The sequence below is a fragment of the Cyprinus carpio genome, chromosome A1, assembly GCF_018340385.1.
Source record: "Cyprinus carpio isolate SPL01 chromosome A1, ASM1834038v1, whole genome shotgun sequence".
Classification (NCBI taxonomy): Eukaryota; Metazoa; Chordata; class Actinopteri; order Cypriniformes; family Cyprinidae; genus Cyprinus; species Cyprinus carpio.
The window spans coordinates 6,593,452-6,712,336 of record NC_056572.1 but is presented as its reverse complement, the minus strand read 5'-3'; the positions used below and the strand labels follow the sequence as shown (position 1 = coordinate 6,712,336).

General features: G+C 34.8%; 7 protein-coding genes across 13 annotated transcripts in view; 3 read left to right on the top strand and 4 right to left on the bottom strand.

The window, feature by feature from the left end:
- Positions 1 to 11,323: 11,323 nt before the first annotated feature.
- Positions 11,324 to 14,816, bottom strand: LOC109069581 (neuropeptide FF receptor 1). Its single transcript, XM_019086208.2, has 2 exons — positions 14,459 to 14,816; positions 11,324 to 13,888 (listed from the first exon to the last, which is right to left on the bottom strand). The coding sequence occupies exon 2, from the start codon at positions 13,552 to 13,554 to the stop codon at positions 12,217 to 12,219; it is 1,338 nt and encodes a 445-aa protein (XP_018941753.1). The 5' UTR covers positions 13,555 to 13,888; positions 14,459 to 14,816; the 3' UTR covers positions 11,324 to 12,216.
- A 5,392-nt stretch (positions 14,817 to 20,208) lies between these two features.
- Positions 20,209 to 47,460, bottom strand: LOC109069582 (protein tweety homolog 3-like). 2 transcript variants are annotated; one of them, XM_019086209.2, is made up of 15 exons: positions 47,005 to 47,460; positions 46,528 to 46,674; positions 38,055 to 38,224; positions 32,415 to 32,526; positions 31,667 to 31,887; positions 31,238 to 31,333; positions 30,273 to 30,345; positions 29,441 to 29,516; positions 27,671 to 27,726; positions 27,491 to 27,583; positions 27,292 to 27,384; positions 26,097 to 26,233; positions 23,661 to 23,840; positions 23,091 to 23,166; positions 20,209 to 20,577 (listed from the first exon to the last, which is right to left on the bottom strand). In XM_019086209.2, the coding sequence occupies exons 2-15, from the start codon at positions 46,660 to 46,662 to the stop codon at positions 20,404 to 20,406; spliced, it is 1,692 nt and encodes a 563-aa protein (XP_018941754.1). In that variant the 5' UTR covers positions 46,663 to 46,674; positions 47,005 to 47,460; the 3' UTR covers positions 20,209 to 20,403. The 2 variants fall into 2 exon arrangements, with proteins under 2 accessions (XP_018941754.1, XP_042584489.1); XM_042728555.1 differs by lacking the exon at positions 23,661 to 23,840.
- Positions 47,461 to 48,252: 792 nt separating this feature from the next.
- On the bottom strand, positions 48,253 to 57,224 carry iqce (IQ motif containing E). Its single transcript, XM_042728383.1, has 21 exons — positions 56,724 to 57,224; positions 56,423 to 56,468; positions 56,226 to 56,271; positions 55,877 to 56,029; positions 55,216 to 55,335; positions 55,038 to 55,108; positions 54,511 to 54,624; positions 54,227 to 54,277; positions 54,050 to 54,120; positions 53,558 to 53,630; positions 53,433 to 53,473; positions 53,178 to 53,347; positions 52,811 to 52,866; positions 52,469 to 52,674; positions 52,061 to 52,168; positions 51,799 to 51,892; positions 51,593 to 51,715; positions 51,404 to 51,505; positions 50,284 to 50,387; positions 49,903 to 50,015; positions 48,253 to 49,021 (listed from the first exon to the last, which is right to left on the bottom strand). Exons 1-21 carry the CDS (start codon positions 56,771 to 56,773, stop codon positions 48,897 to 48,899), a joined length of 2,037 nt encoding a protein of 678 aa, XP_042584317.1. The 5' UTR covers positions 56,774 to 57,224; the 3' UTR covers positions 48,253 to 48,896.
- A 1,534-nt stretch (positions 57,225 to 58,758) lies between these two features.
- Positions 58,759 to 64,752, top strand: snx8b (sorting nexin 8b). 2 transcript variants are annotated; one of them, XM_042760598.1, is made up of 12 exons: positions 58,772 to 58,879; positions 59,240 to 59,303; positions 60,273 to 60,418; positions 60,620 to 60,740; positions 60,826 to 60,962; positions 61,091 to 61,171; positions 61,346 to 61,506; positions 62,646 to 62,775; positions 62,993 to 63,061; positions 63,141 to 63,272; positions 63,692 to 63,841; positions 63,936 to 64,752. In XM_042760598.1, exons 3-12 carry the CDS (start codon positions 60,281 to 60,283, stop codon positions 64,071 to 64,073), a joined length of 1,257 nt encoding a protein of 418 aa, XP_042616532.1. In that variant the 5' UTR covers positions 58,772 to 58,879; positions 59,240 to 59,303; positions 60,273 to 60,280; the 3' UTR covers positions 64,074 to 64,752. The 2 variants fall into 2 exon arrangements, with proteins under 2 accessions (XP_042617234.1, XP_042616532.1); XM_042761300.1 differs by lacking the exon at positions 59,240 to 59,303 and having other exon boundaries at positions 58,759 to 58,879.
- A 2,090-nt stretch (positions 64,753 to 66,842) lies between these two features.
- Positions 66,843 to 91,760, bottom strand: grk4 (G protein-coupled receptor kinase 4). 4 transcript variants are annotated; one of them, XM_042728155.1, is made up of 17 exons: positions 91,380 to 91,760; positions 82,990 to 83,085; positions 82,625 to 82,681; positions 81,123 to 81,235; positions 80,659 to 80,736; positions 80,371 to 80,471; positions 78,681 to 78,773; positions 78,357 to 78,420; positions 77,872 to 78,012; positions 74,086 to 74,276; positions 73,325 to 73,362; positions 72,875 to 72,964; positions 72,582 to 72,790; positions 71,699 to 71,836; positions 71,446 to 71,583; positions 70,527 to 70,707; positions 66,843 to 69,583 (listed from the first exon to the last, which is right to left on the bottom strand). In XM_042728155.1, the coding sequence occupies exons 1-16, from the start codon at positions 91,429 to 91,431 to the stop codon at positions 70,528 to 70,530; spliced, it is 1,779 nt and encodes a 592-aa protein (XP_042584089.1). In that variant the 5' UTR covers positions 91,432 to 91,760; the 3' UTR covers positions 66,843 to 69,583; position 70,527. The 4 variants fall into 4 exon arrangements, with proteins under 4 accessions (XP_042584089.1, XP_042584029.1, XP_018947101.2 ...); XM_042728095.1 differs by having other exon boundaries at positions 70,576 to 70,707; XM_019091556.2 differs by lacking the exon at positions 82,625 to 82,681 and having other exon boundaries at positions 91,380 to 91,758.
- A 2,689-nt stretch (positions 91,761 to 94,449) lies between these two features.
- Positions 94,450 to 103,310, top strand: tspan5b (tetraspanin 5b). Its single transcript, XM_042727990.1, has 9 exons — positions 94,450 to 94,837; positions 95,796 to 95,846; positions 95,962 to 96,108; positions 97,814 to 97,984; positions 98,829 to 98,954; positions 99,216 to 99,263; positions 99,561 to 99,677; positions 101,486 to 101,547; positions 102,099 to 103,310. The coding sequence occupies exons 1-9, from the start codon at positions 94,757 to 94,759 to the stop codon at positions 102,109 to 102,111; spliced, it is 816 nt and encodes a 271-aa protein (XP_042583924.1). The 5' UTR covers positions 94,450 to 94,756; the 3' UTR covers positions 102,112 to 103,310.
- Positions 103,311 to 108,696: 5,386 nt separating this feature from the next.
- Positions 108,697 to 118,885, top strand: part of slc24a2 (solute carrier family 24 member 2) — a 14,730-nt gene continuing 4,541 nt past the window's right edge. Inside the window, exons 1-2 of one of the 2 annotated variants that reach the window (XM_042727877.1) lie at positions 108,697 to 108,876; positions 111,468 to 112,527. In XM_042727877.1, the coding sequence (XP_042583811.1) occupies positions 111,619 to 112,527 (909 nt within the window). In that variant the 5' untranslated portion in view covers positions 108,697 to 108,876; positions 111,468 to 111,618. The remainder of the gene's footprint in view (positions 108,877 to 111,467; positions 112,528 to 118,885) is intronic. The other variant, XM_042727802.1, reaches the window with a different exon arrangement.

Sequence of the window (118,885 nt, the reverse complement as noted above, 5' to 3'; positions counted from 1 at the left end):
GAATTTCTGTGTTTTAACAATATAAGGTGATCTCAGGAATAAATTTTATTATGGGGTTTTATATATATATATATATATATATATATATGCACTTTTTAGTTCAACAGACAAAAAGGCTTATTACCTTCACTGAAAACTAACCAGCATACATACATTTGGCAGCATTACATTTAGCAGACACTTTCATCCAAAGCGACTTACAGCACATTTAGGCTAACATTTTTTACCTAACATGTGTTCCCTGGGAATCGAACCCACAACCTTTTGCAGTGCTAACGCAATGCTCTACCACTGAGCTACAGGAACACTTTCTAAGTGTTTCTAAGTGCAGCATAAAAAAAATAGCCTTGAATAAATTAATACATGAAAATTTTCTGTTATTGTTATTATTACTTGTTAGCATTTAAAGTTATTATAAAAATGAATATTAATAATATTTTCATTAAATATTAATTGTTCTTTTATTTGTTGTAATCTGTTACTAGTTATTTAAATTGGGCTATGCAATGATAAATAATGGTACTGAGTGTTTTGTTTTTAGTCATATTCCTTCATTATAAATAAGGAGATGGAAAGGTCATTGTAGCTTCCATTAAGCAAAAAAAAAAAAATGTTTTGTTATGTCCTCTTTCCCCAAATCTCTTAAGTTCTCTATCAAACTGACTAGAACTGGATAGTCTGAAAGGTCAAGGGCAAATTCACCATTGAGTCAAGCCTTCTGAACTACTGTCCTCTTCATCTTGCCTACGCTTCTGCTGTATGACAGCTTGAAAGGTTGTGTGGCAGGTTCTTTTAAAGTTGTCCCCTCTATGAGATGCTTTAGAATAAAGGTCAATACTAATGGCCAACTGCAGTCGTTCCACAAGAACAGGATGCAAGTACATTCTTGCTTCCTGTCCATGCTGACTCATGTCCATTATTTCTTTCTTCAGTTCAGCACGTTCTTTCGCACCCCTCAAAAGGGATTGTTGCTATATAATGTAGATCAGTGAATAAACTAAGAACAGAATAGGGCAAAAAAAGTGTGCAGATCCTGCTGCTTGCACTTTACGCTAACAGTGAACAAAACAGGGACTGAAAAACTTCATTAAAGCTATTGTTCAAGTGGTCAGGAAATGTTTTTTTCTATGGGGTTTTCAACTGTCAGAACTTTAGAAATTGTCTAAATACCTGACACCTGTCTCCGTCAGATACAAGCATCAAGTCAAAAGCAAACAGAACCCATTATCATTATTCAACACTGGATACCGCATACAGATGCCCATTCAATTTCTGATATACTCCACATGCTTGAGCTACTCCCGACAACAGGATAAATGGAAGAGTAAAGGAATGTTTGCCATGACCAGCACATTAGAATCTCTAATGCCTTCAGAAGATCCACAGCAGAAAGAATAAGTGGAGGTTTTGTTGTTGTTGTTTTAATGGCGATTGTTTTAGAAACGAGGCACAGTGAACCTAAAAAACCCCTAAAGGTTTTGACATTTTCATATTTGGATAGCTCAATTTTAATTAGATTCTCATTTAATGTCTCGACAAGCGCTTTCCCACAGAAAACAGTAACAGGAATGTGCATATTGTGTGATGTGATGACAGCTGCTTCAAATGACACCAAGCCAGAAACAGCATATGTCACTATAAGATGAGCAGAATTAAAGAAAATATGTTTTAATATAAAACAAATATATTGTTGTGTCTGTGAAAGGAAGTATAAAATGAGAGTTCTTGTTAGTCCATCCTAAAGAGATTTGCCCTTGCTTAAACCATTTAAAGAAATAAGCCACCCAGTCCTGATTTCAGGCCAACTAAATGTGCACTGACAGAATCAATAGCTTCCTCTTTAACTTCTTCAACCTTGTGACGTACAATTCTTGTGCGTTCCTGCTTATATGTGAGCAACTGTAGGATAAGTCTGCGTAGGTGTGCTTTGTGTGACTTACCACAGGCTTCCGGCACTTTCCTTTTTTTCTGGGAAGTATTTTCATTATTTTTAAAACCAGCAAATAGATATCCCATGGCTAGAGGCAATGTTGTGTCACAAGCCATTTAAACCAGCGACGTACCATAATGTTCATCCACACATATGTTATGGGATAAAATCCTAGCGCGTTGTCAAGTCTGTGGTTTTCCCATGGAATTGTGCTACTTTTAAACTGTTGCCGTTTTTCCCCCGTGGGTTAAATGTTTGACATATTATATACATTATATTTGACTGAAATGCTTGTATTGAAATATTTTATATTCTATCAATGATAAAACTCTGCTAGGTCTGCAAGGTAAGTTTTGTGATTTGTGTTTTGTGATTTGTGACTATTTGAATTGCTTGTGACAAACCTCAACAAAAAAAATTTAGAATTCAATTTCTATTAATTCTTGTGCAAAAAAAAGTAACTTGCCCTGAAAGTCACTGCTGCACACTGCCTATATTGGAAAATATAGGTTATACTATGTTTTACATTGCATTTGTGCCAATAGTCTTACTTAGAATTATCATGATTTTTCACATCAATTTTAAAAGGTGATATTGAGAAAAATAAATCAAGCAATGGCCCAGAACTGTGAATGAAGATAAGCAAATAAAAGAGAATATAAACACTGACATTTGATTGTATTTTATAAGATTTAGAGTCCTACATGCCTGGGAATGCTTCGCTTGAACAATCATGAAGAAGATAAGAGCAGCACACCATCCAAAACCAAGCCTGAGGGCTGTGGATGGTCATTGGGTGGTCCTCACTGCTTCCTGTCCTTAAATGTTATCACTGGTGAGTCAGGTGACTGTGGTGACTAAATGTCTCTCAGGCTTATTTCGGGCAAGTGTGTATGTGTCTTGCACAAATGTGTGGGCAGTGATGTCTTGAGGCTGTGTGTGTTTGCTTTCATGGATTTTTTTATGGCTGCGATTAGATGCTCACCCTCTTAACATGCTTAAACACCAGTATGGACATAGCTGAAGGCGCCTTCCTAGACAAACAACCAGCGAGGCAGGAAAGAGAGAGAGAGGGAGGAAAATATGGACTCAAGGAAAGGTATAGACCTGGTGAGTAACAGTGTGGTAAATCTTTGTGTTAACAGGCAGGAAGGAAAACAGATTGATGAGAGGAAAGAAAATAATGGAGATCATGATGTTTATCGAGGTAATCTCAAAACACACAAAAATACGTTTTTAATGAATCAAAGAATGAACTATTTTTAAGGCACGCCAAGGAAACCACTCCCAGTTACTGTTCTTCATTTTGGAGATTTTCTCTATTCTGAGATATTTATTTGCAGCCATTTACTGCTGTCACCTAAATGACTGAGTGTTTACACTTTTTAAAGTCATTGTTAATGGTATTATGATCCATCCTGGGTGAGACACATTGCTTGTCATACCAGGTATTAAAAAAAAGAAGAAAAAAATATATGAAGAGTGTATAAAAGTTTGGGGTAGGCAAGATTTAGTTAAGGTTTTTGAAAGAGGTGTCCATGCTTGTGAATGCTGCATTTATTTGATCATAAATACAGTAAAAACATTAATATTGTGAACAATTATTACAATATTTAAAATAACCGTTTTCTATTTTTAAATATTTTAAAATGAAATATTGATTGTTTATAAATAAAATGATTTCTGAAGGATTATGTGACACTGAAGACTAATGGCTACTGAAAATTCACCTTTGCCATCAAAGGAATAAATTTCATTTTAAAATCTATATTACAATAGAAAATAATAATAAATTGTTAAAGGATGAGGACTAGATCCACACATCATCTGTCACAGGTAATCTACATAAATCTCCTATTATGAATGAGTGACATGAAAAAGCCATTCCCATAATGCCATATTTAATATCTTGCAAAGGGGGAAGCACAGGTTAATTAAAATAAATTAATATCTCTGATGCAGTTAAGTTTATTAGTATTAATCATAAAATGCGTTGCTGTTTTTGCTGTTTTATATTAACCAAAAGTGGACACATGATCACAGTGTGATCCATGATAATGCTGAAGAGGAAGCCCGGGGTCTCTAAAGAACCAATGAACGGATGGATGAACAGGTGTGAAGGTGTCTCGTTTGAAAGTGTGTATCAGATCAACCAGATGTGACAGTGTTTGAAGGTCAGTATTGATGATCACATATGTTTAGACTCATATTTCATCATTAGTGCAGTTTTATCATTTTAATGACAGATGAAATACACCACATTAATGATATTATGTTGTTTAAAGAGAATATCTGAAACAGATTCATTCTTCAGATTCACAAGTGCAATAATAATAATGATAATTATGGTAAAAATAATAATAATAATGATTAGCATTCTCATATTGTCACAGTTATGCTGCTAACAATAAACACAAAGAAGGAGGATTATAAAGTCTTCAGTTTAACACAGAGGGTAGCATAAACAGATGAGCTATTTTGGATATGTTACTAAAGTAAAAACAATGTGTTTTCAAAGATGTAAATCCCATTAAATACATGAATATGGTAATAATATAGTACCATGATATATATCCAAGTACCATGGTATTACCATCTGATACCTTCAGGTGTATTGCTCCAGCTGTTGTTGTTGTTGTTGTTTTACCCCCAATCTTATAATTCTTAAAAATTGCAATTATTAATGCACTTGCAATTATTATTATTAATTATTTTTATAAATAGTGTTACATCTTATATTAAGTAAATTATGTTAATTAATTAATACTCTTGTTATTTTCTTTTATTTTTACATTTTATTTTACCTCTTGATTGTTTTGAAATTTGCTATTTTAACAGTAGGTTTCTTCTAAAACAATAATTAATATTCTCAATTAACCTTCAAAATGTAGATTTAGCTAATCCAAATGATGTGCAATCATTAAAAGCTCTTGCAATGCAAATGGACACCTGTTAAACAAGTGATTTTTTAAAAGAATTTTTTAAAGATTTTAATCATCTCTATTCCATCACACAGCAAGAGAAATATTGTGTGGTATAGTTTACCAAGAATAATATCGTGGCTTACTGTTCTACACCAAAAGTGTTCAACAATGAGCAAATCTTACACCGTTAAACTCGTGAGACTTCACTGCTGGAGCTGTGATCATGATGGCAGACACATCCAGATAAGGTTTACACCCTGAGGAGACAAAGCTGGCTGGCATGACCTCATCTTAAAAGGGAAGAGCTGACAGAGATGGCGGGAATGCCTCCTGTGGCTGGTTCAGTGCTTCTGAAATGGCGTGACTTTCTTCACTGAGTGCTAAATCGAGAGTGCTGAATACAGGATCCAGGTTGTCTCCCCCGTCGATGAACATGAGTATATAAGAACATCTTAGTCTATGTTTCACAATTATTATTTAACCAATAAAAGCTTTTCAAAACCATTGCCACTTAAACTGATATTTTATTTTTTATTATACTATATTACTTTTTTTTTTTTTAAGAACTCAGTTTTAAGATCTCACATCATTTCGACACTTCCATAAATCATACAAATCAACAGATATTATATTTTTCTCACCTAATCAAAACGCTGCTGGATGCCAGTTTGATCATTTTTCATCAGTTTCTTAAAAAGTGAGTAATACTGAAGTCACACTGCATGCCCTGAGGAATTTTAAAAAACTTTAATTAACAGTTCAGTAACTTTGCTCTAACTTGCAAGCTTTTAATACTCCCTCTGTGCTTTGTTTTTATGATAATATTGTCATGTCTTAATTTGTAGACTTTTCTGAACACACTTATATATTCAGTTTGGGTTTATAAGATTTACATTTTTTTTTTTTATCTCTTATACTGCATTTATTCCATCTAAAATACAGTAATATTATTACTAACATTTTAAATACACTTTTTTTCTTTTAAAATATATTTTAAAATGTAATTTATTCCTGTGTTGACCAAGCTGAATTACTCCAGTTTTCAGTGTCACATAATGCTTCAGAAATAATTCTAAATGCTAAATTGGTGCTCAGGTAACATTTTTTATTATTATCAATGTTGAAAATGGTTGTGCTGCTTAATATTTTTGTCAAAACCAGGATACATTTTTTTCTGGATACTTTGATGAATACGGATGAGTTCAAAAGAACTGCTTTTATTTAAAATAGAATTGTAACATTATTATTAACAAATGTCCTTGCTGTCCCTTTTGATCAATCTATGCATATATTTTATTTGTGAAAAATCATACTGACTCCAAATGAACAGTATATTTAACCGATGAACAGCCCTATTTAATAACAACACATCATGAGTATCATAAGTGCTAAAGGAAAAAAACATCAAATGCTACAGATGGGGGTTATTGAGTCATTAGACTGCCATTATCTCAACTGCAGCTTTAAATTCATAACAGTTTAATCAGTCAAAAGAGAAGAATATACTCCAAGAGACCCTTGAAGTGAAATATTGAGTTAGCATTGTCTAACATAAATCTTTAGAGAACATTGCAGCCACTTCAGCACTCACATCACCATCATCATCAATCAGCATCATCTGGCTGAGTAAACTGATTTGCTGGATTTTCCGATGTAGTCAGACTGCATCACGTCTGCATCATTTTCAGAAGTAGTGCTAATGTTAATGAGTTTGGCAGCCTGACAGTTCGCTATGACTCTGTGGTGTTTATGGTGAGGGAATATGTACTCACTCAATCACACTTTTTCTCACTCTCTTTCATGGTCTAGACAGACTAAAGGAATAGACAAAGTCTCTTGAGTCTCAAGACAATTTGTTAATATAAAGCGTGACGTCTGTATATTGAATTAATGGAACATATTGCAGTACCCAGTCAAACTTTCTGCTCTCTATGGATATACTGCTGATTTTAAATTGGCTGATTTGCATCACTGCTGTGAATCTGATACCAGCCTGTGTTTGAAAGTGCAGCTGCAATTTACAATTTTCAGTCTTGTTCAAGCCTCATGATACCTGAACCTTGAATTCTTTAAATGGCATTGCAGCCTTTTCTTTTGCTGTAAATAAGCCTTTAGAATCTTTTAGAGTTTTTGTAGTGTATACTCTAACAACACAAAATATGTCTCAGTATATCCAGAATAATATAGTACCATGATATATATCCAAGTACCATGGTATTACCATCTGATACCATCATCATATCATGTATTGTTCTAGTTGTTGTTTTCCCCCAATCTTATGATTATTAATAATTGCAATTATTAATGCACTTTCAATTATTATTATTATTATTATTATTATTATTATTATTATTATTATTATTATTATTATTATTATTATTTTATAAATAATGTTACATCTTATAAGTAAATTATGTTAGTTGATTAATTAATTAATACTCTTATTTTCTTATTTATTTTATTTTTACAATTTCTTCTACTTCTAATATATATATATATGGAGGGCCAGCCAAATATATTTTTAAATGGTTTTAAAGAATATATTTATATTTCAAAAATATATTTTCAAAATAGGCAAAAGATGACTAAAAACATTATTAGAAAATATATTTATATAAATATGTTTTGAAACATATTCTAGGAAATATATTTTCTGTAATTTTGAATTATATTTAATATTTGAAAATATACTTTTTTCTATGGGTACTGCATGTATAAACTTAAAGTTTTAGAAATGTTACAACTAAATATCCAACATGCTATACCTACTGTAGCTATATTTGTGTTACCATAATTTCTGTTCAATGCTTAACCTAGTTTAATTATTTAAAAAATGTCTGAAATGAAACCATTTAGAACTACCTAATAGAAAATCAGATTCTAGTTACTTTCAAAAAGAAATTGTACACTTACATATATATATATATATATATATATATATATATATATATATATATATATATATATATATATTATATATATATATGTAAGTGTATTGGGTACTCGATTTACATTATTCACTGTTAAGCCACTCATTTGATTTTGATTGCTCTTAACATAGCTGTATCATACATATTTGATCAGATCAATATCTAATCTGATAGTAATATCTTTAAAAAGATTTGACCTGCTTTACGCCTGCAGTATGCCATTGTAGTTATGTTTTGTTCTTGCTTATACAGTAGTTTAGCTAACTACTTTAAATGTAGTTTATACCTTTAATTATGAGTAGTTTATGTAATTTCAAAGTTGCTTCCCCAACACCGCTGCTCAAACCTCAGAGTTACACAACACTGACAGTTTGATGCTGAGACTGGAAGGCAGAATTAGGCCCACCACAGGTACACTACATATACACATCAACATGTGCACACACTGTTGAATTACATCATGGGTTTTTTCAGATAGTAGATTTACAGTATGTGAATGTGCAGATGCTCATATACAATATATGCATTCAAAAAATGCACCAACTGCCAAATAATCTCTTTAGGCAATAATAAAATCTGGTCCAGCCTGCTTAATGCTCAGACCAGAAACCCACGGAACACATTAACACTGAAACTGTGAGCCAGGACCAGTCACCCAGCATCTGATGCTCTTGCCTTTTCTTTACAAATGGGAGCAAATCCCTCATCCATGTTCCAATATCCAGTGTCAAACCTTCCCAGAAGCTGTTAAAGCAGCAAAGGGAGGTCCAATTATCTATTAACACCAATGGTTTTTAAATTGCATTTTTAACAAGCACATATGGGTGTGGAGTTTGGGTGTACACATACTTTTAACTGTAAATACACACAACTGCATACTCAAAATTACACATTCATATCTCTTGGGCTAAATGTCACAATCAATCTACACAGAGACGGTGCTGATGAAAATGAACTCATTGATAATGTATGAAAGCACCAGCTCAGGACTGCTAGCTTGCAGAATTCACAGACAGTCATTATTTTCAAGATGCAATATGTATGTGCATGTTTTATCACTAAATTTAATTGTTGAAAAAGAAGAAAACCAATTACACTCACTGGTAACTTAATAGGTTCCCCTGTTCAACTGCTTGTTAATGCAAATATCTAACTCAATGCATTTAGGCATGTAGAGATGTTTAAGATGATCTGCTGAAAACCGAGCATCAGAATGGAGAAGTAAGGTGTTTTTAGTGGCTTTGAACATGGCACAGTTGTTGGAGCCAGATGGGCTGGTCTGAGTATTTCAGAATTTGCTGATCTACTAAGATTTTCACTCAAAACCATCTCTAGGGTTTACAGAGAATGGTCCGAAAATGAGAAAATATCCAGTGAACAGCAGTGAAATGCCCTTTTGACATCAGAGGAGAATGGCCATGATTGGTTCGAGCTGATAGAAAGGCAACATAAGTTACAATCGAGGTATGCAGAGAGCATCTCTAAATGCACAACACATCAAACCTTGAAGCAGATGGGCTACAGCAGCAGAAGACCACACCAGATGCCACTCCTGTCAGCTAAGAACAGGAAACTGAGGCTATAATTCTCACAGGCTCACCAAAACTGGACAATAGAAGACTGACAAAATGGTTGATTGGTCTCATGAGTCTCGATTTCTGTTGCATGATTTGGATGGTAGGGTCAGAATTTGGCAGAAACAACATGTAAAAGGGATCCATTCTGCCTTGTATCAACAGGCTGCTGCTGGAGCTGTATTGCTGTTGGGGGTTATTTTCTTCCTTTAGTACCAACTGAGCATTGTTTAAATACCACAGCCTACCTCAGAATTGTTACTGACCATGTTCATCCCTTTATGACCACAGTGTAACCATCTTGTGATGGCTACTTCCAGATGGACAACCTGTGTGTATATACCACATATCAACATTTACAGAATCACTTGATGGATTTTTCTTAATGCTGCTATATTTACAAACTCCATAGTTTATGTTCCTTTGGTGTATTTTTGTGCTCTTAGTAGTACTTAATATTGTGTGCATCAGTGACAGTACTGAATTCAAACATCTCAGGTATACTGAGAATATTATATCAAGCTGAAATACTGTCAACTGTACACCATTTTGGCAGTGGAGATGTAGTTATATATAATTACATAATGAGTGTGACAAAAATAGAGCACTGCTGCACTTTCAAGGTTGAAAGGAGGCTTGGTATCAGGATCTAAGGACAATATGAATGGACAAAGCACAAAAGACAGGAACAGAATTCACATCTTGTAAATGCAATGTTCATGATGCAATATGTTCCTGTGCTAAATACAGTGATGGCAACACACCAATTAGCTAACAGCATCACTGTTTTATCTCTATGTGATCATGCAATCAGCTATCCACATTCAAGCCGTCAGAATCAATCAAACTACCTGATTGTCCCCAGACTGCACTACAAAGCACTTAATAGCTTCTGGCTGCTTGTAAGAAAGAGATGAAGAAAGGGAGAGAGAAAGAGAGGGCAGGAGTGGCAGAATGAAATGTAATAGTTTATTTTAAGTTCTCTTGACATATAAAGCCATGTGCTCTGTGACACATAATGCTTTTATGCTGTTGACTGTTGAATCTACATTTAACAATGCATACTTTGCATATTTCCATATACATAAGACACCTCACACAATATAAAGCAGAAAACATTCATATTTATATTCATATTCATGGCAAAGTAAGTAACTAAAAATGTGTGTAAAATAGAGCAGGGATGTATTATAACAGTAAACAATGTCAGCAAACAGCAAAATTTAATTTATGTTTTGTCAGCTAATGACTGAAATGAAATATGCACATTCTCCAACTATTTTTTTTATTTCATTAATAGGTCTACCTCCATCATAGTTGTCAAATTTCTTTTTAGTTACTGTAGCTTCCTATGCAACTGCTGTTATAAAATTTCCAAGTCAATAAAATATTGAACGTTTTCACAAGAAGGTATTCCTCACAGAATATTAAAGTGCAAAGCCCATTTTTAGGACATTGTGACTGACATTACACAGTGTAGTGCAGGAAATCGTCATAGCCTCAGATTTCTTTTAAAATTAAACTAAAAATATTATCCAAACCCAAATATATTTTGTGTCATGACCTTGAAGATGTAAGTGATTTTCATTTCTACAGACCACCAGCAAAAAAATTAAAATAAAAAGTTTTTGAAAAAAGCATCTTTTGCTCACCAAGGCTGCATTTATTTGATCAAAAATACAGTATACTGAAACATTGTGAAATATTAATACAATTTAAGATAATTTATTTGTATTTAAATAAATTATAAAATGTAATGTATTCTTTAATGGCAAAGCTGAATTTTCAACATCATTACTCCTCTCTTCAGTATCAGATGATCCTTCAGAAATCATTCTAATATGCTTATTTGGTACTCAAGACTTTTCTTATTATCAATGTTGAAAACAGTTGTGCAGTTTAATATTTTTGTGGAAACTGTGATACATTTTTCCAATATTCTTTGATGAATAGAAGGTTCAAAAGAGTAGGATTTATCAGTTTCTTTCCCAAAAAATTAAAATCTTACTGACCTCAAACTTTTGAACGGTAGTGTAGTTTAGAATCTGACTTCAGTAAGATAACAGTGAGAAGAGGGTGATGACTTGAGATGCAGATGGTTTCCACATTTAGAAGAGGAGGTGAGAAGCCGTGAGTGTGTTCACAGAAAGATATTACCATGTGTTTCTTCGCCACAGACAGTAGGTGTGAGTGCGTATGTGTCTGGGTTTCACTCAAATGATCATTTTAATTAAACCACTCTGCCAGACATTGGTGCAGCAATTAATGACGTTAAACTTGATTTATCTTAAGACACTGCTCTAGGAAAAACTTAGCAACATAACCGTATATATTCTGCACTGAAACACTTTATTCCATTATGATATATATTCATATGATAAACCCTTATAAGTTTCAACAGCAAGATATTTATTTCACATTATTAGCACATTTACAGCAGATCAAAACTTCATCAACAGATTTACATCTACTCCACCTGGAATATGAAATGTTTAAACACCATGCCGTTAGATAGTTTTAACAAATATAAGGGTTAAAAAGAAACTTAGTCCTCACACATGACTGTCCCGTTCCCATTTGAGAATATTGGAAAGAATAGTTAACTAAAATCAGACAGGTATTCCAAAAAATAATTGTTTGCCATTGTTTCCGCTAACCTTGAAAGTTATTTTTTAAACCATGAAGACATAGTTCATATAAAAATTAAAAATCATGTCATCATTTACTCATGTCGTTCCAAACCTGTGTGACTTGAGAGTAAGTTATTTTTCTTCAAACTAACCCTTAAATCCAGTTTTCTAGAAGCACAAAACACAACACATCTGAACGTGAATGTTCACAGCAGTGCATCAGGTCTGCTATGTATCCAGTGTAATCACCTCAGTCATTCCTAAGTGGTAAGGCAAGCTCATTGACTCACATGTTCTAGATTGAGTCCACCACATTGACAGATTCAGGTTCCCAGTGTCCTCCCCACAAGAGTTGGTTGAGTTTTCGGTGGTGCTCCCATGAGATTTCTCTTGATTCTGCAGGTTGAATATTTTTGGGAGGGATGCCAGGGCCAGCGCCGAGGCCGGGGATGGGCCACAGAGGCGCAAACGCAAAGCCTTGGCTGAGCGGTGGAGGTCACCAATGAAGCAGTAGCAAAAAGGGTTGAGAGAAGAGTTGGTGAGGCCCAGCCATTGTGCAAAGGGTCTGGTTTGTAGGAGCCAGTCCGGTGGATGGCGTAACTCACGGTCCAGCCAAATATCAGTCACATACATTGGCAACCATGACAGAGCAAAGAGCAGCACCAAAGCTGTGACCATACGTGCGATTTGCCTGCGCCCCTGCAGCCTTGTTTCATGAAGTGCCTGGGAACGGGGGTCCAACTCTGTGAACCGGCCCTCAGAACCAGTGCTACGCAGCCGGCGACATGTGAGGAAAGCTAGAGTGAGATTAAACCCAACAGGTAGGCAGTAGAGGGCACTGAACAGCAGGACGTTGTATGCCTGTCGCAAGCGCGGCTCAGGCCATACCTCTCCACAGACGGGCAACACGATGGCCAGCCCTTCGATCAAAGCTACTTCATCACGCCTGGTAACTATGGCGACTGGCATGCAGATCACAGAGGAGACAAGCCACACGACTGTGACAGAGGCAAGGATGCGTCGACGAGTAAAGTAGGCACGGGACTGTAGCGGCGAGTGAACCGCATAGTAGCGGCTGATACTGATGACCGTGATGCTCAGGACGCTGGCCGAAACGGACACTGCTTGCGTGAAGGGCACCGCGCGGCACAAGAAGTCCCCGTACACCCATGGTGTATAGATGCGGTGACCTAGGGTGACAGGCATGCAAACACAAACCACCGCCAGGTCACACACCGCTAAGTTTATCAGCAGGCAACGGGTGGCGCTCGCACCTGACAGTCGCATGCTTCCATGCTGGCCCAGTAGGACTTTGAGGGACATGACATTCCCAAAAAAACCCACAAGGAAGGAAATAGAGTACAGGACAGTCAAGATAATGGTGCCAGGTTCTTGGATGGTGAGGAACAGCTGCCATTCTAAAGCTGCATTATCCTGGAAGAAGAAGGTGCTGTTGAAGAAGCTGGCTGGAGCCGACCTGCTCTTGTTTTGAGGTTCACGCTGAAGGTCCAATGCCCTTGGAAGGTCATAGAGCTGGGTTGGTGGCTGATCTGGGGTCAGATTCATAGTGGTTTTCACGTGACTGAACTACATCATAACTGAATTGCAAGTTTTAATTTACCGTTCAGGTACCAAAGTTTCAAAAAAGCTTGAAGACCATGAAGGAAAACAGACGATCTCAAATCCATTGTTCTTTCCTCCGTCCTTTCACTTACTGAAAACCAATGCACCTCTTCTTCCACACAGTATCAAATACAGAATTCACTTTTATCTTCCCAGACAATAAGGATGACATTTAAAGCATAGAAGACCCTCTTCTTTATCTAATATGTGTACCTCCTCTTCGTTCTTCTGTTTTCTTCATTCATTCTTCATTATGGTAATCTATATCACGTATGACCTGAAAAATACACACACATAAATACACACGCACATAGGCTACATCTATCCACATACTCCTGAAAAGAAAGGAGAAAAGCCACAAATGCTCACAAGTAAAAGCTTTCAAAATCCTTTCATTTAATTATACTTTCAGTATGTATAAGGGCAGCTGAAGCTGAGATTCCCACATTAAATTGTGCTCATTTACTTCCGTGAGCCCTTAAAAATTAAAGTTTTTACGTTGTAAATGTCTAAATCACCAAACAATAGCTTAATGTTTACCAATTCACCTGTCAAACTGATATGCAGTCATGATGAAAGGTACTGATTCATTAAAACGCTCGCATTTTATTTTGTATGTATATAAAAATATAATATTGTATAATAATATGCATGCTGACGAATGTAAATCCCAGTAAGATTTACATAAAAGCAGAAGTATAGTGATTCATAAACAGCTTATTAAAACACTAAACTCTTTATTAAAATGTTTAATGCTATCAATAATAAATTTATCTAAAATATACATTTTAAAACAACGTCAGCGCAGTTAATTTTACGCACAGATGAATTTGAAATGGGTACTTACTTAGGTCAAACACTGGATCTTCCAGTGGGTCAAAAGTTAACATATATCCTGCAGGTAAAGATCAACGTACATTTTTCAGCAGATTTCCATTCAATCCAGCGCTGTGATGCGTCAGTTACCTGTTCACGACCTCTGGTAAAGCAGATGAGTTATCGGTTGAGGTTCACTTTGTATTTTTCTACGTCCGATCGCTGCGCACGGGCGCGCCCTCGCGGCAACATGAAGACACTGAGACATCCGCCGGTCACCAGCTGTGCATTCCTCCTGTAACCAGCTGACCCTCATTAATGAAATACATCCGTCTGGACACAGTGGACATAGCATATTTTAAATTCAGTAGTGCTTTAAATTCCATTTAAATAACGTATTTTCCTCCATTATAAGAAACGATTGTCATAAAAATAATGTAACGTTATATATGGTTAAAAAAAGGCGGCTTAATTTTCTCTATGCAATAATCACTGACACTGTAGATCTGCACCCGTGCACCGCTGTTCATCTGTTAATCTCTTAGTTGGTCTGTTAACTTCACTCTCTTATTCTGCACGGCAGTGTTTCTTTATCCCTTCATCACATTTCATATTTCTTCTTCTTCTGAATTCATTATTCTGAAGTGTTTCCATTTTCTAGCGCACCATCTGTGCAGAATTTCACGCTTACTGTAATTTCTCTTCTCTAGGGCATTATTCGTCTAACCCCTGTGATAGCTACACATGCGATTGCAATACACAGCGCTGGAACATATTTTTATTTAAACAAACAAGACTCAGATGAAGTCCTTGGAGAGTAAGAAATATTTAAAATAATTTGGTCTCCCATGATATATTAAAATGATAAACATCAAGACACCTTCAAGTGTTAGCATAACTATTCACAAAGGCTTAAATGGCAACAAAAGTAGCCTACTCCGCACGACTGTCGCGATAACTGTGACAGACAGTCTGCAGTAAAATGTGCAAAGTGCATTACAATTAACAAATGACTTGTTATAAAATGATAACCAAAAAAGAAAAATTCATATTATTGTCGCTTTAATCTCTTGCGCTTCCCACCACACAAAAAATAAATAAATAAAATAAAAATAAATAAATAAATAAATAAAAATCCGCGGGCACCAGGACGATTTAAAAAAGTAACCGTTGGTTTCTCCCAAAAATAGTTTCAGAAAGTGCCAGGTGATGATTACATTAGACGTAATGTGAACTTCATACAGTATTGAGACAGGATCACATACATGTTTTCATTAACAACTAAAACGTTTTATCACATCTTTTTACTAGCTTTAAAGCCCAACTCATTAAGTATATGAAAAAGAACAGCCTGGAAATTCTGCTTTATAGATTCTTCGAACGACGTGAGGGTAAGCGTGTGTAAACTATCCACTGATCTAGTGAAACTATCCCGTTTAATATCAAATCAATATTCTTTAGTGTTTAGCTTGTTTATAATAGGCTACTATCATCCTTAACTGTTTTGTATATGTAGCCTAACGTAACGTAACTTACACCATCCAGAAACAACACACACGTTTAGACTACTTTTCTATATGACATTTATATCGGTTTATTAACAGCCCAACTGCATTTTTGTTGTACTAAAACATTGTCTGTTTTTTTAAATGTACGTTTGTTCACAGATTTCATGCAGTTTTCAAACAAACAAGTGTACAAATGCTGTTCACGAACTTTGGCATACGTTCATAGCTTATTTCTTTCCATTTTAAGCATCAGGAGTCCAAGGACCAAGGTTTTTTTTTTTTTCTTTCTTTTTTTTTCTGTAGATCATACCTTGATAAATGCACTGATACCTCGAGTGATTTTCGTTTTCGTTTTCTTCAGGCACTGATGCTCAACACCCTGCACCAGGTAAGCTCATTTTAATATATTATTAAAACATTGAATCCAGGCTCAGAAAATCAGTTTTTTCTGACATGTACAACATCTAAATCACAAATGAAAAAACATAAAAAAAATAAAAATAAAAAAAAGATGAAAAAATCCATAAGAACTGTTATCAAAACATCAATTTATGACGAATCATTCTTATTCACATTTAGAAAGGAGTGAGTAGGCTCATTTGTTATAGTCCATACAATAGAAAGCTAACAAGAATATGCTAGAAAAAAAGTGTACATTTACAGAAAGAAAGGTTACTGTATGAAAACGTTAAGAAAGGCAGAATATTTCTTCATATTTTCTTCAGTCATGCAACTGCATTATACTGTACAGAATCATAGATCCAAACATTTGGATTGTCTCTATATGATGGTTAGTGGTTGAATACATGTAAATACTGTAAAAAGACTCACATATTTCAGAGCAATTTTACATTGTGTCAGTTAAATGGTAAGGTGCATTTTATCCGTTTGTGTTGCTTGTAAAACAACTCACTTTTTCTGTAATTTTCAGTGTTTGTGTGAAACATTTTGTTGCATTGACACTTTTTTGTGCACGAGTGTTATTCTAGGACTGTAACTTAGTGGTTGCCTGACACTACATGATCAAAGCGTGTCTGTGCATGATCTTAGAGGTTTAGGGATACAAGCCCTTTCCTGCTGGCATCCAAACACAGCATCCACTTTCGTTACACAAAAAGACAATTCAAACAACAACCAACCTCAATTGACTGAGGGTGTCACAAAGTCATAAAAGATACAGTATTATAGCATTTTCCAGTTTAAAATGACATTTCTACCAGCTAATGTAATTTATGATATTTATTAAACTCAAAATCAAATGAACACCTACGTTCAAAAAACAAGGTGCAATGTTTTGAGATTTGGCATTAGATACCACATCTAACGCATGATAATATTAGCGGTTGACAGGCGTCGTGACAGCATCTAAACACTGTTATGTCAGCCTTGTGACACTGGATGCAAGTAAATGAAACCAGTAATACTGCACTTGGTAAAGACAGCTAGGTTATCTTACACTACATCCACACAAGTCCTACTTAGTGACTGCATGACAAGGAGGAACTTTCCTTAGCTTCATCGTCCCTGTCGGTTTTTTATTTTTCTCACAATTGTTTGTTTGATCTTCCTCCTGTAGAAAGGTGGCAAAACCACAAGAGTTCTGTTAGTGGCGCAAGTCCAGTGTCCATATTGCAGATCCATTGACACAACAGAGAAGTGTTTCCCCATAAATATTAAAAAAAGGAAAAGGCTGACCATGGTGAAAATAAAATCCAATTCACCACAAAAAAAAACAAAAAAAACAATCTCCTGCTAAAGAATGTGAAGCCTGGACAGAAAAAGATGTACATGTGGGGCAGTGGGGAGGCATTTCTCTTTTTTTCCAGGTATCCCTTCTTCACCTTTTTCACTCTGAGCAAATTTTCCTCCGTTAGAAATGTTCACATTTAAAGTGTGCACATACACACGAGCACCCACAAGTGTATTCACGAATTCAAGTGATATGTCTACAAAACATGTACTATTATTTCATTGACAATTTTTTTCTTACAGGTATTTTCCACTGCAGCTCTAAGCCACGGCAAATGTCGCACTGCACTGTTACACAGAAGATTAGTGCACTGAGTTTGTAGTGTTAATCATTTAGACATTTTTTAGAATACAAAAACACTTACTATTTACAAAGAGCAAAGCTCGTGAGTTGTACCATTTTAAAACACACTCACTAATGCACAAGGCAAATACGCCACGCACAGAAACACACACCGATAGTGTGTTGTGCAATTGTTTCCCTTCTTGAATAAGATACTGAATGTGCATAATGGCTCAAAGGCTTGATGGCTGTCAGTTCACACTGTGGTACACCATATATTACACTGTACTGTAAATACAAAGATCGGCCTTCAATGACAGGAACCACAAGTATGTGATTCAGTTAACCAATGAACATTTGTAAACGAGTAAACATCTCCGTTAACATCAAATAGCAATGATAAATACCTAGGATTGTGGCTGTAGTAGTAGAATGCTGCCATATTGTCAGGAACTGCAGAGAAAGGACAAAAGCTGCATCTTTAAAACCTTGTTAAACTATATGTAATTTTGCAAAACACTTAAAAATAGAACTCCATCATAAAATCAAATGTCAAAGAATGACATTTCTTGCACAGCACGCCAAGAGATTTAAAAATGACAGTGGTACTGTAGAAACCATTATCCTGCTGTGATAATGTGGTCCTGCAGTCCTTGCCAATATGGCTGCCCTGAGAAAATCTCTGTAAGGGTAGTACGGGAGCGACTGTGCTGACGACTGAGAGGAGTATGGGAAGCCAAACACACCGAAAGTGGGACGAAACAGCGCGCTGTTAAAGTGTTCGCTCCACGCTGACATGTCACTGGTGCGGCTCAATGGACCAAACTGCGCGACTGACTCAACAGCGCAGAGAGAACGTGTTTACCTGCACCGCCTAACTGAAGTGCTTCGCAAACTAATCTCACTAGCGCGGCACTGATCTGTTACAACAGCGCAGGGCGAACATTAGGCCTACTCTCCGCAGAAGTTCATGTTTTTTCCTGCACATAACATAATGAAGATCAGTATTAAGTTATTACATTTCTTTTGCTTACCTTTCTACTACATGTAAACAGTTTTACTACTTTGAAGAACTGCACATATAAAATATATAAGACTTTGTAAATTTACAATACCATAGTCCTCTTGAGGAGCACACCTAGTTTCTAGTATATATATATATATATATATATATATATATATATATATATATATATATATATATATATATATATATATATATATATATATATATATATTTAGTACTTGGTTATTGGTTGTTGTTGTTTTCGTCAAGTTCTACATTCAGCACAATATTTCCCATTTTAAATTTGAACTATTATTAAATAGTAGGATATATATATGGGATTTTTGTTGTCTCTAGTAAAGGGAACGTTTTTATTTAACTTTAACATTGCAATTTTATATAGGCTAATGGATATGTTTTTTTAGGCTTTTCTCTACACTCCAAATTAAATAAATACAATTTAATTAATTTAAAAATTTCTTAAAAAATTGGGGGGCAGTGTATGTAAATTCAATATGATGTATTTTGAATTTTGCACTGCATTGTGCTTTAGGTTTATCGGAAAACACATGAAAATTAACCATGATTTTATTACACTAACATTTTAACCATATATTTGTAGTTAAACTGGGTTCAAAAAAAAAAGACAATCAATCCATGGTTACTGCACTTTTACTATAGTAAAACCATTGTTAATGTAAGAGAAAATTTATGTCCTGACAGAAAAGTATCAGTACATTTTACTCTCTTTTTTCCAAGTATAATCATATGCTACAGATACACATATCCTTAAATGTCAAATTTACTCAAAATATGCCTTAATGAATGAAACCATAAAACATTTTAATTCTAAGAGTATAATGGAAGTTTCTGCTGTACACAACTGTTTACATGTAATAATATGAAAGATAATAAGCAAAATAAATGTAATAACTTAATACTGATCTTTATTATGTTAGGCCTAATGTTCGCCCTGCCCTGTTGTAACTGATCAGTGCCACGCCGGTGAGATTAGTTTGCGCCACGCTGTCAGTTCGACGGTGCTGGTTAACACGTCCTCTCTACGCTGTCGAGTCGGTCGCGCAGCTCGGTCCATTGAGTCGCGCCAATGACAGGTCAGCGCGGCATGAACACTTTAATACCGCACTGTTTCATCCAACTTTTTGGGTTGTTTGGCTTCCCATAAAGGAGTCCTCCAGAAGAGGGCAGTGTAGTTGCTGTGATGATTAGCGGAGTTTAAAAAAATGTCAGTCTGAATAAAGGTTTAGCAGAATGGAGTCTTTAAGAAGACAGAGTAGGTAAGCATGGATGACTGATTCCACTCGAGAAGAATTTCTTTACTGGCGAAGGGCTGAAAATTGAAGTGGAGACAAATGTCCTACTGGTAGACCTGACAGGTAGATGACTATTGGTTACGCATTTGATGATAGTTAATGGATGGCGGAGTGGGGTCGGTGGATAGCTGAATTTGGTCGGCTGTTTGGAGCTGAACGGCTGGTTAGTTCTGGTCGCATGTTGGGCTCCAGTCCGTTCTGGGATTCTGATGGCCTGGACTGGACTGGGTGGCTGGTTGCCAGATATTTGGCCCTCATGCTTGAGGTGTACTGCAAAACAGGGTGAGAAAACAAGGAAAAGGGGACGGAAGACACAATCACATCATTTTGAAGAGTTGTTTTTACATTACAAACTAAACCTTTTTCCAAGTATGGTTGACAATTATTTAGTCAAAGTGAAGAAAGGTTACATCATCTGAATAGGCATGAGGGGAGAGCCCCAGATCTTACAAACATGAAGCACATATAAATATGAACCTCATTCTGTCGCTCTCACTAACTCACTCACATGCGTAACAGACAAACTGACAGTCATTTGGACAGCCTGATGGTTTTGTTAAAGCCAAGAGTTACTCCGATGATGCACACTATCATTATGCAATAAGAGTCCTTTTCTCCTCATGATCGACTTTTGAGTGCTAGTTTCTATTCAAAAGAGTGCATTTAATGTGAAAATGGAAGAAAAGAAGAAAATTTAACACCATGACAAATAGGAAATGAAAAGAACAGTGAATGAAAACAACACATATAGATAATGCCGCTATATGTGGGTGAATACTGTTGACACACTTTACAAAACAGACATGCATGAGGGACGTTTTTCAGTAGGGTGAGAAAGAGACAAAATTCATGCATATTTTCTATCATAAAATCCAGAGAAGGAGAGACTATTCCATAATATATCAGCTAAGACAGGCACCAAAAAGCAGCATCCTGGACAATGACATTACTGAGAATAAGATTACATCCATTCAAAGAATCATGGATTCTTGAGTGGTCTCTCCAGTCTGGAGTTTGAATACACATGCGTCATGTCCAGGGCCCAAAAACACAAAATCAAAAGGAAAAAAGAACCTAGAAAGTAAGACGGAGTGAGAGCGGCGCTTGGAAGAGGTCGAAGTGTTCTCGTTTTCTGAACTCAAACTAATAGGAGAATGAAGGATGTCCTTGCATGCCAAGTCTGATTAAAAGAGCTGCCCTGCCACTACAAAAAGAGTACCATGCTCCCTTTTTCACTGCGCATGAACCAGGAGAAGCATTCTCTGGTCTTGTCATTGACTATACATGCAATCATGCAAACTCCAGGATTCTAAAGAGCACTGCAAAACCCACTTCCAGTCAATGAGGGGAATTATTAAGAAATAAAAGCCATCTCAGAATATTCTTTAAAGGAATAATTTACCCAAAATGCATAATCTATCACTACTTACTCCAAACCCGTACAAATGATCTCCTATAGAACACAAAAAGAGAAATTTAACTAAATGTTCATGCAGCCCTTGTTCATACAATGCATATGAAGGGGAATGGACACTGTTAAGCACCAAAAATGATAAACAAAGGCCATCAAAATACCCCAAAACTAGTCCATACAATCCATGCATTATATTACAAGTCTTCTGAAGCCGCACAATAGCTTTGTGAGAGGAACAGATTTAAGTTGTTATTTGCAGAAACTCTTCCTTTTACATTTAACTACTATTAGATGTATCGATTTTTTTAAACATATCGATTCTGAATATTTGAAAGAGTTACAATGCTCATTTTCCACAGCACTGATACACTTGTACCAACTGCGCTTTCCCGCTCTCTCCTCTCTCTGACATCAAGTTGACACGCAGTGTTATAATTAAGTATATAGTCAGTTGTGCTGTGTGTTTCAGAGCGAAGTGCATCACTATGTTTGTACATGCTAGCAGCTCATGATCCAGCGTTTCTCAGTAAATGGAGCTAACTCCATCTTTGCATGTTCTGTGAGTTTAACATGCATTGTGTTGTAATTGCAACAATTGTAATTGCGCTTTTTCACAGTCACATAATTTCCAACATGTTTGAAGACAGACAATTACAGCATTTCTTGTTTGTGTTTGTAATAACAACAATAATACCCCATGGTACTGAAAACATACTGTATCAAAGTTATTCAGTAAATTCCAGTGTAATGATAACACTGCATCTTGCAGTTTTATTTGGGTCTCTTCCTCACATAAAGCTATCATAAGGCTTCACTTCACATAAACAGTTTTATGGTGCTTTTTTGTCAGGTTTGGACGTCCTTCCCATTGGTATTTACATTTATTGTATGGAAAAGAAAACCTTTTATTTCACATTCAAAGGAAGAAAATAATCATATGATGGCCAATTTGGCTGAATCTCTCTCACTTGTTGTTTGAGAGGACCTTTTTTGTGGCAGTTACACAAAGACGACTTGTAATAAGTGCCGCATACAGGCTGCCAAAATGACCTTCAAGACTCTTTATGTGTATTTGAGTTGACAATGTTTTTTAGTATTCTAAAACTATGCTAAAAGTGAAGTTTTAAGGTTGTCAAAGCTAGTAATTACATATTTATCAGAAAGAGGCTTATCACAGTTACATACTTTTCACAGTAACATCCTGCTTTCTGGATTATCTAAAGAACTATAAATCAATTATGTCAAGCATGGGGCAGGGTTTCAAGGAGATCCATTTACTAAAAGGGTAACTGAATGTGTGACACTGCGCTAGATGCCGACTGCACATCTACAGACATGTGTGTTTGTGTAAATGTGCTTGTGCACTTACTGACGGTGGGGGGGATTCTCTGCCAATGAGTGGCGTGTTCTCGCACCGAGGGGTCTGAAAGTTAGCATTCTGGCTCCTGCGTCACAAACAAGATACCAGTTACTCTGACTCCCTCTTCATGAGAGGGATTTCCACACGGCGATGCACTAAACTTTACAAATCTGACAGAAAGCTTTGAACTGCAGGGTAGGAGTAATACGCAAAGCCACTGAGGGCATTAAATTGAGTCATATCCACTATATATGTAGATCATGACAGATATCGTTTGGGTTGCGTCATACATTATCTATCATATAGTAAAACTTATTGCACAAGCTGACTTATCTATTTATACTTCCCATGCCATAATATGTTTGTTTCTACACGCCGTTCAGGGGCTTTATATATAATAACTTTAATTAAGAAGTAAAACCCATGCAGTATAACAACTGATCTAAAACCTACAGTAAAGAGAGCAAAGCCCATGCAGTAATCTATGCTAGCGAGCCTATACTACAGGACCTGTAATACCAGTACGGTCCTTCAAATCCAGCCCATGCATTATGATGAGGTTAGCATGGCTACACTCACATGTACTCAGTGACTGGTGCGTTGCTGACAGTGTGTGCCGCAGCGGGGAGACTAGCCTCGCTGCCGTAGGTGCTGCTGCCACAGCTGTACAGGCTAGGCATGTGTACGCGGTACAGGTTATCGTGCGGCGCTCGCGGGCCGAGTGTGGCCGAAGTGTCATCGCCATCCTCCTCCTCAGACTCAGACAAATTAGCACAGGTCAAACACGTGCCCCTGGGTCAGAGGGGAGGGAAAAAGGTCTTTCCTCTCAATAGACTTGTTGAAGATCTCTTTAAAACCATTTTTCGCGTCATTCCTCATATGACTAAAGCATACTGATGGGTCCTGGCAAAATGACATGCTTCTCGCATTTGTTTTCCCATTCTTTATCCCTGTCATTTTACAAAGGAGAGAGTTCTCTTCAAAGTGAATATTCATGACTGTGAAAAAATATATTTTAGAAAAAAAAAAATAATCTTACTCAAGCTTGAGTCATTGCATGCTTTATATGAAATACATGCATTCAGATTAAATTTTATCTTAAATCCTCAAACTCCACGCTTACATCAAAAGTCTACATTAAAAGTCTCTCAATACCTTTTAGCCAACGATGTGTGAAAAAAATCTAAAGAAAAAAGGAATTAAAATTAAAATTATCTTACATTATATCAAAATTCTAAAATGTTTATGTAAAATATCAAATACACTACAGTTTAAAGATTGGGTGAGTATTAGAAATTAAGTAATTATTCAGCAAGGACATTAAAATGATCAAAAGTGACAGTAAAGACATTTATAATGTTACAAAACATTTATATTTCAAATAAATGCTTTTCTTTAGAACTTTCAAATTAATTCAAAGTGACACAGAAGAATGGAAAATTGGCTGCTGAAAATTCACCCTTTGCCATCAAAGGAATAAATTCAATTTTAAAATGTATACAAATTGAAAATTTATTTTAGATTGCAATAATATTTCACAATATCATAGTTTTTTAAATCAAATAAATACAGCCTTGGTGAGCATAAGAGATTTCTTCCAAAGACATTTAAACTCCATTTTTGAGCAGTAATGTACATTATTATATTTTATATAATATTCATATTAAAAAATCTTTACTAGGAGATTCTAATGTACATGAAACTCTCAACTCTTGACTTTAAAAGCCACTTTTAATATAAATGACTTCTAATGGCTTACTGAATGATGTAGTTAAACTAATTAGAAAATAGTTTATCTGCCAACTGATGGAAAAACTAAGCTCAGTACAGTACTAGCTCAGTACTAGTATTTCAAACTAATCTTAGTCGTATGGGCAATTATAGAATAAGAGTAAACTTGGCAGTCAGGATGCTAAAAGGACCAACCAAAAAAAAAAAAAAAAGAGGTCATTTCGGAATGGGGCAGCATCTCATTTTCATGTGTTATGTATTTGCTTTAATACATGTGCACTGTCAATGTAAAAATAAATAAATCAAACCAATCAAATAAATACATAAAGTCAAAACAATCCTACAGCCATGATGTTAGTCAGAAGCAATTCAACTGAACTTAAAAATAAAAAAGTCTTACAAAAACTACTGTGGATTTCCATCGCATGTCCAATGGATTGTCCTCATTAAGCACTGAATGTTCTCTCAGTGATTTAAGACATGCATTTAATAAACAAACAACCACTATGAATTGGATCGGAATTGTAAAAAAAGGGGAAAAAACAACGCATTTTAAAGGAAAGGAATAAAAAAGAAAAGTGGATCTGTGAAAGTGTAGATTTGGATGCCACTTTGATCAAGATATCTTTTGTACATGTAGCTCTTAACAGACCTTTTCCAATCCAGCTTGCCCGGTGTGTAATCTAAGCAAATTATGTTTTCACCAACATGTTTCAAGGATGATGATTCTCTCCACAAATGCACATCAGCCTGTTTTTCAGTTGCAAGATAGCCCAAAGGGAGGCAGCATCTTTCACAGAACTGTCAGTCTGCAGAATTTGGAATAGGGTCTCTTTGTTCTTTCCCTTTTCATAGATACACAAGTGCTTTTACAGACAGATGCAATACCGCGAGTCAAATAATAAATTCCTCCATCACCGTAATTCAAAATACTCCTTTCAAAATGTACTGCTATTTTTCTTTTATACGAGAGCTATATTTAGGTTGCCCATAGACCACAACAAAACAATTGTGTCTCTCACACATACTACAGGGCAGTGGGTTTTCCAAATCTATGACACAAAGAGGAATGAACGGCAAGACAACAGAAGCTACACAGTCATGAGATGATGATTAATATGTGAAAACAGAAGGAGCAGATGTCAAAATAAAAGCATTAAACAAACACATGACTGGCAGTCAATTCTCTGTCTATCTACTGGAGCTGTGTTTACACATCTTGCCCTCCTCAACTCACCCCACATCTTTTTTTTGTTTGGTGTATTTTGACCCTTGCCCTCTCACCTCTTGCTCTGCCAGGTGTGAGGCACACTGCAAACGATGGAGCTAAACATTAGCGCAGTGACAAATGAGAAGAGGACCAGATAAATGAGCCCCTCCACTCCATCGTAACACAGTCCGGTCAGAGCCTGCACATAGTCCTGTGAGACAGAAAAAAAACAATGATGAACAGCCATATGAAAAGTCTTTTCTTGCTTCAGAAGTCTTTTAACACTGTAAAGGAAGTGGCATAAATGCATTTGCACAGGAAGCACAAGCACAATCATGGAAAGTAATATATAAGTGTTCCTTCAACTTTGAACACATTTATGCCCCATTTTCTAATACTCTACCATTCAAATATCTGGGGTCAGTAGAATTTTTTATGTTTTTGTAAGAAAGCTCACTGAGGCTGTATTTATTTGATCAAAAATGTACTGTATATTTACATTTACATTTATTCATTTAGCAGACGTTTTTATCCAAAGCAACTTACAATCGAAGAATACAACAAGCAATTATCATAAAGAGGCAAACAAACACAGGAAGTGCTAATAATATAAAGTTTTAGACACTGTTCATTATAGTACAAGCTAGATGGGGGATTAAGGAAAATGAAAGCGAAGGGTTTTTTTATTTTTTTATTAGGATGCAGTCAATTGTTGACAAGAGATGAGTTTTCAGCTGTCGTTTGAAAACTGTCAGAGATTCGGCTTCTCAAATGGGGGTGGGAAAAATACAGTAATATTGTGAAATATTATTACAATTTTAAATAAATGTTTTCTATTTTATTATATTTTAAAATTGAATTTATTCATGTGACCGCAAAGCTGAATTTTCAGCAGACATTACTCTAGTAGGAAATTTCTTCTACTTTTTACTAAATTATTATCAATTAAAATTAAAAGAACAGCATTTATTTGAAATAGAAATCTTTTGCAACATTAAACCCTTGTCCCAGACCCAGACTTTCAATTTTAAACTTAAAAATTAATCTTAATACTTATTGTGTGAATCTGATTGTCCCACAGTTGTGTTGTGATTTCCACCACACTGAACAATTCTAAAAAAGTTTTTGTAAGACACAGATATCGGGGGAAAAGTGGTTCAGAGGCAACATATTTTAACATGGCGTTTATGCATCATTTTGTCATTACACAGAATAAACCTGGCAGTGTAAAAAAATATTTTTGTATATTTTTCATCTTAACACACATACCATGTGCAGGCTCCGACAGTCGACCAGGGCAGTGAGGTGATGGAGACTGACTTCAGTGGAGTTTAACACCGCTTGCATCTCCTCCAGGTTACTCTGATAACCAACCCATCGAGAGACAAAGAACATAAACTGATAAACATCCACATACTGAGTACAGCAACGCTAAATCTCACTCTCAAAGACATCTGCAATCTCACACCTTTGTCTTAGGGAATTCTCGGATAGCGGAGCGCAAGAGCTCGGAAACATCATCCTGCATCTCCACAAGAGCTTTATGGCTTCCGGAGAGTTTCTGCAAATCAGAGAACCAATTTATAATACATGAAAAAGAACAAGAGAGACAATGAAAAAAGAGAACAAAGAAAGAGTAATTATGTACCTGCTGAAATGGGTTGGTCTGTCCCATGCTGCACTTCAGATAATACTGCAGGATATCTAACACACATATAACAAACATAGATAATAACAAATACATATGAATTCCAATGACTATGTTCATTATTTTACTTCTCAACTTCCCAAACACTGCCCTCATCTTCTGTTGGTCAACAAACAGATAATTCTAAAGCAGATGTTGAAATATTATTGAAATCACTCTGCAAAGAAAACAGCCGATGCAAACTAACAAAACTTAGCAGTGAATCTGTTGAAAGTGCTGCATGCATCTGCCTCTGCCTCTCATGAGTCACTGTGACCCGCTAGTTCATTATTTACTAAGCCAGCTGGCTGAGATTACGGACAACTAGCTGCATTTGTTAAGATACCAACTTTTCTGTGTGTATGTGTGAGTATGAGCGTACGTGAGAGAGAGATGACTGTAAAGACGCTGCATGAATCTGAACCCAATTACCATGGATTCGTGTGCGTGGAAAAGAGACGAGAGAAAGACTGAGATGAGCAGCAGTAGAATGTCCTCGGGCAGCAGTTTAATGATTAATTAATCTCAGCCTAAATTTATCACACTCAAAGTGGGTGCAGATGGATAAGATGATGTATACTGGCCAATATAGCACAATTTCTCCTTTAAAATAAGTTTGAGTGAATTTTAATAAATACTGTGTAAATTATTTTCAGTCATTTTGTGTATTTATCATTTGCTACTATTACAATGCATAACTATTTAAAAGATTGGGGTGTGTAAGATATTTTGATGTGTTTGAAAGAAGTCTCTTTTGCTCACCAAGAAAAAAAAAAAAAGTAAAAACTGTAATATTTTGAAATACCTGCTTTGTATTTTAATGTTTTAAAACATAATTCATTACTGTGATGGCAAAGCTGCATTTTCTGAAAAGGCTTAATTTTGAATCTTTGATGAACAGGAAAAATACTTTAGAAATGTCTTTGTTGTCACTTTTGATAAATTTAATGCATACTTGCTAAATTTCATTTCTTTTTCTAAAAATCGTCCTGACCCCAAACTTTTGAATGGTAGTATATTAATTGTCAAATACACAAAATTAATAAGCAGGAGGAAGTAAATACACAGATGTCAAATTATTTACAAGATTTACTGGCCTTCATATACACCTCCCAGTGCCTTACCTTCAATACAGAGAAACGCAAATGCTTCCAGCAGTAAAGCATAAATGTGTGTGCAAGTGTGAATGAGTGTTGTGTAGGGACTGAGAGGGTCATGAATTGTATCCCCTGTGGGAACAAATTAGCAATCACATTCATGTCTGTCAGGAAAGCCAAGGTCTGAGAGCAGGATACAAATCCTGCTTTGTACATAAACACTCTTTAAGAAAGCCTCCTCTGCATAGCAATGCTCCAGGACATTTCAAGTGAATGAATGAGAGCGTTTGTATGCGTACACATTTTCTGTGGGGAGTACAGAGTTCAAGACTTGATGCACATCGGTATGCACTGAATTATCAGTATATAATTGAATTAATAAAATGCAAATAAGAAAATAAATAGATTGAAATGAATGAGTGAATTTGAGTTAAGCATTTACTACTTTCTTTGATCTGTACTCTCAATATATACTATATATTTACATTACTTTTGTTAACATGATATATCTGTCTATACCAACTTGTATTTTTTTTTGTGATCTGAGCCTTGTCACAAGCATTTCAATGTCCAGTGAACCCTGTGTAAACTGTGTGAAAGACAAATAAACTGAACTTGACTTAGGAGCACATACCTTGATTGATAACAACGTTCTCACGTGTCACTTTGGTGATGTAAGAGTCAGGGGCAACACAAAAATCACTGGCAGTCTGAGGAAGAGAACACCACCAACATCATCATATATTTGCAATTTTTCTTTGTAAAACTTTATCTATAATTCTCATTTCAAAAAAAGTTCCAAAGTTCTCATTCCAAAGTTTGGGGTCAGTGAGTTTTTTTTTTTTTTTTTAAAGAAATGTAAACTTTTATCCAGATAGAATGTATTAAATTGGTCAAAAGTGACAGGAAAGAAAAAAAAAAATATTATATTTCTAATAAATGCTTTTGAACTTTTACACAGAATCCTGCAAGCAATGTATCACAAAATGTTTCCACAAAAATAAAACACCACAACCGTTTTCAGCACTGATAATAATAATAATTGTTTCTTGAGTGCAAAATCAGCATATTAGTATGATTTCTGAAGGATCATGTGACAGTAAAGACTGGAGTAATGCTGAAAATTCATAGTTCATCACACGACTAAATTACATTTTATTTTAGTTATTTTACTCTGTAATAACATTTTGTAATATCACTGCTTTATTGAATTTTGATCAAATAAATGCAGACTTAGTGAACATAATAGACTTTTCAAAAACAGTAAAAAAATAAATAAATTGACCCCACTTTTTTGAAAAGTAGTGTATATACAGTACTTAATTACATATAATGCCAATCATTTTTTTCTATCTTAATTTGGCTTCACTTAGTGAGTTTATTATTTAAACCTCTCTTTAGACGGCCATAGAGCCACACATAAATATACTGATATAAAATTAAGAAGAATTAAAGGTATTACTCACTACAGCAACAGAAAACTCCAGCCCAAGTGAAGCCCAGCTGATCACCAGCGTCAGCACACCCAGCAAACAAACGCTGAAGGACAGAAAGAGATTCTTAAAAACCACTGAAAATACTTTGCACTCAGAAAAATTCTGGACACTTTGAAGATGTTTTAAAGGGCTCATTTTAATTCTTCTGAACTAAAATGGGTGTCATTTGAGTTGCCGTTTAATGGTGGGACTAGGCGGATGAGTGTCTAGTTATTCCCTGTAAGCAAAGCCGAAATGTTTCTGTGTTGTTGATGGATATTTTCTGGTTGGCTTCTTTTAAAACATGTTTAGGCTCATGGTGAGTAACCCAGTTAGTAAACATCTCTGAAGGTTCAAACAACCTCCCACTGACCAAATGTGCTTCTAGATACACATGCGCCCTCAAGCACTAATATAAACACAAACAAACATGCATGTACTGTACACAACACACGGCAGAAGAGTTTAGATGCCTCTAATTGCAGCAGAAGGAGTGAAAGAGTGAGTCAGAGTGAATCAAGGGAAGATCTTCACCCTCCCTTGTAGACTAAATAGATTTTGTTTTGCCTGAATCCATCTCTCCTCTGCCAACTCCTCTCTGATTCGTTCTCTCTCTCTCCATTTCTAAAGGCTTTCAGAGAATGGATCTCAATTTTGCATAGTTACAGACTAAAAATAGGAATTTTCACACAACGATTTCCAACCTGGAAATTTTCAAACTGAAACTGTAAACTCAGGTAGTGCATTTTAACCTGAGGCACCTCCTGCAATGCACCAGGAAAACAAGTTCCTTTTGATGTACCATGAAAATGTCATGTGATCTTGCATTCTCACATTCATTATTTCTATTTTCTTACAGGGACCATTTCTTTAGGGACCATTTTATGATAGTTTACATGGGTGGCTATTGTGTGAGATATTAACTAAAAACATGTGTTCATCATTTTTGCACTTACCTGATCAAGATGCTTCTAGAGTTGCGTATGAGACCAACCAAAACGAGCAGGCAGATTATAACATCAAAGAGCAGCAGACCCAAATAACCCAACCACCTACAAAAAACACATACACATGATCTCTCCCAGGTGGCTGGAAATGTCTTTATAACTCCAAGTAACAAGTCTGGACTTTATTATTGAGAAACTCTATTGTGTAAGTCCATAAACTCTCATCTGAGAGTCATTCTCATTAAATCATACTAATGTCTGATGTCACTGCATTAGATAACAAAACATCAAAGCATATGACATCTGTTAATAAGTCATGCCAGACTACATTTTTGTAAAAACCATCAGGATTTTAAAAACCACCACTATCTGGGTAATACCTCTGAGACAAACTAAGACATCACAGAGCATGATGACTTGACTGGACTTCATAATTACCTGTACCAGTCATACTGCTCAGTGAGGGATGCCAGGTGATCCAGAAAGAGATCTGTACTGCTCCAGAAAGGCACCTCCACCATCAGATTGATCAGCTCGTCCAGCTGACCCTGCAGTTTCTGGACAATGGACAGGTAGTCTGTATGCTTGGAGTACACTGTCTCCAGCTGCACCAAACCCTCCTGCAGGGTTTCATTCAGACTGCTGGTGCTCTCTGATACCTAAAACACAAACATTTTAGGCTCAATAAATCAGATCCATTCTTTTCTTTCCCCTGAATCAAACTGGCAGATTATTATGTATGTCATCATTAGTGATTGACCAAGTCAAAGAATTCTAGAGACCTGGCTGATCATTATTTATTTAAATTTGTGATTGTAAAATATTAGGTGAAACACATCTGCTAATGGATATTTTGGTACACATAATTGCTTCCTACAAGAAGTCCTGGCCAGCCAACCCAAACAATTACACCCTCAACCTTCTGAATACATTAACTTTTAATAACCCTGCATCCTGGGGGTTTTAGCTACTGAGTATTTGGCAACAGTAGTAGAGTGTTTATTCAAGTTAAATTGTTTAGCAAAGGGCAATGAACTCTAGCTACAGCAGTGGGGAGTTCAGAAAAGACGGTGGTAAATTTTCTGCACCACAGTATTTTAGTATTGGTATGCCATGAAACCCTATTAGTTATGGATGTAAAATAGCTAGCAGAGATGCTAGAGAAATAAAAACGCTAATGACTCACCAGTTTGTCGATGCCTGCCACTGTTTGGTTAGCATGGCGCAAGGAATATGTCAGTCGTGTCATGCCATCGCACGTTTCGCCGTTTCCATAGAAACCGACTGCAATGCCAGCACTGCGGGAAAGTGATCAAAATAGGAATTAGCTCATGTGAATGTGGCAGACTCTTTTATATAAGCTGTAATTCAACACGCACACAAACAATGTCTTTATTCTGTAATGCAAAGAGAACAAAAGCCATTTGATGACCCTGAAACTTGGCTGAACCAACATTGTTGTTTTTGTTTTGAACTGTGTTTTCCCTAAAATTACCAGCTTGCAATTACTGCTTTGTGTAATAAATCAAAATCATACGTGTGATTTGACTGCTCTGCATTTTATTCTTTGTGAGTGTTTGCGTGTATATATACGTGCACGTTCTTTGCAAGAACTTCTATAATTCTTTTTTTTTTGAAAGAAATTAATACTTTTACCCAGCAAGCACACATTCAGTTGCTCAAAGGTGACAGTAAATACTTTTACATTGCTACCATATCATGTACAGTAAATACTTTCAATAAATGCTGTTCTTTTGATCTATTTACAAAAGGATCTTAAAAAATGTATCACTTTTTAAATGTAAAATAATTTTAAATAGGTTTAAAATAATATCAAGCACCACAATCACCATTAATAATAAGAAGAAATGTTTCTCGAGCAGCAAATTAGCATATTAGAATGATTTCTGAAGGGTCAAGTCTGGAATAATGATGCTGAAAATTCTACTTTGCATCACAGGAATAAATTACCTTTTAATATATATTTAAATAGAAATTTAGCCAGTTTTAGCATGTGCCCGTGAGCATTTTAACCAATGCCGTGTGCACATTTTGCTGTATGTGTTACTCTTTGTCTCCGTCACTGAAATACAAGAGGATTTAGGCGGGACAGCTCTTATAAGCTTAAGAGTGTGTGAGCCCAAGAGATATCGAGAGAGAGGTCAAGCTGTCATTCTTTGTTAAGGTCAGGAGTCACATGGCTCACTGAGGCTTTTCCACTGTTACCCAAAAACCCTCAAGCTAACAGCATTGACCACAATTGTAACTGTATCCATAACTGGTTGTTCAAGTATAATGAGTATGAAAATGTTTGATTCTCAAGTGCTACAATGTTGTTTTAAGATGATAATGCAATCTAACTGAACCATTAAGCACAGTTAAACACAGTTAACTAAAAAGTTACTAAAGTACTACCATGTTATTTTATTCAAGTACCATGTTTTTAAGTATCTTTTTAAGTATCTTAAAGTATCACATAAAAACAATGGTACATGAATTTCAGTACAGAATTTCATGATATTTGTGTTATTGATTTTGTTTGAATGTGCAGGTCCATGTGGGTTCATTCAAAGCAGTTGGCTTGAACCGATGGCATATATGGGTCACTTTTAAACATACATGTGAAGAGTCAGGACAAACCACCTCAGACTTTCAACCTTAATAAGATCAACTAAATGTCATTGTTGTGGAAAATGAGCCATTACTTTTTATAAGTCCTGGCTGCTTTAAATAGAATCGATTTTGGCTTGATGGCTCAATTACTGAGCCAAAGCCGTATCCATAAACCAAGACAAAATTACTCTCAATTAAACAGTGGACACAAATACATAAAGATACAAACAGACACATCTTTGTGAGAATCTGGCAGTGTTAGATAAGAGATATTAAATAATGACTCTATGCGGCTATAGCACACATATACACAGTGCCCACACACACACTATCAGAGAGACCTGCAGTGCATTATTCATCTCGCAGCTTCAGTGTTCAAAATCTGATTCTGTTGCTATGACAACATCTCCAAGGCACTGTGGGGGCAGCGCCGGGGAGGCGGGGGACTGATATGAGGGCGACAGAGGGGAAAAGAGAGGAAGAAACTATTTTTATCTGTGGTGAATCTCTAGTCCAAGACAAAATCATACACACGCATATACCGCAAAAACGTAATTCTTATAATCAGTTGCTTATCTCATTTTTTTCCAGTAAACGTCAAAACAACAGCATCAAAAAACTATGATTTTTTTTTTCAGTGTCAGATTTTCCATTTGTTTGATTAACAAACTAAACTAAATTATTATATAAAAAAAAAAAATATATATAAAACTATTATATATAAAACTTTTAGTACTTTGGGGGCAGCTTGATATAAAACTTTTAGTACTTTGGGGGCAGCTTGATATGTTTAAAAAAAAGAAAAGAAACTGAGGGACGAGTCAAAATTATTTTTGTGGTGATGAGCATTTCTTTAACTGTTGTTAAAGCTTAAAGCATAGTTCTACAGAAAATCATTTACACACCCTCATGTCATTTCAAACCTGTACGACTTTGTTCTTCTGTGGAAAACAAAAGAAGACATTTTGAAGAATGTTGGTAACCAAACTGTTTTGGTTTCCATAGACCTCCATTATATGGACAAAAAAAACCACACACACACACACAATGGAAGTCAAATTACCTGAACTGAAATTGTTTGGTTATCAACATTCTTCAAAATATATTTTGTGTTAAACAGAAGAAAGAAATGCATACAGGTTACTAAAATATTTCTTTAAAGGAACTGAATGTCATGAAAATGATACAGTTCCAGTGTTTTGAACGGTTCTAAATGAGAACACATTCACTGAGCTACTAAAGACACAAAACATTAGGTAGATTAGGGTTTTAGGAGAGTGCTTCAGTGTTTTAGGTCACCCAACTGAGCATGTGCACGTGTGTGCATTAGTGCATGTGTGCACTATTTGATGTGCTTAATGATGCATGAGACACAGTGTGTTCCATCTGAACCATCATATCAGCATGACATCTCTCATCTCTGCCATGGACCCATCACTCAGTCTGATCCGCAACTCTTCTCCCAGTTAAGCTTTATCTGCATCTCGCTCAATCAATCAGACGTCATTGTCCTTTTCTTCTTTCTAAGGGAAATAATCTCTTCTTTGTTTGTCAATCACAGCACAGAATGGCAGAGCATGAAGTCAGATACAGGACAGATGAGAGAGTGCTGATGAGAGAAAGGAGAAGGAAGGCAAGGCAGAAGGGCTGGAACAGAGGGGAGGAGACCATCTGATGACCCTTGTGGGTCAGAAAATAATCTGAACAGAAGACAAAGAAAGCAACCTAAAAGCTATTCGAACAATAAAGAATAACAGTTAATGAAAACAAAACCATAAGATTCATATGCAAAATTATGGCTTATTATTTACACAAATTAAAGTAACTTTTACTTTAAAACTTTTACTTTTATAACATATAAATGTATTTACATTATGACTACTTGCAAAGACATGAATAATTATTGATTGATTTATTATTATTAATAATGTTAAAAATGTTAATAACACAATGTTAAATGATCTTTTTAATCTTTTGTATTTGTTTAAAGCTAGTTTTTGTATTTTCATAAAAAAAGCAAACAGTCATGTGACCTTGCGTTGAATACTGCTGCCTTGATAAAATTACTACTATTCTTTTTAAGAATAAACACAAATAAAATGAAGTACATTCATGAGATAAACAGTTTAGCCATAGCAGATTATAAAAAGCTATATTATTCTACATCAGGGAGGGTCTCTCTTTCATGGTAGCTGCCATGTTGAGGTCACATGACCTGCTGAATACTACTCACTTCATTTCAGTAACTTCCATATTATTGAACACTTCTGGTTGTGGAATAAATTAATAATAGCTGACAAATGCACCTACAAATATTTTTCTATTTCTTAAATGGCATCAGTAACTTAAATGTTGTCCACATCAATGGCTTGTGCACAAAAAAAAAAAATTAGATATCAGTCTATATACATGATGGACATCAGTTATGTATATGTGGACATCAGCTCCACATTTAATGAAGTTCAAACAAAAGATCTGAAGCAGAAGCGACGTGACCTGTTTTAAAGAATACGGAAGTTTGTTGCACATGACCCCTATTCAGCCAACATCATTCTAACCCCTAACTAATGCAGACACTTGATTAAACTACTTAACCTCTGTGTTCTGGGTTCAGTGTGGACTGGCTCCCAGCCTGATCTGACCTCTCACCTCTGTCTATATTTAAAGAGATCTGACAGGAATGATTAAGAGACATTTTCACCACAGACCAAGTGTATACAACAGGATGCACTGCAGACAAACACTTCACTATTTACTAGCTTAGACAAATAGGAAAAAAAAAAGATATACAGTAACGTGAATTTATAAAAACAGTTTAAAATGTTGAGGTTAATGGTCAAGGTCAGCTAAGGTAGTGTAACTGTTTTATCAAAACTGACAAGAAAGCATATGGAGGTTTCTTCACCTAAATATCACAGTCAAATACAGTGACAGCATTTGGATTGTAAAGTGTCCTAACAGGAAACACCCTGAACAATGAAAGGGTTAACAAAGCAAAGCGTGTGCGGGATGCTGCCAGTCATTCACTGAGATACAGACAGGATTATTACTAAAAATACAGATGAGGTAGCATCCTTTCCCCAATGCGCAAGGAGAAACACACACCTACTATTTCATATGAATCATGGCCAGCGGCGCTCATCATAGTGCATTAGGCATTTAATAAGCTGTCATATTATGTGCCATACAGCAATTACTTGAGAGCACTTTAGTTCTTATTTTTTTAATATTCTGTCATCATTTACTAACCCTCATGTCATTCCAAAACTGTATGACTTTCTTATTTCTGTGGAACATAAAAGAAATGTAGAAGAAATGAGAAATGTAGCATTACATCACTTGCTCACCAAAGGTTCCTCTGCAGTGAATGGGTGCCGTCAGAATGAAAGTCCAAACAGCTCATAAAAACATCACAATAATCCACAAGTATTCCATGAGACTCCAGCCCATCATTTAACATTTTGAAATAAAAAAACTGTGTGCTTGTAAGAAACATCCATCATGAAGGGTTTTCACTTTAAACCATCGCTAAGTGCATATTGCATAATAACATCCCCCATCCCATCTTGTCCTCTCACGTCAAAATCCAACAACATACTTGTTTATAACAGTTTTTGCTTGTAAGTGGTGTTTGAACTGTATATATATATTTCAGTTTTTTTCACTAGAGAATATATGGATATTATTAATAGAGGACTCATATTTTAGCTAGAAGCAACTGTTTGAAGTTATAATCACTTTAATGATGGGATTTGTTTATTATTATATTGTTTTTATCAACTCTCATTCTGACGGCACCCATTCACTGCAGAGGATCCATTGGTGAGAAAGTTATCCAAATTTAAATTTCACCAAATAACTACACATAAAAAAACAAACTCACCTAAATACCAGATTGCCTGAGGGTGAGTACATTTTCAGTAAAGTTTCATTTTTGGGTGAACTAGTCCTTTGAGATTATCAACTATGAGCTTCTATCTTAGTTTTCTGTCTATGTTGGCAGTGGACAGCAAGAGAGCTCTCTAGGTTTAGGAACAGAGCCAAAATGTTCCTAACTGAATGGATTTCATTGACAGATTTAGTTGTGTGGAAGTCTAAATGTGATGCTCAATTAAATGGAATTTATGATGTGTATTGCCACATTATATGTGCGTGGAGGTAGTGAGGTGATGAGTGTTTCATGTATAAGTGTATAAGAATGCAAACCACGGACCTGCACACGAGCGTGGCGATGATCACGCACCAAGCGGTGCAGCAGCAGTCCGCATTGGGTGAGTCCTGGTTCTTCCTGCGACGGCAGCATAGCCAAAAGGAGTAGAAGAGGAGGAACAGGAGGTCAAGCGCCAAACACACCAACACTACTGCACCTAGCAACAACACAGACTGAAAAGAAAGAGAGATAGAGAGAGAGAGAGAGAGAGAGTCAGTTAGGTTTCGTTGTTTTTAGTGTAGCATTAAATGAGCTGCGAACAATTAAGAATACAATGAAGCCACTGAAAGCTGGCTATTATGCTTGTGTGCGAGGAGCTATTCTAGACAGAAAAGACACCCCTTTTAGATAAAATGGGAGTTACTTTCAGGAGTCCTGCATGTTTAATCCAGATCTACATCCACAAGCTCTTCAACTGAACCAGAAGTGTCATAAATGATCTAGATTTTTCTCCATATGCAGCAAATGTAGGTCAGGTTGTACATGGGAGACTTCTTGTGGTCTCAGAGCTATGGAGTATAAACTTAGAGGTTCTACTGTATGCAAATCTGCATACACACACACAACATGGTGCCAAGTACTAGGAAATCAACATCCCTTGTTAGTCTCGGAACAACATTCCTATCAAAATCACAGTCAGTTTTTAACATACAAATATAGGGAATATTAAGCTTCCTCTGGAATATCCTTGTTTAAAGGAATATATAGGGGATGTCCTTTGTTTACCTAAGAAGCACATTATTCTTGCAATACCCTTTTTTATATCAACTGCTCAGGATCACGAAAAACAGCAACACCAAAACATCTCCTCAAAAATGACATTCTAACCCCAAAATTAAAACTAAAACTACAACCTCACACAATGACATTCTCACCCTTAAAGTTAAACTTACACGCTCACTGTTATCTTGAGTGGGCTGAGATATTGTGTTATGGCTTAACACTGGTGTCATGAGATTTCCACATCAATATCCATCCCTAGTCGTCTGTGAGATTGAGGGACCTGTGAGCAAGCTGATGTCAGCTTTTGTGTTAATGTGTCAAAGCTCATTTGAGTCAGTCTCCAATGACAGGAACCGTTAAGAGATTAGAGAGGATTAATTATCAGCTCAAACACACACACACAAAATTATATTTCAAATCTCAATGAGGATACATCAAAGACTTCTATCGTTTATATAAAACTAACCCAAGTTTACAAAGCTGAGATTTCCTGGACATGTGATGTAGTTTAGGCTACAGATTTGAATGTGATCACAAAAGGAGGCTACCTAGCAATCAAGACTAAAGAGAAGAGACTAGACCAAAAAATCAAGGAGAACTTGAGAATGGGGGAGGGAGTCTTACCTCTCAAATGTAATTATCTTATTACCAGCCCTCAGAGACACACAGAGGAGAGACTGAGCTTAAGTTTGTATTGGGCTGACTCTATAGCAATAAAGATCAGGACGGCAGGAAGTTGGCATTATCTAATTACAGGAATACCTTAAATCCGAATAGTTTATGATTGTGCGTGCAGAAATCAAATATGTTTTTAAAAGTCAAATTTGTTCTGTAATTATTTTCAAGCAGCAGAATATGTATATATAAGTGGATGTGCAATATTATTAACAACAAAACTTTCATGAAAACCTATTTACACAAACGTTAGATTCCCTTTGTGTCAGTCCCACAATCTATATCAGGTCTTGACAAATCCATAATATACAACTTCATTCATTCCAAACAGCAAAGCCAGATCCTTTCATTAATGTATATGTAAATGGTGCAGATCTTCATGTAGATCTTTATGATCTGGTCAGTAACAACAGATTTTACTCAGTAATATGTTGTGCCACACACTGCTATTGACAAAACCACACTTAAATCCCCATATTACCCCCATCTGTAGTGAGAGGATAATGGTTAAGTTAAAACAGTAATCAGTTGTTTAAGCGCAATGACATTTTCCTCTCAGCTCAGTGTTTATGTGTCATTAGTACGTGTGTTTGTGTGTACAGCGCAGTGTTCTGGTCTAAATCGTTTCATCGCCACTACTCGTGACTTCCTGCCAGCTGGGCCCCTTTCCTGCCCAGTATGCTTTTAATTATTCCAGCATTCCCTGCTGAGAAAAAAAAAATTTCTTTCCACACGTCAAACGAGAATGGCAACACAGCTGCAGAAACCATCTACAGCAAACAGAAATCTTCTCAAATTATTATTATTCTTCTCAGATTTAGAAAGAGTTATAAAAACCTCATTTTGGACACAGAACAGACAAAAAAAAAAAAAAAAAAAAAAAAAAAAAATGTACCGAGACCTTGAGTACAGTAACACTGATGTACGACTCACATTTACTGGGGAATATCCGATTTGTGTGCTTACATGGCACACGCAAATGCACGTATCTGATTCATATCCGATTTATTACCACATACGAATGAGGCCTGAATCCGATCTGAGAAAATTGGAATCCATGCGTTTTTTTCCTGCTTACACGTTCACCGGTGTCATATCCGATCTGTGCCACATGAGAGGAAAAAAAATCGGAACTGGGTCACTTGAACCATGCAGTGTAAATGGGGCCTAAGTGTATCATTCAACTTTTACTCATGGTCTAGAGATAAAAACCACATAAATATCGCAACACACTGCAATATCCAATCACAATACTTGTAGAATTGCAATTCTACAATACAATTACAATACATATCATATCGGCACCCAAGTATTGTGATAGTATCGAATCGGGAGATAGGTACATTGTCCCAGACCTAGTAAAAAATTAATCCAAAAATGAAAATTGTCATCTGTCATCATCTATCCCCATTGTGCAACACAAAAGAAAATATTTTTGTAAAGAAAAGAAAAAACCTTGCATAAAAAAAATTTATATTCTTGCTTTCATTTATTGAAAAAATCACTCCCTCAACAAAACAAAAAAAAAATAAAAAAACCAACAATATCTTCATTAAAAAAATATTTAAAAAAAAAAGTAAAATAAAACACTTCAGAGCATGCATATAAATATTGAGATCCTTGAATATAAAATAAACATTCACATAATATTTAAATATATAATTTATGTTTTTCTTTTTTTTCTTTTTTTTATGAAATGCAATGAATGTTAGTGAGGACCAGTGTTGTTTTGGACCCCAATGATTTTTACTGTATGGACAAAAATATTTTCACAAATGATCCCTTCAGCAGTATTCCCAGAAGTCCTTGTGTGGCTATGCTATTCTGTTGTTGTGAAACAAGTTACACAGATTGTAAAAAGTTGTGTTATTTGTTGTATTAAAGGGATAGTTCACCCAAAAATGAAAATTTGATGTTTATCTGCTTACCCCCAGGGCATCCAAGATGTAGGTGACTTTCTTTCTTCAGTAGAACACAAACCAAAATTTTTAGTTCAAACCGTGAAGTCTATCACTCTTATAATGGAAGTGGATGGGAATCACGGCTAAAACATACAATAAAAACAAAAAAACAAAAAACAAACAAAAAAAACAAAAAACAAATTAAAGTAGTTGACCATTGACACTCCTAATTGAGATTGTAGATAGAGTGTCAATGGTCCATTGGAGAGATAGGTGGCAGTAATGCACTTATAAGTCTGCGATCCGCCATAAAGCAAGAAGAAGAAGAAGACGCCTCACGTGCCCGCTGCTGAGAACCCGCACAAGAGGATGCTCTCAGGAGAGTACTAACAGTTCGGACACTGCGTGAATCAGAGGTAAAAAAACAATATAAATACTGTTCAGTTTCTTGCACAGACCGATTGTTTTGTTTCTTTACACATCAATGTATTGTCATGAGCTGCAGGGTTTAATTTGGTTTTGTTTGTGTATGTTTTTTTTTTGTATGTTTTAGCTGAGATTCCCATCCACTTACATTATGAGACTGACAGACTGTAACGGTTTGAGCTAAAAATCTTGGTTTGTGTTCTACTGAAGAAACAAAAACACCTACATCTTGGATGCCCTGGGGGTAAGCAGATAAACATCAAATTTTCATTTTTGGGTAACTATCCCTTTAACATGTCATCCGCTTTGATTTAACTACCAAACAAAGGTCTCGAAGTCAAGCGAATTACATGCACTTTGTGAATCAATTTGACTGAGTCATTAAAAAGAACCGATTCAAAAGAACAAATCATTAGTAAATCAGACAATCACTATTATCTTCTCAAAAGAAAGACGTAAGGACACCCAGTGTGGTTGTGGATGAGGTCTATGTGGCATTAAAGTACAGAGAAAAGAGGAGGACAAAGTGCTGACATGTTTTGGCAGCTACTGGTGGGCCAGATCCAGACAAACTATTGTGCTGAGTGCCCTGAGATCTAAGCGAACCCTCTACCGCACAGATGTTTTCAATCCAAAAGTGCATATGTATGTCTTCTTCTCGGTGCCAGGATGTAAGCACAGTTTTGAGGGTGGTTGAAGATGGGAGGCCTTGGGGGCGGAATAATGCTGAAATTGCACTGGCTATATGTGTTCACATGGGTGCACGTGTGCCATCTTTGTCCCATTTAAAAGCAAGTAGAGCTGGACTGCTGCTTCTGTTGAAAAATCTGTTTACAAAGGTGTCTGTTTAAAAAGACACACTCTATATTCCAGCTAAAACTATAACTATTTTATATGGCATTTTAAAATTATTGTATAGTTATTTAACATTCAGTTTTTATGACTCATATTAATAGGAGCTAGAAATGTGAAAATAAAAGGGATTTCTATATTTTATTCATTCACATAAACGTAGCACAATATAAAAACGTAGTGGGATATTTTTTTCTATGGTTAGCTATGCAACGTTGACTTTTGTGATTGGTCATTATACCTGCAGACTGCAGCCAATGGAATTGCTTTTCTGTCGGTGTGCATCCTGCACCTTACAGAACAGATTGTGAAAGCAGACTGCTTCAGGAAAATTTTCTGGGATGAACTGTGATTTTTGCCAAAAATCTAATTCTCTCTTTATAACAAACAGAGTAGACACAAAGTTAATGTTAAGTGACTTAAATTCATGCTACCTCAATAAACATTCTGTAAATATACCTAAATTCCACCTTTGAGTTCTTCTGTTTCACCTCTGTAGTTCAAAGATGAATTTTGTTGATACAGATTTTATTTGACTGGTATCTTATGCTACCTGATTGTGTCTTATTTTTCTAACTGAATGTATGGTTATAAAATTTTTAAAAATTGTTCTTGATACCTAAAAAAAAAACATAAGGTTTAGAGGAGACATGAAATAAGTTTAATGTTATTATAGATTATAAAGGTTTATATATTTAAAAAATTACCTCAATCTAAAATTGCCCCAAGTTCATTTTTGGCCATTTCCAACACTGACAGACTATGTAGAATATTTGTACTTTTGATTTTTTTTACATTGCAGGACTATTCCTCACTATTTTATAATATATACATTTACAGTTCAAAAGTTTGGGGTCTTTTTTTTTTTAAATGTTAAATAAATCCATTCTGAAAAATGTATCACAGTTTGATATATTAATTAGATATATAACTACATAAACAATAATAAATAAGATATAAAATATCCTAGATATATTAATAAGTAAATATATTCAAATAGAAAACAGTTAATTTAAACTAATAATATTTCACAATATTACTGTTTTCACTGTATTTTTGATCAAATAAATGTAGCCTTGGTGAGCATATAAAATATATATACTTATATATATATATTATGTATGAACTACCACGGTAGATATTTTACAGTCTATATTTCGCATTTAAAGCCATTGTACTGGCATAGTAGTGTCTGTGTGTATGAGTGCAGACCCCAACATGCATGTATGAGAGTGTGAGAATGTGAGCGAGGGGGTACTGGCATAAAGACTATGTGTCCATTTCACAAAAGGATGCCTGCGAATCACTCTGGGGTGCATTAGGGATTAAACCCCATTTTCAGAGAAGCCCACAGAAAGTGGTGCATTCATCTTTTATTAAAAAGAGAATAACAACACCCAGCCCCCTCCTCTTCCTCCCCTCACCCTCTCTCACTCTCTTCCCTTCTGCTCTGCCAGACCAGACAGACCCAAGGGCTTGTCATGACCTCATCTCATTCAGATTTACCCCCACATACCCCGTGGCTTTCCTGTGACCTCGGATCCCACAAGCCAACCAACTAGGCCAAGCTCATCTCCAAGCATCCCAGATAAACCAGGCCTTATTGACACACAAGCACACCGGTTTCACTCGGCTTTCAGCACTAAGTTGAATGCAATCACTTATAATATGTCTTGACCTTGGAAAACTATTTACAATAAAAATTAATGCCGAGAGCTTTTGAAATCTTATTTAAAAGAATCTGCTGTGATTAATGAGCTGATGTCTCTAAAGGAACTTGAATTAGCGATGCCTAGCAGTATTGTATTACACTCATCTGATCAGTTTCTATTACCGCAGCCTTGAGTTTCTTTTCAATGCAGTTTTCTTTTTTGGAAACAAGTGACCATTGTTGGCCATTTTACCATACAGCATCGGAGAGCTCTGGATGTGGTCAGTGACAGCTATAGCTAGTGTGCAAAGGCAACCATGGATGCAATTTCACACAGCTGGATGCCATTTCCTACTGGTCCTCTGGAGAATGGCTCCTTTGACAAAATGGTCTTATTTTATGTAGTGGATAGTAAACAGCCCTTCTTGACATATGAACTTGAAAAGTGTCTCCATGACCTTCATCTCTGTCTGAAAGTCCAAAACTTAAAGCAGTGAGAAAACAAAAAAGCACCATGGTACACAATGGTGTCAGATGGTAATACCATGACTGGGCTATGTATGTATCCACAACATGTTTATGATAATTTTATTAAAGTTTGCATGAAATGAGAATTCACTCTACCTATTTTCAAAATGCATTTTATTGATCTTACTGCAAACAATTAATTCATGCATGTTTTATTTTTTCATTTTCTTTTGACCTTGTGTTTTTTTTTTTTTTATCATAACTCCAATCAAATCAAAATAAATTTTTATTTAAATGTAAGCAGTAAAAAATTTCATTCGAGTTGGTAAGCTTGATTAATGTCCATTCCAATGAAATGATTCATGACTTCTTAAGCGATTCATTTGATTCATCACTCCAAAATGCTGCTGGAATTCCCTGCATTTTTATACAAACTAAACGCAAGTAAATACTGCCTTGTTATACTGGCAGACATTATAAAAAGAAAATGATTAAATATAATTTTTGAACATGCTTTTTTTATTTTAAACTCGATTCGCATGTACATTTTGAATCTACAGTACCTGGCAGCAATGGCTGTTTAGTTGAAATTATAGTCAAAAATATAATAATAACAAAGAAAAAAGTAAAAATAAATATTAATTAAATAATGATTTTTTTTTTAAAAAAAAAATCACCCTTTTAAGGTATTTAATAGGATTAACAACATAAATACTGAAAATATAAGGTTAAAAACAGATCATTTATTAAGCTACATTTCCATATTTATATGCTACAGAGCTTACATAAGCTTTAAAGAACATACTATTCTGATAGTGTGATGTAATGCTGACACAATACACAACACCAGTGCACAGAGCAGACCTTCTTAGACCATGTTAAAACATCTAATTGGATGTTTACACCAAGTACCATACTGACAGACAGGTTGCTTTTCCAATTTTTGGCAGCATTCCCTTAATGATGCTGCAACTGAGATACAAGAGCAATCCTGGACACCTCTACATTACACATATGACTAAATGTTACATATGCATGGAGAAATGCATTATATATGCAAAGGCACATAATGTCTCTTACAGTTTGTTGTTATCCATTTCTGTGCGTGGGTAAATACACAAACACTGCACGAACATCTCCACACGGCCCCTAAGCATAACATCATTTCTGTACAGTAACTGCTCACTGATTGGACAGTTTGTTCTCGTGTGCAACTTGAGGAGCTCGGTGAGATGGTTAAGTCGGTTAAGTCATTAAAACTGATAACAAATCAATGCCACTCTTTAGGCTTAAAAAAATATAACCAGCATGGATTTTCAGGGTAGTTTAGGCTGGTTAGTACTAATGAAGCTACTGGGTCAACACAGCCATGCTACTAACCAGCAAAAAAAAAAAAAAAAAAAAAAAAAAAAAAAAAAAAACCTTGTTGCTGTTTATACCGTTTAAAATTGACAAGCACTGTCAGACTGCATTATCATTGTCTATTCAAGAACAGCTCACCAATGTATTATCAAAATGGTGCATGTATTCCACATTTTGTATTTGTTATTAATAATTATCATCATTTTAGCAGTTAACTTATGGAATACTTGACACTCCGAATGCTATAACTCACCAACTAGTATCTCAAAACCTTAACTAGTTGTCACACTGCAGTAAAAGCCTTCAGAGGGTGACGTCATGCTGGAGAACATCCTTTGATGTTGCCGCTGCACGCGCACAGATCGAGCTCGATGTTGGCTCGCATTTCCAAATCACGCAGCACTTGAACTCGACCTACCTTTTGATATTCCGAGTCCTCCGGGCGGAAATCGCTGCTGGTCAGCTGAAACTGTAGGTTGAAGTGCGGGAGGCGATGGAAAAGGTTAACCCACCACGGCGGAGAATAATTCACCACTGCAGCCATAGTGTTCATGCAGATCCGCGACTGCAAAAAAATACACAACAAAGCAATCAGCAGCCAATTCCAGACTTGAGCTGCTTCGCGTCGCATTGCATCACATGTCTTTAAAGTCGGTCTCTTTACCCGTTGCTTCTAGTGAAGCAGGGGTTAAAATCTGCACCAAAGACCCTCAAACCAACAAATGAGCAGTTTTTGTCCTGGAATTTTGTTGCCAACACACATATGTAGTTCTCAACTGGATCATGTATATATTCTTAAATCTAATCATTAATAATTTACATGCATTGTTTATATACTACGATTGAAACTGCAATCAGTTCATGCAGGCTTTTGTTATCAAGAACCCATCCTTACCCGTTATCAGCCTAAACCATAGCTCCGGCAAAACCTGCGAGGATCTCAACAGATAAATGGCTCCTGTTCTTCGATGTTTTGGTCGAAAAGCAGCAGAAGCAGGTTTCTCTGTGCTCAGCAGTCAGCGTGCACCGACCGAGTCGCTTGTCCAACGCAGCCCTTGCGTCACTGCCGTCTGCATGTTATCCAGCGATGCACTCACTGGAACTGGAGGAAGAGCTTTAAACGCCTTTGATGTCCATTGCCGCTTTTGTTTTTAAGGTGGTCTCGCGCCGCTTTCTTCCATTAGACGCGTGTGATTAGCGCTTGTGCGTTTCTGTCGCGTTAAAATTGAGGTGTATAAAATAAGCAACGATATCTTGCATTACGAAAATGAATTAGTGATTTGAGAGCAGCTTTCAGTAAGAAACGGGCGTGATTGTCAATAATCCACGTTCATCTATTTAATACACAAATGGATTCTTATGTTTACTGACCTCTAGTGGCCAAATGACGCTACTTCAAGTCATGTCTTTCTGTTATTCTCAATTTTCTCCAGTTTTCCTACTTTTTAAGAATTTGTTTTAACTCAAATGTATACTTAAATTATACTTCATATAATTATATTACAAACGTTTTTTTTAATACGTTACACGTTTAAGTTATAAAAAGGGAATTTCTTGCATTTATTTGCATACTGAATTATGATTTTTTTTTTTTTTTTTTACTTTTTTAAAGTTCAGAAAATTTTCATGAGGTGAAACAAAATTACATACATTTTTTTATGCCAACCCTATTAACCAACAACTCCTACTTAATATTCAAATGCAGTTTAATATCTTGATTTGTGTGGTTTTGATTTTTAAACAAAAACTTATAATAAAAAATGGACAAAATGTATACAATTAAAAATGTTTAAATATACAGTTGAGAAGGTCAAATCACTTTATTTTTTTAACCTTTAAACTCCATGTTTACATTTTTTCTATTTGCCAAGTTTTAAAATATTTTATCAGATAGAAATTGTAAATAAAAAAAAAGACCGAAAAAATCACCATGCTTAAGCCTTACCAGTAAATCACAAACGACTGGACAAGTAATGTATATTCATTGGTTAAAAAAGATTAAATGAATTATCATATATCCACTGCTAGATAGAAGTTAGACTAAATTAGGAAATTGTATATTCATACTTAAGCACAAAGGACAACAGACCAGAGAAAACAAGTCTTTAATAAACAAAAAAATCTAACATAAATTTAAGAATAACAATAATGTGCTCTTTGAGCAAAATCAGTTTTAACAAGACTTTAAAAACCACAATACAGCATCACATTTTTCAGTGCTATTATTGGTTCAATACAGATACACCAGCTAACACATAACAAACTGACAACATTTAAGTAAAACAGCATTTACTGTCACCCCCCCCCCCCAATCTGAATAAAGTCAGCAATCTTACATACATCGCCCACATTTGTGGAGATTCACAGTACTTTTTATATCAATCAGAGGTGTACCTTAAATGCACACAATGGCTTAATAATGTAATATGTGTATTTATCTACAATGAAAAGTAAATGACGATTGGTAAATCCCTGATCCTCATTTAAAGTTGATCATTCAACACAAGGCACTTTTGGAGTGTGAAGACTAAACTTTTGAATTTGTCCCTTATTTGAAGGCTTAGCTCCTAGAAGTCAAAAGAACATGATCTTAGCAGAATAAAAGTGTGAAAATCACAAAACCATAATGATCCATCGTCCATGATCCATGTTCTTCTCTGTCTAGTCATTATTGCCGATATACAATGTTACATTTTTTTGTTTCAATTCCACTTTAAATTGCTCAGATGAGAGAAAAAACCAAATAGTACAAAAAAAAAAGACTAAATGGATGACTAAATCAAGTCATTAGCACTGAACTGAATTTTTTTTTCTCAGAGGCTTTGAAGGAGACACAATGATATCATCAGAGTCGTCTGAGTCGATGGTCTTTGGATTTTCTTTGCCTGGTTGATGTTGTTGGATCTTCAGGTCTGATTAATAACAACAAAATCATAAATTGTATTACATTATATAGGTTAATGATTATACTGTATGCATAATGGTAGTTTATCGGAGATTATTTAAAGATATACTGTCTTAGACACTATACAATTCAAAAGTTTTGGAATCAATAAGACTCAAGAATTTTTGAAAGAAATCTCTTTTGCTTTCCTGCAATTGCTTGATCAAAAATACAGCAAAAACAGCAATATTGTGAAATATTATTACTATTTAAAACCAAATTTTAGAATTGTAATATATTGTAATATGTCATTTATTCCTGAGCATCATTACTCCAGTCTTCAGTGTCACATGATCCTTCAGAAATCATTTAAATATGCTGATTTGGTGCCCAAGTAATATTTCTTATTATTAACAATGTTGAAAACAGTTGTGCTGCTGAATATTATATTTGAAAACCATGATATATTTTTCAGGATATTTATTTAAAACACAAATCTTTTCAAACATTATAAATGTCTTTCTTTTGGTCAATTTAATGCATCCTTTCAGAAAAGAAAAAAAAAATCTTACTAAAACTAAATTTTAAGTAGTTTAATAAGAATTAGTTATCCTGTATATAAACAGTTATTGATCTGTTGTCATGTAGCTTATCATTATAATCAGGATTTAATTCCTCAGCAGTCTTCTCACTATTATTCTGAGTTACACCTAGAAGAATATAAGGAAAAGCCTCCACTACAAGTCACAGTGGTCAGTACAAGACATCATAAGGACAGCCAGGTCTGAGTCTTTGGTTTTAAACCTGAAAACCAACAAAGTCTTAACGATCCTAGATTAACAAACAGGAAAATTAGCAGTATGAGGTCATATTGGTTTCAATAAGAAATGATTAAAGATGAATGATCACCTGAGGTTTGTGTTTTGTTAGTAAACATGGCTTGTGAGGAGCCTCTGGGCAGCAGTGGAGGGGTGGAGAGATACGGCTTTTTCTGATGTATGGAAGACGTCACTGCAGACACCCTGCAATGTCAAGTCAACACGGGGCTCTAAGGAGACCACCTGGCCATGCATGCAACCGTATTTATACAAACCAACTGTTGTGACTGCATACTTGCATTCTCCAAACAGAACAATCATCTGTGCAAGGTTTATTTTTTGAATGCAATACACATAATATAAATATGCAAATATGCAATTATATAAATATGGAAAAGTGGAAAAATATTTCATTGTGTAGTGTATGTAGTATTTGAGTGTAGTAATTTAGTGTATACACTATCTATATCACCTGTCCATCGTCAGAGTGCTGCGTTTGAGATGAGCCCTAAAGACAGACTGCAGCAGAGTCACTTCCTCTTCCTGTACAGCCTGAGTCTTCATATCTGACTGGCTCTGAGACACATAGTCAAAAGAGTTTTTTGAGATTTAGTTTTTTGTCCATTTCATAAAGTACTGTAATTATTGCAATGGAATTGAGAAACATTTCTGTCAGGAGGGTTAAGCACAAGGAATTATTATTTTTGGTCCATAATAAGTACCAATAATTCTATGTAACATCATCTAAATTAACAATATATACACTACCCTAAATTAGATTGGGGTTGGTAAGATTTTTTTATGTTTTGGAAAATTTTGCTCAACAAACATTAAAAATACAATAAAAACAGTAATATTGTGAAATATTATTACAATATAAAATATCAGTTTTCTATTTTAATATATTTTAAAATGTAGTTTATTCCTCTGATGGCAAAGCTGAATCATCATCACCAAAACCCCAACCTTCAACATGACCCTTCAGAAATCATTCTAATATGCTGATTTAGTGCTCAAGAAACATGTTATTATTATCAATTTTGAAAACTGTTTGAAACCATGATCATTTTTTTCTTGCTGAATAGAAGGTTAAAAAAAAACAATTTATTTGAAAAAAAAAAGACAAACAATTAGAAAATTTATCAGATTAAATGATAATTACAAAATATTTTCATATTTCCAATGTACGCAGATATCACTAAATTAATGTCAGTCAAAATAAAAAACAGAGCAAATAGTCATGGAGAAACTTTTGGGATCTCTGAAAAGCCCTGAATGTGCTCTGTACAAGACATCCAGACTGTGACATGTGAGGTCTAAAATATAATGTCTACTACAGAGACAAATACTCCATAGCTGGGTCTCATATATATAAATATATATATATATATAGTATATATATATATATATATATATATATATATATATATATATATAACAACATATTATGCTCATTAAAAAAAATATGTAAAATAAAAAACACCACAAAAGATTTGACTAACTTAAGCACAGCAACAACATACTGTATTATGCTAATTAAAAAAATAAATATGTATAATAAAACATCCCATCAAATGGTCACAAGTAGTTACCATGGCAACAGGGACGGTGCTTGGGTCTGCTTGCCTCCGTCCATCTAACTGCTTCTGTCTGATTAGATGCCCTCTGAGACAGGACTGTAAAAGAACTAGATCCTAAGAGACGGAGAAGAAGAATAAGGAGGAAATGAATAATCTACATTCACTGTGGTTGTAAAGTAAATGTCGATGTGTTGTACCAACCCGTGTTCGGTGGGAGCGCCAGTGTGTCTGGATGAGCTTAGCTGCTCTGTTCTTCTCTTTCGGCAAGACTGCTGACGATGACAATGGATCTGTGAGTGTTAATGACAAAGAACCGTCCTGAACCTGTGAGATGAGAAATGAGTTGCTGTCTGCACTTGAATGAACTGTGCGTGTACATTGTTAAAGAAAGATTTCGAAAGTACTACCTGACTTGGATCTTGTACTAATCTGAGTTTTCTCTCCTCCTCTAGTTTCTCTTTCAAACAGTTGATTTGTATGGTCAGTGCACCCATCTCCTGCCTGTAAAAAAAACATGTCATATAAACTGACTTTACTTACTTTCTTAATACTAATTAAGAATAATTAAATTATTCTATAATTTATAATATGTTCATATTCATCATAATTCACCAATGCATGGTATTCTAGAAAAACTTTTGCATGCCCTCATTATTTTTTATTACAAACCTCTGTGTTTGCATCAGTCTCTCATGCTCTCTGATTTGTTCCTTCAGCACGTTTTTGACCTCTTTCAGACTCTTCTCCTTCTCAGCAGACAACTGCTTTATCTCCTCACTGATAAGACAAGACATACATATTTTCAATCAGAATTGCTTTAAAATAGGTTGAACATTTCAGAAAAAGTAATGAATAAGAAATCAGAAATTTCTAAGAAAATAGAAATATTTCTGAATCTATTTCAAATGAATTATTCATCAAATAAGTTTCTACAAAAATATTACGCAGCACAACTTTTTAATTTTTTTACTTTAGTTATAAAATTAATAAAATAAATAAAATTCTATAATATAAAACGTTTCTTCAACACCAAATCAGAAAATTAGAGTGGTTTCTGAAGGATCACATGATACTCACTCTTTCTGGGTTAGTTTTCCCTCTAGTTTCTTTTTCTCTTCTTCAAGTTTCTTAACTGTTTCCCTCAAATGTGCTTCATTCTCTGTAATCACAGATGGCTCCATCTCTGTGTTGACAGAATCACTCTGATTGGCCGATTCTGATTGAATGCCTTTATTGTCTGGGCTTTTCAGTGAGTCTGATGCTTTGGTGATCTGCTCGACTCTCTGAAAAAATGAGACAAATAAACTACATTCACATGTACATTCTACAAGTAATGTTTAATGTAACATATGCATACATACATACATGCATGTACATGTATATTTGTATATACATAAATACATAGGTTATATATATAACCTTTTCAAGCTCCAGGATTCGTCGCACAAGTCTCTGTTTACTCCAATCCATATAACCTGCAAACATAAAAATACGATAGATACATCACATGACTGAATTCAGTCTTTGGTGCAGGAAATACTAAATATTTTATTTAAACTTTATTTTTTTAACACATTTAAGCTAGGAAACCACCCGGGCGGTTGGCTAAACCAGTTAAACCCCAAATTAGACAGATTAGGAGACCAGTTAAGACCAGTTAACCATCTTAGGCTGGTTTAAGCGAGTTTTTTCAGCAGCTGTCCATAATAAATGACGTTTGCTGAAATCGATTTTTCCAGTTCTACTGCAGATGTAAGTTAAGATGTGCTTTTGTAAATGTAAGTACCCTTGGCCCGGCACACAGGGCTCTCTGTCATGTTCATCTCTTCCTGTGTCAATTCTTTTTTGAGTTCCTGGTTCTCGTTCTCAAGGTGTTGAACAGTGTTTGTGAGTTTCAGAACCGTTGCACTAAGAGTCTTGTTTTGCCGCCTGATGTTTTTGCTCTCTGTCTTATTACTGGACAGAGAAAAAGAGAGTGAGAGAAAGACTAAATAAAAACACAAGAGGGACCATCAAATTACAAAATGAACAATGTTTGTACCTTCTTTCAGTTGACTCTAAAAGTGCTCTCAATCTTTGAACCTAAGAGAATGAAAAACATATTAACCGAGAAAAAAAAAGTTATAATGAAATACATTAAGTTTTATATAAAATCACACATGATACCTCTTCAAAATAGGTTTCTACTGTGATCTTCATTTCCTGCATGTTGGTGGTTTTGAGGTCACTCTGAAGCTGACTGTAATGGCAAACACACATTTATCAGTTTACATACAACCTACACTGGGGTCCAAGTCTTTATCGACATAAAAACTGAAAAAAACAAGTGGAAATTTAAATGGAAAATTCATGACTTTCACAAGAATGTTAATTATCCAGCATTCAATGGAAGCAAAAATATTTGAAAGCCTGTAAAAAGAAGTTTAAAATTAGCTTATTTCATTGGTGAATTAGTGCTATATTATTTAAATGACCATTCAAAAATCCTAAAACTTCCTAGAAATGTTATTTTCAGGTTAAATTAAATAATTTTAATGTCTATTAAGATTTCTGGACTCTTAGCCTGCAACTCTTATGCTGAAGTGCTGTGACATTTATTCATGCTGCATTGATTCACCATAACCAGATGAATTGCATGACTATAAAATATAAATGAACCTTAAGGCATTCTCTTTTTCTTTGCACTGCTGCTCCAATCGTAGAATCCTCTGTTTCAGTCCGTTAATGATCTGGCATGTTCAAAAAGAGAGAAATACATTTTTAATTTTATATCATACATTAAATGAAGAATCATTGATCTGATGTTTTGTGAGCTGTTTATAATGGCATACTCACCGATCTAGGATCAGTCTTTCGGTCCACTAAACCTCTAGCATACTCTGGGTCCTATATGATCAACACAAAAATAATTATTTAGCAATAAACAGTTTTTATAAATAAGCTTTGAGTGAACCGCTTCAGTTTTCACTACGTTCAAACTTTTGAGGTCAGTAATATTTTTTACAAGTTTTTTTTGCCCCTTATGCTTACAAAGGCTGCAGTAAAAACAGTTATAACAGTAATAATGTGAAATACTCATTTATCTACTCATTTACACAGAAAGGTGACTTGCTCATCACCTTCGTTGGATCCAACAGCTGCTCGATTTGTCTGTCTTTCTTAGCGTTTTCTTCTTCGAGACGTCGTAGCTTGGCTTTCATCTTGTCCGATTCAGTCTTTTGGGATTGGATGGTCTGAGAAAATGGAGAGCAAACACATGGGTACATGAAATTACAGTGGGCATAACTCCACTTCAAATAGGAAAGCTACATTCTAAGACAGGAAAGCACATCTTAATATATAAAACTGTGCAGTACTAAAAAATACATCTTAAGAACCATTTCCTCCACTTGCATTGTGGGTAATATTAGCCCAAAAACCTTGCATAGATATATTTCCTTAAATCCAGAAAAAATAATAGACCATCCAGGAAGATTTGGCGTACTATTTTTAGCAAATTATAATTTGGGACATCATACACATATAGGATGGATAGTATGACAGTTGGGAATAAGCCCAATGCTGTCTGATGTAATCAAAATTCTAAAAACACATCCTCAAAAACACTTATACGTCATCGATTGAGTGTGCGAGAGGTGAACGTCACCTTTTTTAGATCAATTATTTCATCATACATATCCTCCTTCTCTTTGTAGTCTGGGGTCCCTGGAACATAACCTGATGAAAGAATTGCAAAAATAACAACATGGTGACAAAAATAAAAATAAAAATAATAATAACTGTTATGTGAACAAGTCAGGTTTATATACTGAGTTTTATCTCACCGTTGGATGCAGAGCGGGAATATTTTGGCTTTTTCATTCCTAAGGCCTCCTTCAAGTATTCGGGTGTGCTGGTCTGTGTGACACTGTAATCCGCTCCTTTTGGAGACTTTGGCAATGTTCCTGAAGCAAAGAAAATTGAACCTTGTGAAGCCTCATATAGATTTTTTTTTTAAATGGAATGGCTTATTTAAACTTTAGATAAAGTATTTTTTTAATTAAAAAAAAAAAGCTTGCATATGTGTTGTAGGTTTTGTATCATATTTAATATATCAGACTTTTATTACTCATATATTATTATATAAAAGAATATGGAGCTCACACTTGACATCAAGATTTTATTCAGAGGCCCAAACAGAGCCAAATATCCAATTTGGTGCGGTTGCTGTTGTTTATAAAATAATAGTCTTATAACGTAAGCATATTTAGAATATTTTTATTTTATTTATTTTTTTATAACAGATATTTAAACGCTTTATTATGAAAGCCCTGTAGTTTTAAATTGTGGGGGCAAAACAAAAATAAAGCAATACAATGATAGTTGAGAGATGCACAAATAAAAGTTCCTTGCAGCCAGACGTCCTTCGGTGTACCAGCCGGATCTTATAACGTAAGCATATTTAGAATATTTTTATTTTATTTATTTTTTTAAAAAGGGACAGACCTTGTCCATCATTCTGTAAGTGCAGCCAGACGTCCTTCGGTGTACCAGCCGGAGGGGTTTTACAGTTTTGGAGCTGTGTCCCTTTCACCGTCCTCCACGATGCTACTGGAGTTCTCTTCAGATGCAAGCTTGCACTGTTCAGGTATGGTGACCCTTTATTTAAATAAAATGATTTATTATTTTAAAGGCATTTTTGCTGTGTATGTAGTTGCATTAAGTACTCTACAATGAAATAAGCAAATACTGCAATTTCCACATTTTTACGATGCCGCGTTGATAGACCAATGCACAGAAAGAGTGGTAGCATTTGTGTTGCAGGCATTAAAACTCAACATAATCTTAAACTTACTAGGAGAAGGAGGCGGTCTGCCTGAAACTTTCTTTTTTCTTAATTTCTGAAAAGAAAACCAACAATTTGACACTTGAATATAATACCTTTTTTAGACAAAGATTCAAAGGTTCAAGAATGAAAGAGCTTCAGAACTAAGGAGGCCTAAAATCTGTAAATAAATAAATAAATAAATAAATAAAAATGATCTATCTCACCTTTTCAGTGTCGGACACATAGCTGCTACACAGACTGTCCTCTGCCGAAAACAAATGATATATACATTAAAATAAAATAAAAATACTGCCAAGTGATATCAAATGGTAATACTATTCAACGTTAATATAACCTATTACTAAATGATGATAACTATATTCATATATGATATTTACATAACTTTTTGTACGAGGTTGTATCCCAAGACATTATCACAGTACATCTTCAAAAAACATAGTATTGCATGGTAATTTTTGTTAGTTACAGTCCAGAACATCTATGAAAACTGTCAGTGTACTTACCAGATCCTCTACCTCCTCTTCAGTGACAATATCTCCGGCTACTACAGACATTATAGCCTATCTGATGGCCTTTTTTATTTTATCATCACCTTTTACAAACACTAAAACCATAATACTTTCTCATTCAGTATGATATATTGGAAGCACGACCTGTTATGAGTATTATGATGCAGCAGGAAGTCTTAATTTTCTCATTTCGAAGATTCGCAGCAATCCTAATCTAAAACAGTATTAAGGAGCACTGAAAATGGTAACTAAGGGGTGTTAAGAAGTTCCCAAGATGCAGCTGTTTCCTGATGTCGCCGTTAAGAAAAGCAGTAGATCCTACGTCGATATTGAGTGTGAACGCTATAGAGTCCGCGCAGTAATATTGCTGAGCGTCGTTTCGCGTCTCTCTTCGCTGTACGGGTGTAATGTGCATTATTGTCGTCTAGCAACCGAAAATGTTCAACATGACAATAGTCAGCAAATGAAACGTGCTCATGTGCGTCAGCTCTGCGCAACACTTGCGCACAGTGTGCTTGAGCGCTCGCCTGTTTGAATCCATGCCTGCGTCCCAGTGTGCATACTATCCATCCTAAATCCTATGTGATATTAGAATTTTTCTAAAAATACTATTTAGGGCAGATAGGCTGGATAGTATGCATATTGGGACGCAGGGTATCATTTTAAAAGTTGTCTTTAGTAAATTAGATATGTTATCGCTTAAACTATTTGATTAGACTAAGAAGCAATAGATGCTTTATGTGTCATTTATGTCAAAATGTAGATTACTTGGGAAAAAAAACTAGCTACTCAAAAAATCTGACATTTCTCTGAATTTACTAGGTATGTGTTTATATGATTTACTAGGTATGTTTGTTTTGTACTATAAAGGTTTGATAACATTACTTCCAATTTTCAAATAAAAATATTGTCATGTAGAGTTTCTTCTGAAGTTAAAACACTGGTATTGTGTCGTCTAAAAATGAATATAACCACTCCAAAAAAAACATATTATAGAAAAATAATAATAATAAAATCATCAGTAGTTTACATAATAAAAACAAAAAAAAAAAAAATAAAAACAAAAAAACCATCAGTAGTTTACAGAATAAAACTGAAAAAAAATTCATCATACTCAAACACATGACTATACATTTTAAATCCAGAGAAACTGAGAATTTATATGTATGTATGTATACACATACACACACATACAGAATTTGTCTTTATCCACACGTAATTTCTGGCACAGTATCATGAAAATAAAAAAAGTAAGCTTTTCAATATGGCTGATTGTTTTTTTTTATTTTTATTTTTTATTTTTTTTAAATATTTCTCCCAGACAATAAAGTATCTGACATACTAATTAATCAAATTTAATTAAAGGGGGGGGGGGGGGGGGAAAAAGTCACATGCTTCAAGATGACAGCGATAGTCCAGTCATTAAAATAATGTTACAGAAACAGGAAATGGTGAACAGCTGCAGCACTGCAGGGGATATAATCCTGCTGTTTTATTTTGATATCTAATGGTAACTGTGGGGGAAAAAAGCAGTATCTTTGACCTTGTGTTGGTCATTTAGTACTGCCGCATTACATTATGATGATGGACATCTCATAGATGGATTTGGCTGGGGGATTACATGAATGTATTAAAAGTCACCTTTTACAATCTCTCCAATAATTTATCTAAAACAATTATTTATTCAAACAAGAGGCTATTCTGTCGATGGAATTGTGACAGTGGTGTATGAATGTGTGACCTGAGTCACCCTCTCTGCTTGTCTTATCAAGCAGCTCCTTTGCAAAGCTTTTAAAGTCTGTTCAAATACCCTAAATCTTTCACCAGGCCACTCTCATCATTATAACCCAGTTATATAAGCTTTCCAGCTTGCCTTCCAAGAGGCTGTGATGTTTTTTTAAAGAGGTCCTATCCTCTTAAGGTGATTAATGGCAACATGTGTGTTTTGAGGGATGCAAAGAGAAGGGGCGGAAAAGAGCAACGTGAGAGAGAGAGAGAAAGAGAGAGGGAGGGAGAGATGAGACTGTTATCTGGTCTGTTGGTGTTGGTCTATACAGTCAGACTTCAAGCGTGAAGAGGGCAGTTGAGGTGCGAACAAAGGTCTATTGGGGACTGCAAAGTGAAGACAGTTTCCTACACATCAACAATCTGGTAAGTGAAGAGAAAACAATCTTATACCATTTCATTCAAGAAAAACAAACATTGTATTTTCATGTGAGCTTGTGCATTTGATGGAGAGAAAAGTTGTACATTCATGTCATAAACTACTACTGAAAAAGTATTGCTTCTTAGAATTAATGTTTCACTGGAGACTTTTTTAAATCACAAGCGCAAAGAAATATATTATATATATATATATATATATATATATATATATATATATATATATATATATATATATATATTGATTTCACTGCTATGTTCAAAACAATGTTGAATTTGTTTATATATCATAGATATAGCTGTATGTGAATTATAATATTAATCTCTTGTCTTTGTTTCGCGGGCCAGTGCATATCAGAGTTAAATCAAAACTTGAGGATCACCTGAAATCACCCATTGCCCCAGTGACAAGGTAACAAATCCTATTTTCACAAAGAGCTTACAGACCCTAATTACACACCGAGACGTGAGACAGAGATTTTATTGACATTTAAGACACCTATGTAGAGTAAACATATAATTTGGAAATACAACAAATAGAAACAAATCATGTTAAGAGATGCTGAATGACAAAATCACAACTTATGTTTTTGCATGTATCTATCAGCAAGTCTTATGCACAATTATTATAAACCATCTCACTCTTATTTACACACACACACACACACACACACACACACACAAAATATAAATAAATCAAATAAAATAGCCATAGTCGCTCATTTCAAGCATATAGCTGATGTGAAATAGGTCACTTTGTTCTACAGAAGATTAAAACGCTTCAGTAAAACCATATTGGGGATGATTCTAAATCCATCACAATATTCCCTCTATGTTTTTAGTGATTTGCATGAGCATTATATAATACAAAATGGATATTGAATTTTCAGTTAATCAGCCACAGTCATCTAAAATGGGAAATCATCCTCTAATGTCCAGAGTAAAAATAACTGACTATAGCAAATAACAGATACACATATTATTATTGTAATTTATTCATGTGATTTATTCTTCCGGTATCACACGATCCTTTCAGGATATTTTGATTAATAGAAAGTTCAAAAGAACAGCAATTATTTGAAATAGAAATCTTTTGGAACGCTAAAAATGTCTTTACTGTCATTTTTGCTCAATTTGATGCTACTTTTAAATGATACTAAATATATTTAATAAAATGATTAAAATGCATACAGTACAGTGTTCTGTGTTAGTTAATATTCAACTAATTGCATGCAAAAATGCAACATGGGTTGAGCAATATGAACCTCAAGAAATTATGCCATTCTAGTTTTTCTTAGAGCTTTTCATCAATTTCACCCACCTTAAAGTCAATGAATAATTTGCACACTGTTAACTGAAGGTTTTGTGCATTTGCTGTCAGGTGCAAAAATGCATCTGGGACAGCAAAACCCCGTGGTGGATGGCCTATCGTTAAAGGAGCTGGGGGACAGTGTGCTGTTGGAGATAGAGCCTCGAAGGAAGGGACTGCCATTCCTCAAGCATGTGGAGTATCGTATTGTTAGCAAGGTTTGTAAACTCAAACTCAGTTTGTATTTATAATACTTAAATCACACATTTTTAACTCCCTCTCTCTCTATACACAAACAAATCTGTATTTATGTACAGTATAGAGAGGATTAGTATAAAAATTCCTAAAGAATGCTACAATTCCTAAATGCCATTCTGTATTCCTTAAACACTATTAACCACTCCATCCCTTTTACATAGTGTTTCCAGATCCCGGTTCAGCGCAGGTACAGCGATTTTGAGGTGTTCCATGGTCTGCTGCTGCAAAAGTTCATCTACAGGATGGTCCCGCCTCTGCCCCCCAAACGCATACTTAAAGGCGGTGAGATTTGAACAAACTCTCTGCAAATGACTTTGTTTCTTAAATCTACACTCTTATGTAACTAAACCTCTCTACTCTTTCTCAGTTTTGAACTCAATCTCAGACCGAGAGTTTAATGATAGTCGCCGCCGTGGTCTTCAAAGGTTCATGACCTTGGTGATCAGACATCCAGTCCTAGCAGGAGATGAGTTGGTCAGCATCTTTCTGTCAGCAAGCAGCGCAGTAAGTGCTGCAAACCAGTAGATGGCAGTAAAATTAATTAATATTTTGCCTAAATCATGAAAATTGTAGTTTGTTTCAAAATTGAATGAAATAGGGTTCATCACATTTCATCCTTTTTCGTGTCACAGGATGTTCAAAACATGCTGCGTGATGCGTATAAAAAAACAGGTGATGAGTTTCTGACCTCCCAAATGGCCTTGCACGGCAAGGTAGGTAAAAGCTAACAAACACATGAATTTAAAATACCATATTCTTTGAAAAACCATGTTAATAATATCACAGTATTGGTATTTATATATCAAAGAACCAGTTTATCTGTGTATCACCGCAGTACCTTTTAAAAATAAACTAACACGCAAAATGAACATTGCGTGTCATTTCGAGTGTACATACCTGAGGACATACAGACCCACGCTGCCACTAATCGAGAGGTCATTGCAAATATCCACAGCAGTTTCAACAAACTCAGAGATGTAGCTGAGCGGATGGCTCAGCGCTCACGGGAAAACTCAACCGATCTGCTTATGTTTGGCAAAGACCTGAGGTGAGCACTTCAGAATTCATCATTAATTATAATATATAATTATACCATTTAATCAAATATAACCATCATGTGTCAAATAAAACACACACACACACACACACACACACACACACTAACACACACACACAAACACACACAACATATACTATATATATATATATATATATACCATGTATATATAATATTAATGATAATAATGTATATATATATATTAATAATCAGATGATGATGAATTGTAAAATAATACAAATGTAATGAAAACAGTAATTTTAAAAGTGTGGCCACACAGAGTATAAACTCTTTATATAAGGTCTAGATGATGAAAGACTGAAATGTAAAATAAAACTACAAATGTACATGACTTAAATCAGTAAAATCAATGTGGGTGGTTTGTAACAAGTGTGGCCACAATGACAGTAGATGCAATTTTTTTAGTGATCTTAATATGATGATCTGTTGATATGAAGGTTAACATTAAATTATGAAAGACTTAATATTTGTAATTAAACTATTAGGAGAAGTGTCTATTTTTTTTTTTTTTTTATCAGTAAATATCATTATAAGAAACTTAAAAAATCAGTAAAGCTGATCAATTTATTTATGTGGGCTTCAAATTTAATCATGGGTGGTTAAAAGTTTTGTAACATAATTAATTCATAAGTTTATTTGCACAAATCATTACAAAGCAACTGACAGTATGATGTTTCACAATGTTTATTTTATCAGTGGTGATATTTCATATAATATATATGATATATATGATTGTTATTAATGTATTCTGATTTGTTATTAATATTCTGATTTTTTAAAATATATTTTGTATTATAACAATTACTTAAATTAATTATTATTTTTATAACTTTTTTTAAATTATATTTTTATTTATTTTTTTTATTAATAAAAAATGTCTTTATAGCTTTTATTAATTTCTATTTTCAGTTTTATTTATTCAAGTTGAAACTTAAAAAATGACTAAATGTAATGTAAATGTATATATATATATATATATTATATATTTAAATTAATGTTTTATGGTTTTATCTTTAGTTTTAGTTAAAAATAATAACCCTGATATGTAATATTGAAAATATGACAGTCCGTGTGGACAATTCCGAGGTTATTACTTGACTCTTCAACAGTGAACTGGGCTCAGACACATCAGACCTGCCAGTGAATGCCACAATGAGCAAAGCATGGAAAACACAGAGGAAGTCGCTTGTAGAGCTGTCAGGAGAATTTGGTCTTCTTGCCAACAAAGCTGCACACCAGGTATAAAAACATGATCATTATTGAGCATTAGTCTAATCACAAACACCACTACAAAAATGACTGAAACTATGCACATCACTGAACTGTACTGAATGTATGAACAAAAAGCCTTTAAGACACCCACAATATTATGACTATCATTTCCATTTCTGGGGACATTTTGCTCTGGTTGAAAGGAAGGTAAACTTAATATTTCAAATGCCTTCTTATACACCAGGGCAGCAGAGAGGAGGATGAGGTGGTGGAGAAACTCAATCTTCTCCTTGAACAGCTGCAGTCGTATAAAGTGAGTACTGTCTGTACACAACTTTTCATATCAATTTTGTATTAATACGAAATATAATGAATATAATGTATGTGTATAGGACTTGTGTGATCGTCATGACAGCGGTGTGTTACTAGAGCATCAGAGAGCATTTGAGAAGCGCAGCGGGCCTGTGGCTACACACTTAAAGTACCAGAACAGCTTTGAGCAGGCAGAGTCTCGACTCACACAGGTAATACATAGCAAATACACCAACATACAAACTATACACATTCTTTAATGTGTAACACAAATCATTTTTAAATGTAGTTTTACATTTAAATATGTTCATTTTCTAACAGAAAAGTATGTAAACACAGACAATCAAGGTGCATACACTGGGCCACGTGGTTTGGGGGTAATTGTAACACACAAGTATTTTGGATGCAATTAATCACGATTAATTGTTTGACAGCACTACTTTTAACCAATATGTATAAATATATACATATTTAAGCAATAGCACACACTACACACAGTAGTGGCCTTTTATTCCCGAATGAATCGTGTTGAGTGAATCGGTTCATTGAATGATTCAAATGTGGCGAAAGACGCCACCTGCTGGCTGTCTGATATTATTCTATGCCTGAATATTATTCTGTCTTCCTACAGCAGGAGAACACAATTATCACCATGGAGATGAGGAGATATTTCTCCCTTTTGTGTCTGCATCAAGAAACCCAGCTGGTCTTCACCTATCTGCCACTTGTGACTTCAATACTGGGGACATTTGTCCACTCACAAATACAAGGGCACAAAGAGGTGCGTTTCTAATAACACACCAACTCTATTAATACTTCAACTGATAATTTTAGCGCTATTTACGCTGTGGGAATTGTGTAATTTCATTCCTCAGATGGGTGATGTGTGGGGTGACCTTCATCCAAAACTGAAGGATCTATTTGAAAGTGCTAATGAAGCCTCCTCTCGCTCTTCTTCTCAAACACACACCTCCAGAGGACAGAAGACCTGTGCCATCATTGGCCCTGCATAACCAGGACAGCAAATATGAGAAAAACTCACAGGCTTTTCTCAGTACCCAATAACTCTGTGTACTGCTTCATGCCTTGTGTTTTCCTTCTCTTGACTGTACATGCTTAAACACCTTTCTTTTAACACTTTTCCACAGTGGCCTCAAAACATATTTGAACATACAAAGCACAACTAAACATTTCATTAGATACAAAATTTAAAACTGTATGCTAATAAATGATGCAACTAACTACATTTTTGTTAACCATTTTTGCACATACTTTTAATCAGGATTATTGTAGTTAACTAAAACAAAACAAAACAAAAACATTTTCTTTGTCTGAAATAAAATAAATTTGAACTGAAACAGAATAAAATCTATAAAAAATAAATGTGGAAAAACTTAGCCTTATTTTATTTCAGCTACAACATTTCTCAATTTCATTTGGTTTTACTTGATTTACTAAAATAACTAATAAAATAAAACAAATAAAAACTATACAGACATCTTTAAAATGACAAAGCACACAACAATATAATACTAAAACTTAACAGAAAATCTATATAAAAAATCACAATATTTAAAAAATATTATTCAGAATATTATTTAAAAACTATCATAGTATCTCAGTGATACTGAAGTATCTGGTCCTTGCAATATTTGACAACGAGAACGTCAAAATAAATTTGATAAGATTTTGTGGGGTTATGCTATTTTTATTTAAATTAAATAAACTTGGTTTGGTATTTTTTTAAAGCAGTGATATTCAGACATTTATTATTACATCTTAAGTGTCCAAATAAATTTTGAGGCCACTGAATATCAAGAAAATATTATTATTTTAAAAAATGTAGACACCCTTTGAGAGCAAGATCTCTCTCTCTCTTTTTTCATTTAATTCTCATTAATTTTCCTATTCTTTTCATGTTTGATGCAGTATATGGTTACATATTTAAATAAATAATCTTCCAAAACCTGTGGTCTGTTCATATATATCCCTAAGTTATAAGGCTACAATTTGAGTATGGATGAAAAGGTTAATCAGAAATGACCCGTTTGCTGAAATTAAAGGAAAGACAAACATTATTCTGGAAAAATAAATAAATAAATAAATGTTTTTCAAACAAGACCAGCTGATTTAATGTTGAGAAAGCACGTGACCTTGAAAACTATCGACTGGTGTCACAAATACACAGAACAAACAAATTGCACTGTATAACTTAATAATTCCAGTTTGATACAATATCAGACAGTGTTTGTACAGGAGTTCTGTTGGTGTCATTGTTTTAAGTAACAAATCTGTAGTGTATAAAATGTAACATCACGCCATCCACTTTCTGACACAAGTTGGCATGCAACTTAAAAAAAGTTCACCCAAAAATTTAAATTTGCTGAAAATTTACTCAGCCTCAGGCTATTCAAGATGTAGATGGGTTTGTTTCTTCATCACAACAGATTTAGCATTACATCACTTGCTCACCAATGGATCCACTGCAGTGAATGGGTGCCTTCAGAATGAGAGTTTAACTGCTAATAAAAACAGCACAACAATTCACAAGTAATCCACATGACTATCAACAAGTCTATTCATCATTAAGACATTTTATCTTTAAATTGTTGTGGAGTCCTGTATACACATTGCTTTATTGCTTTCTCAAGTGAAAAGTGAAAAATAAAAAACTGACATGACATGTGGTTAATAAGTATGGTGTCCCATACTTGGAATTTGTGATATGCATTCAACCCATCCAAGTGCACACACACAGCAGTGAATAATGAACACTTACACACACCGTGAATACACACCCAGCACAGTGGGCAGCCATTTTTGCTGCGGCGCCCAAGGAGCAGTTGGGGGTTTGGTGCCTTGCTCAAGGGTCTCACCTCAGTCGTGGTATTGAAGGTGGAAGAGAATGCTGGTCATGCTTACAAACACACAGCTTTTATCTTCACAAGACATTAGTTGATGGACCTCATAATGTGGATTATTGTGATGTTTTTATCAGCTGGCTGAACTCATGCTGACGGCACCCATTCACTGCAGAGGATCTGTTTTGAGCAAGTGATGCAATGCTAAATTTCTCCAAAAGTTTTCCAATAAAAAAAACAAACTCATGCGTCTTGGATGGCCTGAGGGTGAGTAAATGTTCAGCTAATTTCTATTTGAACTATTTCTTTAAGCTTGCAGCTATGTTTTATGAACTAAAGCGTTTATGCAAAATGCTTTATCAGTGGATAAGATGATTTTAAAAAATAAACTAAAACAAAATAAAGTAAAAATAAACTGTACATTGTTCAGACAATTACACTAGATTATTCTCAACCAAAAAGAGAGAAACTAAACATCAAAATGTGAGAATAAAAATAAAAATAAAAAATAAAAAACAGAAGGAACAACAGAGAAATATTTTTTGTCATTTCCATCAGTCTCTAGTTATGTTTGTGTGTACATTTTAGAAATAATCTCTATATTTGGAACTTCCTGTCTAAATGAATCAAACTCTTAAATCCCAAATTATAGTCTCTAACCTTAACAGAGTGCCAAATAGATCACATACACAGAAAGGGGTCTGTTTTTGGTTAAGCCACTACAAAAGTACTTTTAATTCATTTCAAATTGATTTTTTTTACAAGTTAAATTAGTTTAATTATCATAGAGAGAGAGAGAGAGAGAGAGAGAGAGAGAGAGAGAGAGAGAGAATAACTGAATCAAAGATGTGACCACAGAGGAGAAAACAGTTAAAAGGCAGTGTAATCTTCAAAAATACAAGGTTTAAAAACAAACATTCTTGTGAGTTTTTATTGAGAATGAAAAGTACATTTTAATGGCCATATGTCAACTCATAATTTTATTGTCAACCAAAGTGAGTGCTCTTCCTCTTGTGAAACCATGGATACAGTAGAACATGCACACATATGGGAATAACAGAAGAGGAATTTAAGTTCACAGCTTTGCAAAAGAGACCATAAAGATCCTCATAAAGAGAAAAACACATATGGGTGATGGAGCAGACAAAGGTAAAACAATGCTTCCTATTTGAGCTTTACTGCCAGTGCTGCAGTACGTCATAGCCCCGCCCCAGACTCACGCCATTGGTTGGGATTCTTTAACAAACAAAGCAGTGTTTTGTTGAGCCAGAGAAGGAACCAGCGTACAAACGGTTTGTTTTGTCTCTGCATATTATGTTGGGTTAGGATAGAGAATTTTAAGATAAAAATCACACATTTCTGCTTTAAAGAACTGCATTAAAATAAAATGTCCTATATGAAGGCATTCCAAGTGGAATAATATAGGCCTTGTTGTTATTTCTACACATTTAGCAATGATAAATTTGAAACTAATTCCCATCTCTGAATTGAAGCATCACCTCTGTCCTGATTAAAATAACAATATAAAAATTCACACAAAAGCAATGTAACATAGAATGTGCATGTGAATGATAAACAGATTGCACAGTTTTGACATGGTGCACTATCATTAATTACATTATAATTATCATCAACAGATCAATCAATACTCCATTTGGAATATTAACTGAACATGTAACACCTAAGGCAAAATCAACAGCTCATTTAAGAGCCGTCATGTGAGCAAATTTAAAGATGAAGCTTATTTAGGTAGTTTACACTGGCCTGGTTGAAACCCCTGTAAAGATTCCAGATGGCACTAAAGGTAACCATAAGAGCAGAGACAGAAAACTAAACTGAGTGTGGTGGATATTAGCAAACAGTCAACAAAATTGATTAATTGGACTATATTTCACTCATTTTGAGATTATTGGTATCAGCCAATAACTATGGCCAATTTTTCAATTTCATGTGAAAATCATTAGAGGAATAGGACAGAATTTTTTTTTTTTTTTTTTACAAACATGCATTTTTTTTGCTTCACAAGATGTTAATTGTTGGACTGGAGATTACTTGTGGATTATTGTGGTGAGCAAGTGATGTAATGCTAATTTTCTCCAAATCTGGTATGATTAAGAAACAAACTTATCTTCATTTTTGGTGAGTAAATTTTCATTTTTGGGTGAACTATTCCTCTAAACCAGCTATTTATGTATATATATCCACATTACATCAGCCATCCTGCTGTCTAGATATCAGCCACTGTAAACTCTATATCAGTCGACAATTGCGCAATAAATCTGATTGTTTCCCTGTCATCTCTGTAAGATATGTTGAGGTATTTAACATAGTATCGAAGAACAAATGTGTGTTTATGCACATGACCAAAACAGGTATTATTCACCTGACGCACAGAGATCCAAGATGTAGGGATGACTCATTTCATGCACAGCTGCATGAACTGCATGGAAGCTATGAAGAAATGGTCATGACTAGTAACGGAATGATATATTGATCAGGCTAATTAATTTTCCGATATTTGGTCATTTTGAGGCCACTGGCACTATAGCTACTGGCACTCCAATTACCATAAATATAAGTGTTAACACTTCATTCTGTCAGTACAAAAATCCACCGACAGCTTTGTCAATGGATAGTTTCGGTTTTAAAAACATAAATTATACAGTGAAGGTCAAGTCTGAGTCCACACTGAAAATTTGGGTTTCTATGTGTAATTTCAACCTAGAAATAAACAGAATGCTTTAAAATAATAAAAACGTTTAAACAAAAAGAAAAGAAAAAAATATTATCGGAGCACATTTTACAAGAAAATACTTTATCAGTCTTTCTACTTCAAAATGTTTAATGTTTAATTCAATGTTACTCACTCTTTCTTTGTGATTAATTGTGAAATTTACTAGTAATTTGAAGTTAAATTACTTAATTTTACAAGAATTGTAGTGTAGGTTATTAATCAAATAAGGAAATTTGGTTTGACATAGATAAACCAAATACTCTGACATTCTGGTTATTTGTACTGAATTAGAATTATATAAAACGGAAGTATTTTGCTTGGTGTTGTCAGACTTTTGGACCCCACTGTATACTTCGGCTATACAGTTTTTGTCAGCATTTGACCATCAGCCATCAACCCATTTCGGCTGACCACTAGAAATGATAATGATGAATAGATCATTCATACTGCTTTCTTTATGTTGATTTATCTTACTCCACTGTACAAAACAAGTGCACCAAATCTGTCCAGCCAAACAATCTAACATACAAACAAAGGCAGTGCTAACAGGAGGTAAGCATTAAAAAATAAAAGTGAGTGTTTATATTGTGCTTAAAAAGAAATACACATTTCATATTCAGTACAGATGAAAAATAATAACAATAAAAACATTACATATGCATTCAAGTGGTATTTCTATGGCTTTTTGTACAATACAACCTTTAGTGAAAATATACATCTACACATAATTCAAGTACAAATGTACAAAATTCTTTAAAACTCATACCCTTTTCTTTAATTATGATACAGTTTAATACAGTTCATAAATACAGTTGAACATTCATACGTTTAGCATTCTGATTGGCAGCTGATGGGAAGTGGGAGTGGTTTTAAGTCAAGATGGCTCCTCCTTCTCCTCCTCCTCACTGTTGGCACTCCTAAAACAAACCTGGATATGATGAAGAGCACAGTGACAACTTATTACATGCACTGAAGTTTATACACACTAACGTGGCAAACATGAGTGTTTCTGATGACTAAATGTGCATTCACATTAGGAAAAAATGCTAAGGCAAATAATGTCCATTGTTTTAATTTAGTTTCAATTTCAAACCAAGCCGGTCAACACCACCACAAATTAGATGACAACATTCTTAACACTAGTCAAAGCAGTTTATGCAATCAGTCCCATATTGAACACTGACTGACGAACTAAACATAAAAAGATGAACCAAATATTGGGGGACCAATATATATGCTGTCTTGAAGAACCATATCATGGTAAAACTTGTATTTTTTAATCCCACGATTGCTTTAAATTTTTTTAAATTGGAGATTTTCAATCTCAGTGCAAACCTACACAGTTAAAGTATGAACTGGAGTCAGTTGTCATTTAACCAACAAAACTTTGCAATAAGTGGTAAACCAAAAGAATTCCGACGTCAAACTGACTAGTCATCAGTCCTGAGGTCTGCATTGCTTTGGTTAGGGTCAGTCAGAATAAACCTAAATTAAAGGCTCGGTTTGAAACAGTGTTGTAGAGGTTTGTCCCCATCACCACAAACACACACACACACACCCAGAGACTGAAAGAAATAGGCTCCATTTATATTGCAATGCTTAAATTCAACATGAAATCAAAATTCTTTTTTGTTGAATATCTTGTAATACATAACATTACGGAAACAAAATAGGTTGCAAATTTTGTTTCATGTTGACTTTAACAGAGTACGCTTCTCTGTTTACATTTCATGGCACAGATAGAAATGAGAAGTCTGGCCATGCAGAGACGGTTTTACCATTCGAGTTCATAAAAGGCAAACAAAGATGAATTGGCAATAAAACCAAAAGATGAAGGTGGGAAGGTCTGTTTGGAAAGAGCCAGAAAATACCTCAAGCCCCACCCCCTCTGACCACGGCAGGCGGCACGCTAGCACTTGCCTCTCGGTGGAATAAACGATAGAAGAATCCTCGCTTGGGTGCTGGATTTGGCTTGTTCACATCCAGATCAGAACACGGTGCTCCATCCATCTCGAACACATTAATCTCTTTAAAGCACTCCATCTCAATCATCTGAAATACAGACACACCCACACACATACACAACTGTACAGTGCACAATCCATGCAAGTCCTCCATTTCACATCATGGCCACATCACCATCTAGAATTAACTATCATTTAATCTATCATGAATTACTAAGTGAAAGTTGCATTGCTCAGAAGTTACTCTTTTATTGATTTATTGGAGCTGTCTCTCTTTGAACATCAGCTCAGATGTTTATCCCAAAAATCCTTAAAATACATAAATAAATGACACAATTGTCGACATACACTGCAACAGCTCAGAGCTATAAAATTAATTTGATCTAAATTGACAGTAAAGACAGTTATAATGTTAGTTTTTAATTTTAAATAAATGCTGTTCTATTTCATCAAATAATCCTAATATATATATATATATATATATATATATATATAAAATGGAGCAGAGCAATTTGTTAATAATAATAATAATAATAATAATAATAATGAATGTTTCTTGAGAAATCAGCATAATAAAAATATCTCAAAAATATCTTGACACACCTCTACACCCACATCTACAACCACAACAATAAAACACAACATACATTTAAAATATAAATATGTGGAAAACAGTTATTTTAAATTGCAAAATTACTATTTTTACTGTATTTTTGATTAAATAAATGCAGCCTTGGTGAGCTTCTTTCAAAAACACTAACACATTTTCCCAACCCTTACAGATGTATGGACATGTTACTATCCTAAAGTGACCAGAGTGTGGTACCTCATTTTGCCATGGGATGGAGACACTTCCTGTTACAAACTTGTGGTAGAAGTCATCGTCAGTTGGGTCCAGGTTTACACCTTTGACTGTAGAAAACTGCTCTATGTCCAGAACATCCTTGCAGTACACCGCACGTGGCTAAAAAACACATTGAATACGATAAGCATTCACTTGGAAAATCCTACATGATTAGTCCAAAAGGAGTTTTTTAATCAAGCAGATAAAAACCAATAAATGCCAATGAATAACTCACGTCAGGACAGAACGGTGGGTCTAACATGTTGGCCTCCAATCGCTTGAAGTTGATGTTGCGTAAAATAGGATGCCGTTTGACTTCAGCTGCTCCACTACCTTGACACCCCAGCCGCTCCTTTGGATCTTTACATAACAACTGTGGAGCCCAGAAAAAGAGAGGGAAATTGCTGTCAGAGAGTGAAAGATGTGAGGCTAACATAGAAGAGGAGAAATCCCAGTGGATGTAAAAGTGACCCTGAGGTCACAGTGTTCCATGACACCATGAGAGAGGACTAAACAACACTCCTCCACAACTACACAGTGACTCTTTCCCATGTAGAAAATATTACACATCACAGCCAACATTTAATATTTCAACTTAATTCTGAGCGTCCATGATAAAGAAAAAGAAAATCTTAAACAAATGTTGTGTAAAAACATTTGGCAAGTTCTTAAACATCTACAACTTTGCATTTATGTTGCTCTTGAAAAACTTACGGCACTTTCAATAAAAGTTTAAATTGAATTGACTCCAAAAAACGTAATGCGGTGAAGTGTTTTCATTAACTACTATAAAACTATAAAGACTATTAAAATAGTTTTTGTTCACTGAAATAAAGCTGAAGTAAAATGTACACATGGGAATGGCAATGTACATTTTTGTTTACAAATATCATAAATTATTGAATACATATTTTGCTTATATCCACAATACTCTGATTTACCGTTCAAACTTTTCCCCAAAAATTAATATCATATTTTAACATAAATACCAATTTCTTTGAATAAATTAATACATTTAGACAAAGGAAAAATTAGCATTATGTCACTGACCCCAATACCAATTTTATTAGACGTAATTCTTTAGTGAGCCCCCCCCCCACACCCCATTAGGTCTGCACCTGTCGGCAGATGTCTTTAGCATCTTCAGAGAACTTTTCAGTGTATTCCTCCTGGTCCTCACATACACGGCGGTCCACCTCCTCTCTCTTCACGCGCTCTTTCCGGCGACGGAAAGGAGACTGACCCTGAATCATTTCGTATATTAGGCAGCCCAAACCCCACCAGTCGGGACTGAAGCTGTAGCTCTCATTCTGAATGACCTCTGGTGCTAAAAACACATACAGAGACAAATGAGGTCAAACACTCTAGGACAAGTACTGCTGAAGAGATACGGAATGCGTTTGGCTCTTACCCATGTATCCCACCGTGCCAACGCGCCCTCGTATCGTCTCACCCTCTGGAATTTGGACGGCCAGTCCCAGATCAGAAATACGGATGTGCCCTGGAGAACAGCATCTCATTAAAACCTGCAGTATTATCATTCCTAACATGCCCAAACATGACATGCTTCAAAATGGCACAGGGATAAAGAATGTTATCCTTAAAGGGTAATGACCTTATTAAAGAAGTTTAAAAGGAAAACTAGATGTTTACATTTTATGAAGAAATTCTAGTAGTGTTTGCTTGTGCGAAACTCGCTGCCACAATGACAGTGTGTTCTGGGTGAACGCCAAGACATTGCTATTTGGTTGCTAGGGTGTTCTGGGTAGTTGATATGTTGTTGCAGTTTAGATACAGTATGTGTAAACAAGTTTATTATAAAAAAGGCTGTAAAACACATTGGTGAATAAAAATGGCTTACCACGGTCATCTAGGAGAATATTTTCAGGTTTCAAGTCTCTGCAGAAACAGAGAAAACAGTCATATTTCATAACTGAATTCTAATAAATATAGTTAACTTATTAAAGCTGAATTCTCAGCATCATTACTAGTATTCTTTGATGGAAAAAAGCTCAAAAGAATAGCATTTACTTGAAATAGAAATCTTTTGTAATATTATAAGTGTCTTCACTGTCACTTTTGATCAATTTGATGCATCCTTTCTGACTAAGTGTTGAAAATAAAGATGCCAAACTTTTGAACAGTATTGTAACACATGGTGTAAATCTGACCAGATAACCAAGTAACTTAACAGAAGATGATATAATAATCCTGCTCTATTACTAGCACAGCTGTGCCCATGTTATTCCATACAAACTATCTCCTGAATCTGCCTGCAGCCAAAATGGAAGAAAAAAATCCAAATTTGTTTATATTTATTTTGCATAGAGTATGAAGCCTGCCAGTATAGATGGAAAGTAATGCCTTACATTCAAAAACATACTTAAAAATGTAAATATATTCAAATCACACAGTCAAACATTACTATCCCTGCCATAATTCAGCATCTTCAAAATATGCAACATTCTTCATGCAAAACACAAAAGTCCAACTGAGTTACCACTAAACAGAATCTGTGGATCTTTTTTCATTTATATCCTGGAAAACCTGTGGAAAATCTGCAGAATGTGCAACGCGTGTAAACATGGTCAAATGTGAGTGTGTTAAGATTACTAAACACACCTGTAAACGATCCTCTCGCGATGCAGATCCTCTAAACCACAGCAGATCTCTGCTGCGTAAAAGATGGCACGCTGTTCATCAAAACCTGAGTTTCCCATGTTATAGATATGAAACTTCAGGTCACCACCATTCATTATAGTCAACACCAAACACAGAGCGTCCTTAGTCTCATATGCATATGCCAAACTAACCTAAGGAGGAAAAAGAGAGAAAAAGAGGTGCATTGTTATCTATTCATGAAGAAAGGATACATGAAACTGTGTGGTGCATGTGAAACAGTCAAATGTAGCTCATGAGAATGTTTGTTCAGGTGTGAACACTTTCACATAAATCATCTGGATGACCGGCACCTGTAATATACAGAAACACATTTTAAAATCCACAGGGTTATGCCTGTACAAACAGACTAAACCATCCAGTCCAAAATGGACACACAGGAAAAGTACTGTACATGATTTAAGCCATTACAGCGTCTCCATTACTGTTTTACTTTAGGATTTATTTTATTTCGTTTTTTAAAGGCATAGGGTCTCAAATGAGATTGAAAGTAAAACTTGATTTGTACATTTTCTGAAGAAAAACTAGTGGATATCCATGCAAAACCTTCTACCGCGATGTTAGGGTGGTGGTTTTAAGGGTTGCTAAGGTGTTTTGTGAAGTTTAAATTGTAATAATAGCATGTTTTTACTGAATTGTGATCAAATAGATGCTCATGAGCATAAGAGACTTCTTTCAAAAACACGAAAAAAGCTTTTGAATGGTGGTGTAGTCTATGGGAGTTTTATCGCCTGGCAGATGAATAATGTCTGATTGCATAGAAAAGTAGACGCACAGCTCTACTCAAGCCACACAATTTCAGGTATCATTCAGAAAGTTTCATACTTAGGATTCAGTGTTTAGAAAAACCTTAAGTTGCAGTAATGATGGTGATGTTTGACTTAGCAAGCCAGTCCACAAAGGCTACTTCATCCAGTATGCAGTGTATTATCATTTTACACCAGCATATCCTCTGTGATCTGCTGAGTGACGTGTGAGGAGAACTACTGCAGAAGCTGAAAACCGCTGTATTAAGGAGGGGTTCTCTGACCCTTTAGCGGTTACACCCAACATTGTGTGTGGTTAGGTTTCAAAAGTAGACAGATGTGGGAAAGGGCTGTGAACTAAAACAAGAAGCTGATGTAACTGTGGGAACCTGCAGCTCAAGAAGACCATCAGGACTATCAAAGGACCCTTCACATCATTACGTGAAACATTAACACCAATTGGGAGCCAATATGAATGCTCACAAACTACATTTGTAAAGCAATCTAGTCATTTATCATTTATGCCGGTTTTAAAATTTAAAAAAATAAATGACTCCTCTGTGTATTATACTGTATATTTGGGGTCAATAAGATTTATTTTTTTAAATGCATTAATTGTTTTATTCACAAAGGATGCATTTAATTGATTAACTGTGACAGTAAAGACATTTGTAATGTTGCAAAAAAAAGTTATATTTCAAATACATGCTGTCCTTTTGAATTTTCTATTCATCGCAGAATCCTGAAAAAATTGTAGCATGGTTTCAACAAAAATATTAAGCAGCACAAATGTTTTCAACTTAGATAATAATAAGAAATGTTTCTTGGGCAACAAATCAGCATATTAGAATGATTTCTGAAGGGTCATGTGACACTGAAGACTGGAGTAATGGCTGCTGAAAATTCAGATTTGCCATCACAGGAACAAATTACATTAATAATAATTATAATAGAAAAAATTTATTTAAAATTGTTATATTTTTTCACAATATTTTGTCATGAAAAAAGGCAGCCTTAATGAGCATAAGAGACTTCTTTCAAAAGCAATAAAAAAAAATTACCAACCCCAAACATAACATTTAGATCATAACAAATAGATCAGATAACTTGCTGCTTAAAGTTTACAGATTAATGGTAGGGTGAGGACAAAGTCATCTGAGAAAACACTGAAGAGAGCCCAAGCTGTTTCCCATCTCTTTTTAGTCATGGCATTATGTCACTTCATATTGTTAAGAGTTTACTTGTCATCCCTAACTTTTAAACATGAGGCTGTTTATACATACTGAATGAACTTGGGCTGGAGTGTGAGTGAGTATGTGTGGGTTTAGGGTTTAGAGCTCTTGACTCCGCTCTCTAACGCTGCTGTTTGGTCAGCGTTGCTAGGTAACAGAGATGTTCTCATTTGTGAAGTAGTTCATGAAGAGCAATCGCTCCTGCCTGTAGCATGAATGTGCACAAAGACACACACACACGCATGCATGCTCTTGCACACAGACACACATACACACACGTTGTCTTTCTTTTAAATTTAGATGCACGCTAAATACCTAAAAGACATTTGCACACAGCTGCAATGCTAAGCACAACTCACCTGTATGTGTATGTGGCTGTGTGTGTCTGTGTGAGCTTGTGTGTTAGTGTGTGGGTGGGTGGACAGAGGCTCAGGTGCTCTACAGCTGTAGTGGAATGAATCAGAGGCTGACATTACACTGCAGGCACCGTGTGCTATGTCTGTACATATGTTCGGCTGGCTGGCTGGTCTCTTTTAAAATCCATTGTTTTTGAGGTTCTTGAATGTTTACTGCATGACCAAATTTCAAAAGATAATGTAAAAAGACTAAAGTAATGGCTGCTGAAAATGTAGCTTTAACATCACAGGAATACATGACATTTTAAAATATATTCAAATATTAAAAAGCAGTTATTTTAAAATGTAATAAGTTTTTTTTTTTTTTTTTTTTTTATCAAATGCTATGTCTGCACACATTTTTGACTAGCTGTTCTCTTTTTAAAAACACAGTTTTTTAGGTTTAGAATGCTTATGGTGTGTTTAGCCAAAAAATATAATTTTCTTCAATACTTTATGTCATTCTAAAGTAATTCTCTTTAATCCGTGGAACACAAAAGGAAAAACTTTGCAAAATGTCCTGACCAATTTTCTCTATTCGGTAAACGTGTATGGGTATTGGGACTCTAATAATGACCCAAAAGAGCATTATAAAAGTCATCCATATGACCTGTGCACTATATTATTAGTTCTCTGAAGCTATATAATTGCATCTATATTGTGTAAAGAATAAACTAAAATGTGAATCGTTATTCACTGAACATCTTTATTTACATGCATTCAAGTTTAATGTCAAGAACAAATTGTTAACTAAATTTTTGCCAATTGAAATAAGAATATATTTGTACAAATGCCCTTTGATTCCTCTTTTTTTTTTTGTAACAAAAACAAACTTGAAACAGAACATTCTGTTAAACTGGTGCTACTGAAAATAATGGCAGGAATATATGAACAAATCAGGAATGTGTTTCCACTCCAAAGTGTGTTGGGATTATATCAAGGACTTCTCTGTGATATATGCTTTGTAAGAATATCTGTTTACCGTGAAAATAGTTTAAATTCCTCTTTTTACACCGCAAATATTAAATGAACTTGTATGGTTGATATTTGGGATCAAAGCCAAACAGCTGCATCTCTCTGTGATTTAGCTAGTCAGGAGGTAAATGATTCAATCCGTAGGAATTCGTTGTGAACTACTACTGCGGACAAGATTTTTCCCAACTACCCATGATAAATGCATACGAAATTGATATTTAGAATATTGTTCCTCTTTGAGAACCTCATGGAAACTGAATCACAGAGAGTGTGAGTCAAATGTTTATTGCACAAAGAATACAGACAAGACCAGCATGCAACTGAGACCGTCGGGTTAAGATAAACGTAAAAAATGAGGAATAAAAAGAAAGTAGTACTTACTACAAAACTACTGTTAACTTTTTCTAAAATGCGTTTTTCATTTAATGCCATTGCTTCACCTTTTCTTTTCTTCACCCGTTTCTTCTCCAGCTTTTTACAGGCGTACATCTTACCAGTGGCACGAACCTGGCAGGCACAAACCTGGTGGAAAGAATAAAGAAGGCACAGAAAAAGAAATGCATTTTAATTACCCTTTTTGCAGTCCACTCAGTATTATTATTTGAATGTTATTTCTCTAAAGTATTATTCATTTCTACATGTGTAACACTTTTTCAACTTGCATCTTTAAATATGCCTGCTGTGTGACAATTAAATAGGTCATAAAAACTACACTCATAATAATTACAGAATAACAGAATTGTTAAAATTAGTTTAAGGTGATTTTGAAATATATGACATGGTTTTTATATATTTTACGTATGACATGATTTTTATATATTCTGATATAATATGTCATGTCAAATGACAGAAATTAAACTACCCACCTCACCAAATCCGCCCTTGCCCAATACCCTGTAGTGTCTAAAAGTGTTTTTGGTTACTGGTTGCCTGCAAATGAAATACAGTTCAAGTCAATTCACTGCACAAAAAAGAAATAATTTCAGACCATTTCTTTAACTATGCTTTGCAACTAGCAATTTTTTTTTTTTAAACTAACAGATTAACTATCTTGTAGATTTTATTGTTAAAATATGAAAATCCATCAAAAAAATTACATCCAAAAAAAAAAAAAAAAAAAAAAAAAAAAAAGTCACATCATATGCTGAGAAAAAAAAAAAAACAGAAAAGCCAATAGAGATGCTACTTACCTCTCCATCCACTTCCACTGAAGAAAACGGGAAAAGTACATTGTCTCCTGATATGCTGAGAATGGCTCTCCCCTTAAATATTCACGAACTATCCTGAAAAAAAAAGAAGGAATGCTTCAGAAATGCCATGGTACATGAATACTATACAGTATACATCAAAATACCCAATAGCCTCTGTAACCATCACTGTACCATATTACTGCCATAATTCTTATTGCTACAAGCTATTTAAACAACTTTTTTGAAAACAGCTGAGTTGCCTTCTATGCCATGAAAAACGTAATTAAGTTTGTAGCATCTCCACTTGTTGGTAGCAACTCTTCAAAACCTGAATGATGATGTGTACATGTGTGACTGCAGATGAGCTTCATGCATCTGATGCCATCTTACCCTCTAATGAAACACACGCAAATATACAAACATACACTTCAACAAACACTGTGCCCATAGAGATTTAACAGGAAGGGTTAAAGTACTCCACCTCACCCCCTCTCAAACAGAAAGGAAGCTTAAACTAAACAGAACTAAATAATTGACCGAGGCAAAACACAAACACGTAAAACTGTTTAGATTCAAAGTCACGTGTTTACATTACTCAGACAAACAGTACGACTACAGCGAATGGTTCATTCTATAACCGTAAGTCTTCACACTAATACCAGTAAAAAACACAAACTGAGATCCACAAACATTTCACCACAAAAAAAGCTGGATAAACCAGTGATTCCACTTTAACCTTGACAATAGAAACACTGTAAACTTAATAATTAGCATGTTTTAACACACAAACCAGCCTACAGCATAGGAATAGTTCAAAAATTCAAAATTCAAAAATTTAAAGTCTGGCATTATTTCCTTACCCGTATAACATGTAATTTTTTCTGAAACTATATATATACATATATATACATATATATACATATATATATATATATATACATATATATATATATATATATATATATATATATATATATATATATATATATATATATATATATATATATATATATATATATATATGTATATATATGATAAAAGATATATTTTTAATTAATTAATACTTTTATACAGCAAGATGAACTAAATTGATAAAAAGCTACATTTATCAGACAATTATAATGTTGCAAAATGTCTGATTTCTATTTCAAATAAATGCTGTTCTTTTACACTTTCTATTCATCAAGGAATATCTGGAAAAAAAAATTATGGCATGGTTTTCACAAAAAATGTAAGCACCACAACTGTTTTCAACATTGATAATAATAAAATAAAATGTTTATTGAGCACCAAATCAGCTTATTAGAATGACTTCTGAAGGATCATGTGATTGCTGTAATGATGCTGAAAATTCACCTTTGCCATCACAAATAAATTACTAATAAAATATATTAAAATAGAAAACATTTATTTTAAATTATAAAAAATATTTTAAAATATTACTGTTTTAAATGTATTTTTGAACAAATAAATGCAGCCTTGGTGAGCATAAGAGACTTCTTTCAGAAACATTAGAAAAATCTCACCAACTCCAAATTATGGAACGGTAGAGTAATATTAAAGCAAATTTGTGAAAGTATCTTGGAGATTAGCTTTCCCCCCAAAAGCTGTAGTATGGATGTAATAGCTGTTACCTATAGAAGATGGTTGGCAAATGAACTGACTTGCTTTTAAATGACATTGTTATTACCTGAAGCACTCCTGGAACAGCTCTCTACAGGGACTCTGTTCCAGTTTCTGCCTGCATTCCCCAACCACATCCTGAGCGATCTCTGGTAGATGAGCTGCCGACTACATGAGGAAGACAATATGGGAAGGAGGGAGAGAAAACAGAAAGAACGGTTGATAGAGTGCAATTCAAAAAAAGAAAGAAGTTTAAAGTTCAGTCATTATTTCAGCAATTCTTTCAATAGACACATGCATGCAGGAGCGGGTGAGAAAAGGTGTGTGCAAGCAAAATATTGAATTCAATATTTACCCCATTATTAAAATATGTGTCTAAAATATTTAAAGCGACGTCTCTTCTCTTCTCATCCGGAGCCAACTGATACAATGCCTAAACAAACACACACACAAACAAATAATGCTGAAATGACCAATGAAATTGCAGTATTTGCTGAATGGTAAACTACAGTCAGTACACTCTTAAAAATAAAGGTTCTTCATTGACATTGCACAAAAGGTTCTTTATAGTGCAAAAAGGTTCTTTAGATGTGTCAAAGAAAAACTGAAAGGTTCTTTGAGGAACCCAAAATGGCTCTTCAATGTAATCACTGCAAAAACACCCTTTTGGAAGCTTTATTTTTTAAAGTGTGCACAAAATGTGTATTCCATTAGAGTGAAGGTGACAATGGTTCTATGTCAGTCTGAGAGAATAAGACAAAGAGAGAGAGGTTAAAGAGAGGTGCAGACTGTGTGTACATTTGTGCAGAGATTTCATACCACAGCATCCAGGAACTCTATGCACCGCCGTAATTTGGGCTGAGTGTCACAGAACTGCCGAAATAACTGACGACCAATTGGTTGCTTCTCACAAAGGCTAGTGTAATCCCTCTCTGAGCGTGATAAACAAGACAGACAGAGAGAAAGAGGGTTAAAACTGTCAGTGCCATATGATTTTTCTCATCTATAATCTTTAATGGGTCGTATTATTAAATATGAAAATGACCCTATGAAAAAAAGAGTTCATTGTATTATGAATTATTATGTATTATGCTGCACTCGATTTATCAGATTGTGTCAAAATTATAACATTGATTTTTTATTTTTATCATCAGATACAGTCGAGAAGGGGATGAAAAGACTAAAATCCCAATTTTAAAGAGGGATACCATTATCCATTTAATATTAGACACTTTGAATGCAAAGTTATGTTAGATAACAATTTCTCAACATTTCTAATAGATCTCAAAACAAAACATGAAATATGTGCATTAATTTAGATATAAAGTCACCTGACACAATATTGTACCACGTTCGTGGAATGTGCCAGAGAGGGTGGAAAATCATGACAAACTTATTCAGATTGACTTACATTTTTGTGGACCTTTGGGAAATAATAAAATGCTTTAAATGTATGATATGACCCCTTTAGTAAAATATTTCCTCTGTACACATACAAAGTGCAAAACTCAGCAGACAGCCACGACACTAAATCACAGTGATGGTGAGCGGAGCGCTTGTGCTGCAGGACTCTCTGGAAACCTACAGGCCTGCTGGATTCTGGGCCAAGAGGAAACGGCCTCAGCCGGGACTTCCTCACTGAGCCAAGGTCTACAGCTGTCTGACGCAAACACACACACACCTGCCCACACACCAGAATAAATTTTTAACTGACAGCAACATTCTAAACAATATAAACCCTTTAATGAGGAATACACTAGAAAGTATGCTGTGTTTAGTGAACCACAAAATAAAACAATCCTTTTAAGGAACCAAATTAAAATAAATATGTTAATATGTACTCCTTTTAAGGTGAACTAGGTTTCACAACTAAAAAAAGGAAACCTTTCGTGAAATTAATTAATTATGGGTGAAAAATGCGGTACAATATTTTCTGCAATGAATTATTTAGTCCTTAATTTAATGGAATGAGTTCGCTGATTGTTATTTAAATCAGGGATGAATTAACAGAATTTGTGGCCCATAACAACAGATAGTTTTAATGGCTGAAAATTCTAATATTATAAATCTGAACCTTTTTTAAAAAATGTATTAAAGTTCAAGATCCTCAAGTTTATGTAGGTCAATCTACAAAAAAATAAAAATAAAATAAAAAGTCTGTATACAAATACAAGCAAATTGCTATTTTAATACCTTGAAACTATGGCTGTCAATTTAGTGCAATTAAAAAAAAAAAAACGCATGTAATGCGATTACAAAAAAATGCAGTTAGTCATGCCCCATGACCCGTATCTAAATTCTGTTCAGAGGGATTTTCCTACCATCAAAGCAATTCAAGCTTGAAGTACCATCTTTTTGTGAGTCCAGATGCAATGTGCCTATAGGCCGGTGATATGGAAATAAAACAAAAAAAATTTTGACTTCTAAAAAAAGGTTTTGTGATGTCTATTCGATGACATTAGGCCACAATAATGTAGCCTAATGTCTTTGAATTATCTTCATTTGGGAAATCATCAATTATCTTTTATATAATATAAAGGATATAAGCAGTTAACTGTGATTATTTTAAATAAACAGGCATATTATGCAAATAATTTGAATTTACTGATTGATGACCCTACCTAAAACAAATATTCCGCCAAAGCTCATTTATAAATGATTTCTCTTTTTCATACATTCATCTTACCGATAGTGCGTCTAAGTTCCTCACACAAACTGATATGAGGCAGCTTGAGCATCTCCTTCCATTTCTTGCTCCGCCCATTCCGCTTCCCCCCTCCACCTATGAGAGAGAGAGAGAAAGTGAGAAACTATTAAGATGAACACAATGCAAATTACAATACCATCAGACTCTGATGCTTAAAACACATAGACACAGCATTTTTGCAGTTGACTTATTTCACATAGGTGTACATCCATGTACACAGGCTTTGCTTTATTGACAATCAGTGAACAGAAAAAAAACTAAATTATATGCAATATATCTTATATAAAATATAATGCAAAATATCTTTATCATATTTTTCTGTTTATATATATATACACACACACATACATACAAACATACTTAAGATTTTTTCTGATTAATGAATCAACCAAACATTCTTCCAAACAATCAAACAAACATTCTTGTAAGTTGTAAGAATTTATAATAGGGGTTGGTGATATGGCTTAACATCATATCACGTTTTTTTTTTTTTTTTTCAGGAAAATCACAATTCACGATTTTATCACGATTCTTTTCATGTTGGTTTTTCTATTTTGCCAGTTGTCTGAGCAGTACTGGGAAACTAATTTCCCTATTTTAAAAGCAAAGCCTTATATAAAATAAAGAAAATGGCAGACATTAAGGCCAAAGTGGGCTAAGACAAAAATCTTTGTCATTATTTTATCTTTGCTATTTAAAAATAACACCAAAGATACACATTACAAATATACATACAGTAATATACAAATAAAACAAACAGTGCTTTATTTTTCAGGTACACTAGGTGTGTTTAGCAGTAGCATTCAAGAAATTGAATGAACAACTAAACACTATATACACATCCCTGTATAAATAATACATTGATTCTTATTAAAACAACTGTATTTAAGTTCTTTAATCAAGAGCAGTGAGTGATTTTTCTTTGTATTTTATTGTTTTGTTCACTCAAAAATGAAAATTCATCATTTACTCTCTCAAGTTGTTTCTCAAATGAGTTTCTTTTTTCTGTTGAACATAAAAGTTATTTTGATGAATGTGGGTAACCAAACAGTTGCTGGTCACCAGTGACTTCCATAGTATTTTTCCTACTATCAAATTCAATGGGGACCAGCAACTATTTGGTTACCCACATTCATCAAAAGATTTTCTTTTGTGTTCAGCACAAGAAAGAAATTAATACAGTTTTGGGACAACATCAGAATGTGATCTATCCCTTTAATGACAAGCGGCATCATGTTTTGTAGTATTAGTCTGCTGTCACTTTAAGACCTGCACCCATCTAATTTTTTGGCACACATCCATTTTTCTCTCAGCTGCTTACTTTCACTTTAGACATAACCAGCTGTGTTTATATGTAAAACTTGTGTGTTTTGACAGTATTAGCGCAATCAGACTCGCAAGATAACTTAGTCCAGTAATCAGGCGCTGTTTGACAGGCTTTTTTAAACTGAAAACCACTAAATTCAAGTTAACGCGCTTAGGAATTAACGGGCATGTCAGAACAAGATGCAGATGAAATATTTATTAAAGGGGGGGTACAATGCTGTTTCATGCATTCAGAGTTGTTTACACTGTTAAAGAGTTGGATTCTCATGCTAAGCATGGACAAAGTAAAAAAAAAAATTTGGACGTATGACAGAGTATTTCTGTGCCAAAAATCTTACTTCCGGGTTCATACAAGTTTCGGAGACCCTCTTGGTTTTTTCAGTCATGGCTCTTCATAACGTAAACAAGGGTGGAACTCCTTATATGGGCATTTCTGCGTTGGGGGAGGGGGGAAATACACGTTTTTTTGTCGGGGCTCCCGGATAAAATTAGCATCTCATGGGCTAAATATCGCGTTACTGGTGTTGCTTCAACCCGCAGACATAAAAAAACAACCCGCGGCAACAGTGTAACACCGTGTCTACACCAGACTCGACAGAGTAATCTGTGTTTATAATGCATTCGCATTGTTTCGTTTTTTTTTTTTTTTTAAATATCATAATTAAATATTTAGCTCAACTGAACTTTGCCTATGAAATAACAGAACTAAGACTCGAGTCTGGTGTAGACACGGTGTTACACTGTTGCCGCGGGTTGTTTTTTTCCGTGATCGAATGCGAATGCATTATAAAGTAATATAACGTAAACGAAACAGAACACATAATATTATTTCATAGGCAAAGTTCAGTTGAGCTAAATATTTAATTATGATGATTCACAGAAAAGATACTAATGCAATCCAATGCGAATGCATTATAAAGTAATATAACGTAAAGGAAACAGCGCAGAGATTCGCTTGGTTTGACCCATAGGTTTGAATCAGATACTAAAGCAGTCACAATGTTTTCAGACGAACGATGCTTCAAACATCATAGATCACGTGATTTTGGCAAAACAAATCAAGCTCCGATACAGTGCTTTAATGTGAAATGTGTAGTTTTTTTTTTTAATACAAGCTTTGGTGCTTCGGTGTCGAGCATAACATCACTAGCCAGAACTGCAACTGATAGAATGTGCACTGTAGCACGAAACTACGATATTTCTTCAAAAGCAAATCGTGGAGACATTTTAATCGTCCACGATTATCACACACCTTGTTTTCATATAATTGTTTAATGCAAAACATACAAGCAGCATACAAGAGCATAATCAAAAGCTTGCTCTCTTGAGGCCAAAAGCATTCCTTGTATGAGGGAAAACGGTTTTCCTCAAAACTGAGGAATGAGAGGAGTTTTTCCTCCAGGATTTACTGTAATTTTAGTGACTGCAAATTCCAGCAACATTACAGACAGCCTTATAAGTCATGCTCTTAAAAAACATACACACAATTAATTACCCTTGTGGGGGTCGAATACTTCTAGGGTAAGAGGTGGGTGAGTAATTTGCGTCTTATTGTTTGTTTCATCCATAAAAATAAATCCATAGCAATGCAATTTTGTAATGAAGCCAGTCAAACTGCCCTAGATAGCAGTTGTTGGTCTATGTACACATGCAAATGTCTTTGGCTGTTGTATCCCATCTCACCTCACTAGTTTTCAACATTCCTCATTCTATGAATGCAATGTTTTTAAGATGAAGTGTTGAGTTGAAAACGGTTTAAACATGTCTTTTTTACATAATAAATTAACTTAATTGACAGCAACTTTAAATATTTAGTTGTTAATGCATTGTGATTATTAAGATAATTTCTATATCTAACATAAACAGCAGTCTCTCCCAATTATAATTAAGATCTAACATGTTAATTCACACTGCACAGATGCACATAGTACAACATGTTCATTCTTGCATTTGATTATACATTTACAACACATCACTCACTCAATACTAAATGCAATAACATTCACACACACACACACACACACACACACACACACACACACACACACACACACACACACACACACACAATCACTAAGTTGTTTGACCAGTCAGACCCTCACACGATTTACTCTAAAAATACAGATATTAGCAACCGCTGAAGTTAGACAAAGAAAGAGGCAATAATTAACATCCTTTATGGCACAAGTCAAAGGTCTGTCTATGCAAGGCTGTTCGTTTTGGAACATTTAATGTAAAGCTGGACAAACATATTTTCTGTATTTACATGACGGCACAACATGATAAACAGGAAGAAGAATGAGATGACTGGCTGAAAACATGAAAATCAGATAAACACTCATTTACTTCAAATCAATTTGCCTAGTACAGACATGCAATGAGTGGAACTATTTCCTCATTATTCAACACAAACAGAAACACACAACTGTGAAGAAACACAAAGATTATGCCATTTCAGCATTCCCCTAAAATGTACTTCGGAAGCTGACATGAAATACTTTTGGAAAGTTGGCATGTCCTGCCATTCTCCATCTAAAAGTATTTTAAACAGCATTTTGCTTTTAATAAAAAATAACTATGCACAAAGCATTTATGAGCTCACATTAATTGTGCGATTACAGCAATAAGGAATTTAAAATCAGTGGAAAAACTTACAAGAAATGATGACCAGTTACTTTCCTTTGTACATTAACCTAAAACGCATAAAAATGTACATAAAACCTTTAAATTAAAAATAAGACAATATAAAAAAAACCTAAATAAAATCAATAAATTAAATAATCAGTCCAAGAAAATTTTAATTACAGTGTGTGCACAAAATAATCACCCCCCTTTAAAAATGTTGTTGCATTACAGCCTGAAATGAAGATGGATACAGTTTTTGTTTTATCCAGCTGTATTTACTCAGTGCAACTTATAAAATCCAAGTGAAAGATATAACACCAACATGTGAAAAAAAATAAAAATAATAATGTAGAATCACTGAGTTGGAAAAAGGATCATCCCTAGTGTAATTATTTTATTAAACCATCTTTTGCTTTAAAGGTGCTGTATGTAAGATTTTGACTCTAATAAAGCATAAAAATACCATAATATGTTTGCAGATATTTATCCTTTGGAAATGTGCATTCTGGGTCGAAATGTCAGTCTTTGTTTTGGTTTGTAAAACCTGCCCACTGCCAGTTTACCCAATTGTATTTCGGCACCCCGGGTTGCCAGTTGGCAGAAAACACTGCATATTTTATTTCATTCATCATCAAGTGAGCTCATTCCTGTTTGTGTCGTCAATCTGGCAACCTGCTTGTGCTTCAAGTCTGAGGAGGAGGGGCCAGGTGAAAAAACCCTCTCCAATATTTTGAATTTGGATTGCAATACTTTGTTCAACCACTCTGTATCAATTCTACATACAGCACCTTTAATTACAGCCTTTACTCTGTTGGGATATGTCTCTACTAACTTTGCACATCTAGACTTTGCAAAATTTTCCCACTCGTCTTTGTAGAATTGCTCAAGTTCAGTTAAATTTGATGGTGAGCGTTTGTGGACTGCAGTCTTCAAATCATTCCACAGATTTTCAATGGGGTTTTAGTCTGGACTCTGACTAGGCCATCCAAGGACATTCACCTTTTTCTCTTTCAACCACTGTGTGCTCAGTTTTTCTGTGTACTTTAGGCCATTGTCATGTTTGAAGGTAAACCTTCTTCTCATTGACAACTTTCTGGCAGAGCGCAGCAGATTTTCCTCAAGAATTTGACAGTATTTTGCTCCATCCATTTTTCCTTCTGTCCTGACAAGTGCTCCAGTCCCTGCTGCAGAGAATCACCCCCATAACAGGATATTACCACCTCCATGCTTTACTGCAGGAATGCTGTTATTTGGATGGTGAGCTGTATTGGATTTCCGCCAGACATATTGTTTGGTGTTGAGACCAAATAATACAATTTTAGTCTCATCTGCCTCAGAATCTTCAAGATGCATTTTGGCAAAGCTCAGTCGTGACTGCATGTGGCCTTTCTTGAGGAGTTTTTTTTTTTTTCTTGTAACTTCTTTCATCCAGTTTGGAGCAACATCCTGATACAGGGAGGGTCTGTGTTGTACTAAACATCTTCCGCTTCTTAATAATAGACTTCACTGTGCTTCTAGGCATTGATAAAGCCTTTGAAATGTTTTTGGATCCATCTCCTGACTTGTGCCTGTCCACAACTTTATCCCGGAGATCTTTTGACAGTGTCTTACCTCCCATGGTTGTTTGCTTCAGTTGCACTACCAACGACTGAAATGCTCCAGGAAAGCTCTTTTCATGCTGATCTGATCACAGTCGAAAGTCAGGTCAAGGTGATTAGCTACACCTGATTGAGTTAACAAGTCATTTTTGGAGGGGGTGATCCTTTTTTCAATTTTTTTTCTTACATTTTGGTGTTATATCTTTCACTTGGATGTTATAAGTTGCACTGAGTTAATACAGCTGGATAAAACAAAAACTGTCATTTCAGGCTGCAAAGCAACAAAATGTGATTATTTTAAAGTGGGTTGATTCTTTTCTATACCCACTATACCTAAATCATTTAATGAAACCTTTCCATTTCCATAACTTTATTAATGTAGTAAAAAAAAAAAAAAAAAAGAAGGAAAAAAAGGTTTATTGAAGTTTAGATGACCGCAGAATTGCATTTATGGCCCTATAATAAAAACGGCTCTATTGTTGAAAGCCAAGGCCTATCTGAGAAAATTGTTACCCAAACTGTTACTTACTCTAACAAAACAAAGTGAAGAATATCTAATCAACTAACACACTCAAAGAAAAGAGAAGCTACTGATGCAATTGTGAACAAAAAAGGCCTTTTAAAGAAGTACTGATTCGCAGTCTATTTAACTCCAAGGCCACGACTGTCCAAAAATATATAAAGCTCCCTCCTATGCTGGCTAATATATTTCTTTGAGTACTTTAAATAATAGAAATAAGGAGTGTCAATTGATTCAAATAATTAAACGTAATTAAATGTTATTCCAGAAGTTTCAAGAACTCACTATGTTCTGCAAAAATCACAACAACAACAGTTATTCTGGGGACAAATAAAAAAAAAAGACATCTGATATCAAGTTTACATGTTGTTGTTGTTTTTTTTAAGTCTTTCCACATTTTAAGTGGTTTTTAATTTGATTTTAAGTAATTCAGATAATTTTAATCTTGCACCACCTTAGAAGTTTGGCCTAGCAGAAAGACAAAAGCTGCAACAATATTACAATATTAATATAGGCCTATATATTATTACTTATTTAAAACTGTAGTTAACTAACATATTTAGTTTCGAAAGTAAATATCTCCAGTGTCCTATATTATAAGTTCTCGCTATTTTTTTGTGTCTCTTGCCTGTTCTTCCAACCAATGGTTTTATTTTCTTGGCCGCACCTGAGAGTTCTAGTAGCTATTTATCGGAGGTTTTACGCACAGAATATATTAAAGTCAAAATGGAAGTAAGGACAGATCTTTTCTTCCATATTACGATGTACATCAGAGGGTTCTATACATCGGTTCTTGACTGGATTTTGAGATGTGGGCATTATGCCCAAGTCACACTAGACTTTGAGCAAGCAAAATTTCTTCGGAGTTCGGACACCGCAACGATCGTGATATGACTGTAATTTATTTTGCATAAATTCAACACATAAATAATAATGAATGCAAAATGTTAAAACATACAGTTGACTCCACTTTCCTACAACACTGCAGTTTTAAATGTATTTACATTTAATTCAGCTACGAGGTCACACCGTGACATATCGATCTTCTATTGGTCACATGGCTTCACGTGATACAAATTTGCAGGTTAAGAGTTCACTGAACTTGAACTTTGGGATGCAGCAAAATGCGAAACATGTTTACGTGAGCTTGCGTTTCCATGTAGTGTGACTGCCCCTTTATTGCACTCAAAAGTATGTGTGGTTTAAGAGGACAAAGTGATTTGAGAAGTCCTGCATACACAGTGTTGCCAAGTCCACGGTTTTCCTGTGGAACTGGGCTACATTTTTACTGTTGCCTCAGGTTGCTTTTTAAGTCCACGGGTTGAAGCGAACCACTCCTCCCACTAAAACGGGATTATGAACACGATTTTGATCGTGATCCAATTTCACCCCACATGATTGGGCTAGTTTTGAGTAGCAATTGGGCTTGTTTTGTTATGCAGACCTGGCAACCGTGTATACATCACCAGAAAGTCTGCTGTTTTAACTAGATCCACTTGACATTTTTTTATGAAAAATTGATGTAAAAAAAAAAAAAGAAAAAGAGAAATGTACAGAATTGTTTACAATAAGATATATAACATGCATTTAAAAAATATTTGAATTTTCACTTTTTTCACTTTAAAATGAATACTGTCATCTATTTTTATTACAACAAGCGTTGTACTAAAAATTTATTGATTCGCTAAACTTGTTGACAAAAGAGCAGTAGGCGGAGTCATACGCGAGACACAAAAGTAGCGCGGGTACGTTGCCATGGGCAACGGTGAAATAACATGTTTGGCAGCAATAAATAAATAAATAAATATTTGACCGCTCAATCCCGCGCTTGACCAATCAGAATCGAGTGGTCCAGTAATACCCAGTTTATCACAGATAAGGCTGTGGTCCAGTAAGGAGCAACCCGACCTCACTCATATCACAGTGTACTTCTTTGTGCGCAGATAGAGGGGCAACCTTGCGGCCTACAACTGCAGTTCAACCTCCCTCCCAGGTGAAGTGACGGGGATGGGTTGGTACACTGCGGTCTCTGCGTTATGAATCCAGGGAAAAATACATAGTAACCTCCATTAGGGGTCTGACAGAGGAGACTGCATAGTAAGTGCGTACCAGCATACTTGATGAGATGCTATTTAACAGAGAGGATTCTTGAAGAGGCTCATTCAAGACTGTATACAGATGTGGCGAATATTCTCAGATCCAATAAGACGCTGAATTCAGTCTCGTCCGTGATAAAGTTAACACGGGATTCATTAAGACGCGTTCAGAGATAATTGATTGCGCCATTGCGCGCCTCTTACCTTCCCTCGCCTTCAGCAGCACGGTGTTGGCCACGATATTCTCAATCTCCATTGTCAGAAAAAAGATCCCATGCAGTCCCGATACATTTCACTTAGGAGAAAAAAGACGAGGACGCTCGCGCTGTTGGTGGCGGTGATGATGAGGATGATGATCGGTGGTGAGGATGGTTGTGATCGGCGTGAATTTGGCGTTGGCACATTGCAGGTTAATTGTATTTCTCCATATCTCGCTGTTGAACCCCCCACCTTTCCGCTCGCCGTGGACATGTACTCTCTCTCCCCCTTGTTAGCATTCAGTGCTCAGCAGTCCTTCCTGTCTCGAGCACTCGCTTACACCGTCAGCTCTGGAGGAGGAGGGATCATCTTACAACCAGAATGTAACCCAGCAGTCTCAGAGTCATCAGGGCATTTACATTACTGCCAAAACCTATACAGTGCTTCATGCATAAAATGCACCTTATCAATAAAATATGTTCCTCCTTTTCCTTCTTTTTTTTAGTTCTGTTACCTAGAACCAATACTGCAACAATGAAAAAAAATATTAAGGACAGATTTTCATTTATTTAAATATTTGTAGTGAAACCGAATAACTGGATTTTAACTTATGTTAGAATATTAAAAATGTACAAACAGCACAGAACAATTCTATGTTATCCAACTTTATTATACTAAACAGTGTAACATACACTAATGTGATCTAATAGAATGAGTAACTAGCTTAACATGTTATTACTTTTTTTATAAAAATGTTGTAAAAGGTATATATATATATATATATATATATATATATATATAAACAAAGCTAGAAAAAATGACAAAAACAAACAAATAAAATATTAAAAAAAAAATATTTAAAAAAAAACCCAAACTGCATTACAAAGGGGACAAAGTATAGGGGCCCTCAGCAAATTGTGTACAACATATGAACTTGACATTTCATTTTAATTTGTCCAGAACAATTGTTGTTTTTATTGAAGAACATGCAGTTCTTGAAACTTGTGGAATTATATAATTAATGATGGTTAATTATTTTAACACACCTAGTAAAAAGTTAGCAAACAGCGTTGTCATCAGAAGTGCTTGAAGCAATCATTTATGTGTCTAAATGTTATAAAATGAAGTTAACTTATTAGGAAACTGTAGTCACTTTTTCAAATAAGGTTTCATTGAAAAAAATCAATGAAAATACTTAATTACTGTGAACACTTCAATGAATTTCAGGGAAAACATATTTTACATGTGTTTTACAATTTGCTCAAAATCGAATCAGCACTGCAACAAAGGAAAAAATTTATTTATTTAAATATTTCGTGAAATTGAATTGAACTGGATTTTTACTGATGTTAGAATATTAAAACAGCATAAATAATTCTGTTTATCAGTGTAACCGATACTAATGTATAGAAATTCACTTACAATAATCTTAAAATGTGCATTGTCCATTGATTTGTGTAAGATAGAATTATTTCCTTATCAATTATCTTGTTCATGCAGAGTGTTGCTATGAAAGTTTGTACTTTATGCAAACAAGGTTTTATAATTTTGTAGTGTGGAGATATAGATCAGCACTGTGAACTACATATAATGACTATATATAGATCATGCATAAGATGGCGTATTGACTGCATGTAGTGAACTTTGTGATGGAGATGATCTATGGTGTGCTCAGTGTAATAACTGATAACTGCAGGGATTTGCTGACTCATGGAGGTGAATGTGGATGACCTTAATACGGAACAGTGAGGTGACCGCAAGGCCTTGGATTTGCACTGCCCTTGGGGTTATTACAGCGTGCTTCACTTTTACACAAGGACACACACACACACATTAGATACACCCTCTGTCTAGACAGCACATTCAGCTGTCTGATATTTCAAGACACTATCCCGAAATAAGCTTCCTATATTAACCAGTGCACAATACTAGGCCTCAAGCTAACTGTCTAAACTGTCTTTGATCTGTCTAAAATTCTAATTGTAGAAAGTAAAGCTCTTCAAGCACCTTTTAGATCAGCGTGCATTTTTAATACCATTATTCAATATGAATTCCATCCACATCAAAGTACCAATGGTTTAAGATAATTTTAAAGGAAAGGTAAGATCCTAGAATTTACATAATAAATCAAAAGAGATGCATAAAAGAGCATTTCAGAGTTTTGTTATTAAGCACAGGTTTTTGTGATCCACAAATTGGGACTTAAGTTATTAAAAAACAAAACAATATTATTTACAGCTGAGCTTAATGCAATCCAGTTGTTCATAGTTTTGCTAAATATGTAATTACTAATGTTACTGACTAATTTGACAACAGTGTCTCTGGATATGGTGACTCTTACTTTGAAATCACAGCCCTGGCTTTGTCCTATACTATGGGTGTGGTATTGTAAACTGCTGCTCCACAGTGGCAGATACAGTAAATTGTGATTAATTGAATGTTCATATGTTAAAGGGCAGTCCAGAATATTTAACATGTTTAGTTAATGCTCAGCCGGGTCAGTTTTATAATGTCTGGAAGCCTTATATCAGTAATCCAGGGATTGATTTGTTAACTATCCTGTTGAACAGTTTTCCTATTCATGTACCCCAAGTGAGTGCATAAGATTTTGAACTTGTATTGTAATACCACTATGTATTTAGTGTGGTTATCCACTTAATTTTTGAGTATCTAATTTTTCTTTTCCTTTTTAGTGGCCTATTTATTTTTTATTATGATTATGGTCTAAGTTGGAAAATGGTCTGAAATGATACTGCTGCAACTGAGAATTAGACTTTGAAATGTCTCATTACACAATTTAAAAGCATAAATAAAAATGAAGTTGCACAATGCATTTTAGATGATTTCACTATTTATCACAATGTATTTACAAATGCATATTGTACTTTTTCATATTTCAGAATAATTCTCTAGATAATATTTTACATTCATATTATTATCATTATAAATATTCGCGATTTTATCAGTTATTTAATTATCAAACAAATATGTTTATGCTCTTTCTTGCTAATTTAGCTCCAATTATGGAACCTTTATTTTGAAAGACCGTGTTATGACATAATTCATTTAGCCGGAAGTGACTCTCGAATCTTTATTTGCAGAGGATCGCTCGTCCCGTTATTCTCTGGAATTATTATTAAAACAGTTTTTTTGGTTTTTATTAATTTTTTTTCCGAAGAAGCACATGACTAATTTCGGCGAAATAGGAAAATCCGCTTGTGGCATTAACGCATTACCGGCCAGTCTGTAGAAATGCCATAAATATGGTTTAAAAGGAAGAAGTGAGTTTTCCAGTCTGTAACGTTAGGCGATTTTTTTCTCCATCATTAATAATCACCGGGAGGAATTTCTCTGAATTTCTCCGGAATTTATCAAACGCAAGTATGTCAGGAAAACACTTCAACGTGCACGAAGTGGGTTGTTGCATCAAATACTTCATATTTGGATTTAACATTATATTTTGGGTGAGTAGTGCATTGTTGACATTGTGTGCGAGCTGTGAGTGGACAGTTTTACATTTCGTCGCCTGGGGTTTGCGTCAAACCCACCTCTGGGTGTCTGACACATTGGCTGTAAGTTACCTCAAAACCTACGAGCTGCCTAACGTACTTAGACAACACTGTCGAACGTTTCAAACGCGTTTATGATGGCCAAAATCTGTCGAACGTTCTAAATTCACCCCTAAATTGTATTGAACGTTCGGACGCAGCATCCGCTAAATCTTTTAAATGCCACGATACAAAAAAATATATGCGAATGTTCCAAAAGTAGCTTAATTATCTTAGATATTGCAGTTTGAACATTCCAAACGCGCTTATGAGCTCCAGAAGTGCATTTAGAACTTTCCGACTGCTCTCATGTTACTAACAAATAATGTTCAAACGTTCCAAACACACTTTTAACAAATGCTGCTAAAATGTTAGTTATGCTGTAATCCTAAATGAGTTATTACTCGTTACTAGTTACTCCTTTTAAAAGTTATATTATTACTTATTACTTTCTGGCAACAGTAATTAGTTACACTACTAGTAACATTACTTTTCCTAAACGCCCAACATAAGTTGTAATTGTGTATCTTCCCCCTAAAATGCTACTAACACTATATTTCTGCTCCATCATTTGACACTGGATCGCAGTCATAAGTTATTACAAACACTCAGTGGTGATTGATAGTGACTTTTAAGTAAAAGTGATGTATTAATTGTCACGTTTAGCTTGAAGCTAATTGTAGCTATAATTTCTGTTACCCATATATGATTACATTTCATGAAGTATTATATCTAGGTTTTGAGACACAACCCATGTGACGCATGGTTTTTGCCATCATGAAAAACTATTAAAATCTGAATGTAACGACTAACAAAATGTAATTTTTCAAGATGATCTCTAACTCTATCTGACACACAAATATACACTCTTCAGCTGCTCGGGGTGGCGTTCCTGTCCGTGGCTCTGTGGGCCTGGAGTGAGAAGGTGAATGAAGCCCAGCTTTTTTACAAGCACTTCATAAATCAAGTGAGATCTTGTTCTTATAAAATTGAAATCAAGTTAATATTCTCAGTTTGGTTCCCATTTGTATTTCCATCAGGGGGTTCTCTCCAACATATCCTCCATCACAGATCTGGGCGGGTTTGATCCGGTTTGGCTGTTTCTCGTGGTGGGTGGGGTGATGTTCGTGCTCGGCTTCGCAGGATGCATCGGTGCTCTGAGGGAAAACTCCTTCCTTCTTAAGTTTGTATGTCATATTTAGTCTTTACCATTGAGTTCAAGCAGAGATTTTGAGCAACATGTATTTTGTGCACCTGCTATGTTATGCTCTAGATTTTACATAAAGCATGAGTGGCCATAGTGTGGTTTATGGCTTATTTATTCACACTTATTTAAATAGTTTGTATGTCACAAGATGATCAATTCATTTTACATTAGAAAAAAGCTGTTTTAAAACTTCAGGAAGAACATAGAGTTCCAGCAGGATGATGGATTTTTTGTAGACCAAAACCTGGAAACGACTTGGCATTTGGTACTTCCGGTTCCATTGTCCCAAAGTCAGTGGGTTTTTTGAATGGATTTTTGGTTAAAAGCCTGAAATAAGGTGTGTGTTTAACACAACCTCAAGATATTTTCCTAAAAACATCAGTAATACCCCACTGTTTTTTTTTTTTGTTTGTTTTACTTAGTAAAAACTTTACCTACTTTACTTACCTATGTAGTGATGGGAGAAAGGATGCTTTTCAAAGCTTCAAATCAATTGAACTACATGCAAAATGATTCACTCTTTTGAATCATTCTGGTGACTTCTGCAGGTCAAAATGGTGTAAATGCATTGAAAACATGCATAAAACAGCTTTTACAAACTCATTGCAAATGTTTTATTGGAACAATAATCTGTCAAATGCAATTAGCCAATCATTCAATACCACTAAATATGAAGTGTCTGTATAATGTGTGTTCTTTTATCAGTTTTCTGGGCTTGTTTGTTTTATGGATGGCTCAGCTAAACATGCCAATAAAAGACTATTAACTGCTATTATTCATTTTAATTATACAAATGTCTCATTAAAATGGCAACAAATTTATAAAACTGATCCGAGACCAGGTAAAAACTATAGACTTTGGTAGTTTGATACGCACTTTGAAGCTTCATGAAGCAGTGCTTTGAAAGCGCCCATCACTAAAAGGTGGTTACTAACTGAACAGGAAAACTTGTATATTCACTAGTCTGCTTTTACAGCCTCATTCGCGCGTTCTTTAATACTTCATTCCTAATGAATAGATTTAATACTTCAACCCGAATGCTGCCTTACAAATACTGTAAATAGAATGCTTATCTCAGTAGACAAATGTGAATAGAGAGTGCAGGTGGGTAATCACTTTTTGAATGGCTGGATATGAGTAACTACGTAGATCGGTGGGATTCACTAGTTTGAATGTGGTTTGAAAGTGTGTTAACTTCCTCTCATGCAGGTTCTGGTGGTCTGTGTTACTCCTTTTATATGAGAGAGGATGCTGTGAGAGCTTTGTGTGAATGTCAAGAATTGTGTTGCGAAAGTATTACAAGAGGCCCGTTTCCTCTGTAGGGTAACGGAGGCTTTCTTAAAACATCTGGAATCACCAGATGAACTGTGATGTCAGTCTGGAAGTATTCATTGCGGTCACAGTGACAAATTATTACTCACTGTACTTGTATAAAAAAAATTGTGTGTGCAGTTGGAGATGTATGTTGTAAAAATACGTGAAAGGGAAATAAGGAGAACTGCGTCATCTCCAAAAAATGTTAATTTCTCTGTAAATGTGTCGAGATATGTTGGCAGGGTTAGGAAATATAAACCTGAGAGAATTCACTGTCGTGGGAATATAACACATTCTTGATTATTGGAGACACTTAAAGCTGATATCATCCATGAGTTGTGTAACCAGATCTCTGCTGTCCTCTTCCGCAGTTTTCCGTTTTTCTGGGAATCATATTTTTCCTGGAGTTGACAGCGGGAGTCTTGGCCTTTGTCTTTAAAGACTGGATTAAAGACCAGCTCAAGTTCTTCATCAACAACAACATTAGAGCCTACAGAGACGACATTGACCTACAGAATCTCATCGACTTCACACAAGATTATGTAAGCACACACGCATAAAACCAAACCACAAAAAGAGTTTACTTAAAGGTGCAGTTATTTTTGTGGTAATCTCAATTTAATGTGCAAACATAATTATAAAACAGTAAGTAGGCACTTTCAAAATCTTGCTTTGTTTATTTTTCTGGTATATAATTATATTAATAATAATATTAATAACAACAAGCTATAATTTTATATAAATTACATATTTATTATATATTTTACATGTCTATTATATATTTATAAATGTATTTTTTGCATTAGTCATATTTAATAAATAATTTGTTTATTTATATTAATTAAATTTAACTATATAACTGTATATTAACTATATATAACTACCGTATTTTATAACTATATATGCCTTTATAACAGTTAAAATAAGAAAATATAAAAAGTTGAGAATCTGAGGGTGCAAAAATATCAAAATACTGAGAAAATCGCCTTTAAAGTTGTCCAAATCAAGTTCTTAGCAATCCATATTACTAATCAAAAATTAAGTTTTGATATATTTACGGTAGGAAATTTACAAAATATCTTCATGGAACATTATCTTTACTTAATATCCTAATGATTTTTGGCATGAAAGAAAAAATTATAATTTTGACCCATACAGTGTTTTTTTTTGGCAATTGCCAAAAATGTAACCCAGCGATTTAAGACTGGTTTTGTGGTCCAGGGTCACATATATTAATACATTCTTATAAAAATATAACATTGTAAATGTATAGTAAATTTAAAATATAATTTTGTATTTTTGTGAGCAATCTGTTTAAAATCTGTAATGGCTTTCAGCTATTGGTTGGTTCGCTCATGAATATTCAATGTATGTATGTTTCTGCAGTGGGAGTGTTGTGGAGCTTTTGGGCCTGAAGACTGGAATCTGAATATTTACTTTAATTGTACTGACACTAATCTGAGCAGAGAGAAATGTGGGGTTCCCTTTTCCTGCTGCACCAAGGACCCTGCTGTGAGTAAACACAGCATATTCACTCTTAACACACATGCAGCACACAGACACACGTCTTCCAGTCATCTTACCACCTAGAATGTGCCATTGTTTCCTTCCAGAAGACCTGGGTCTGCTCGGCAGACAGAGCACACACATACTGTACATACATGAAAAAAACAGTTCTCTATTTTATAATGCTCAAAGCCTATGAGTTCATGTAGAATGTTAAGTTTTGCAGAGTACTAAATCCTAGCTTTCTTCATGTTTCTCTTCTCAAAGGAGGATGTGATAAACACACAGTGTGGATATGACATTCGAGCGAAAGGTGTAAGTATGCTTTATCAAAAAAAAAAATAACCCTTTATTCACACTCATGTCACTACAAACAGTTTGACTTTCTTTTTTTCTGTGGAACGAAAATGGATTTAAAAAATGTCCTGGTCACTTTTTTTATATATAACTGAAGTGAAAATGACACAAAATCCCCATAAAAGTATTATAAATATGTTCCATATGTACTTTCAGAAGCCATACAAATAGCTTACTAATGTTTTTGTAAGTGAAATTGTTTAATATTTTGCATGCATTTAATTTTCTTCGGCTAATGTTTGTTTTTATGTGTGAGAAAATGAACAGAAGACGTTTATACACACGAAAGGATGTGTACCGCAGTTTGAGAAATGGTTACAGGAGAATCTAACCGTAGTGGCCGGAATCTTTATAGGAATTGCACTTCTGCAGGTAAATAAACAACAAAATGTTGTGTATGTCCCACTATAAACAGCAGTCATTCATAATTGAAGGAATAAATTAAAAGGGAAGCTGAGTGTAGATCATTTGCAAAATTCAGTCGCCTTGAATGTAACACAGTGTCTTGCAAGAGTATGAAGATCTTTTGACAGTTACGTCATTTTACATTTATCCTACATTTTAAATAATTATTTATTTTGTTTATAAGCTCTAAAGCAGAACATTTATTAATGTTTATATTATTTATTTAATTTTAATACACTTACGGAGAGGTTTAAGCCCACCTTTTTTAATAGGTTATATGTTCAATATTGTTCATAAGGTTTATTATTATTATTATTATTATTATTATTATATATATATATATATATATATATATATATATATATATATATATATATATATATATATATAAAAGGAAATATATCATGGTTTCCACAAAAATATTAAGTTTTCAACATTGATAATGTTATAATGAATAAGAAATATTTCATGAGCACAAAAATAATTATATAGTTGTTTTCAAATGCAATATTTCACAATATTATTGTTTTTACTGTATTTTACTCCCTGACAAATAAATAAATAGGGCCCTCTGAAAACCCTTGAATATAGATTTATGCCAGTATTCTATTTCATGCATTGTTTTAATTTATCTCCAGTGTGCTCTTTCATTTCATTAGCTGTCCTTTAAATTTACATTGTGTTTACAAGTGTTTATTTTATTGATTTATAGTAGGGATGTAACGATTCACTCAACTCACGATTCGATTCACGATTTTGATTTCATGATTCGATTCACGATTTATTTATTTTTTTACAAAATTATATTTAAGACAAATTATGAATTAAATGTGTCCTTTTATTATTGCTTGGAGAAAATGCTGTACATTTCTTTGTGAAATTAAAATATAACTATAATAATATACTAAAATAGCAGTTGCATAATATTGCTCTTTTGTTGGTTTTGATTGCTTTTATTAGTAGCTTTGGATAAAAGCATCTGCTAAATGCCAACATTTAAATAGAATGTAAATGTAAATAACAAAACTAAATAGAAATGTTAAAACACGCCCCAAATCAAATAAATAAGTAACACAACTAAAATAAATCTCTTCACATAAACAAAATAAGGCTTTGTCTGTGCTCTTTCCATTTAAATTGGAGGCAAACAATGCATTTTATTCATGATACAAACAAAGATGCTGCATGCATGCAACATGAGCAGTTTTTAATCTAAATTAGATTGTATAATTTCGAAATTTTGAAGCAAACAGAATGATTTGACTTCAGTTTTGTGAAACTATACATAAAAATATCTGCATGAAACAGAAACGGCAGACGAGCTGAACGAGATGCAGATTCACTCTCTGCCAGCAGATGGCGCTTAAAGCCTTTCCTTGGTTTCTGCTGTAAACGAAGCAGCCCTGCAATTATTAACTTAAATATGCATTATACAGAGGCAAGATGAAAAGAAAAAATACCATCTGAACTATTCTAAAGACAGTAAGTTCCCCTCAGACATACATTCATATAAACTCCTTCCCCTAAATTCATCACGAATTGGTTAGCATCTCCACCGATTTGAATCGTCACATATATGAATCGCTTTTCAACCGGCTCGCAGTTAATCGTTACATCCCTAATTTATAGGCAGCCATGCCCTGTTTAGGGCATTCAGATATTTTTGAAAGGCATTAAGCCTAAATTAGATTTAATAATGTCCAGGAAGCCACCTAATAAAGCATTGTTTTTTAACTCTGTGTTGCGTGATACAATAACCTATCATCTGCTTCTAGATATTTGGGATCTGTCTGGCACAGAATCTTCTGAGTGACATTGAGGCAGTCAGGGAGAGCTGGTAAGAAACATCACTGATATAAGAAATACTGCATTTAGATTAGAGACATCACACACCCTAATGGAAGGCTGGGAAACAAGACTAACTATTGCAGATTAGGGCTGTCAAATCGTTTAATCGCGATTAATTGCATCCAAAATAAAAGTTGGTGTTTACATAGTATATGTGTGTGTACTGTGTATATTTAAATGTATATATATTAATACACACACATACATGCATATATTTAATATGTGGATGCGATTAATCGTGATTAATCGATTTGAGAGCCCTAATGCAGATAGTTTGACTAATTTCTCATAGAAAATAGGGTCTTCGTGTATTTGGACGTCTTTTAAAACTATCTTTTTTTACCAATTCAGACTGGCAGCAGAAACCTGTTTGATGTAGTCTCATTCCTTGTTATTTTTTTTATTTTTTTTTGTCGCTTGTGAATAAACCCATAGCAAGTACACTGGATAAAATCTTATTTTCTTAAGCTGTGAGTTTGATGGTAATGGGCAGGTAAAGGATGTCTCATCTTGCTAACATCTCTGTTTTTCATCTTCCAGTTTGTTCACCTGAAGCACTTGAGCCATTCTGCTGACAGAGCCTCCATCTCTCTATCACTCGGCAACAGGGTTGGCACATTGTCATCACAGTATCCTAGCAACCAGCGAGGGATTCCATTCGCATACCTCCTTTATTACATTGTACAGCAACATCTTCATGTTTCCATGATAATGGTGTCCAATAGTAGATTTGCTTTTAATCCTTCAAGTGCAAAATTCAACAGTATTAACACAATAAGTCTACACACAACTCATTTGTCGTCTTTAAGCCTTTAAGAAACACTTAAAGGAATGGTTGACCCAACACTGAAAACTGGCTGAAAATGTACTCGCCCTTAGGTCATCCAATATGTAGATGAGTTTCAGCATTACATCACTTGCTCACCACTGGATCCTGTGCAGTCAGAATGAGAGTCCAAACAGATGATAAAAACGTCACAATAATCCACAAGTAATCCACACCACTTAAGTCAATCAATTTGACAACATTCTGGTAAAAACCCTACATATCTCTGACTATTTCTTCATTACATTTAAACTACGTTTCATACCTGTTTTGCCACCAACCCCTATGCCAGTTACTTTTAGACGAAACCTACGCTCCCTTTCCCCCTCCCATCTTTCCACCATAGTATCCTCCTGTCTTCCCTCACCTACACATTTCTCATCTCTGTATGTGAATACAGCAACTGACACTTTATGCTCTGCTTTAACCTCTTGTCTAGATGATATTTGTCCTCTCTCCTCCATGCCAGCACAGGCTGCCCCTTTTAACCCCCGGTTATCCGATGTTCTTCGTGAGCATCGTACCACCTCAGGGCAGCAGAGAGAAAATGGTGCAAATCAAAAGATCCGTCAGATCTGAGTATATATCAGTCTTTGCTTTCATCTTTCTCTGCTGAAGTCCATACTGCCAAATCTTCATACTTCCACAACAAGATCAACAGCGCCCCAGACACATCTCTTCAAAACATTCAGTTCTCCAAAACATTCAGTTCTCTTCTCTGTCCCCCTCCACCACTTCTATAACAGCCGATGATTTCGCCACATTCTTCACAGACAAAACCAGAAAAATCAGTAGTCAATTCTCAGCTCAACACACACAAGACCTAAAACCAACCACACCCACTGCTAAAACTTCAATCTTCTCCTTCTGTCCCCTCACTGAGGCAGAAGTACCTTTCCCACTGCATTCAAGCAGGCTCGGGTAACCCCACTGCTCAGAAAAACCTACATTAAACACTTCAACTACTCGTGACATTGATGCTTGCATATAGAACTTCCACAGGCTCAGCACCCATCTACTTCCACTCACCACTAACAGAACAACAAACTGGACGCTAACCAGTCAGGTTTCAGGAGTGGCCATTCAACTGAGACTGCGCTACTGTCAGTCACGAAAGCCCTACAGATTGCAAAAGCTGATTCCAAATCATCAGTTCTTGGACCCCTCCTCTTCTCCACATGCACGACATCACTGAGTCCCATCATACAGGCACATGGGTTTTCCTACCATTGCTATGCTGATGACACACAGCTTTATCTCTCATTTCAACCAGATGATCCAACGGTGAACAATGTCTAAAACTTGGTATTACAAGCACTTCCTGTGTCTGTCTGCCTCTTTAAGAAGAATCGCTTTATGTATGCCCCAAGTCGCTTTGGATAAAAGTGTCACTAAAATTAAAAAACAAAAAACAAAATAAAAAATCTATGAAATCTTAAAAAAAAAAAAAAAAAAAAAAGTCATGTGTTATCGTGATGTTTTTATCAGCTGTTTGAATTCTCATTCTGATGGCACCCATTTACTGTCCAATTCAGCAGATGTTCACTTTTGGGTGAACTGTTCCTTTGAGGCCACTTGCATTGTGTCTTTTCTGTTTTTTGACTGTTGGTCTATGTATGTGGCAGATTAACATATTTGGTACAATGAGCATTGCATTTTGCAATTTAAAATGAATGCATCTAAAATCATAATTAATTCAGTTCCATTCCAGATGATCACACTATAATTGTTCAGTTGGGCAGAACATACAAACAAGCTCAGTATTTATAGGTTATTATTAGTAATAAGTGAGTTGGTGCACTTTTTTCTGCATTTTCTGCACTGTTTGGGGGGGGGGGTCTGCGTTATTGTGTAGAATGGATATTTAAATGATGTGTTTGTCAGTGCTATAAGAGTACTATGGTAGCTGAAAACATGATCAAATTAGGCTGAATATTTATTACTTGAGGGGGATGTTTTGTGAATGACTAGCATTCTGTGGAAATCTGCTCAGATTTCTGCAATCCCGCAGGGGCAGATTCTGTGCAGACCCAGTTTTAGTGAGACAGTAGTAGCTGCAGATTGTGCTAAATGAAGAGTTACTGTCTGCTTAACACTACATGGGTGTTTGACTCACCTTATGACTCTCAAAAGTACATAATTCATTGAGACTATTTTTTTTTTTTTTTTTTTTCGCATTGCCAGATTGTGTGTGTATAATACTTGTTTAATGGATTTTATAAAACAGTTGCTTTTGAAACTAAGGGAAAACGCACGGCATGCTTATAGGAATAACACTACATTTTCCCAGTGTGTTCAGCTATATTAAGATATTTTTGTGAATAGTTATGTTTATCTGTACTGGATTTTGAAATTATAACTGTGTAAGCAATGTTTTCACTAGAATGTTTTAAAACATCAGCACTGAGATTTTGCCAGATATAAGACTGTCAGATTCTGGTGCGGTTAGAACAAAATCTACCAAACTGTATATATGGGTGAATTTCATGTCACATAACATGTCTAGGTCACATTTCACCAAAAACAAAGCAAAACAAAAAACTGTAGCTGAGACAGTAATTTAACTAATAAAACATATTCCTTCCATTTCATTCAGAGTTGATTTTGATGAAAGCTTCTGCCAAATGCATAAATATAAATGGGGTTGACTAAAACTGGGACATGTTATTATGAGATTCACCCGTATATATGATATTTCTGAAATCATGTCGTCTTTGCCAGAAAGATGGCGAGAATGTTTTGCTTTGATTGTGAAACGAATCTGCAGTTTTAATATAAAAAATATGCATCCCTTTTTCGTCTAGCACTTGTAACCTAATCTGAATTTTTGCCCAGGGTCTGGCTTAAAACTCATAGTTTAAACTTTACATTGTCGACTGGAAGTGCCATAAAAGTAATATCAAATAAATATTGGCATATTTTCTCAAAAAACTATTTCATAGTAAAAACAAGATATTATGTGTTAGATTTTGTGATTTAAAAAAAATTAATTTGTTGGAGATGTATCACATAAACCTGTTGTTATTATCAGATTGAGTAAGATTATTAAAACTTAATCGCCCTTGGTGTGAATGGGCCTTTAATATAATCTATTAATAATGGCAAAAAAAAAGGCTTTATTTGAAGACAACGGTTTTGAGCTGGATCTACATTTCTTATTTGGTCAGCAAGTTCTTTTTGTTTTTATTTTGTTCTAATTTTCTCTCATTTAATGTTCTGTGTCATTTCTTGATATTAATTTTACATTACCTTATTTAATAAATATAATAAACACTTTACATTGTTTTCCGAGATGGTGGTATTGGAAACAATAAATTTTATATGTTTCTGTATGTGTGGTAAGCCTGTGTCTATGTCTGTGACTCGTTTCTAGACCCTACTAATTAACAATAAAGTTTTAACAATTGTCTCTAATATTTAATTATCACCAACCTACATATAAGGCTCACATGCCAGTGTTTTAAAATTTTAATAATTCACAAAGTTACTGTACCAATGGAGTGTTAAAGAATAACAAACTTTATTATCCCTTATATTATCATTTACAAAATACAACCTAATTAAAATGTCATAAAAACAAAAACATTAAATGTTGCTTGCATTTTTTATTTAAATATAATTTAGTGCAATTTGTACATTGTACATGAAGATTGTAAATTAACATACAAAATTTGCTAGGATGCTAATAAAAGCAGTAGAAATGAGCATAATATTATATTGTAGATTTGAATGAAATTGTAGCTACATCTAAAGACAACTCTACATTCCTCGTGCAGTTTTAAGTATGGACGTTAGATGACGCCAGAGAAGGCATGAAAGATGTAAACCAAGGCGTTAACCAAGAGTACCTGCACTCCAAAGAAAAACTGATGAAGGTCAGGATTTAAACGTGACAGTTATGTAGAAATTAATATTTACTTATGGTAGTGAGCTGTATAAGAACAGTCACAACATTGCAAACAACGATTCGTTATGAGCTACTCATTAGTGATTCTATAACACACACGTGACACGCTTACAGTTTAACTTTTGCCTGAGTCTTCATGGCTTCTTGTAAAATAAATATACTGCATTAATTGCATTGAAGTGCATAAAAGCATAGATCTTTATCTTGAGGTACATAATTCAACACTGTATTTCACTGATGTCCTGTTAAAAAGTATTAATTCCTTGAAATCCACCAATAAACATTAAAGTATATACATGAAACATAAATTGTAACAGTAAGGTTTAATACACACAGTCTTAACTGAATTTCAGGGGTGTGTCCACCTCGAGACCTTGCTGGGAATGAAACCGTCATGCCTAAATCACCTTAAGTGCACTTGCTTATACAACCCTCCTTCTTCCTTTTGGAAGCAGCATTGGTAATCTGAGCAGATTAGGATCAGCTGTGTCTTCTTAATCCCACCACGATTAAAACAGGATTAGAACTCATCTCCTGGCCTCTGTATCACAGTAACTGCTCAGTGGCACTGACACTCTCTGTCTTTCTGTCCCATCGAGCAAAGGCACAGCAATAGGGGTCACTGTGTTTTGAACTCTAGCAATGTCACTTTCCAGGCAGCAATATGGCATTGCTCACATTGACAAATTCTATACACATTAGATGAGATGAATGCCCATAATTCAAAAGCATAAAAGCGTATGTTTGAAATGAATAGACACCACATAAGATAATTTTGTAAGGTAAGGTTCCAGTAACAGATTGGCTTAGTGAGTTTTAGTGAGTCATATGTAAACCATGTGTAAAACACACATAGGTGTGAGCGATTTGAAAAGAAAAATTATATACAGTTACTTTAAGTTGATATTTTCCCATATATGGTGAAAAAAAAATCTTAAAAGTTCCTGTGTGAACATCACATTTGTGTATATTTAACCTAATATATATATATATATATATATATATATATATATATTACACGAAATTTCACATCAAATCTGACCCGACAGCTCAAAAATAAATCGGTTTTCCGTATTGAATCGGGGTAAGCCAAGAACACAGTTTTAGCACTTATTTTTAATGTACTAATAACTTGTTTGTTCATTAAGAGTAATCTTATTTCATGTGTGTCTTTGTATAGATAACACTGTGTATATGAATATGGCCATGGTTACTAAAAAGACACTTGCGACATCAGTTAGTGTTATAACAATGATGTTTTTAAGTTGTAAACAAATATTTGTAGTTAATTAAGAATAATGTATTAAAGTTTTATGTTTATATACAGTTCAATCCCAATCATGCAATGGCTAAATTACTTGTGAGAACAGTGGCTAGATGTAAAAGTAGTGTCTTTATAATGCGGTATGGTTCTCCAGAGCATCATGAACCGCAGGAGGAGGATCTTTCACCCTGCAGAACACAGTTAGCCTCAGGTCAGATGTGTTTGCACACTCTACATGATTTTCCACAGAAGTGCAAGTACCAGACTTCTGGCCCATTTCCTGGAAGATTGTGTGGTTGATTGGAGGTGGAATTAGGCAATAGTTAAGCTGAAATGTCCTCTATACAGGGCAGGGTCAGGTTCAGCTGCATCCAGCATGCTGTGCTCACATGCTATTTAAAGCCCAGCGAAAGCTGTGGCCTTACAGGCCTAATCTTCTCTTCACAAAGATGCATTAATCTATGTCTTCAATCTATGGGGCTGGATGGCAGCTTTAGTTCCTGCAAGAGTGGGATGATCTCCCTTCAAACCTGATGAGATTATAAAATATATGGGTATGGGCATATATTATGTAATTCTTTTTATTTTTTCCATTTCAAAACCAGTTCCAGTTCAAACATCTCTAGCATACTAGAATGTCTAGACATTCTGCAATAATGATAAATTATTTAATAATAATGTTTGTGTTCAGTCAAAGTATAAAGTGTCACGGGAATAATATTATGATTTTTCAAGTGGAACACGAGTAGTTGACATTAAATTATTTCGGAAAGTTCAAACTGTTTATCAGTTACTTTACAAAGATTCTGCTAATTGTTAAAGAAATTTAACACATGCCATTTTTATCACCTCATATTGAGTGAGAACACATGATGCATTTGTACTTTCAAACACTTTAATATTGTATTATCAGTAATTAAAAAAATAAACTGGTGAAGACAAAAAGGTCAGTAAAATTTTTTAAACTTGTGTAGCCAGGTACAGTTTCCTGTATACATTCATATAAATTTTAACATAAAATCTTGATCATGATTAAAAAAGAAAAACAAAAAACGCATTGACACATTATGTATTCTTTACACCATTGGAGGTTGTGTACTGTACCCAACTTGTCAAGGACGGAACAAGTGGATAAGGGATGGGGCAAGAAAGGAAAGAGTGAGACGGGGGAGGGAGGAAAGATCAGACCTCCCCTTTAACCTGTGGCAGCAGTAGCAGCATTCTTGATCCATGACAGTGAAACAGCAAATGCTTGGTGCCCATAAGTCTGTGGGTTTCATCTGGAGGATCCACCATCCACAGTAAACTACCAGATGCAAAGGTAAATTCATTCTTTAGCATATTCTGGCATTCTGTGTGTTTTCTTGTGTTTCTATTTTTAGTATTTCTTGATAAAGAATTTTTCATGTAAGTGTATAAGATATATAAGCCAAATTTCATGCAGTGCAAAGAAAGACATAAGGTGAATCTATTCAGTTAATCAGAAATGTTGAGAATTATTTATCCATTTCAACTTCTATAAATATATCTTAAAATCAAGGTGACCGCTGCAAATGGTGTTCATTTACTATACATGTGCATTCAACTGGTTACTGATTTCTAAATGTTCCCATCCTGCAGATATGATGACTGATAATAAATATATTTCAGTGTGTGTGATACAGTATATGTGCTGAGATATACTGTGAGTCGGGGTAAAAGTAAAGGCTGTGTAAATCAGGATAACAGTGGCCTATAGATCCGATTAAATCTTTGGCAGATGGACTCTTCAGAGGAAGCAGCCAGGAGTTTTAAAAATGTAAATATATAAAAAAAGCAGTTTATGTGCATGATATATATATATATATATATATATAAATATATAAATATATATACATAATACATATTTATATATATTAAAAAATTAATTATATGAATATAAATAAATAAATATAAACACAAATAACATGAATGACTTGACTGTAAATTCTGATTGGATGAGCCATGTTGAAACCATATAATAGCCAATATACAGTAAGCACATATTCCTTGCCATAGCATTTAAAGACGTCAGTCATTCTACAGAACTATATTATTTGGAGGAAAAATTGCTTAATTTGATTATTTTAAATCATAAATGTATTTTATTATGGGCATGTTTTATATGTGAAATAAGCAATGCAACACCCCTTAGATCATTGGTTTAATATAATGATATGTGGGAATGAATTATTGCTGTATCATTACTGTGGTTGTATGGATTGTGTAAACTGTCTGCCAGATTACAGTGATTATGTATTGGTTTAGACACTTTAGCACATGTCCTCCTAAAACCTATACATGCCAGATCAGAACAAATCTGGCTCTCTTTAGAGCTGTGCACTTCGTCATTTTTTGGAAACGGTTAGTTATATTTAGATATTGGGCTATTGTACACTACGGAGCCCAGTTATTAGAAATGATAACTGTAACTCACTTCATTCAGTCATATCATTCAGTGGTTAAGGCTATTGTAGATTGGTAATCATATGTAATGAAATTCTATTTTAGGACTCAAATGGCTGCTTGTGAGCCTCAAAAAAAAAAAAAAAAAAAAAAAAAGAGAATGATAACTATTTATGTTGTTAGGTGTCTAATTTGATTTGATATATCAGTGATCTAAAATGATGTTGTGTTTAGTCCAAATAAATATTTATCCTGTCGGATAGCTTTGTATTTTAACATTTATTCACATTACAAAATGGTAACATCTAAATTAATTAGTTTTATTTAAGACTAATATGACTGAATTGGTTTAATTCAAGACAGATATGACTAAATCATTCTATGTTTTTACACTAACTTAAGTCACTTCATGGGCCAGATCTGGTGGGATAGCTAGCAACTGCATGTCTTCAATTCTTAGTGTCGAAAGCAAAATCCCAGATTCTTTTCTGAACTATAAAACTATCCCCAAATCGGCACAAGCCATATCCACATTAGAACCACATTAGAAGTTACAGTATATAAAGAAGCGAAGAGAGAAGAGTTAAAGGGATAAATCACCTTCAGTTGCTGGTCCCCATTGACTTCCATAGTATGAAAAAAACGTAGTATGAAAAAAAAGTCAATGAGGACTAGCAACTCAAGGTGAACTGTCCCTTTAAGCTCCTCTGTTGCTTTGGTAACATAGTCCAGTTGTCACACTGATTAGACCTCCAGCTCAATGACACTATTATACTGGAAAAGAGAGCATGTTATGTTTTCCAATAATCACAACCTAATCACCGATTAGTGAACCTGTAGTCGTAATGACTGAGAGTGTTTGCTTAAGTGATGAGTTCGTTTGTTTTAATCATAGACATCATTATTATAATTAATATTATTATTATTAATTATATATTTGTATTATTATTATTATTATTTTTATTATTATAATTTTTTTTTTACTAAAATTGTTTAGTTACTAACTATATATATATATATTAGCATAATAACAGAATTATAATTTTTGGTTAAACTATATATATATATATTAGCAGAAAAATGAAAGGTTTGGAACAACATAATAACAGAATTATAATTTTCGGTTAAACTATGTCTTTAATGATAACATTAAGCAGAAGTCAGCAGTGCTGCTTTAAATCAACAATCAACAGCCATATGGAACAGGTGTGGGATCAGGTTGCAGCAAGGTGACTGACAGCCAGCTACTGGATTGGCTGAGGAAAGCATCTGTTATGTTAATCCTACTTACATGAAGTTGGATAAATAAATAAACTGACTATTCATGCCATTTAGTCATACTAGAATGTGATATTTTGTCATTTTTCTCAATGTTATGTTTGTTTTGATCCAAAATTGTAAGGCACATCAGAATTTTAAAAGGCAAATATATTCTGATCCAGAAAACTCTAAACTATTTCTCACTCATTGTGATATGTTGTGTTTCAGTGATTATTATGAGGAAGCCATTAGAGACTCTGGACCCTGCGAGGAATCGGGGAGTACATTGTTCCTGTCAGGTTTAAGTAGAGTTGGCCTGTAACCATGCCCGGCGCTCCATAGATTTCAAACCACCAGACTGCCAAGCTGCCCATTAAACATGGATCCCACATTCCCCAGCATCAAATTGGGGTCAAATTGCACCCCTCTGGAGCGGAACAGCAAGCGTCACCGATTGCAGCATGTCAGGAGGAAACTACGTCCTTCACGGATTTTTGGTTTTATCCTGAGCATCTCTGCCCTCACATTGTTCCTGTCTTGGAGTGCCTTTACCTTCACTTTGGGCCCATTCCCAAGATGGGCGCCACTCACTTCTCTCACCAACCATGAGGGACTTGCAGAACCAGTGCCACAAAGAACTGTCCTATCTTCTCACGAAGAGCACAATGTTTCGGCAGATATGCCCATCGCTATGGCCACGTCCGGTGAGCACAACCAGGGAGATTATCCCGAGGATCTGTTCACACTGGAGGAGAGGAGGCAAGGTGCAGTTGTGCTGCATATGTTTGGTATGATATACATGTTCATTGCCCTCGCAATCGTCTGTGATGAGTTTTTCGTCCCCGCCCTCACCGTGATCACAGAAAAACTGGAGATCTCAGATGATGTAGCGGGTGCCACCTTTATGGCCGCTGGAGGCTCTGCTCCCGAGCTCTTCACCTCAGTGATCGGTGTGTTCATCTCACACAGCAATGTGGGCATCGGGACCATCGTGGGTTCTGCGGTCTTCAACATCTTGTTCGTGATCGGGATGTGTGCTCTCTTTTCACGTGAGATTCTCCACCTCACCTGGTGGCCTCTGTTCAGAGATGTCACCTTTTATATCGTTGGACTAATTATGCTTATCGTTTTCTTCCTGGATAACTACATTACTTATGTTGAGAGCATTGGACTGTTACTCTGCTACGCTAGCTATGTCACTTTTATGAAGTACAATGCGAGTGTAGAGACTATAATCAAGACTAAATTACTCAGGAATCAAGTGGACGACATTGAAGCCCCTCCTAAGGTGAGTCACATTATTTCAGGTGAACTATCTGCTTCCCAGGTCAAAGGTGGCATTCTCCTTCACGCCTCCTTCCATTCCTGTTAGAAATCAGTATATCACAGTGGTTTGAACCAGGAGGCCCTCCGCATATTTCCAAGAGTGCTGCAGGATGACTTTTATAAAAGAATTAATATAATACATAAATTTATATAATCGATTTATTATTATTAATACAAGTAGTAGTAATTTTACTATTAAATAATATTTAATATGAATATATATTTTGATTCTCTAGCTTAATTTCAAATGATAAAGACACAAACAATTAATATGTAGAGTCAAATCAACACAGCACTCCCAGTTTCTTTTAATAATTAATATAGATTAATATAGACATTTTTTTCATTCACATTAAATATATAGACTGAAAAGAGAGAAATTTGGTGAATTTATATTTGCACTTATCCTCTGATGACTTAAAAAGACATGATGACATTTTTGGTATGTGAACATAGTGAGCAGCTGTTGCCCACTGGTTTTTATTGTGCATTTTGGGAATTTCTAGTGATCTTGAGCACTTATAACCGAACAAGGGAGCTGATTGCAACAGCAGTGGGAGCGGAACCCGACTGTTGGCTAAGAATCAGCGTTCCCAATGAAAAGAACACAGACAGTTTTATCACCTCTCTGAGCTGGATTAGGCATTATGTCAGGTGTCACCTGGACAACACTGCTCTGAGTACACAATCAGCTGAGTAAGACTTGACTGAGGCAAGATGGCGTTATAAAGGAAGAAAGTTGATAAAATCTTTTATTTACCATTTTGCTAAAATCTGTTTTACAGCAACCATGACATCTCAAGAGGGATAGATATCTATTTTTGTCTTTTCCTGGCACCGTTAGCTTTTTGTTTTTAAAGGGAACCCTGGGTATTTAGACTTGAATCCCTTAAAGGATTAGTTCACTTCCAGAATAAAAATTTCCTGATAATTTACTCACCCCCATGCCATCCAAGATGTTCATGTCTTTCTGTCTTCAGTCACAAAGAAATTAAGGTTTTTGAGGAAAACATTCAAGATTTTTTCTCCATATAATGGAATTAAATGGGGGCTTGGTTAAATGGATTTAATGCAGCTTCAAAGGGCTCTACACAATCCCAGCTAAGGAATAAGTGTCTTATCTAAAAAACAATATCATATACACAAACAACCACAAAATAGCCTGACACCTCATTTTCTCCTCCAACTTCAAAATCGCCTGACACCGTTGTTTTACCTTTTCTGTAAAGGGCATTTGACTTTTTTTTTCAAGTGTAAACACTGGGTTGATACTTCTTCCTACGGCATACATGAACTTTCCAATGATAATACAAAAATCACTATTCCGGTATCGTGTAGAGCCCTTTGAAGCAAAATTAAAACTGACCGATTGTTTCGGTAGATAAGACCCTTATTCCTCGGCCGGGATCGTGTAGAGGCCTTTGAAGCAGCATTTAAATTGCAATTAGGAGCTTCAACCCATTGGCCACAATTGACGTCTATTATAGTCCAAAATATATGTATAAAACGATGTGGATTTTTTTAAATTACGTAAATGTTTCATGGGTTTTCTACTTCATATTTCAGGAAGAGACATCATTTATGTTATATTAAGCTATTCAAGTCTTAATACCCGGGGTTCCTATTAAAATGTCGATTTGTGAGTCTTAACCATGTATTTTGACTTGTTTCTGAGGGTAAAACATTTAAACATCTTTTGAACAAAATAAATGTAGTTTAGAAGCAACATCACATAAATATATCTTTTAAATGAGAGTTTGAGGTTTTAAGCATAAGCCTTACTAAATTTTGTTACATTTACGTTTAAAACATCATTTTGTTTTGTAAGAACAATAAAATATATGAATTGCAGTTTTGCTATCTTGTTGTAGAGATGTTTAGGTGTTTGTACTGGGGAAAAAAAATAAGGGAGTGGTAAAAAATGTTGGATTCTAGGGATCCACAACAACTGTTTACTTAACTGTTTAATGTGTGTGTGTCCATTATAGGACAAATAACAACTGGATGGACATTTTAGAAGTTATTTCTCTATCAAACGAAGCGTTATTCATAAGCATAGATCTGACAGGCACAAAGAACATAATTGTACAGTATTTGCAGAATACGAGTTTTATACTTCCATCAGCTCTCAGTTATCTTAGAATTTCTTTATTATAATTATATGATGAAAACTTACAGTGGCCCCCAAAATTTATTTAGACAAATCAGTCATGTATGAATGTCACTGCATTGGAAAAAAATTGACAAAACATCAAACCAAGTGGCACACTTTTCATTCAGAACTTTTCAAAAGACACTTGTGCAGATCCGATACGAGGAAAATAAGTATTTAGACACTTTCTGGTTGTCAGACATTAATAAAATGAGCTTGGGTCCAGTTGGTTAAAAGCTAAATAAAAAAAAAAAAAAGAAGAAATTATTTGCATAATTTATTTGCAGAAGCAACTAATGCAGTGAAATTCAGACATTTTTAATCATGACTTCACTGCCCAATAGTGTCTCAATTAGGTATCAGTTTAGTGGTATTATGTATTGTTGATAGTTTAAGAGGCCCATATGAAGCCAGTTAAACCTGTCCAACCTGCTGTGTTTCATTCAAACAGCTGGAGTCGGATTTGTTTTTTGCATTGGAACACAGGTGAATCAGCTGACTGTGCTGTTTTGATAGGCTTCTTATTGATGCATCGGGGGAATGTACATTACTTTTGAGAACCGTTAGTAGCATTTTACTTATATAAACCCACATTCATTAGTCTTAGATTGCTCTTTGCTGGTAGACTGCTTTTTTGGACTGTCACCTCAGTACATTTAAAAATATTCCAGAAGCTTGTAAAATGTTAAATATTTCATAAATGTCCCATGTTTCATTCAGAATTGATTTAACACAACTAAATATATATCCTTTTCATGCAGACAAATGGGTCATGCAGAAGAAGACATTATAGAGCACATTACATTGGACCGTCACCCTTCTGGATTGGAATGAAAAATTCTTGGTATAGAGAGACTTCTTAAATGAAAATGAATAGTGGTAGAGACAGGGGTTGGTGTTGGGTGGTTGGTACATGTGCTCTTTGCTCCTTTAGCCGAAGCCGGGCTAATCCAATAAGATGTGATCCTTTTAGTGCTGCTAAGTATAGACAGGTGTCCTGTTCTTTTTAAAACTGTACTCAAATATAGAGTATTGTGGGAAATTCTTCAGGTATTTGCATCACGTTGTCAGATTCATTTTCGCGTTAAGACCTTTGTGTCTTTTAGTTTTTATTGTAGAGTTCAGAAACATGGTATTCATAACATCTTTATTTCTGCTTACAGTTTATGACTCCTAACCTGAAATCCTGTGTAATCCCAAATCAACTGCTTAGAAAGGGTGACGCCAACCAAAGTAAAAAGACTCTTAGTGCTTAGGGAAGTGACCTGCCTTCTGAAGTAGACTTTTGACAGGAATATTGAACATTACAACAACACCTTTCACTATCTGTCCAGCAATAGACACTTTATAAATTACTCAGTGCTGCTCGCTATGGATAGTTGAAACATTTTAAATGATTTTCATAGAAAATTGACAGCAAATTTGAATATGACTTTTAAGTGATAAAGCAGATGTTCATCTGTAATATAATGAACCAAACACTTAAGTTAATACTTAACTTTGTTAAGTACTTAGTACTTAATCTCATACTAGTGTACATAATATATATTTTTTTAATTTTTTTAAGAAACTGAAGAGATTTCCTTAAGAAGTACTTGGGAGATGAGTTACATTTTAAAATATACATACATATATATCAAAAAAAAAAAAAAATATATATATATATATATATATATATATATATATATATATATAACTTTCTAGTTAGTAATATGTAAATCTTTGCTGATATATATATATATATATATCACCTATTAAAAGTAACTGAATTAAGAAACTTAGACTTTCTAGTTAGTAATATGTAAATCTTTGCTGGCATAATTCAAGGGATATTTATGAAAAGTAAAGAGGGGAGAGTGTGAGAACCTGGTGTCATGTGTTGTGTGAGTTAATTTGTGAATCCTTAAATGCCCCTGTCTCTAAAATTGTCTCTGTATCTAAACCTGTCACCTTAAACCTCTTTAGTGTACTTGCCTGCGTTCTCTGGTTAACTACAGGACCCTTGCTAAGAGACACTGTAGAGGCAATTCAAGTTCTCAGAGGGCCCATATGATAAAACCCGGAATGAAGTACACAGGATTTATGACTTTTATTTTAAACTGTCTGTCTGTGTTTTGCACAGATGGTGTTCAAATACATTTGTTGCAGAATTGAGCTTGATGTTCAATTGATTATTTTGCTGGATTCATTTAAAAGAAAGATGATTCAGCATCATCAGTCTCTCTGTTACATCATGCTGAATTATCTTCATCAGAGACTAACAGGAACATTGTTACGTTTTAGATGCTCTGATGCTTTTGTGACTCTGTTTATCTAATGTTATGCTGATTGAAATATCATAGACTGATTGAGTTTGCTGCTACTGGAAAAGTTTAGTATATTTAGCATATTAATAAATTTGTTATTTTTAAGTAATGATGCAAAATTCTGACTGTTGCATCATTGCTTAAAAAATGCTTAGTCATTTCACAGTGTAGAAGTTTCTGTATGTCCATTTTCTTTACATTCTATAGATAGTACTGTAATGGTGTCATTGTGTGGATCCAGCATGCTAATTGGTCCAACTAATTGCTAAACTATTACCCTACAAAGTTCATTAGCTGCTCTCTAGCAAGACTGCCCTTGATCCCCATGACTTACTTTTCAACATCTGTCTTGTTTAAGGGTACAAATCAAACGAGATGACAAAGTTATATTAGATTTGGTAAATATGCTCTGGCTTTGCACTGCTGGGAACGTTTCTGTAGTTTCCATCCTCCCCCTACAATCAATTTTTAGTCATGCATAAAGTGTTTAAGGTTTTACAAGGTCAGTTGTTTATTTTCTAACATTTTCACATGATGTTGATAGGTTGGATTTTAAGCTATTGAGTAGTGTGTGCATGCCAGGTGAAACATCTGTAAGAAATGATTATTATCATTATTTTTTTTTTAAGCAATACAGTCCAGACCACTGAAGGCCAAAACAAGATCGGTCCAAATCCCGCACCCAATCTTTTTCTGGGTCTTGAGTTTATGGTCTTGGTTAGTGCTATAAGATCTCTTCTGATAACTCAAATGAACTCAAAACATTTCATTATATTATGGTAGATGTTTTATTAGTTACCAAATCTTTTCTAGAGGGCTCTTAAAAGCATAAAATGGACTAGTTGTTAGCCAAGTGGTGTGGTGCCATAAGCCCATCAGTATTGTAATTTTCCTGCAACTCTAGATTGACTGATTCAGATATGGTTCAGGTGATTGACAAAAAGTTTGGGAAAAGATGGATGAATGGGATGCTCCGAAGGGGCCAGTCCCTGCAATACCTGTGCTACGCTGTCAAAGAAATGCAGTAAAAATGGCATTGCATAGTTTCAAACCATTATTCACCTCAGTTCTTTTACCTCTTTTATCTCTTTAACTCTTTGCTTTAAACACTAGTAATTTATCTTGATTCAAATTTTATCTTTGAGAGTCTGGTTTTAAGGTATTGGGTTTAGTCTCATGGCGTCAGATTTTTGACCGTTTGGTGCTTAATGGTTAAAGGATGTTCACATTATTTTCATTTAATGAGTTCTATAACATGACAATAAACTTCCATCTGCCCTAAATGCCAATGATGGTGGTAAAATTTAACAATAAGAAATTATTTTTCAAAGATAAATAAAACAAGATTATTGGAATACTAGTTCAGTCTTTCTGCTTGAAAATTTCACATTCGCTTCAATGTTATTGCCATTTCTTTGCAATTAATTGTGAAATTTACAAGCAGTTTCTGAGTGAAAATTACTTCTACACCATTTTTTTTTCCCTTTATAATAGTTTCTGTAACTATATCGTTTTAAAATCTTTAAGACAATAGCGAAGTTCACACCACAACTATAGCAGTAGCAACACAGAGAAATTATATTGTTGGAATAAAATTTCAACAATATCATTTTATTTATAATAATAATAAAATCATGTTGTAATTATTCAAAAAAAGTTCATTTTGTTTTGCTTTAAAAAATTAATGGTGGATTCAAATCATAACAGTTTCACCTTTTCTCACAAGTTTCAGTTTAGAATGATATGGTTAATTTACCGGTTATTTATTGAATTTGGAATTAGTGCAATACAGTTTAACAGTTTTGTTTAACATCTTGCATACAGCAAGACGCAATATATTATGCAATGCTTGAAGCCATATT

Coding starts and splice junctions, on each gene's coding strand:
- LOC109069582 (XM_019086209.2), bottom strand. CDS start 46,662: ATGAACACTATGGCTGCAGTGGTGAATTATTCTCCGCCGTGGTGGGTT. Junction 38,225..46,527: donor AGGACTCGGAATATCAAAAG/GTAGGTCGAGTT, acceptor CTTTCTTTTCAG/TCTGTGTTGTTGCTAGGTGC. Junction 30,346..31,237: donor TCTAGAAGCATCTTGATCAG/GTAAGTGCAAAA, acceptor TCTGTCCTTCAG/CGTTTGTTTGCTGGGTGTGC.
- snx8b (XM_042761300.1), top strand. CDS start 60,281: ATGCATCTGGGACAGCAAAACCCCGTGGTGGATGGCCTATCGTTAAAG. Junction 60,963..61,090: donor TTCTGTCAGCAAGCAGCGCA/GTAAGTGCTGCA, acceptor TTCGTGTCACAG/GATGTTCAAAACATGCTGCG. Junction 61,507..62,645: donor ATGTTTGGCAAAGACCTGAG/GTGAGCACTTCA, acceptor ACTCTTCAACAG/TGAACTGGGCTCAGACACAT.
- tspan5b (XM_042727990.1), top strand. CDS start 94,757: ATGTCAGGAAAACACTTCAACGTGCACGAAGTGGGTTGTTGCATCAAA. Junction 98,955..99,215: donor GCTGCACCAAGGACCCTGCT/GTGAGTAAACAC, acceptor CTCTTCTCAAAG/GAGGATGTGATAAACACACA. Junction 99,264..99,560: donor ATGACATTCGAGCGAAAGGT/GTAAGTATGCTT, acceptor TTTTATGTGTGA/GAAAATGAACAGAAGACGTT.
- iqce (XM_042728383.1), bottom strand. CDS start 56,773: ATGTCTGTAGTAGCCGGAGATATTGTCACTGAAGAGGAGGTAGAGGAT. Junction 53,631..54,049: donor GAAAAAGAGAATGCCTTAAG/GTTCATTTATAT, acceptor TTGCCATTACAG/TCAGCTTCAGAGTGACCTCA. Junction 49,022..49,902: donor TAACAAAACACAAACCTCAG/GTGATCATTCAT, acceptor GTTATTAATCAG/ACCTGAAGATCCAACAACAT.
- LOC109069581 (XM_019086208.2), bottom strand. CDS start 13,554: ATGAATCTGACCCCAGATCAGCCACCAACCCAGCTCTATGACCTTCCA.
- grk4 (XM_042728095.1), bottom strand. CDS start 91,431: ATGGAGATTGAGAATATCGTGGCCAACACCGTGCTGCTGAAGGCGAGG. Junction 72,791..72,874: donor TGGCACGGTGGGATACATGG/GTAAGAGCCAAA, acceptor ATGTGTTTTTAG/CACCAGAGGTCATTCAGAAT. Junction 69,584..70,575: donor ATCGTTTATTCCACCGAGAG/GCAAGTGCTAGC, acceptor CATCATATCCAG/GTTTGTTTTAGGAGTGCCAA.